Here is a 144,179-nt window from a genome sequence, read left to right on the forward strand (position 1 = left end):
AAAATTCCTCTCACTTCATGCTTGGTGTTTGCACTCTGACATGCACTGTCAACTGTGGGGCCTTAGGTCATATACCTTTCTATATATATTAAATTAAATTCAACCCAGGCAGATTACGCTTGCACATAAATAGAATGAGGCGCCTTCTCCCGTTACCAAAAAGCCTAATACATGTGTAAATGCTACCATCTAGTGCACTGACAAAGTAGAAGGGTGTGACAATGGGTGTGACTCGCTGAAGGAACACCAGTTCATCAAAGCAGTATTGCTCAACTTCTTGTAGGAGCAGCGGAAAAAAGGGCAGAAAATATGGCAATCCCAGGAGACAGAGATGGTTACCACCAGTCAGCCCACAGTGGAAGATGCTCCTGCCAGCGACAACACTCAAAACAATTCTTCAAACACAAGAGATCCATCAGACCGGCATATAAGCAGTAGTGCATCTGTGGCTAGCCCGGCTAGCCAACCTGCTTGTAGCATGGCCGTGAACATTGATGAGGGTTAAATTAAATTATATACAGTAGAGACCAAATGTTTGGACACACCTTCTCATTCAAAGAGTTGTCTTTATTTCCATGACTATGAATATTGTAGCTTCACACTGAAGGCATCAAAACTATGAATTAACACATGTGGAATTATATACTGAACAAAAAAGTATGAAACAAATGAAAATATGTCTTATTTGAATCAGGCCTTCATGGTAAAATGTATTCTAGGTTCTTCAAAATAGCCACTTTTTGCTTTGATTACTGCTCCGCACACTCTTGGCATTCTGTTGATGAGCTTCAAGAGGTAGTCACCTGAAATGGTTTTCACTTCACAGGTGTGCTCTGTCAGGTTCAATAAGTGGGATTTCAAGCCTTATAAATGGGGTTGGGACCATCAGTTGTGTTGTGCAGGAGGTGGATACAGTACACAGCTGACAGTCCTACTGAATAGACTGTTAGCTGCTTTTTTCTTGCCATAATACAAATTCTAAGTAAAGAAAAACGAGTGGCCATCATTACTTCAAGAAATGAAGGTCAGTCAGTCCGAACAATTGGGAAAACTTTTAAAGTGTCCCCAAGTGCAGTCGCAAAAACCATCAAGCGCTACAAAGAAACTGGCTCACATGAGGACCGCCCCGGGAAAGGAAGACCAAGAGTGCTGCGGACGATAAGTTCATTCGAGTCACCAGCCTCAGAAATCGCAGGTTAACAGCAGCTCAGATTAGAGAACAGGTCAATGCCACACAAAGTTCTAGCAGCAGACACATCTCTAGAACAACTGTTAAGAGGAGACTGTGTGAATCAGGCCTTCATGGTAAAATAGCTGCTAGGAAACCACTGCTGAGGACAGGCAACAAGCAGAAGAGACTTGTTTGGGCTAAAGAACACAAGGAATGGACATTAAACCAGTGGAAATCTGTGCTTTGGTCGGATGAGTCCAAGTTTGAGATCTTTGGTTCCAACCACCGTGTCTTTGTGCGGCGCAGAAGAGGTGAACGGATGGACTCTACATGCCTGGTTCCCACCGTGAAGCATGGAGGAGGAGGTGTGATGGTGTGGGGGTGCTTTCCTGTTGACACTGTTGGGGATTTATTCAAAATTGAAGGCATACTGAACCAGCATGGCTACCACAGCGTCTTGCAGCGGCATGCTATTCCATCCGGTTTGCGTTTAGGTTGGACCATCATTTAGTTTTCAGGAGGACAATGACCCCAAACACTCCTCCAGGCTGTGTAAGGGCTATTTGACCAAGGAGGAGAGTGATGGGGTGCTGCGCCAGATGACCTGGCCTTCACAGTCACTGGACCTGAACCCAATCGAGATAGTTTGGGGTGAGCTGGACCGCAGAGTGAAGGCAAAAGGGCCAACAAGTGCTAAGCATCTCTGGGAACTCCTTCAAGACTGTTGGAAAACAATTTCAGGTGACCACCTCTTGAAGCTCATCAACAGAATGCCAAGAGTGTGTGGAGCAGTAATCAAAGCAAAAGGTGGCTACTTTGAAGAACCTAGAATATAAGACATATTTTCAGTTGTTTAACACGTTTTTGTTCAGTATATAATTCCACATGTGTTAATTCATAGTTTTGATGACTTCAGTGTGAAGCTACAATATTCATAGTTATGAAAATAAAGAAAACTCTTTGAATGAGAAGGTGTGTACAAACTTTTGGTCTGTACTGTATATATATTCCAAATATTACACAAAATGTAACAATGCTGGAACTTGTTGACTAATCATTTTTAATTTCTTTTTTACCATTCCCTAAATAATATCTCCAGTTACTGATCTTTCATAATCTTTTATCACTGACCTCATATATTTACCAATTTTTACTCCACAAAGTACTCTGTTTGTAACTTTGCCTTTTTGAAGTGCTCATCCTCCTCTTTTCCAACTCAAGCAAAGCATTTAGAGGGAGAGGTGATTGCTGAACACACACAGCGCTGAAAATTAACACTCCAGAAAAAGCAGAGTTTACAAACTCTAAAGACATTTTCAGTATTTCTGCCACCTCCTTTTGCTTTTTGGCTGCTTTGGTTGAATGCAGTTCCCATGACATACTCAGCTGTGTAGCAGTAAAAACACATTCTGCTCCAGAATCACAGCACAATTTGTATTATGTAGAAAAATACACCATCTGGCTGTGTGAATACATCAAGGTGGTGATGACCACAGGAGACCACCAACTTACAATTTAAGAACATCATAAATGAGTAATAACCGCAGAGATGTACCAATAAGACTTTTACTGAATGATAGTGATTTCCTGATGTCTTTGAGGTCTGACCTGCTGATTTCAATTATCTTTTTAAGAACTACATAAAAAACACAAACAAATTGTTTTGTTTGAACTTAGTTTTATTTTAGTAATGAAATGTAAAAAACAATGACCAACAAAAAGTGCTAAAGGTTAGTTTAGAAAGCAAGAGAAAAAAAATGAAGGGATTACAAGATTTTCCACTTTTATGCATGAAAGCACATAAACAAAACGTAGTTCATCAATAAACATGCTGTTTTTATATGTTTACAGACCAAAATAGTGGATGTTTCATGTTTTAATGCATTTATCAAGTTTCAAGGACAGGATTTTTCTGCACTTGACCTGTTAAGTGACTGACATCAGATCTGCAGTTTTCCATGGATTTTGATTGATTGATAAATCTCTAAATAACATTTTACATTACACAATTTTTCTTAAATATCAGGTTGACTTTACACTTGAGATAAAAACTGATATCTATTTAGATTTTGTATAAAAGGCCTGTACAAAAATTGCTTTTTATATTCCAAAAAATTATGAAAAAAGCATTTTTTGAAGGTGATAAATGATCATGTAAAATAACTACCTATGATCTATGTAGTAAAAGTGATTTCTATATATGCAAATTTTTTTGATTTTATTGAACAAGGACATCACTGAGAAAAGGAGAACAATTATTTCATAGAGCTTTCCAACTATATCACTCTGTCTCGCCCCTGTCATTTCTGTTCAATGGGAACAATGATCATCACCCACGTGGCTTTGTTTACAAGTAATAGTTCACTTGCAAAAAGTACAATATGAAAACAAACCGCACCAAATGAAAAAAATAAAGTTCGCGTTTGGTCTGGACCAAACAAGCGGACCAAAGGACTTTCCTGGTGTGAATACACCCTTAAAGACTCCGGTCCAAAGACGACAACTTCTGTCTTGTCTGAATTTAGAAGCAGAAAATTTAAAGTCATCCAAGTTTTTATGTCTTCAAGACAGTCTATCTAACTGGCTCATCAGGATTCATGGATAAGTAAAGCTGAGTGTCGTCAGCGTAACAGTGAAAATTTATTCTATGCTGCCTCATAATTTGACCTATTGGAAGCAAATATATAAAAAGAGAATTGGCCCAAGTACTGAACCCTGTGGTACAATTAACCCTTTAGTTTAAAGATGATTTATCATTTACATGAACAAACTGGAATCTGTCAGACAAATAAGATTTAAACCAACCTAGCGCTGTTCCCCTGATCCCTACAGCATATTCCAACCTTTTTAAGAGAATATTATGGTCGTCTGTATCAAATGCAGCACTGAGATCTAAGAGGACAAGTACAGACACAAGTCCATTATCTGAGGCCATAAGAATATAATTAGTTACTTTCAGCACAGCTGTTTCAGTGCTATGAGGAGCTCTGAAGCATGAATGAAACTCTTCAAACACGTCCTGTGTAAATACTCACACATTTGATTAGCAACTGTTTTCTCAGGGATTTTAGATAAGAATGGAAGATTGGATATAGTTCTGTAATTTTTGCAAGTCATCTTGATCAAGCGAAGGTTTCTTAAGTAAAGGTTTAAAACAGCTACCTTAAAAGCCTGTGGTACATATCCATTTACTAAGGATAGGTTAATCATACCTAAAATGAGGCTGGTAATCAGAGGGAACACTTCCTTAAACAATTTGGTTGGGATTGGGTCTAACATACAAGTTGAAGGTTTAGATGAAGCTAATATTTCTGATAACTCAGGAAGCTTCACAGGATCAAAACAGTCCAAACACAGATCAGGTTCTACAGTTACTTCCAATGTTGTCTCACATGCTGACGATGAAGTAATCATCTTTGGGAGTATGTCAAAGATTTTCTTTTTAATAGAATCAATTTTATTTTGGAAGAGTCCCATAAAGTCATGATTTCTGAGAGCTAAGGGAATGGATGGCTCAACAGAGCTATGACTGTGTAAGTTTAGCAACTGTACTAAAGAGAAACCTAGGATTATTCTTGTTCTCTTCTATTAATGAGGAGAAGTAAGCTGTTCTAGTTTGGTGAAGTGTCTTTTTATACAACAGTAGGCTATTTTTCCAGATTAAGTAGGAATCCTCTAGGTGTGTAGAGCGCCATTTTCTCTCCAATTTTCTAACATTGTGCTTTAAAGTATGCAGCTCTGAATTAAACCAGGGAGCTGGCCTCCTATGAATAATTACCTTCTTTTTCAAGGGGGCTGCATTGTCTAATACACCATGCAATAAGTAACGCTATGAACAAGAGAATCAATTTGTGAAGAGGAAGAACAAAATTATTGCCCTCCACTGTGTTTTACTGTGATAATGAGGAAATCAAAAGTTGAACAGATTCTTTAAAGGTTGTTACAGCATTGTCTGATAATGATCTACTATAATGAAATTTTCTTTCAGGTGTGGAGTACTCGGTTAAATTAAACTCAAAGGTTATTAAAAAATTGTCAGAAAGGACAGGGTTATGAGAAAATATTGTTATGTCTTTACACTCAATGCCATATGTCAGCACAAGGTCCAGAGAATGAAGACAATGGTGGGTAGGTTTGTTAATGTTTTGAGTGAAGCCAATTGAGTCTAAGATAGCATATAAAGGCTATATTTAAGCTATCACTTTCAGTGTCAACATGAATGTTAAAATCCCCCACTATAATAACCTTATCTGTATTTTACAGGGGGTGGTACTCTCCAAACTGGTTCCGTCTCTGGTGCACCCAGATACGTCGACGCCGGTGGCGTTGTTCGGATTTCCATAAATTAAGCACTGTGACTTGCTCCTGCTCTGCTGTGTTGAAACTGGCAAGCAGCAGATAGAAGCTCCTCCTATTTGATGATGCCGTTGGCCACATAAATTGCTGGCAAAATGTCAGGCGGGTGACAGCACACGAATGAGGTGAAAAATTCACTGAAATCACGATCAGTCTGAATGCACCTTTAAACATGAAAGAAAAAAATATTGCTTTTCACCCTCAACATCTGATTGTGTTTTTTTACCCAAGATGCGAGCTTAATGGAAAAGTTAAATAAAGTTTTGTAAATCTGACCAATATTTGGATTTATATTCATGATCCTTAATATTTTTTAGAAATTTAAATACTTCTTCTTTTCCTTTCAAGATTTCCTTTTCAGGGGTTACCACAGCAAGCAAATTTGTCACCATCTAACCCTATCTTTTGCATCTTCTTCTCTCAGACCAACTACCTTCATGTCCTCTTTCACTCCATCCATAAAAACTTCCTCATTGATCTTCTGCTAGACCTCCTGCCTGGCAGTCCAAGGCTCAACATCCTTCTACCAATCACTATCACCACTCACTATCCCTCCTCTTTACATGTCCAAACCATCTCAGTCTGGTCTCTCTGGCTTTATCTCCAACACGTCTACCATGAGCTTTCCCTTTAGTGTACTCATTCCTGATTATATCCAACCTCGTCACTCCCAAAGAGAACCTCAACATCTTCATCTCTGCTGCCCCAGCCCTGCCTCCTGTCTCTTCCTCAGTGCCACTGTCTCTAAACCATACAACATAAAACTAAAACATGGTCTCACAACCATCTTATACATCTTCCCTTTAATTCTTCCTGATCCTCTTTTATAACACAACACACTTGACACTGTCCCCTGCTCATACCATCGCAATGTTATCTGCAAACATCATAGTCTATGGAGACTCCGGTCTGACCTCTTATGTCAACTTGTCCATCACCACAGCAAACAAGAAGGAATTCAGAGCAGATCATTGCTGCAGCCCCACTTCCACCTTGAATTCCTTGAAGTCACACCTATGGCACACCTCACCACAGTCTTACAACTATCATACATGTCCAACTCTAACGTCTTCGCTGATCCAGACTTCCTTATACAATGCCACACTTCCTCCTTGGCACACTGTCACGTGCTTTCTCTAGATATACAAAAACACAATGCAGCTCCCTCTGACCTTATCTGTTTGTCTCCATCAACATCCTAAAAGCAAATACTGAATCTGTTGTACCTTTTCTTGGCATGAAATAATACCTCTTTCATAAACGTTTCAAAGTACTCCTTCCATCCTCCCATCACAATTGTTGCACCTGTCAGTACATTTCCATCTCAATCCTCAATCACCCTAACCTGCTGAACATCATTCCCATCTCTATCTCTCTGCCTTGCCAACCTGAATAAATCCTTTGCTCCCTCTCTACTGTCCAATCTATCATAAAAGTCACTTTATGCCCTTTGTTTGGCCTCAGCTACCTCTACCTTCACTTTACGCTGACTCTCTTCAGTCCTCACAATGTCTCACTTCTTCTTAGCTTCTTCTTGCTTTCTTCATTTCCATTTTTGTACTTCCTTATTCCAGCACCAAGTCTCCTTATCAATGTTCTTTCCAGAAGACATACCAAGTACTCTCCTACATGTCTCCCTGATAGCATTAGCTGTAGTTGTCCAGTCTTCTGGAAGCACCTTCTGGACACCCAGAACCTGTCTCAAATCCCCCTTGAAAGCCACACAACCTGCATTCTTTTTCAGCTTCCACCACTTACCATTGGTGCCATTCTACACACCACCATCCCGTACTGTGTGGCAACACTCACCTACCACTACCTTGCAGTGACTGAGTTCCTTTAGGTTACATCATCGACACAAGATGTAATCCACCTGTTTGTTCCTACCTCTGCTCCTGTAAGTCACCCCGTGTTCCTGCTTCTTCTAGAAGAAAGTATACTCTACATCCATTTCCATCCTCTTTGCTATCACCATCTGTTCTTCTGCTTTCCTGTTCTGGTTACCAAACCTGCCCTTCACTTTCTCATCCCCTCTGTTCCCTGTTCCAAGTTTAAAAATCTGCATCACTTACCACTCTCTCACCTCTGGGGGGGGATATTCTGCATCACTTCATCTAACTCACTCAAGAATGTCTCTTTCATCTCTAACTCACAACCTGCCTATGAGATATAACTACTAACAACATTGAACCATACACCTTCAATTTCTAGCTTCAGACTCATCAACCTATCTTACATTCTTTTCAACTCCAGAATATTCCTGACAAACTCTTCCTTCAAGATAAACTCTATACCATTCCTTTTATTATCCAGACCATGGTAGAACAGCTTGAACCCTGCACCTAAATTTCTAGCCTTGCTATCTTTCTACCTGGTTTCCTTAACATACAGTATGTCCACCTTCCTCCTCTGCTACATGTCAGCCAACTCTCTAGCTTTTCCTGTCATAGTCCAAATGTTCAGAGCTCCTACTCTCAGTCCTAGAGATTTGCCTTTCCTCTTTGCTCTCTGACTACATACATGTCTTTCTCCTTCTCTATTCTTCTTCTTTGCTGATAAACAGTAGCACAATTTCCACTGATACCCTATCAGTCACTACCACCAATGGCGGTCATTGTTAACCTGGGCCTCGACCTTTAGAAGTTCAAATTAATGTCAATAAATATCTTGAAACCATTGAGATCAGGTCAAATTGCATAAAAGACAAAGTGTTACTACTTCAACGTTTGCTCCTGAATGGGCTTTTCCTGTCTACTGGGGCACATGTAGCATGCTCTTCTTCATGCTAATGATTCAGTCCATCACCCTGTCTTTAATAGATTTTAGGCCTTACGTGACAGGAATACATTCCTCCTCAAAGTCACGCTGTCAGTTACATAGACTGTCTCCTCCTCAATAGCTGCTCAGGCAAATACGTGAAAAGTCAAGCACACATAGCCTTTGTTCTCAGCATTAGTTTTATCTTCTGCAAATCTGTCTTGTTTGGGGGAGGCCATTTTAATATTCAAACCAAGCAGAGAGAACAAGTTCAGAGGGACAGCGGCCATTTGAATAATTGAAGAGGCTCCGTAGTGCTAGAGGAGCCTTTTTTTCTCTCTCTAACCATATCCCCCCCATCATTTTTTTGTTTTTGTTTTTTTTTTTGTCAGCGGATTGAAGTTTGTCCCAGTAAGCAGTCTGGGACACGTGTTTCAACACCAGCTGATCCAAGGATCCCAGCGGGTTGATGGGGAAAGATAGAAAAGAAGAAATAAGAAAATAGATGTCTTTTACAGAGACAGGAATATACAGGCCAAATACATTTTGACAGAAAAGTGGCTATGGACCAAAATGAGAGATAAAAAGTACCAACTAAAGCCGTCTTCGACCATGATTTGTTAAACTCTTTCACTTAACTTTTCCCAACTGTGCCCTTCAATTTGTTTGACAGACTTCATATCCATAATGCATAAATAAATTGGGAAGAAATAGCTTGTCCTCCCAAAAGACTGCAAAAAGCATACACCCATTTCAAATTTCCATTGCTCGATCTCACTTTAATCACATCTGTCATTATATTAGTAAGTCAAGTACAAAAATTGGACTACCTTCAGTTTCAGGGCATATTTTACTTTTTGCACTTGACAATTAAAACAAGTAATTCCTAGTAAATCTGATAGCAAACATAATTTGGAATGCAGCTTCACGGAAAAATGCATGGTTTGTACAAACTATCTAACCTTGCTCTACACATCATTGTCTTGAATAGCCACCGACAGTGCTTTTAGAATGTGGGCGGTATGATTTGATTCAAGTAAAAAAAAATAATTACCGCATGAAATATATGTTGTGAATGTCTTTGTGTTTTTTTTATTTAAAATGTGATGCATCAGACGCCAACACATTTTTGCTTTCATGTCTCAACATCACACTGCTCCATTAATCAGTATCAAGTCAAACATTTTTTTTTCAATATATAAGATCGCTCATTGTCACAAAACAATTGTTCCCTTTTTTTTCTCTGTCTTCACTGACAAACTGTTAGAAAATACAAAGCCAGGTCAGCCCTGCAACATTAACTTTAGAAAGTGTCAGAATGAGCTCATCTGTGAAAAGAGCTACAAATTCCCAGAAGAATTTACGGTGAGTGGTTTTGGGAGCTCATGAGGATTGTTGCATTAAACTCTTCACTTCCTGTCTGCCTGTTGGTTTCTGACTCTAATCTCAATATTGTGGGTTACATTTAATGTAGACGTACAGTTTCAAGAACAGCTTCGGCTTCATCCTACATTGCTGATGTGTTGTAAACAAAGCACTGTGATTTTTGAAACATACTTATTGCATCATGTCAGGTTTTTAGAATGCATCTCACATGGGACATTTTTCATGTGTATTAACAGGAACTGTAGACCATGTATACACTTACTTTATTGACATCTTTGATGTTCATGTGTGGAAGCAGCTTGAAATGAGAGCATAATTTAGTGGCCTCATTAACCCAATACAAACACAATGCTTATAAATATAGTTCCTACAGTACAATAAACACAACTGCAACAAATCAGAATGAATCCAGGTTTTATTGGGACTTTTTTTGGACACTGGACTATTTCTGAGATGCATAGATTTATTACAAAATATTTAGCTTTGATGTTTACTTATAAAATTATGTAGCAGGTATAAAGTAAAATTTATAAAACACTATTTCTAATACCCTCAACCTAAAATTCCTCATAGATAAATAGCACTTGCAAATGTTACCATCTATTTGCTTCAGCAGGCATACAGTGTTTCCTAGCTCTGTTTCTTTACTTCATCAGTGAATCATACTATTTCATGCGTGTTATCATATCTCATTTACTCTTTACATGCGAACAAGTAGCTCCATATTAATTCATGTTGATGCACCTGACATCTTTTAAAACTGCATATATGGGGAAGCCACAATAGGCTCAAACAACAACATTTTCACTTGAAATGCAAAGCAATTGCTTATGATTAGACATTTGACTTGGTTTAGGATTGACTTGAAGAAGAACTTTTTTTAATTTTTTCACATTAACCTCAGTATATTTTCAGGGATTTTGTGTGATAGATCAACACAAAGTAGTGCATACTTATGAACTGAATGAACTAGGGACAGTATCCAAGGTTAAGGCTTTGCAGTACCACCTTTCGCTGCAGTTACAGTTGCAAGGCTTTTGCGGGATCTATCGATTCCTGAAACTTAGATTGGATGGAGAGCATTTGTAAACCCTTATTCTTACGTTTTGCCACATATTCTCAATTTGATTTTGATTTCGACTGGGTAATTTTAACACCTAAATAAGTTTTGCTCTAAAGCATCCTATCATAGATCCGGCATTAAGTTAAGTGTGAAATGTTTTCTGTGAATGCCCAGTATTTAGCTCCACACATCTTCTCATGAACCCTGACCTGCCTAAAGTGTTCCTTGGTCCTCATGATGCTGTTTGTTCATTAATGTCCTCTTACGAACCTCTGAGGTCTGGACAGAACAGTTGTTTTTTATACTAAGTTGAACTGACTCTCAAAGTAGACTCGGTTTAATAATTATGTGGCTTGTGAGAGAAATGGATTGCATTGGATTTTTATTTATGGGTATGATAGTAAGGGGTGCTTAATGCAAATGGTTGTCAGATTTTTCAGATTGTATTTGTTGCTGTTTTGTGTTTATCTAACACATAAAATCCCATTAGATTATATTGAAGTTTGTGATTGTAATATGACACAATGTGAAAAAGTAAAAGAGGTATGAATACTTTGCAATGCACTGTAGGTAAAAATACCTTGCATGAAACAGCCAAGCAACACTGCCTTAGCTCTCTCATACAGGTGCAATTGACACTCACTGAATAAAAAAAACCTGTGTTCACAGTCCTTCATCCCTACAAACCAAATCATTTCTGCCCTTTAGTTGCACAGGATACAAATTTCTCCAAGACAAGTCAGCAAGCAAGAAATTTATTTATTTATTTTTTTTAGATATATTTATCCATCCATTGTCCACACCCACCAATCCTTGCAGGGTCACTGGATGGCTATCTCCAGCGGCCATTGGGTGACAGGTGGGGTACACACTGGTTGCAAGTCCATCACAAGGCAACACAGAAACACTCAGGACAAACAGCCATGCACACACACACTCATTCCTAGGAGCAATTTAGGGACACCGGTCAACCTAATGTGCATATTTTTGGACTGTATCAGAAAGCCAGACTACCAGCAGAGTAGACATGCAGGGGGAGAACATGCACACTTCTTGCAGAAATATCCCAAAACCTTCTTGCTGCATGCTAATAAATGTGCTGTCATGCAAACCATATTTCTTTGGTGCTTTTTTCCCCCTTTTTTTCTCTTTCCAGAAAAATTAATAAGTTAAGAATACAATGCATTTATAAAACCAAAGAACTTGAAGAATATACTACAGTGTAATATATCTTTCAATATATTTGCATCTGAAGTATCCATTTGTTCTAAGCACCCAACACAGCTGTCTTAGTTGACAGTTTGATATGTCATCCATGGATTATCATACATATTCAATGCAGGCATATTAATGGAATTCTTTTAAAGATTTTAAAGGAATGCACACCGAATCTAAACAATTCCCAGCACTACCTTTTATATATAAATTACCAGTAACAGAAGTTCTCCTTTAGATCCCAAATGCTGATTTCCATTTGAAAGACATGTATTTGCTTAAATTCACTGACACTGAATGTTGCTGTAGTATAGTTTTAAATTAGTCCAAATAAGATAAAGCATGTGTTAATATTACTCTGGAAGGAAAAACATTCCATTAAGACAGTACATACTTGAAGCAATAAGTGGTTTGGCATTGATTTGATTGAACAGATCTGCTGAGGTTTAAGTTCGTAGAAACACAGTGCAAGTAACCCTCTTGCTTGTCCCTTTCACTTTTATTTTTAAAATTTCCTTCTGGGGAGATTCGGGATATAAAATTCATATTTCATCAAAGCGTAAATAAAATGCTGAGAGTTGAAAATGTAGCGTATCATATATATATTTAGTGTTTGCAAAGAAGATGCTAAGTTTATTATGCTTATGCAACATTAGTGCATACTTTTACTGCTCTGAAGTAAAGATGGTGCTGATATGAGGCAGATTATGCATGGACAGAATACAAAAATCTGCAAGGTCCAGCTTTGTGCACCTACATCAAATGCAATGGAAATTATCTCAGGAGCATAGCTCTTTTTATACTCTATACAATATAAATGATATGTTTTGACAAGCTACTTTTTTAGTTATGCATAAGGAAGTAAGCTTTCACAAAAAGTAACTAACAGATTAAAGGAGAGGTTTTTATTTTTGAAGACCTTAAAAAAGAGGTTGAGTTTTTTTTTCTGGAGTGGTGCTTTGGAGTAGTCATTCATCAATCAGTATTTTCATGCTGTAGACAGTTCATCATAGAGGATCATAAAATACAAGAATATTTAACCACTGTATTGTGATTATGAATCTGAATATATTATTTCATATTTAATATTAATACTTTAACATTTTATCAAATAATATTTCAGTCTGTTAAGGGTTGTCCTGTGAATACCAGCCCAATAAGGCGGTGGTATCAGGACAAAATCGAAAAAAGTGAGACAAGCTCTGACATTATTGAACAGCAAAACTCTGCACACACATAGAATGAATTCACACAATTTCTTAGAATAACAATCACAATAACAATCTAACTAAACTACCAAGCAGAATTAAAGAATAACAAAGACTAATGGGCTATGTACAGTATAAACAAGTTGATTAAAGATGGTTGAAAACCTTGACCAAAAGAGTGATGCAACATTACCATGCAATGTTTATGTTTGAGAACCAAGGATTATCTTGAAGAATCTGGAAATTAAGTTAAGTTAGTCTTGGAACCAACTTAGGCAATAATCAGCAAACCTTTAGACAACCACTCACAATGCAAGATCAGATAAAATATTGTTATATTAAAAATGAATGATCTGCTGAATAAAACCAACCTTCTGGATGACTAATTCTCAACGGTGTCTCATTAGCTGCCTTTATTTATTAAAATAATATTTAGAGACATATTGAGGAAATAGTAAAATATTTAAAGAGATATTTTGGAAAAGAGACAAATCTTTCCGGAGAAATGGGGCTTAATGGTGTTTACTTAGTTATCAGGTTTAGTAAAATAATGTTTTTAGGGAAATATTATTTACTGGATTGAAAACTAACAACCTTTCTGGGTAAATACTCTTTAGCAGGCAAGCATGTGCTCTTAGCTGTTAGCAGTTAAAGCTAACAAAAGAAGTTGATAGCTTAGCACCAGAATCAAACACACTACTTTAAAATACCGTTAATAAAAGGGTTAAAATGCATAAACGCAGACGGCGCGTTATGATCAATCTTCTGTTTAAAATCACCCTTTAAATAAAGTTTGTCTTAATACACAAACACAGAACACTGAGCACATGTGCCGCAGATAGCCTGCTAGCACCACGATAGCTGAGTTCAACACAAACAAAACCAAACTTCATAAAATGAAAAACGTTTAGATCATTTTATCCTAAATATCTCTCTGCCCAAACCTTAACCTCGTATGTGAACCGTGCTGAGGAGAAGTGTCCGGGCGACGATGAAGTTTGAAGAAAGCTCTGTGAACAAAGGGTTAGCTATAGCTAACCTCTGGAGCTGTGGCTGGGCGGCTTGCTCTGTCCGCTGACCACACTGCACGTAAACTGCCATAACCACGGAGATGCGTTCTGTTGTCCTTGCTTTGGGAAACTGCTCCACTCTGCGTCGTGCTGGGAACTTTCTAGAAACAGTTAATCTCTGTAAATCTCGGAGAGAAAAGTCAAGCCGCGCTTGTACCTTAATTATCCCATTCATGAATGAATACGGGATTCACAAACAGTGATTCATTCGTACTTAACTTAATGCATATGATCGATGATCGTACGACACTCTTGGATCCAGTTGAAGAGTTATGTCTGTTTGCCAGCAAAGAGACATTAGTGCACTGTCTCTCCTGCCAGCCTCGCAGCAGAGTCCGAATGGAAGAGAGTGACATGTGGGAGAAGTGGGAGTTTTATATTGACAGTGGCATCATGGGAAGTTCGCTGTTACCCCCAATTCCCAAGTTGTGCCGGAAGTAGGATAGTGCAATTTATTTTGAAAGTTCCACAAAAGTTTGTACCGCATCTTTCATGTTGTATCCATAGCTGTGGGTCCCAACAACTGAATTATAAAAGGATATCAATAAGATGCTTTCATGATATAGTCTGCTTGAATCATCAGTTATACAGACTGAACAAGTCTCTATAATCACATTCAACTGAAAGATATGCTAAATCAATTAACAGAATAGCAGAGGAGTAAAAAAACAACACAAAATTAATTTGCAACTCTTTCTGAATAGCAATTAATCATTTAAAAAACAGCCTCACTGGTGCAGAAACAGTTAGCATGACATTGTTTGGCAATCCACTGCATCTAAATTATTGTTGGAAGAGACTGACAAATGCTTACTCATGAGAAGGGATAGCTAGAAAGTCAGTGACTTGCAGTCGGGTCAGACAGATTTGTTTACCAATTAGCATTGTACGGTCAGCTGATTCTGATTGTATTGTATTATACTTTGGATTAAACTGCACTATATCAATTGGATCTGAATTTTGCTGTTTGATGGGATTGAAATAAATACAATTGTTTTGACATAAATTGGAACTGAACTGAATTCTTAAGTGCTGTGAAATATTATTTGCCCGATTAAAGATGTAATGTGTTTTTGCTTTTTGTGTCAATTCCATATTTCAAACCAGAAAATTAGTTTTAACATCAGATCAATATAATCTAGGTACAAACAGCAAATTTAAAACTTAAATTAAATTAAAAACACTGCCCTAAAAAAAAGTTAAATTAAGCAGGCTAAAAATCTCAACAAGCGACACACCATGCCTTGATTTAAAGAAATTCAAGAACAGATGACAAAGTGATTAACATTCATCAATGTGTAAAGGGATACAGAGCCATTTGTAAGGGTTTGGGAGTCCAGTGAATCACAAGTGAGAGCCATTACTCACAAACAGAGAAACAGTGGTGAACTTTCCAAGGAGTGGCCAGCCAACAAAATTGCTCAGTGTATTAAAGACTCATCCAGAATGTCACAGCACTGCAGGCCTCACTTGTCATGCTCAGGGCTGGTGTCCACATTTTAACAATAAGAAAGAGGCTGGGCATAAATTGCACTCAAGGAAGAGGCCAAAATTAGTGCCATTGATTTAAAATATATAAATATATATTTTGTGGACTGACCAGACAAAGGAGGAAAGATATTTATACCAACCATCAAAGATGGTGGTGATAGTGCAATAGCACATAGCTACTTTCCTGTTTGAGGACCTGGACAACATGTCATAAGCAGTGGAACCATGAGTTCTGCTCTCTACTGGAAGATCCTGAAGGAGAATGTCTTGCCATTAGTTTATGACCCTTAAGCTCAAGCATACTTGTGGTATGCAGCAGGACAATGATCAAAAGCACTCCAGCATGTCCATCTCAGAAAAGATGAACACAAGAAGAATAATTAAACATTTTAAAGTGGTCTACTCAAAGTCAAGAATTAAATACAATAAAGACTCTGTAGCATAACCGTTCATGTTTGAAAACCCTCCAATGTGGCTGAAAAGGAGAAATTCTCCAGAGAAGAGTGGGACAAAATTCCATCACAGCAGGGTAAAACAGCCAGTTATTGCAAATGACTGAGAGCAGCTGTCTCTACCAAGGGTGGCACAAGTAGTTGTTCAGTATAGGTGACAGATACCCACTCATATAGGTCCTGTTGGCTATAGAAAGTTTATTTTCCTTAATAAATGAAATCATCATTTGAAAACCGCTTTTTGTGTTTACTCCCGTTATCTATGTCTGGTATAAAAATGGGGTTCACAATCTCAAAGATTCAAGTGTGGCAAAAAAAAACAAACATCTGAAACAGAAGAAATTTGTAGGTGGCAGACATTTCACAGCACTATACATATGTGTATGTAAAATCGACCTGTTTCCGAAACACTTTGAGATAATATTTGAAGAAATTCCATGCTGTATAAATAAACTGATCTCAATTCTTTCTAACTTTCTGCAACGTTTTCTTTGGTCACCTGAGGTTGATGTTCAAGGATATATACGGTCATTCTTTTTGATGCAGAATATAAAATGTGCATGATTTAAATGGGTTTACAAAGACTTTTTTTTATAAAGCTGTTATGATACCAATAAATTAACACCTCAGCTATAAACAGAAGCACAAAAGATAATCATCTGTTCACTTTATCATCTCAGTTTCATCAAGTCCATAAACTGTACTTTTGTTAAGAAGATCACCGATACTATTAAGCGTGGTATTTATGTGTATAATAACCCTTGTTTTTCATTTTGGCAATATCTGTTACTGGGCTTGTGTTTATACATTGTTTTATGTTTATAAGATTTTCTTTGCTCAATATGCTTTTATTAAAAACTTTTTTTATATAACAGAAACACTTTAAAACAGAATCTCACTTCACCCACTGCTGATGACCAATGTAAAAAGCAGAAAACACAACAGGGAAGGGGGCAGCACATATAAATGACAACATAACAGACCTATGGATATTTAATCTCCTATTATATTCAGGTATACAGTTGCACCTAAGAGAGGTTGAAGATATTTTCTTACTGGTGCCAGTTGTTGGCAAGCTGGATGTGTCACCATGACATTGCACTGAAGAATAGCAAATCACCAAGCCCATACCATACAGGTCAAATCAAATGCAGCAGGTGCTTTACTGAGTCCAACATTTACAGATCTTATCAGTTATAGGTTTAACTGTAAATAGAACTATTTTTAAGACAGATATGATAAGTAAAAGACACTAAGCATGAGTAGGCAGGGCAGCAGTCTTGCGTTTCGACACTATGACAGTATACCCGGAAGAGAGTGAAAGGACACTTGACCCTTACATAACTAATTTGGTTCTTTTTTCATGATAGGGCAACCCATTAGTTTGCTTTAACCTACAAAAACTCCCACTGTTCTGTCTTTTACATTTTTAGGTGATCAGAAAACATTATGACAGTTTAAAATTCAACTTTGCTCTCTTTCTCCTATGTATTAAGTGCATTTTTAACCTTAGAGTCCAGGAGGTGTTCTAACATATGACTGATTTTTGCTTCATTATGTCTGCTAATGTGACAGGCTGTTCTCAGTAAAAAAACAAAATAAACACTTATTTCTGTCTACTTAAGTTCTTCTTCAGGGCACCAACCTGTGTGCCTTGCTGCTCTTTGCAATGTGTAAGTTTGTTTCCTTTGTGTTGTGCTTTCCCCCCTCTATCTCAAAGCAGATTTCAGCCCAAATGAAACTAGTGTTCCATGAGATGTTTGTAATTAAAAGAAACCAAAATTAATGACAAATGATAGAGTCAGTTATGTAATGGTTTCATAGCCTGAAGCTAAACATATAAAACCATAGATTTTCCTGATTTTAGTTGACACATGCATCTGTCAGTGCTTAACGCGGAGGAGTGATAATACCCCTACATGTTGAGTGGGAATTTATTTGAGGACGCTGACTGTGGAGATAGGCTGTTTTAGAAGACTGAATAGAGAACAACGCCTGTAGGTGGCAACCATACCTCATCAACAACTGAATCACACACGGACGCGCATTACAGGTACACACAACCGCATATCCAAGCACATCAGATCTGCGCTTATTACATTAACGCTATTGATCCCTGATAATTAATGACCGCTGGGTGATTTAAATGGGCAGCTAGACGGGCGGGCAAAGTGTTCAAAGTTAAAGTGGTCCCTGGGCAATAAGGGGAACAGCACTCACGCCAACACATGCGCAACAGACATAAATGCTTGTGAGTTACAAGCGCGCATGGCAGATTTGCGCCCGGAGACGATTTGAGCGCGCTCGCTATTCAAGTCATGGACGGCAGCGAACTGGGGGACCGTTAGGAGCCGCTGGCAAAAAGCCGCTTGATTTGCAACACACAGACGCTGCACCCTAAGCCGCGACTGGACCCACGCTGCCTGACAAACGGAATTATCACAAATGTGATCAATAAACCTAAATGCTTTGACGGGGGAATGAAAAATCTCACCCGGTAGAATCTTCCCCGTTATACTTGACAGAAGACGCTGTGTGCCATATGCTCTGCGAATTTCAGAGCAGCCTATGGCAAGCCATTTGTCCTGATGCGGAGCTTTTGATGGTTGCAGTGGGACGGATATCCTCAATTTTATCCAATAGGCATTCTAAGGTTTTTCTGTGTTGGGCGCTTTTTCATCTCTCGTTGCGCTGACCTTATTCACAGAGCTTTAAATAGGTAAACGTTGACTGTCATGCTGTAAAGAACATCTGATTTGAGAAAACCATTGACTGGCAATTCATATTTTTACTTTATATTTGTGTTTCTGTTTTTTGTCCTTTTGGTTAAATAAATTTTTTGTGGATTCGCCTAGGAGACTGTTTCAGAGTGAGAAGCGGCCTGTATACGGACTTCATCCCCTGTTAAAAAAAAAAAACAAAAAAAAAAAACTGCAGGATTTTCCTCATCCTCAGTCCAGAGGAATACCTTCATGTCCGGGAGGCTACTGGTGCTCTGAGGGTTGAGAATGGTGACCGCACCGCAGATAATCGCAACTCTCACTGAGTGCTTGGCATTTTTTGCAGGCGAGCATCTTGACTTGTGATCGAGAGAGACGCGGACTGCAGCAGCCTCCAGCACCCCTTTTCACATGGAGATTTGTGTCTCGGTGGTACTGCAAATCTTCAAAACGTGGACGGGGGCCCTGATGATTTTTTCTGCATTGCTCTCGCCCTCGAGTTCTTTTATTCGAAAAAACGCGTAAGTATTACATTCAGATTTGTTCCATTAAGCCTTTTTTTCTGTTGTTCGGGACTATCTCCCACTGCTACTTAAGCTCCTGATTTTTGCTTAGCTTATTCATCTAGATGCAAAGAAATATACTTTTTTGCGTTATTGTATCTAAAATGTTCAAACATTTGTCGCATTCTCTCTCAACAGTGAGCTTTGGTTTGTGTCTCGATGGCTGAGAGTGATATATAAATATATAAAGATAAAGATAAGGGGGGTTGAGAGGTAACTGGTGCAACAAATTCTCTCTTTGAGCGCTCAATATAGATTGTGAGTCTGTATTAGTCCCTGCTGCCAGTAGGACATTACTGATTGCAAAAGGCCTACGTCATATGGTAATTCAAATTCAGTTCAGGTATTCTCAGCATACACGTTTGCAGCAAAAAGGGCGCCGGATTGGCCAGGTGAACTGGCTGGTCCATGTGAAGGGCGCGTTAAGTTTGAAGATCAGAACCATATTTTAAATAAACAATAAATCGGCTCCTGTCTAGCCTTCTAATTAATTTAATTTAATTTAATTTAATTTAATTTTATCTTATTTTATTTTGTCTTTCTGCGTATTGACCCAGTGTAGCTAAAACAAAAACCTTAGTCAAGCCAACCGAGGGTAATGCACCTTAAACAGAAGGAGCTACCCCCCAACCGACCAGCCCTCCCTACGACAGCTTGAGAAGGTTATCCAAAAGAACAGGTTGCTTTTTGAAATGTAAAATGTCAACCCCTGGAATTGTTGCTTTGGCAATGCGTCCTTAAAGAAAAATCTATGACGGAGCTGTCCATCAGTGTGTGGTGCTGAAAATGCTCTGCTTGAAGTGGCTTGAAGAGAGTCCTGCATTTAGACCACTGACATTGCAACTGAAATTGCTGCTGCAGCCAAAAGCTTTCCACTTAAACCGTAACCAACTCATCCTCAAGTGTGTCCTACCATATTCACATCTCGTGATTTTATGGCCAGCCTGTAAAATGAAGGACACGCTCTGAGTGAGGAGGACCGGTTACCAAGATATCTGCATGCATGTATGAGCACAGCTGACACATGCTGCAGTATCTCTATTTAAAGCAGGTTTAATTGCCTTAGCTCTTTGAGAACTGAATAGTGAGGTGAGTTTTTGTATATTTAGGCAAACCAGTCTGCCAGTGGTTTAGACTGTTACCCATGTGAGCATATATACTAACAGAATGACAGAAAACACAGAGTATTTGCCCTTTGAGAGTGAAAATGCTTTACATCACATGTGTAACAAGTCATTTTGTATCCTATTCCTAACAAATAGGCTATATGATTTGTTCACCGATGTTTTCTTTCTAAAATGTGACAATAGATTTTCACATAAATCCACTTATAGCCTCTCAGAAGACAATTGGCCACCTGAGGATCCACATGGAGCTCCTAAATGTTGTTGGAAAAAAATGAAGATCACTGAAGGAATGTGTGCCAATTGACTTTCTGGAGGGAGTGCTGTGTTCTGCTTGGTTGAGAATTTGTGGCTATTAAGTGTGGAAAACATGAGTTCCGAGCTTATGCAGCACCAACTGTGGTTCTTTTCACGCCCTTTGAGTTTGTGAGTTTATCACCTTGTTAAATCGTTCAGTCATCAGGAGAGAAACAGCTGAACACAAAGAATGCGATCACCCTGACAAATGCTGTGGAAGTTTGGCATTTACCTGCCTGCCAAGGAACTGAATGGAGACAAACCACACTTGGGCTGCTCACTACAGCAGCCCCAACAGAAGCCCTCACTGTGGGAAATGAGCACTTGGGTGAATTAATTTCTCTTCATGCGTGACACACATGTAGTCAACCACTGGTAGAGAACAGGGTGAACAGTGACTCATCTATCCAGGCTTTTTCCTTGCACTAAAACATAGCTTTTGCTCTTGCATTATCTATTTGGACAACAGGGGTAATTTATGATTTCTGCAATAATCTTCCTCCATAAGTCTTCTTTACCATTGACACATTTTGTGAGCTGAGACATTTTGTCTCATATACTTTTTTCAAGTTTTTTGAAAAATAACATAAACCCCCACCTATTTACTATGATATTTTGATGTCATCGTCCAAAACCACTGAGCCAAACATATGTATTATAGAGGCTCTAGCTAAGTTTACTTAAGGAATCAGCTCTCTTTTCAAATTCATTCCTTGTTTTAAATAGAGCCACAGGGGTCTAAATAATGAGCAACTGAGTCTGCCAAGGGTTTTCACACAAAACGCTAAGTCTGCTGGCATGAAAATTGTGAAGTAATATTTAGGACTGGTTGCTCACATGTGCAATTTCCTTTGTTTAGATTTTGAATATAGAGTCATAAGAATAAATATTCTTAGCCAATTTCCTTACAAAATCCTCAGGTTATAGGTTCAAGTAGATAAAGTTAAAGACAGTTTGCATGTGCTGCAGCCAGATCTTAGTCTAATTTCTTTTTGACATGTTTACAAAAAGAAGAAAGTCTGCTTATTGCACTTGCTCAGCACCTGGCAGGGATGGTTCTGATGTGTTAAAGCCTTGGACTAAAAACGGGCTATAAAAGGACAATGGCTGACTTATCAAGTAAAATTCTGTCTGAATCTGGCAAGGAGTCCAGAGATAAGGCCTGGTGCCTTACACTGACATTTTCTGTGTCTCCACGCCCCTGAGTGACAATAAGTCATGCACGTTGTTTTACCTATAGTCCAAGGCAAGTAGAATGTTAGGTCGGTTTGCCCCTTGTTTGACAAAAAGAACATTTATAGCCCTATTTATCTGTGTCTAAGACCTGGAATAAAGAGCTGTTTAGGGTGTAAATCCTCTCTTGTTTTCAGCTGGGATGGATTCTATCTATCTATCTATCTATCTATCTATCTATCTATCTATCTATCTATCTATCTATCTATCTATCTATCTATCTATCTATCTATCTATCTATCTATCTATCTATCTATCTATCTATCTATCTATCTATCTATCTATCTATCTATCTATCTATCTATCTATCTATCTATCTATCTATCTATCTATCTATCTATCTATCTATCTATCTATCTATCTATCTATCTATCTATCTATCTATCTATCTATCTATCTATCTATCTATCTATCTATCTATCTATCTATCTATCTATCTATCTATCTATCTATCTATCTATCTATCTATCTATCTATCTATCTATCTATCTATCTATCTATCTATTGTTGTGGAATTTTCTTATCAAAGTGGGTAGAAGTTGACTCACAAGAAGAGAAAATCCGGACTTTTTCTTTATAAGTTTTATTCAAAGGCATTAAGCATTTGAAGACCCTGACACTGAGGTTAGTCAGTGAAACAGAGCCCCGATCAACATTTACACACAGTATTTATACCAAACATAACAGTGTTATCTCAACTTCAAAGAGTGTGTGTTTTAAGACCCCAGACCCTTCTCAGGTTCAGAGGTGACAAAGTTATCTAGGAACAAACCCATCTGCACATCCCCCTAAAGCAAGAGTTTTAACCATTAAACTTCTGATAATGGCTTTACAGCTTCCTCCTCTAACACAGATGTTCTGAGGAGTGAGGTAACCTAAAGGTCATACACTATGGAACACTTACTGCAAGAATTTCTATCACACTCCCCCCTTGTGATTACAAGACAATCATACAAAAAAATTCTAGCAAACCACCAAAACTCTATGTATAACACTAAAATGCTGAACATCAGTAGTAACTCCCCGAATAATTTAGAGCCATCACATCATTATAGCATCTTAAGCAACATAAAATCCATCGCTATCCATACCATCTGTCATCTCAATGAAATAAGGTGTGCTTTCCTCCTGAGCAATACAAATATCTGGATCTTTAATCGGATTTCTATTACTCCGAATTCTACAGGTCCTTCTCAAAATATTAGCATATTGTGATAAAGTTAATTATTTTCCATAATGTCATGATGAAAATTTAACATTCATATATTTTAGATTCATTGCACACTAACTGAAATATTTCAGGTCTTTTATTGTCTTAATATGGATGATTTTGGCATACAGCTCATGAAAACCCAAAATTCCTATCTCACAAAATTAGCATATCATTAAAAGGGTCTCTAAACGAGCTATGAACCTAATCATCTGAATCAACGAGTTAACTCTAAACACCTGCAAAAGATTCCTGGGGCCTTTAAAACTCCCAGCCTGGTTCATCACTCAAAACCCCAATCATGGGTAAGACTGCCGACCTGACTGCTGTCCAGAAGGCCACTATAGACACCCTCAAGCAAGAGGGTAAGACACAGAAAGAAATTTCTGAACGAATAGGCTGTTCCCAGAGTGCTGTATCAAGGCACCTCAGTGGGAAGTCTGTGGGAAGGAAAAAGTGTGGCAGAAAACGCTGCACAACGAGAAGAGGTGACCGGACCCTGAGGAAGATTGTGGAGAAGGGCCGATTCCAGACCTTGGGGGACCTGCGGAAGCAGTGGACTGAGTCTGGAGTAGAAACATCCAGAGCCACCGTGCACAGGCGTGTGCAGGAAATGGGCTACAGGTGCCGCATTCCCCAGGTCAAGCCACTTTTGAACCAGAAACAGCGGCAGAAGCGCCTGACCTGGGCTACAGAGAAGCAGAACTGGACTGTTGCTCAGTGGTCCAAAGTACTTTTTTCGGATGAAAGCAAATTCTGCATGTCATTCGGAAATCAAGGTGCCAGAGTCTGGAGGAAGACTGGGAAGAAGGAAATGCCACAATGCCAGAAGTCCAGTGTCAAGTACCCACAGTCAGTGATGGTCTGGGGTGCCGTGTCAGCTGCTGGTGTTGGTCCACTGTGTTTTATCAAGGGCAGGGTCAATGCAGCTAGCTATCAGGAGATTTTGGAGCACTTCATGCTTCCATCTGCTGAAAAGCTTTATGGAGATGAAGATTTCATTTTTTAGCACGACCTGGCACCTGCTCACAGTGCCAAAACCACTGGTAAATGGTTTACTGACCATGGTATCACTGTGCTCAATTGGCCTGCCAACTCTCCTGACCTGAACCCCATAGAGAATCTGTGGAATATTGTGAAGAGAACGTTGAGAGACTCAAGACTCAACACTCTGGATGAGCTAAAGGCTGCTATCGAAGCATCCTGGGACTCCATAAGATCTCCGCAATGCCACAGGCTGATTGCCTCCATGCCACGCCGCATTGAAACATTCATTTCTGCCAAAGGATTCTCGACCAAGTATTGAGTGCATAACTGTACATGATTATTTGAAGGTTGATGTTTTTTGTATTAAAAACACTTTTCTTTTATTGGTCGGATGAAATATGCTAATTTTTTGAGATAGGAATTTTGGGTTTTCATGAGCTGTATGCCACAATCATCCGTATTAAGACAATAAAAGACCTGAAATATTTCAGTTAGTGTGCAATGAATCTAAAATATATGAATGTTAAATTTTCATCATGACATTATGGAAAATAATGAACTTTATCACAATATGCTAATATTTTGAGAAGGACCTGTATAAAGAGTTCCTGTAGAAGCACATGTTAAATTAGTCTCACTAGAAAATCTACTAACATTTCTGCTTTCCCTTACAGTATAATGCCTCACCCAAGGACAAACAACCTCCACCAGCTGGTTATGTTGCCTAACTGGAAAGAAAGTAGTATCAATAGGAACAGGTACTAAAAATGGTTGATCATTAATAGCACGTGGAATCAAACAACAAACATAGCAACCATCATTTCTTATCTTCCTCACAGTTGATGCATCAGTTGCCACCAAACATTATCAGCATGATCACGGTAGTCAGGAAAGTGATGAATCTCTCTTCGAATCCACTGATGAGTATTATTAGCATAATTCCTCAGATTAGCCTTACATTGTCTTTGCTGCACCTTTTCCCATATGAACACAAGAGTTATAAAAAGACTTGCAATACCTATCATTGGCTTCAGAACAGACCATCTTCCATTTAACTGCATCGTAACCTTGAAGTGGAATGTCCTTTCTTCTGGTACTGGAAGCAAACAGTTTTTTTTTCCAAAGAAAACAAATTATAAACAAAACTTAAAAATCCTGCTGCCTCTCCTGAGTGGCTTCTGCGCTCCAAGCTGCCCTGTTACCAGTCTGGTACAGGTGGGCGGTCGTAGGGAGCTCCTTCAGAAATATGTTTAGAAACAGGAACTCTAACCTGCTGGAAGTTAGGCATCCATAGTCCAACTAAACAACGGTGGAAATGAACACATTCAAATGTGTAATAATACCATAATGATAAATATCAAGCAATAAACATGAAAGTTAGATAAAAACATCCGAGATTTCCTCCTCAGAATCAGTTTCGCTGTCAAAGTGGGAGAAAAGAATTTGGCTGACCCTCTCTGTCCAGGCAAAGGAGCCTAGTAGCCACCAAATGTTAAGAAATTAAGGAGAATAAGCATCATGGCGCATGTTTGACTGCCTCTCTGTTGCAGACGTCGCCAGTCCATCATTCAGAGAAAGGTTATGTGTAAATGTGTAGAGGTCTTCGCTGTATGTTTCCTATGTGTCTCTCACTGTGATGTGTGTGCAGTGAGGCAAATGACCTTATGATTTCTAACTTTCAGGCAATGCGATGGCCTTAAGTAGATTCTGAAATAATGTTGCACTGCCCAAGGGATTATTGTGCCCTTGTAAGAACAGTGTTCTTCAACCACCTCTTCAATCACTCGCCAGTGATCAGCTTACAGTTCCTTGTCTTGTGGTGGTCCGCTGTCCTCACACCTTTCAGGCCGTGGATGATCCAGTTGGAAGATGACTTGTGTCCTGGAAGCCAGATGAAGCTGGAGGAGCTAGAGCTTTCCTGCATCTGATATGGGCCATTCCAACGCCTGGACTTCTAGTGTTTTCTCCTAGATTCTCTGAGCTGAATCCAGACACCAGGAATAAAGGACTGGATGGTGGAAGTGGCTGTTTCTGGTAATGCAGCCTTCACCGTCTGTGAAACTTGAGAAAACACAGTGGACAGGTTTTGACAGTAAAACAACATCCTATCTTCACACAAAGATGTGGAAGAAAATGATCTTGGCAATATCCCCATGTCCAAATTAGAAGAGCTGCCACACAGCACTTCAAAAGGACTGAGATTTGCCTGTGTCCTTTGTCTCAATCTCATATAAGTGAGAACAGAGCCTTCACAACACTTGGCTAATTTTCAATTCAAAGTCCCATTCTCAACCCTAAGTGCTTAACTACATGAACTTCATCAAAACATCCAACAAAATCAAAAGAATTGATCTTCTGACTTCACCTGATATACTAGCAGTGACCATCAGCTAAATATTCTGAATATCAAAAATGTGACATATGATGTTTGAGGAAGGCCTGATTACAGGTCAATATTTCCATAGTTTCAGAATACCCAAAAATAATTTAAAAAATGGTCTAATCAGTGGAGATGTAAAATTTCACAAAAGAATCAACACCATCATTTCAGAGAAGTTTTCAGAATGTGGTCTTAGGGAGCTATGCACCATTTATATAAACAAAGCACAACGTCTCTCTTGCATTGTCACTAAGTCCTCACTGGAGGTATGAGCTACCCTTTTTCCATGAGTGCTAAAACGTTTGCAATTTTATGTTACTTCAGTCTGACATTCCCCTCTCCTCTGGCGCAGAGTCCAACCCATGTGACAATCCAGCAAAAAGTTTGTACAAAAATGCTCTAGTAACCAAGATCACATTACATAGAACCAAAGAAATGAATTCTGACATAACTATGTGTTACTATGATTTTAATGAAAGCAACATAAAGAAAATCCAGATGTTTTGAACTGCAATTCAGTTCCATTAATGTCTCATTTAGAAATTAGTCACATATCATCCTGATTTGTCTTGTATGAAGATGAGTATTAGATTAATGGACATCTAATGTAATTCAGATGCATAAATCCTACAAATTCAAATATAATAACTAATTCCCACCAAGTATAAAGTCATGACTCAGATTCTTTATCAAAAATATATTCCTTACTTTTGGCATATCTTGAACTGTCAGTTAGCTTAATGGCACCAGGGAAAACTTTCAATCTAATAAATCACCAATGATTCTGCATGCAAAACTAATTCTTCAAACTAGTTTAAACTATTTCATTAACCTTTTAATAGTAAAACACATAAATCTAAAAGTCATGCTACATAAAAAAAAAAAAACATGTTATTAAGGCGACAATCACTACAAGCATTTTAATTCTATTGTCTCTTAAACAGTGTTAAAACTCAGGAAGGGAGGTACTGAGCGTTACCATGACAGCAAAGGCGTGAACCAACCTGGTAGGTGGGCGGAGTCAGGCAGAACTAACCTCTGATGGCCAGCCTATTGGCGGACCCACAGTTTAAACTGCAAAACTGTTAACATGCACCTACCTCAGAAACAAGCTGCTTCTTAACTCTCCTGAAAACTAAAAGTTTTAATAAATCTGGGATTTAGAAACATTATTCTAAACATGGATTATTGTTTCATGCAACATATAATCAAACATTCATTCCAACAAACACAAAGACAAAACATCAAAGACAGACAAATTACCAAATTTGAAGCTTCAAGAATTAAAATAGATTTTTAACAATCTCTTTTCAGAATATGTTTTCTCAGCCATATCTTTAATGCTATAATTGATCAATTTTGTTATGACAATCTTCAGGATCCTTTTTTTAAATGAGTGCACATAGTTCAAAGAGATCTCAAAGTATTTAGAAGCACAGAAACAGTTTTCTCTTAATTGAATCCAAATTCACTGATGCTGAAACCTTTTGCTAATTCTTTGTACTGTAACTCTGTAATAATAACTACAATCCTGAAAGTTATTGTTATAATTCTCTTTTTGTTTGGCTCAATTTGATCACAGCTGCATTCAAGAATTTTTCTGCTCAGGTTAAATGCAAAGAAGTACAGGTCCTTCTCAAAATATTAGCATATTGTGATAAAGTTCATTATTTTCCATAATGTAATGATGAAAATTTTACATTCATATATTTTAGATTCATGGCACACTAACTGAAATATTTCAGGTCTTTTATTGTCTTAATATGGATGATTTTGGCATACAGCTCATGAAAACCCAAAATTCCTATCTCACAAAATTAGCATATCATTAAAAGGGTCTCTAAACGAGCTATGAACCTAATCATCTGAATCAACGAGTTAACTCTAAACACCTGCAAAAGATTCCTGAGGCCTTTAAAACTCCCAGCCTGGTTCATCACTCAAAACCCCAATCATGGGTAAGACTGCCGACCTGACTGCTGTCCAGAAGGCCACTATTGACACCCTCAAGCAAGAGGGTAAGACACAGAAAGAAATTTCTGAACGAATAGGCTGTTCCCAGAGTGCTGTATCAAGGCACCTCAGTGGGAAGGAAAAAGTGTGGCAGAAAACGCTGCACAACGAGAAGAGGTGACCGGACCCTGAGGAAGATTGTGGAGAAGGGCCGATTCCAGACCTTGGGGGACCTGCGGAAGCAGTGGACTGAGTCCGGAGTAGAAACATCCAGAGCCACCGTGCACAGGCGTGTGCAGGAAATGGGCTACAGGTGCCGCATTCCCCAGGTCAAGCCACTTTTGAACCAGAAACAGCGGCAGAAGCGCCTGACCTGGGCTACAGAGAAGCAGAACTGGACTGTTGCTCAGTGGTCCAAAGTACTTTTTTCGGATGAAAGCAAATTCTGCATATCATTCGGAAATCAAGGTGCCAGAGTCTGGAGGAAGACTGGGAAGAAGGAAATGCCACAATGCCAGAAGTCCAGTGTCAAGTACCCACAGTCAGTGATGGTCTGGGGTGCCGTGTCAGCTGCTGGTGTTGGTCCACTGTGTTTTATCAAGGGCAGGGTCAATGCAGCTAGCTATCAGGAGATTTTGGAGCACTTCATGCTTCCATCTGCTGAAAAGCTTTATGGAGATGAAGATTTCATTTTTCAGCACGACCTGGCACCTGCTCACAGTGCCAAAACCACTGGTAAATGGTTTACTGACCATGGTATCACTGTGCTCAATTGGCCTGCCAACTCTCCTGACCTGAACCCCATAGAGAATCTCTGGGATATTGTGAAGAGAACGTTGAGAGACTCAAGACCCAACACTCTGGATGAGCTAAAGGCCGCTATTGAAGCATCCTGGGCCTCCATAAGACCTCAGCAGTGCCACAGGCTGATTGCCTCCATGCCACACCGCATTGAAGCAGTCATTTCTGCTAAAGGATTCCCGAGGTGCATAACTGTACATGATTATTTGAAAGTTGACGTTTTTTGTATTAAAAACACTTTTCTTTTATTGGTCGGATGAAATATGCTAATTTTGTGAGATAGGAATTTTGGTTTTTCATGAGCTGTATGCCACAATCATCCGTATTAAGACAATAAAAGACCTGAAATATTTCAGTTAGTGTGCAATGAATCTAAAATATATGAATGTAAAATTTTCATCACTACATTATGGAAAATAATGAACTTTATCACAATATGCTAATATTTTGAGAAGGACCTGTATTTTAAGTCGGCATTGACGTTTTTATGCAGTGTTAAACTTAACCAGAAATGAAGCTAAGAAGCTTGACTCCAAACTGGACTTTTTCCCACATAGTGTTTCAAAAGGAGAACAGACATCATTTTCTTTAATTTGGGCTATTTTAATTTTGAGAGTTGGGGAGAAAATTATTACTAGAACCCCCCTTTTACAATCCAAATGCTGATAAATGTCCCAGTATTTTATCTCTTATTAATCTGAAATCACCTTGTGTACCTTTGTACTCCTAGGTATTCTTTTCATCTTTAAACCCTAAGAAATCAAACAAGGAGACTGGAGTTTGAGCCACTGTTAAGAGGGCCTTTATTTCTTTTCTTTTCCTAAAATGAAGGATTTTACTTGTCTTGATTCTGTTATAAAAATCCTAACCTTGGTTCCAAAACAAAACTCTTCAACCCCAATCTGTGTTCCCCAGAGTAGAAATTTTGAGTATTATTGCATATCAAAGCCACCAAATATCTGGAACCCATCATTGGCTTAGATCTGTTTTAATAGGTGATCAGTCTACCTTTAATAAAATATTATAATTGTATGGACCCAAAATCTATGGCTTACGGGCTTCAGGAGTCCAGGAACCACAAGTTGAGTACTGCTGCATTGAATAATGATGCTAGCTTTCTGCAGAGATTGAAGGATTGGCTATATATTCCCAGACCTGTTAGTGTATTATTTCTGCTTGCACAATAATCAGATTTAAAATCACTAGTTCACAGCTCCTAATTTACCTCAGATCATATTTTCTCCTAACCCAGTTCATAAGAAGCTTCAGACAACATTATGCTAAAAAGCCAAAAACAAAACAAAACAAAAAACAGATCTGTTTTAAAATAAAGAAAAAGCATGCTTAAAAAACTTGGTACTGTGGTGGAAAATAACTCCACGGTTCTGAAGGCCTTTCTATGCAGAGTCTTTTAGGAAACATGAGATTAGTTTAAGTTTTGTGTGGTACCACTGTCCAATCAGAATCCTTCTTACCTTCAAAAATAACCCAATTTTTTCCATTCTCATTTTAAAGGTTTGTTTTACCAAGGAAAATGTGTTTAACAAAACCAATTACTTTCAAAAGTTTTAAAAGTTTTAGCTGGTGATATCTTAGAAAACAACAAGTGTTTTAAGATTCCTATGCAACACAGAACTGATCAGGTTTCTCTTTCCTTCCGCAAAGGGAGAAAAAAGAAACTGCAGAACCAAGCCTTTCATAGTTTTTGTCAGGACCTGATATAAGGTACAGTATAAATCAACACGCTGCATGAATCAGAAGAGGGAAGAAAGAACCTAATATAACCTCTTCCCAGCAGCTGCTGTAAAAAACAATGAATTTGTACCTTCCACAAGCGTAAGTTAACACTTGTGGACAAAAACTGCACCAAACTGTAAGTACTGTGTCAGAGACTGTATGAAGACCATCTGCAGTAGAACTAAGCCTGTTTTAATGAGGTCTCTATCCATTAGATTTATGGGATACAAACTCTGACAACAGAAAACAATGCCTGAAGGAGAAACCCATCAGGTGTTACGCATGCGATGGGTTTTAAAAATGTTCCTTCATGCGATCTGTCCTGAGAATAACAGAAACACATGGTTACTGCTGAGTTTTGGAGATGTTGTAACTTCCTCTGCTTTTTAATAACTTTTAATAACTAGAATAATTTACCCTGAATATTCCACGACGAAAGAGAACTTGTTTCTCTAAAAGAATTAACTGGAAAGTATCAAATGAGTTAAGTTATCACCCTTTTAAAGATACTTTTCTAACCCTAAAATAATATTTTAACTCGCTATCTCTGTCCACGTCAAGCAAGCGTCACATGAGCAGCGGTTAATAAGCGTTCTTCGTTGCAGAAAATAGGAAAAGATTTATGCAAATGTGTGTGTGTTTGTACGTCACCCCCATCAGTTTCTAAATCGCTCCAGAGTCAGACTGTCATGGCATACAGTCCTCTATCAGTCCAAAAAAGCCGCCAGAAGCCGCAGGCGGGCACCCGGACTCCCCTCCGTAATATAGAAGTGGACTGAGGACAACTCTCAAGCTGGCCAGGCGTCCGTGTCCCCCTCCTGCGGTTTCCTCTGGCACGTTAGATCCTGTTCGTGACGCTAAAATTGTTGTGGAATTTTCTTATCAAAGTGGGTAGAAGTTGACTCACAAGAAGAGAAAATCCGGACTTTGTCTTCATAAGTTTTATTCAAAGGCATTAAGCGTTTGAAGACCCTGACACTGAGGTTAGTCAGTGAAACAGAGCCCCGATCAACATTTACACACAGTATTTATACCAAACATAACAGTGTTATCTCAACTTCAAAGAGTGTGTGTTTTATGACCGCAGACCCTTCTCAGGTTCAGAGGTGACAAAGTTATCTAGGAACAAACCCATCTGCTCTTCCTGAGACATCACCCTAAATGATGGGTTTTAACCATTAAACTTCTGATAATGGCTTTACAGCTTCCTCCTCTAACACAGATGTTCTGAGGAGTGAAGTAACCTAAAGGTCATACACTTTGGAACACTTAATAAAATAATTTCCATTAGAGCACCAACACACTCTAGGCAGGAGGTCGATGATCGACTTTGTTGTCTTCAGATCTTCGGTCGCATGTTTTGTCTATCTATCTATCTATCTATCTATCTATCTATCTATCTATCTATCTATCTATCTATCTATCTATCTATCTATCTATCTATCTATCTATCTATCTATCTATCTATCTATCTATCTATCTATCTATCTATCTATCTATCTATCTATCTATCTATCTATCTATCTATCTATCTATCTATCTATCTATCTATCTATCTATCTATCTATCTATCTATCTATCTATCTATCTATCTATCTATCTATCTATCTATCTATCTATCTATCTATCTATCTATCTATCTATCTATCTATCTATCTATCTATCTATCTATCTATCTATCTATCTATCTATCTATCAATCTATCTATCTGTCTATCTGTCTATGTCTGTCTTTAAGTAAAAATAAAGTAATTCAACTTTCATTTGTAACACATTTTTGTTTTAACATTTTCTGAAATATTGTGGCACTGTGGCATTTTTAGTCAAGATTAGCATTCTCCAAGAAACTCATAACAGCTAATGTAAAACAAATGAGACAGATTTCTGTCATACTGTTTTTATGATTTAAAGTCCTTTTAATGGAATCTAAAGAAAGCAACAGTGAAAGTGAGTTTTTTCTCATTATGAGAAGCACAGAGTAACACGACACTGCCACTTCCTTACATGTTGCTGTGCTGTCAGCTGGCCACAAGAAAAAGGCTTAAAATTCTGCACAATAAGCACTCAAAAACTAAAAGTTATTACCAATATTAATACTTGCTTAGGTCTTTGTGTCATGTTTTAAAACAGTAATTAAATATTATAGAAGGATTAATCTATATGTTCTGTTTTTAAAAGTAAAGTAGATCACTTTATTATTTTCTGTGTAAATACTATTATACTGTAGTATTTTACACAAGTTTATCATACCATGAGATTCTCCATTGCTACATGCCTAATACCTTATATAAGGTTTACTTATCAAATGGTTAACTTCCATCAGTTCTTAGTACCGCTGATTGTAGTTTTGCACGTACTCAAACTGGTTGCTTTTTTTTAATCTATGTAGTATAATAATAATATAATAATGGATTAATGCATGATTTTGAAAGGTTTTGGTTTCAGCCTGTCAACACCAAAAAAATGCTGATTAATTTTCACTGTGCTCTGCATGACACTTTCACGGTCTGTGAATGATGGGGGTAGTCAGAGATTTTGAGTAATATGCTTTTTGATATGCAGAATCTGTTTTGTTGTTTCATCAATTCACACTGTTGCCCCATGATTCTGAATATTTCAGCAAGATTTGATGACCAGTGAAGGGAAGGGGGGGCTAATTTGTGTCTCATGCTCTGTCTGAATAACGTGAAAAACAACTCAGGTCAAAATGCATCTTTTTAGACATGTACTATGTAAAAATTACCTGCATTTACATATGTATTTGCTGTATGGATCCTCGTGACATAAAAAAAGGAGTGGGAAAAACCTTGAGATTAGACTGACTTCCAGCCAGCTCCATTTTGATAGATTGCTCCTGCTATCTTTCCAGTACTACCTCTTGAAAACATGTGTTTGTGTCGAGTCAAGAGACAGGGTGATCTCAGTTGGACCGCTCGGGTGTAAAAGAGTCCAAGGCATGCCAGGCTGGAGAGAGACTTAGTGTTCAGTGTAGCAGCTTAAGTTATGCCTTTGTGCACCAGAACGGGGATTATTCAGTGAATCCTGCTCTGTGTCATTCACAATTTTGCTTTTCCAAATCAACAAATATGAGTGTAGTGATGTATGAAGAAATGATATTCACTTACTGTAGGAGCTATTTCATTACAATTAAATGTGACTTGTGTAAAGCCGTTGCAGTGAAGCTTGCAAAAAAATATATAACTCATGGCACAAATGTCATAATTGTTTTGACTGCGACTGTTGGTGCCTTACTTCACCATCTGTGTTGTGTACCATGTGTCTGCAGTGGCCTGCAGCAGAAGCCAGCAATCAACTCTAGCGAGACGTGATAGAAAGAGTATTTTCAGTCGACAGGCACCATGTTTCTGCCTCTTCAGCAACCAGCCACTTTCTGCAAATGCCATAATGACCTTTTATAGATTTCTCTACAGATTCCCAGCTACCTACACACATATACAGTTTGCAATAATGCACAAGTCAACATTATTTTCTGTGATTATATACTAGATATGGCAGTGTTGTGATGTGTGGCACAGCTGAGTTCCGCCCCCTGCTCTGAAGAATGCATAATCACAGTAAACAATACCCCGAGGGCAATTATGTTTTTTTTTTTTTTGCTACAACTGTCTTATGGATTTATTTCTATTATTTTAAAACTTTTTTTAAGTGTAACAACTTCAATGAAATCAGAACATATCAAAGCAGCAATCAAGAGAGCACATAAAGCTGTTTATCACGATAGTCATTCTTGCGGACGTTGAGAGATCTGATCCGAAGTGATAGTGGGAGATGCTGATTAATTAAGTTCAGAGTCAAAGAAATGTTACACTTCATCGTTCAGCAGTCAGCTGGCTGTATTCTTTTTAAAAGTTAAAGATGGGTTCTTAGATGACTTTAGATGATAATTATGCAGAAATCTAAAATTAGTTTTTTCATGTAGTTGTTAAATTCAGTATATTTAAGGTTACTGTCTAAGAAAATTTAGCTGTAAATTAACCTGTTTTCTGTGACACGAAAATTGATTGATTTATCATTGTTTATTTGTTGTTATTACCTAAAAACATGTATGAGTGGTGCCACATGAACACAAACAATTACCCATTCAGAGCCATGGGTGGGACCATTATTTTTTGCTAAACTGTGTCACGCTGCTCCAATCATTTAATAGGGAAAAACTTGTTTTGCTTTTGCACACCTGGTGGTGTAACAATGAAGCAACAGATCAAAGAACATCCATCCATTCATCCATTTTCTATACCCACTCCTTCCATATAGGGTCGCTGGGGAGCTGGTGCCTATCTCCAGCAGTCTATAGGACAAGAGGCAGGGTACAATTTTCGTTGTCCGATTAGTTAACCCCTCCCTCCTACTTCCCTATTTCTAAAGGGATTGCTCAATCAAGCTCTCCGTCCAACAGGTCCGGACTTCCCTAAACCTGGAAGGTCTTACTAAGCAGGTTTACTGGAAAATCTGTTTAAGCTGGTGTCAGGAAATGACACGCCTAACCTCTAACAGCCTGCATCCAAAAGTCTCCCCTTCTTCAACTGGTGGTCTGGACGTCCGAGTAGCCCACAGGAGTCATCCACTCCCCGACATTCACTTCTGTTAACGGCTGCTCGTTCCCTAATTTACAACTTGCAATTGGTATATGGGTTAGGTTGATTTTAGTGGCTCAGCACGAGCCCCAAGGGCATTGTTTTAACAAGTTTGGCTTAATGCAACCTATAAAAACCTCCTAAAATCATTTGGAACCAGGCAACAAGACTTTTTATCACCAACGAAAAACCCCAAAATAAAGTAACTGAAATAATTGACTGTCCACAATAAATCTATAATTTTATATGCTTTCTTTAATTAGTAATGTTTTTGCAGGGGTCAGTAACAGCTTAAAAATCAGTAAAACTTAATAATTTGAATAATATAAATAAATCAATCAATACCACCTATCTTTCCCTAATGCTGAAACTGGTAAGGCTGAAGAGGCTTTGGAGACGAAGGCTCACCATGGATCCGAATGGAATGATTTCTTCAGTAGGCAACGAGTGATTGTCTTCTTGGGTGAAAGACAAATCTTCAGTTTTCTTCCTCTAAGTGGACCGGCACTGATGCTCGGGGTTTCGGTGGTCAAGATGGAAAAAACTGTTTTAAAATTTAAAAAATTTAAAAAACAGAAACTTTGTTAGCATATGTTTCAAAAGTTGGTAGCTTCCAGAGGCTGAATAGTTGAAGGAAACATTTGAGGTGTAATTGAAGTTAGTTCAGGACTTCCAGAAGCCTGAAACTTAGAGCAATCAGTTGTTTACTGACCAAGTTCATTTCAGTTGTCTTGGTAAAAATGCAACAGATTAAATTCAGATTCTCAATTTTGAGTTGCAGCTCATCTCAGGGCACACGGGTTGATCCTCTTTATAATGCAGAATTGTCAGCGGGGCTGGCTCCGGTCTTCTGATTCATCTGTAGCTTCTTTCTCCGTCCGATCTTGTTCGCTGGTCTTCTGCGAGGAAACAACCCCCTTTCTTTCTTTGGCACACTTTTTATAGTGCAGATATCATTGAGTTAGGCAGTTGCCGTGACTTTTCGGTGTTGTCTCCCAGTCTCCGTAGACAGAGTCGTAAACAGCCCATAGCTGGCTCCCTGTGTTAAGACTTCCGTCTGTTTTTCGGCCTTCACAACTCCCGCTCCCGTCCTGGTGCTATGACTTTTGCCTATTTTTCGAACATTGGACTGAAAACAGCATGCACCTGGCTTCTTATTTCTCGCTCCCATGCTTGTTATGACTTGAGCTTGCTTGTTGACCTTCCATCCATGCCCAGCTCCCGTGAAGCTGGCTCTCCTCTGCCCCACCTGTCCTGATGTTATGACTCTGCCACCTCTGGCTCCCAAGCCATGGTGCCCTCCTTGCTCAGCCTCAAGCTTTCTAACACAGTATTTATCTGCCTCTTGTTCTCACACCAGTTACAGCTAAAAAAAAAAACACCACTTCAGTCTTTTTATTCATACATCACAATTGATTGACATTACCCGTCTTCATTATATTTAATAATTGTAGGAAAATAGAAAATCATCATACATTTTTCTTTGATTGTACTTGTAGTTTTTTACTTCTGAAAATGATAAGACAGTCACATTAAATGTGTTACTCCATACAGGGCACTTCAGTCCTCAGTTCCAGAGTGCAAACATATACTCATTTTACTGTTTCATGACATCTTATCCATGTAATATGATCATTGTTTATTTGATACTCTAAAGATTAGGCTCTCATTTCATCATATGTGATTGTTGTTAAACTCAATCATAGTGATACACTTCTGCAAAAGAAAGAAGAATTAAAACATACACCAAATGGGCCCCCCAGACTTCATAGCTTTAAAATGAGAACATTTACTGCTGTATATTTCATTGATCTAATTATGAGGGTTTAATTAATGTCTGCATGGATACATAGGAGGATCTCACCTCATTTTGACACACTGTATCCCTGCTGTTTATTCTTTGAACAAGCCCCTTTTGCCAGTTGAACAATAGAAAAGCTCTTGTTTTCCTCCTGTTACATTTCCTGAGGTTGGAGTGATCAGAGAGAGCACTCTCTCTATATTGTCCAGAGTCCTTGGTCCTCTGGTATGCATTCTTATCAGCTCATTGCAAGGGTTATCTGTAGGACTTATGTCTGGATTATTGGAAGGTCATGGAATAAGTTTAATTTTGTGTGTGATTAACCATTTCTGATGTAGCCACATGGTTTGAATGCTTATCTTGTTGAAAGACTCAATAACAAAGTGTTTTAGTTTACTGGTGAGGTCCACAAGATGCCTGGAATGTTATCAAGTTAATGATATTATGCATTCAAACAAGATTCCCAGGATCTTTGGAAGAGCCATATGTCAACAGCATCACACATCCACCATACCTAACACAATGGATGCGGTGCTCTTCCACATGTTCATCCTTTGTTTTGTACCAAACTCACCTGAGTGTTTGTGGCTGAAAAGCTCAGTTTTATCTGATAAAATGACATGACTTCAGTTAATTATCCAATTAATATTTAGCAAAGCTCACATGTTTAGGATTGGGATATCAAGACACAAAAGGTTTCTTGCATGCCTTTTAAACAACTACTTGGCTGTATATACAGTGGCAAGATAACCTTTGGTCTTTTTTCAAACATATTTGTCACAGTTCCAGTTGTTTTAAACTTACAATAAAAATTTAGGATGTTCTCACTGTAATTTCTTAACTCATGAAAATCAACACACATCTTTTGTTAGTTAAATTGCATTATCTCTTGTTTTTCCCATTCTGAATAGTAGCTAAGAGGGTTAAATAAATGAGATGTTCACTTTTGACATTTTGTATCAAACGAAAGTGGATTTATTAGCAAATATAGTATTTTAAAGTATTAGATATTTTAAAGTATAAAGTACAACATGTAGTAATGACTAACAACATAAAAAACAAAAAAATATGTTATTATTAACTAGTCAATCAAATTGTATTTGTATAGCACTTTACAACAATCACTTCTGAGCCAGTGATTTTTATCTGTGCGAGAATGAAAACACAAACCAGAATAGAGACAAATAAAAACTATTTTACAACATTAATCAAAACATTCAAAAAAAAGAGAAGTTACATAGTGGTGTTATGTGATAAAAGCAGTTCTAAACAAATAGGTTTTTTGCTTAGCTTAAAAAAGATAAATCATTAATGGTCCCCAATACAACAAGTCATAAATTCCCCAGCTTTGGACCATGTACAGCAAATGTTCACCCACCTGTTTGGACTCTGACCTTGGGACTTCCAGAAGATGTTGGTCAGCAGACTGAAAAAACACTGATGGATTAATTACTTGTTTTTTTTTTTTTAACCATGTCCTGTCCAGCAGATAAGCACTCACAATTGTTGCCTGAGTACCAAGAAGAAGCCCAACAGATTTACTTTCACAAGCGGAGCATTACGGCTAACGCTTTAATGCTCTACTTGATATTTGTTAAAGAAACTTTATTAGACACTGCTTTGGGATTATTTCAATTGTTATGGACATGGAGATAGAAACGACAAGGAAAAAATAACAAGCAAGATAGAGAGGTGGGGCAAAAAGGAAAAAGGAAGAAGAGGAGAAAAGAATGGAGGATAGAAAGAATGATGAAGAGATTACAAAATAACACCCTGCTTGCTTCTACACCTGCAGAGACATATACACTCACTGACCACTTTATTAGGTACACCTGTCCAACTGCTCGTTAACGCACATTTCTAATCAGCAAATCAGATGGCAGCAACTGAAGGCATTTAGGCATGCAGATATGGTCAAGACTATCTGCTGCAGTTCAAACCGAGCATCAGAATGGGGAAGAAAGGTGATCTAAGTGACTTTAAACCTGGCATGGTTGTTGGTGCCAGATGGGCTGGTCTGAGTATTTCAGAAACTGCTGATTTACTGGAATTTTCACGCACTACCATCTCTAGGGTTTACAGAGAATGGTCCGAAAAAGAGAAAATATCCAGTGAGTGGCAGTTCTGTGGGCACAAATGCCTTATTGATACCAGAGGTCAGAGGAGAATGGCCAGACTGGTTCGAGCTGATAAAAAGGCAACAGTAACTCAAAAAACCACTCGTTTCAACCAAGGCATGCAGAAGAGCATCTCTGAACACACAACACGTCAAATCTTGAGGTGGATGGACTACAGCAGCAGAAGACCATACCGGGTGCCACTCCTGTCAGCTAAGAACAGGAAACTGAGGCTACAATTCGCACAGGCTCACCATAATTGGACAATAGAAGATTGAAAAAACGTTGCCTGGTTTGATGAGTCTCGATTTCTTCTGCGACATTCGGATGGTAGGGTCAGAATTTGGCGTCAACAACATGAAAGCATGGATCCATCCTGCCTTGTATCAACGGTTCAAGCTGTTGGTGGTGGTGTAATGGTGTGGGGGATATTTTCTTGGCACTCTTTGGGCCCCTTAGTACCAATTGAGCATCGTGTCAACGCCACAGCCTACCTGAGCATTGTTGCTGACCATGTCCATCCTTTTATGACCACAATGTACCCATCTTCTGATGGTTACTTTCAGCAGGATAACGGTTTCTTGAACATGACAATGAGTTCACTGTACTCAAATGGCCTCCACGGTCACCAGATCTCAATACAATAGTGCACCTTTAGGATGTGGTGGAATGGGAGATTCGCATCATGGATGTGCAGCCGACAAATCTGCAGCATCTGTGCGATGCTATCATTTCAATATGGACCAAACTCTCTGAGGAATGCTTCCAGTACCTTGTTGAATCTATGCCACAAAGGATTAAGGCAGTTCTGAAGGCAAAAGGGGGTCCAACCTGGTACTAGCAAGGTGTACCTAATAAAGTGGCCGATGAGTGTATAATAACAGCATTGTCACCAAAAAGTGCCCGGTACTAATGAATGCAAGATTTATTTAGTGGTAACTGCGACTCAATATAGAACATTTGACCTCCATCCCCATCCAGAGAGGGAGCCATGTACAAAAGAGGGGTCTAATTGGTCCAAACGAGCCCGTCAACCAGAGCCGCCACAGGATGAAACAGTACCAATCCCCCAATGAATTCTGATCTCATCCCCATGAGCCACCCACCCCCTATGAACCCCAACATGAATCTCCCCTCAGGGCCACCCCCAACCAGGACACAGATATCAAACACATGCCCCTGAACCCAAACACCATGAATCCCCTCCCCACAGAGGCACCTTTGGATTGGACTATGTACTTGTAAAGATCACATAGACAAGAAGGTGCAATGCACATGTGCTTTATTGTTTAAAATCAACTGTAAAACATACTGGAAGCCAGTGGAGGGAGTACAGTACAGTAGTGATGTGATTATGTCTTCTGGTGTTATTGAACAGGCAAGCAGTGATGTTCTATTTTATTTATGCTATTTTAGTTTTGGAAATGTTTATTTCTAAAGGAGGAATTTAAATGTGCTTGAATTTGGAATATCAGACCTCCAGATGGAAGCAAAAGTAAAGATATCCATAAATCTATTTCCCATCGCAGTTCTTCCTCGGTCCATCTGCATGGTCATTATGTTATCAGCATTTAAGTTTTTACCAAAATGTTGCAAATAATTCAGTTCAATTCAATTCAATTCAGTTTTATTTATATAGCGCCAATTCACAACACATGTTGTCTCAAGGCACTTCACAACAGTCAGGTACATACATTCCAATTAATCCTAACAATTGAAAAGTGCAGTCGGAGTTAGCTTTTTATTCAAATTGGATAAAAAGTTTTTCTATCTAAGGAAACCCAGCAGATTGCATCCAGTCAGTGACTTGCAGCATTCCCTCCTCCCGGATGAGCATGTAGAGACAGTGGACAGTCACTGGCGTTGACTTTGCAGCAATCCCTCATACTGAGCATGCATGTAGCAACAGCGGAGAGGAAAAACTCCCTTTTAACAGGAAGAAACCTCCAGCAGAACCAGGCTCAGTGTGAGCAACCATCTGCCACGACCGACTGGGGGTTTGAGAGAACAGAGCAGAGACACAAAAAGAACAAAGAAGCACTGATCCAGAAGTACTTTATATGTGAAGAAAAAGTAAATGTTAATGGATGTAGCTCCTGTAGTCGTTTCACCTAGAAAGAAAGAACAGATAAACTCTGAGCCAGTTTTCAAGGTTAGAGTCTGAAAGAGAGCACATAGAGTTAGTCACAGTAAAAGCTCAGTCAATTTCCATGTCTAGGAGAGAGAAAGGGTTAAACACCAAAAGACAGGGCTATGTGGATCATCGGTAGAGGGTGAGCATTAAGTTGTTGCCAGCAGAAGCTCGGACAATTCCCCTCTCCAGAAAGGTGTCACAGGTAGACAGAGCCAGGCCAGGTGTAGCTTCTAGGAAGAGAAAAGAGAGAACAAGGTTAAAAGCTGAAATAACAGCAAACAATGCAAAATTGGAGAGTAGTGTGAGAATGTAGCGAAGAGGGTGAAAGTGGTCGTTATGTCCTCATAACGACCATAAAAATAGGACAGTACTGACTGTCCGTGGAGACTTAAGTAATAGTCTAGATTACATTACAAGATAAACTATCTGTAGCCAGGGAAAAAGCTGTTTGAGTTATGATGAAACTGTCTAAAAAGTCTAAAAAGAAGAAAAAAAAGTCTTGCAACACGAATATATAAAATAGCTTTTATTGTAAACTGTGTTTTGATTTGCGGCCCTTCAGGAACCTCACGAGTTTAACTCTGAAATTTGTGGGTTTAACAACAACAATCCTCTTCTATACACTTACAGATACCTCTGGCGTTTTGACCTCCCCTATTTTGTTTCCTTCTTTCATGCGTTGTGAAAGTTGAAGTTGAGCCGTGTATCTGTAGTAGGTTACTTTAAATGACACTGCCACAGATAAAAGTAAAAATATTTTGGTGTTTTTGATTTACCATTATTTTGTTTAATCCCCAGTTTATTATAAAAAAAATATAGTTCTTTTCAGGCTTTTAAAAAATCTCAAACCTTTCTAAATTAGGAAAGCCTGTTTTTGGATCACTAAGGTTAGTCAGATTGACCCTCAGCAGATTGTGTTTGTACAAATTTCAGTGCCAGGCCAGCAAGCAGTTGAAGTGATATTTCATTCTTTGGCAGAATATTGAATCAAGAGACTGACTGGCAAACAGACATCAGTTTTGCTGAAGCAGTGTGCCTACAGCTGTAAAGCTTGCATCATTTGCTTCTTTGTGTGAAAATGTGAAAATCTGAGCTCTTCACTGCTTTGGCTTTACCCACAGCCCAGGGCTTTATACACCAGAAATTTTGTGGGTGGATGTCCTAATGTGTTCTGCCTATAACATTTTGTGGTTGGGTTTATAGTGCTAATTAGACTGAGACTCACAGAGGGCAAAGAGGAGAGAGTCAAATCCCACCAACACTTTGTGCAGCACCTGAAAATACTGCTTCAAAATGCATCAACAAAGCAGAATCCAGCCAACACTAATGAGAGCAATGCGAGTTTTCTGGTATTTGATGCATTAAGTTGAACCCCACTGTAGGTGAAAAAAACCATTGGGAGGGCTTTGCCTCATGGCACAGACTCATCTCATTGTCTGCTTATCAGCATTCAATTTACTCCGCCTTACTGAGATATTCCCTTCGAGAATTAGGGATAATAACTGAAGTGATGACTGGCATGATGAGTCTGTATCTCCCTCATGTTCAGTGCCCCCTTCCCCTCTTGCTTTCTCTCTTTCTAACTCCCTGCAAATCTATCAATTTCCCCACATTTTGATGAACATTTTATCTCCAGCCAGTTTATTTAGCTTAGATGTGTGTGAATATCTTACCACTTAGAGCCATGCACACATGGACCTTCATGTTACAACTTAAGAGGAACAGACAAGGATTCATGATTCATGGTGGGAGTTAACTGAGTCAGTGTAGGAATGAAATTAATATTTAGTTCATTACTGCTCTGGCAACCACCATAGACCGGAGTTTCTGGAGTCCACTATATTGGTTTAATTGGGAAAGATAAAGGCCTGGTAACTGGTGCCAAGACAAACAGGACTGAAGAGAGATGGTAAAATTGCAGGAATGACAAACTTCTCTTTAGTGTGTTTTTTGTTTTGTTTTGCCTTTACTGTTTTGTGGAATTAGAGGGGCTCATAAAACGCGGCAAGAACATCATCTTCCTCAATTGTCATGCATAGATTTCCCTGGTTGCCATAAAAACCTTTTGCTCCTTATTTTCAAAGGAAAAAATTGGAAAAAAAAAACAATTTCTCATGATGCATTCATTAGGTCTTCATTGCTCAGAATTACTAAAATACAATTTTTTTAAAATAAATTAAGTCAAGTGTCAATGAGATTATAAGAATAAAGTAGGTTACCACTCTTTGATGTTTTCCTTCTGTGTGGTTGATGCAACATCATTACATGTAGATGCCCTAAATCAGAAGTTTTTGCAGATTATTCTCCTTAAATGCTTCAGTTCATACTTTCTAACCAATATTTAGTTTTTACTCTTTGATTACAGAATTACGACAAACTTACAGTGTTGTTAAACCTCTAAAATTGGAATTAGTATGACAAATTTAGTAAATTTTTAGGGAACGATTAAACAGTCAGAGTTAGGTGCGTCTTACTTTATGAAATTAACGTAACTGTAGTTTGCCTGCAGATGTGCACACACAGTAGGTTGCTTGAAGTCCCTTGTCGTAATACTTAGATGAGTGCTTTTTAGCGGACTATACCATACGATGAAGGACACATTTTTTTTTTTTTTTTTTTTTATATTATTATTTGAATATTTAAACCTGTCATGTTGTCTGAATAAATTTAGAATTTACATGATAACCTTAAATCTAATGTTCACAGCTTCAACAGCTACAACCATCACTCATGGGCCACTATTGTACATTACTATGGTGTTAAGATAACTCATAAACCAGAAACAAAACAGGCTTTACCACTTTAGCCAGAAAATAAAGGTTTGTAGCTTGTCATGGAATCCTAAATGCTGCTTCAGTATTTTATTTGTTAAATGGCAAACCTCCAGTTCAGGACAGTTTAATATAGAGTTACCAGATTTTTAGTTAGTTATATGTTTTTAACCAAACATAAAGTTTAGGAAAGTATTTCCATCAAACAAGACAATAACTAAAATCGTTGCATTATGGTGAATTCTTACCTATCCAGCTAACAGTATTTTATATGCTAGTTCTAAAGGGACATTTTAGGTGCCAGGTGAACACATTTTGCTTGTCAATTCAACGCACTTTGTCCCCACTGCGAAGAAAACCATAAGTCACTTACACTGACAAAATGGGCTTTGTAGAGCATTTGACCCCTAATTGCAAGGGTAGTGGGTCATTCCCTGGTCTTTCCAGTTGGTGGTAAAGCCCTTCCACACTCACACATCAGCCACCTTTGATCAACATATGTTCCTAAAGGAAAGATGCATTTTAAGGGTTTAATTACTATTTTTTCATCAGGGAATTAGATTAAAAGCTAAGGATTATTGTCATAAGTAAACATTAAGGTTTAGGTTAAAAGAGCATACCTTGCTTGGTTAAATTCGTCTTACCAAAAATTGGTGTTTTTAACACTTATGACCATCTGCCTACTAGACAATTAATTAGCCAAAGACTCAACATGTTAATTTGTAATGAAAACAATCACTGTGTAAAGCACTAGGATTCAGTGAGTGTAAAACACTTCTGTGTAGTACACAGCCAAAGCAAAATCTTGCTGGCTCATCTAACTAGCACCTGCAGCGTGGACTTTAATTATCCAGGCAGGAAACACTGAGACAAACAAGGGAGTTGCCTTTATCACACATTTTGAGCCCATTAATAATGATCGAGAAAGCAGTGCTGCTTGACCACTGTACCCACTGCTTGTTGTGCCTCAGCTTTATTTAGCAGGTCCTGTCGTGTGATTGGATAAGCATGCATCACTATCTCCAATATTGAGTTTAACAGTGTTTGATAGAAAAACTTTACGTACATCAGTTTTAAAACAATATCTGAATAAGAGACACAGTGGGATTTTATATGATAGACCAAAACCAAGTTCTATATTTTGTGTGAAAAGTGTGTTTTGCTTTTGTGTATTGTTCCCCTGAGTAAACAATTTATAAAACAAGCTTTTTGCTTTTACATTGATATACTTTGATAAAATTCAGTGCAGCCAACTGTTTCTTAGAAACCCCCTAATTGGTACATTATGAATGTGTGTATTTTTTATCCCAGTATTAGTGCAGCTGTTCTGTGCATTACACTAACAACAAAACGAAAGTATACCAAACATTTTGCACAAAGTTATGAACCCTACTTTCAACTCAGCAAAGGTTTATTGGTGAGTCACCAAAATGGTTGAACTAACTATGTCCACTTTACATTGTGTTTTCTGTTACTGGAATTCTATCTAAATCTAATTACTAACTTATTAATCAGTAATTTCTCTGATAAACGCCTCAATTTATTAAAACTGAAGCCAAAAACATCAACTTCTCATTCAGGAATCGGAGACCATCATATTCATGATTGTGTAAAAAATTATTTAACATGATTGCCTAACTGCTGACAGCTGACAACAACAAATTATTACTGCTACAACATTATTAATCAATTATCCACAAATAATATTTTAAATTTTTTTTAAATGTAGGTCAGACTAAATGGAATTTTTTGGCTCTGGAAAACATGATGTATGAAAGCTTTACAAATGTTCTAGTTCAAAGAAAAATATTGATTACTTTATCACACTGTCAAGAGATTAGTAATGACAGAAATTCGTCACAGACAGAATAAAAAGTAGTGTTCATTTACCTGAAATATGTCAATGTGAGCCAGGTAAAAAAGCATCACATCTACTCACTAGATTACCTACCAGTATCATCCAGGAGTGGTTTGTCATTCTTGGACAGTGATGATATGTCGACTATGTATCATGAGTCATTTATTACAGCAGAGCTCTTCTAAGGGGCATATGGCCATGTTGGATCAGAGCCATGCTGCTTAAGGCGGGGTAAACGGATGGGTAGAGATTGGTGGTGCATTAGCTGTTTAGCTCTGTATCATGTTTCAGTGGTGTTCTACAGCAAGCTTTACTGTTTATCCATCAGCAGTAAATAAAACAATAATTACATTTTTTGCTCTGTGATAGTAAATAAGTCTTCTTAAGGGCTCGAGGTAGTCACACTGTAAATACAGATTGTCTGTGCATGAAGAACAGACAGAAAACTGAAACAGAGAGATAGAGAGGGCTTGCAAACCTTTCAAATATCCTTGGCAACAAAATGCTGCATTGACATGGTGTTCAAAGGCAGTTTGCCCCAACACACAGCTAATGCTATGATCAGCAGTGATTGGCTAAGTGCACCAGAGAAAAAGGTGCTGCAGAGCTATGGAGCTGTTGATGGACTGTGTGTGTGTCGACTGTTGATTATGAGGAGTCTGTGGTTCCGTCTATTTCATATTCATGAGCCAAATGGTGCACGTTGTAATATTCATGGACAAATTAGACGTTCAAAACACCAGTGTGAGGCTGAGGCTGTATACAGAATGCATCGGGCCTTATAAACTTCACTTTCACTTTAAACTCACACCTACTGGATGGTTTGGAATTTTGTTCCTCCCCATACTTGATCCCACTGCTGATGTCCTTGCTGAAATAAGCAACTGATGCTGAATATGTCTTAGAGAGTTTTTGTGGTACAGGAATTTCTCACTGTTAGTGTTACAGCATTTTCTTCATCATCTAGCCATTGTTTTATTATTTCTTTCTGTACAATAGCATCCTGTTTTCTGTTCAAGAGGTTGAGAGCAGACTGGCTTGTAAAAGAACAGCTTTGTTCTGCCTCTCTGATCAGCTGGCTTGCTAGTCGTCGGGTGTGAGCAACAGAAGTGTGTCCAATCAAGCTGAGCCCTGTTTTAAAAGACCCTGCAGTCTTTGGCCAGAGGCCTTGTTTATGACCCAAAATTGAGGAGATGAGTGTGGCCCTGTTCCAAGCCTGATAGCATAAAATATATTCAGTTTGAGAATATCCAGAGGACAGTGAAGCTCAGCAAGGAGGCCCCATGAGGCACCTTTACATGCGTGACTGTGTTTACGTGTGAGTGAGAGAAAGTATGTGCGGTGTATAGGATAAGAGAAAACTTTGTAAAACTCCTAACCTATTATATTTAGTTCAATGTACAATGAACAAAGTAAATGAAAATTCCAACTAAATGATCAACATCTGCTGAAAAAGGACAAGAAATAAAAATAAAATACCAAATTGGAAACAGGAACTTAGGATGAGCAGGCGGACGATTTCTTTAATAAAACAGAAAAACTTACAGGTCTTGGGCAGGATGAACAGGACATGGACCACAGACAGAGAAACAAATGGAGGGAGACTGGTTTACACAGGCGGAGCTGAACACAGGCGCAGCTGAACTAGGACACTAAGAAACTGCTAACCAAAGGGAAAAGACTAACACTGACATGAGAGGAAAAAAAAAATCCAAATGCATAAAGAACAGAACACAAGAATAAAATAAGAAACTAAACGCAAAGGGATGAACTAGTATGAAAAGACCTAAATTATGTAAAGAAAACAACAAAAAAACAAGGAAATGATAAACAGACAATCATGACAATTTTAGCTTTTTGGTCACAAATCATCAAACAAACTTTTTTTTTTTTATCAGACTAAGAAAACTTGATTTAATACAAAAATAGTTTTTTTAATTCTGATTTTATTTATTAAGAGAAAAAGGCTATTTTCACACAGAGCCCAGTTGGTTATGATAGATTCAAATAAATGAAATAATCATTTGAAAACCACTGTGTATAATCAGGTTGTCTCTGGCTTAAAATTTGATTGATTGATGATCATGTATGACAATGGAAGAAAAATTGAAGAAAATTAAAAAAAATCTGAAAGGGGGAAAATGGATTTTCAGGGCACTGTAATTAAAGCAAAATGCAATCACTTCACAATAAACATATGCAAATCTAGATTAATCACTGTGATTATTGCGGTCTATTATTGTAATAGTGAGGATTTATGGCACATTTTACCCATTAGGTGATCAGAGTGTTTTAGCCCACACTGACTCAAATTCACCCGAGAACACATCCACATTGGGAAGATCACAATTTTTATTAAATATCATTATATGTGTAAAAATCTCTTTTGGTGGGACACTTTTAGAAACATTTTTAAAAATTAAAGATGTTCTGAGTCCAGTATATTCGATGGATTCTTCCGAGGGCTGGTAAACAAATCATAAGAGTTCGTCTGTAACTTTTTCTATATTGTTGTTAACACACACACACACACAGAGAGAGAGAGAGACAAACAAACTTGAGTAAGTTGTTCCCTCCTTTGTAGAGGTAAGAAAAATATTATATGTGAGGAGTTTGGAGGATGAGTGACTACCTTAAATGTTTCTGGTGTGCGCGCTTCAAGCAATTTTTTGTTTGGCATGAACTATCTTGATCAGTGGAGTGCTGTTTATTTTAATAAATATGAAATAACTCATATTTTTTACTGATCTTATCTAATACTCAAACTTCATTTTTTGAATTGAAATCTTGAAATAAATTATGTTTGTATTGATATTCCAATTATTTAAGAGACATGCATATTTAAATGTGGCATTCTGCCTTGAGATAAAAGTGATATGTTGTTCTATTTCTGTAGAGTTCTCCTTTTCAAACATGATACATGCCTCGTAGAGGCAGTTACATCCATCAGTGCCACAACCCGACAAACTGGGTGCTGACCTCAAGTCAGCTTTTTTGACCAGTTTTTGGGTTGTTGGATTTTAGTGGTGTGTTGGCACTGGAGGGGATCTATGCCAGCACGATTCACAGTTTTGCCTGCCTTATGGTGATCAATAGCCATTAGCTTGAAACAAATAGTATGTTCTTTGAATGACTGCCAGTTCTCTTCTTCGTTTTGACACTGAGGCTTACAAATCCTACTTCTAAATATGTGTCGCTCAATTAAAGCAGCTGCTTCTACTCTCTTGTTAAGATTGAATTAAGTGGATTTTATCCAATGAGATTTCAACAGTTGTTTTTGAGAATTCAGTCATTATATGAAACTTTCATTGTTTTTGTCATGTTTAAACAACAGCTGTTGCCCTCAATTCCAGTAAAGCTGTGAGGCTTTGCAAAATAGAAGACAGGGGTTTGTAAATAACTGTGCTCTGTTTTGGTCTTCAGTTTTCTGCCAAGTTAGTGGCAAGAATTCATTTTTGGGGCTGTTTTTTGGATTCATGTTTAAATATTAATACGCTTAACATATGGACATTTGGAATGGAGTCTCTATAAAAGCTGCTTTGACTCAAGCAGGTAAATTCGTAGAGGAGAAATGATCCCTATGATGCATTTGTGGAAGACAAAGACAACTACTTGCAGAGATATTTCAGATAGATATAGATATTTCAGATTTATTTTCTGTCCTTAATTTTGACAGTCTTATCCATCAGCTTGACAGTCACTTAAAGGTTTACACATTAACATGTAAGAACTCATACTAAAGTTAATAATTTGCTTGGCTATGCACAGCTAAATCCAAACACTTCTGCTGTTGCTCTAAATTACAAAGCTGTAGATATTTTTCTCTCCAATTACTACATTGTACATGATGCAAATGCTGCTCTGGTTAAATTGATTTTCTTTCATGTCTCTATTGCAGTTTCCATTTGTCATTGCAACAACACATAATAGGTTGTAAACCAATTCACATACATCTGTGCCTTGGCTGTGAAGTTATACAGATACACAACCATACAAACATGGAACCGCCCGTGCAGTGTTCTTCACTGAATACCAGGAACAATGAAACAATAAAAAACATCTTAATTTGTCATATATATTATATTATAAAGTGGCTTCATATTCATAATGCTCCATCAGTGTAGATGTAATGCATTAATTATAAGATGGATTTTGCACCGCAAAGATTTGGTCAGTCAGCGGCCCACTGTGCTCAAGGTTAATCGTGTTAAATTTTGTTCTGTCTACTACCAAGGCATAAGAGAGAAGACGATTGGAGCAATACCACAGCACCATTCACTTTTATTGGAATTATTATGCATTTAAGCAATCTTTTTATTAAACATTGATTCTTCTTTGCAGAATTCCTTAACACTGCTTTAAGCAGTTTTTCCAGTTATCTACATAAGAACTGCCTTTTCTCCTTCTTCACTAATATTACAGCTAACAGGAAAAGCAAAGCAATAGATTTACTGAGGAACTAAGAGAAAAAAAAAGACTGGATTAAATGTTTTGATGAGCTCTACCCTTGGAAGAGGCTCTTGGCTGTATAAGATGAAAATAGGCATTTGACATTGTAAAAGGACTGCAGATAGAGGAAGGCCATTTCAGACATCATCATGTTGGCTTGTCTCAGTCGTTTAGAGGATTGCTTGTGTAATGCCATCTGTATTCACGGGATGAACACCCACTTTTACACCAAGGCAGAGAGAGAGAGAGAAAGAGATGAGAGGAGCAACAGTGGCTAAGGCCAACTTCTTTTGCTGTCTTCAGTTCACTCATGTATGTCTTGCTTTTGTCCTTTGGAATCAGGACATGATATATGGAAAAAAACTGCAGTTAACATATGAGGGGTAGTTGTTAACCTGATCCTGAGCTGCTTTGAACTACTTCCTGACACAAAAGACTCAAGAAATTATTTGCTCTTCCCTGGCTAAACTTTAAGTTGATCTGTAAAAGACTCTAAATTCAGATTCCAAATTACAAAAACTGAAACAGATAAAAAGAAAAGGCATTGTAGATGCTTCTAAAGTTCTCGTACTCGTCGTCTCGTTCATCCGAGACGAGGTCACTGGGGCAGCAGTCTCAGTAGAGACACCCAGACGTCCCTAGACACCTCCTCCAGCTCCTCCAGGGGGAGCCCGAGGCGTTCCCAGGCCAACCAAGAGACATAGTCCCTCCAGCATGTCCTGGGCCATACCCTGGGCCTCCTCCCAGTGGGACGTGGGACGAGGGTAGGGATTTTCGCTTTTTGGCTCAGCTCTCTCTTCACCACAATGGACCCGCACAGCATCCCCATTACTGCTTCAGCCGCACCAATCCATCTGTTGATCTCCCGCTCCATTCTCGCCTCACTCGTGAACAAGACCCCAAGATACTTTAACTCCTCCACTTGGGGCAGGAACTCCCCTCCAAGCTGAAGAGGACAAGCCTCCGTTTTTCAGTCGAGAACCATGGCCTCGGACTTGGAGGAGCTGATCCTCATCCCAGCAACTTCACACTCAGCTGCGAACCGTCCCAGTGCATCCTGTAGGTCTTGGCTAGAGGGGGCCAGCAGGACCATGTCTTCTGCAAAAAGAAGCGAAGAAATCCACTGATCCCGGAAACCAGACCCCCTCCAGCCCTTGGTTCCGCCTAGAAATCCTGTCCATAAAAGTTATGAACAGGACCAGTGACAAAGGGGTAGCCCTGCCTAAGTCCAACATGCACTGGGAACAGGTCCGACTTAGTGCCGGCAATGCAGACCAATCTCCTGCTTTACTTGTACAGAGACCGGATGGCCCCTAATAACGGGCCCTCGTCTCCGTACTCCTGGAGCAACTCCCACAGGGCACCACGAGGGACATAGTCGAATACCTTCTCCAGGTCCACAAAACACATGTGGAACGGTTGGGCAAACTCCCATGAGTCCTCAAGTACCCTGCATAGGGTGTAGAGCTAGTCCAGTGTTCCATGGCTGGGAACACTGGAGTGTGGACGAAAACCACACTGCTCATCCTCAAGCTAAGGTTCGAATATTGGCTGGACTCTCCTCTCCAAAACCCTGGCATAGGCCTTACCAGGGAGTCTGAGGAGTGTGATCCCCTTATAGTTGAAAAACATCCTCCGGTCAACCTTCTTATGAAGGGGGACCACCACCCCACTGTGCCAGTCCAGAGGCACTGTCCCCACCACCCCACTCTGTCAGTCCAGAGGCACTGTCCCCAACTGCCACGCAATGTTGAAGAGGCATGTCAACCATGACAGCCCCACAACAATCAGAGACTTGAGGTATGCAGGATGGATCTCATCCATACCCGAAGCCCTGCCACTGTGGAGCTTTTTAACCACCTCGGTGACTTCAGCCTGGGTGATGAAAGAGTCCAACCCCAAGTCCCCAGCCTCTGCTTCCACCAGGGATACCTGACAACAGGATTGAGGAGTTCTTCATCTTCGATGCACTCCGAGGTAAGCAGCTCACCACCCCCAATGTAAACAGTGTTGGTGAAGCACTGCTTCCCCCTTGTGAGGCACCGGACGGTTTGCCAGAATCACTTCGAGGCCAACTGGTAGTCCTTCTCCATGGCTTCACTGTACTCCTCCCAGGCCTAAGTTTTTTCCTCTGCCACAGCCCGGGCTGTGGCTTTTTGGCCTCACGGTACCCACGGTCAGCCTCCTCAGGAGTGCCACAAGCCAACCACGACCGATAGGACTCCTTCTTCAGCTTGACAGCATCCCTTACTGCCGGTGTCCACCACCGGGTTCGGGGATTGTCGCTGCGACTCGCACCGCAGACCTTACGACTACAGTTACGGGCGGCAGCATCAATAGACGATTTTAAAGTTGCTTACTCTAAAATAAAGAAAATGTAAAAAATACAACCTCTGATGTGGACTGTTTTTAGTCCACATCAGAGGTTGTGTTACAGAGGTATTGCAGATATTTAAAATGCACCAAAATTTGCTTTAACTCGTTCTCTCGCTCTACATGCAACTATCTATGTATACCACACCTCTTGCCCATTTATAATGAAGACTGTGGAAAAGTAGAAATCTTTCCTTTTTGTCACCTATTGTGTTGAAGTCAGAACACTGTAACTAAAATATAGTAATGATGTGTTCTTATCCATAATTTGTTCTATAATGTGTTTAAAATAATGTGTTTAATGTGGTTAAAACGACCAGGCTATCAGCCAAGAGAAATATGGCCCATTTTTGTTTTTGTCAGATAGTTATAATTTCTAAATGTTTCACTTCTAAATTATTCTTTGTTTAGTTCACTATTTCTGAAAAAGTATTGTAGATACAGCCACACCACCAAAACTAGCTTCTAAATAATTGTGTTATTTGAAAGATTTTCAGAATTTTGAGAAACATGTAACATGGTTTTCTGGTAATGCTTGCAAAGTATGGGTAATTCTAGAGCCTAAAGCCTAAAATGTTGACACAGTAGTTGGAGAGTCCTTGAATTATCATTGAATACTTCCCCCACCTCCTGGTGATCCCAAACACACTATCAACACTTAACATCGTTTTGACCCTTTTTGTCTGGTAAAAAAGTTTTGCTCTACCATTTATAAGTGCTTCACATACTGGAATTACAATCCTACTTACTCTGCCTTTGGCTTACAGGTTTATTTTAGTGGTCTGAAAAGTGTATGTTCACAGTTGTATCATAATTCTGAAATGTTATTTTTGAAGCTGCTGGCATTTCTGCAAAGTTCAAAGGGTGCCCCTGTGTTTATTCCACTGTGTTGATTCCACACAAGCTATTTCAATGCAGGTCTTAAAAGTGGAAAGACATTTTTTTAGAATTAAGCCCTTTCTAAGTTTTCAGTTTCTTTAAGATAGAAAACACACTGGGTGCTTTTAAAAACAAATGTATGTAATATTACAAACATTAATATGTAAAATATCATCCAAGAAAAGCAGTTTTTCAGTGTAAGAGACTGGCTTTTATTTTGGCATGATCTTTACAGAATTTACGACTCCTGAATAAAAAAAAGGACTCAAATGTACCCAAATAAAAAACATTTTATTACATGTGTTACCATTAGTATTAAAATTTATCTCACTAAGGGAACAGTGGACTTCAGCGTTATTTTAGTTCTCTGCCTTCTCTGAGGAGATGAGCACATTTCAGAACTGTAGGCAAAATTATATTCTTGGTGACTTTTCTAGCTATTGCGTCAGTTGTGCTAAGGAAGCAGAGACTACAATGACAACAACATACCTAATATCAAGAAACGCAAAGAAAAAAAGGATGACAAACACTTGTCACAGGCACTTGTGTTACAAGTGCCTGTTACATCGATTTTTTATGATAAATCCAATTACATTTATGGATAGGAAACATTGATAAAATATTTCAAAAAGTAAATTCATGCAACTGAAATGAACAGTTGTTGAAATATATGGTCATAAATCTGACTAAAAAGGCATTACCAGACTTCTTTGCGATTTTGTTGCGCTCTTTTATGACGTCAAAGGGGAACCCTCGCATGTAAACTGACTGCTACAATGGCAGCAACACATACAGCAGCGGAGACTGTGAAATTTCTTTAGATATATTTCAGTCACTAGCAGAGAGAGATGCAGCAGAGTCAGGAGAAGAAAGTCAGCTGTCATCGGATGGCAGAGCACATGCGCTGCGGCTAATTCGACCAGAGTCTATTTTCGCCGGATGCCGGAGCACAGCCGGGGTCAATATGCACACCGCACCACCATGAAAGAGAACGAGAACAACATCAGGATTTTCAAAATAATCCTAGACAGATTAGATCTCGATATATTAATAAATACACTATACTACATATTAAATACATGTGTATATATTAGCAGTTGTTTACATTAGATCAATTAGATCAGTTACTAGGTTAACCAAGGTATTATAAACTGAGCAATTAAACATTAAATGCACCAAATTTTGCAACAAATGTAGCTTCGCTGCACTCAGTGTACTCACCATTGTAGAACAAAACACATGAAAATATCTGGATGCATAAAACGAAAAATGAACATACAGTTCAACTGGTTTAACCTACACAGAATGAGTTGTTTTCGACTTGCTACCGCATTTATCACTAGCTTTTATTGTGCAATCTTTGTATGGTTCTTGGAGATTCTTCAGGCTTCACAGCAGACAGGACTGGACTGGAGCAGAAACAGTGTAAATCCCGGGTAACATGAAATACGGCACTGAGTGAAACAACCGGAGATGAAGTGAGCAGCATGGAGCAGCAGCTGCAGACACAAGGTATAATTCAAGATCTGAAGACACTTCCTGGTGTGTCGTTTTTTTGTGTCATTAGAATCTTTAGAGAAACATTTATATAAATATATTGTATGCACATGTACTTTATTTTATTTGAATAATAATAATAATTTCAGATTTTTTATTATTAACTTTAACTGCCAATATCTAAATGACCTTTTGCAACCAGGAAGTGTTCTTACCTGCTGAGCTTTGATCCGTTTAGCAACAGCAAGTAACAACGTTTTCTTTGGCGATCATTTCTCATCAGCCAACCGCGTGGCCATAGCATCTGCTTCAACATTCTTTTTTTTCTGTAAGATATCCCGACCTCTGACATAATTTCTCTTGCAAATTCAGAGGTTTCTTGTTCAAAGCAGTTTGCCGAGAAGCACTCTGATCACAACTGGCTGTGCTTGGTGGGACCAGCCCGTCTGTCCCTACATAGTTTTTCAGCTCTGATCCAGGCAGCTCTGATCCTCTTCATTTCAGGAAATCCGTGCAGACTAATGGCTGCTGTCGTAGTATTGCTGCCACCACCAGCAATGCACAGTTTCACCATATTAATGCATTTTTTTAACACAACTTGGCTTCTGCCTGAACCGTTTCTCATTGACACTCATACAGTGAATAACCAGAGACTTCCCCTTTGATGTCATTTCCGGGCAACTTTGGACTTTATTTAAAAATTTAACATTGAAATATGCTTATTTTGTGTCACAATTCTCTTTTATCTCTTCTTTTATCCTATCATGTCAATTACTGCCCAATTCCCTCAATATTAAGAGGTTTTCTTCCAATTTCCGCATTTGTGAGAAAAGCGTGTCACAGGCACTTTAACAACTCCAGTCAGGAAGAGGGTTAAAATTATCTGCCAATTCTACCTAAAGAGACAAATGTCTGCCCCATTGACTTAATGTTTTAAGAAGTCATGGTTGTGTCACTTACTGCCTTCTTGTGGAAAGAAAGTCATAATACAATTCTATTTCCAATTTGTCACAAGCCATGTAGGGCAAAATGCTGAAAGAAGATGCTCTGGCTAGATGAGATCAACATTACATTTAAAACACTATGTATGGTGAAAACCTAACGCTGCATATCACCCTGAACACACCTCATGTTTAAACACAGTGGTAACAGCCTCAAACTATCATTCTCTGCCTTTTTCTGCAGAGACATGGCATCTGGTGTGATTTAATAGGAAAGTGAATGGTAAATACAGGCAAAACAATGAGACAACATGTTAAAGGCTGCAAAAAAAACATTCACTCAGGTGCAGTGGTTTGGGGCAGCTTTGATTTCTGGCACAGATGGTGCAGACAGAGATGTAGTTCAGCACATCCTGTTCAAGGTATGTCCACCATAAATAACTGTGGATTAGGCATGCAGTGTGGCTGACTCCAGGGTGACAAGAGAAACGAGAGGTGTGAGCCCAATGGATTAACTGAGAATGGATGGAATATGGGATATATCAAGGTTCTCAAGATCCCAGGAGAGAGCCCCAGTGGTGCAGGACTGGAGAAGAATTAATTCTGGTTCGTCAGGGGTATCATCTGAGGAGAACTATCAATAGAGAGCATCAGGTTTCATATTTCTTGATCCAGGACGATAAGTGATGGTGAAATTGAAATGAGAGAAAATCAAAGACCAACGTGACTGTCAATGGTTCAGGGGCTTAGCAGACTACAAGTTGGAGAGGTTCCTATTATCATTCCACATAATGATTGGCTGCTCTATGCCAGTGTGTCCACTACTCAACGGCAGGTTTAATGGCTAGTGAAAAATGTTTGGAGAAGAATGCACATGGTGAAGCTTACCATCTGAGGGAGAGCCTTGGGACAGGATTGCAACCAACACCAACATCTGTTGCATCCACTTCCAGGATAAACTGGAATGCAGAATTTAGATGGATGAGAATGGAAGATATGGAGAATGTTTTCTTTAATTCAGACAACGCATTATCTGCCTTGGGAAAAAAAAATAGATAGAGTTAGAGGTGTGAAGTGAGCAGCAACCAGATTGAAATTCCTGATGAAGCATCTATAAAAAATTAACAAACCCTAGAAAGCACTGGAAAGTTTTCCGGACAATTTTGAACTGCTTTAATTTTCTCAGGATCTGTCTTCACCTATCTAACCTCAAAAACTTGGGGGAGTCAGGTTTAGCCTAAACTGGCTCAGTTATGGTTGAGGTGCAAACACACCCTCCATTTCTGTTACCTGTGCGACCCCTTCTTTTTTCCAATGGATATAATCAGTCTGACAGAGAGAGGTGCCCCTTATCCTTGTGGTTTTTAGTATAACAATGGCCACCAGTGGGCTTTATCAGTTGATTATTTTACTTAGTACCCCTACACATAGCCCATTCTAAAATGGCCTAACTCTAACAATCAGTAGTTCCATCTAACCTCCTCAACAACCCAGCACCATTCCAAGCCCTCTGTGAAGTGCCTTGAGACGATATGTGTTGTGAATAAATAAAACTGAATTGAATTGAATTTAAAAAAAAAACAGAGCTAAGAAAGGGAATCGATGGTTTGTGGAATCAATTAAAAGTTTAATTTCCAATAGAACCCGTCTTATATGGGATCTATGTTCCGCAAGCTTCTGGAAACGATGAGGATATCATAAAGATAGATAAAGATGAAAATGTTCAGAAAGTCCCGGAAGGCATTTTTTCCACAAAAAAACCCTGCCTGTACAGGAGAACAAGGGCGAATTAGGCCTGCATTCAGGGATTCACTGATGTACTATTCCATGGGTTCTCGTACTGGGAGTGAGAGATTGTACAATAAACCAGACAAAAGGAGAACACCAGGAAAGAGGTCAATGGAGCAATCATAGTGGCAATGAGGTGGGAGAGAAAGAACCATATTTTTGCTTAAAACCCCCTGGAGATCATGGTATTCAGTAGGAATGCTGGGATGATTAAGAAAAAAAGCTGTTTTGGTGGATCAAGGGGAATCCATCAAGTGTGAGTGTGAAACTAAATATCTAGCATAGCCACGGATCTCCTTGTTTTAATTTCAAAAGTCTTTTAGCAGATTATCCGTCACCAGTCTTTTGTGAAAAGATTATTTGAATAATTCAAGGAACTCATGATAGATTAACAGATGGATAGTGTTTTCACGTTATAGCTTCTGCTCACAAAAAAGCATTGTCCACAGCAGTCCAATGATGAAAGAAATCCTGCTAGTGTCATCAGGGAAAGAACAATGACAGTGGTCAAACACAAGCAACTGGAGCAAAAACCCAGACATTTATCGAGCTCCTCAGAGAACACCTCAAGGGTAGGGAAGATGGTGTCCCGGAATTCAGGAAGCATGAAGCCTTGATAGCCGAGGAGAATACCTGTTTGGAAAGGCTGGTGTGTAATTCTCATGCAGGCAACAGTTACGGACACTAAAGAGAAGTTTGAACAGTTTATTGCTACAACTGAGTAAATTAATGTTTCTTCCGGGTTCACAGGATACATTTGGGATGGCACTGAGGAGGAGACATACGCTGTAAGTATAAAAGTAGGATGTGGCTGAAATATGATGAAAAAGATAAAAAAACAGTTGTCGTGAGAGGCGGTGGAGCGCTGGAGGGTGGACAGACAGGTGAGTGATGGTGGATGGTTTCTAAATGGTCCTGACACCATGAACCATGGGAGCAGCAAGAGGAACATCAAGGAAATTCATATATGAGGACTTGAGATAAGTTCTACAATGAACTTTGAATCCAGGGACTGGGTACGAACTGGAAAACTGGTTTCCTGAAAGAAGGACAACAACGAGGTAGCACAGGAACGCCATGAAACAGAGGAACTGAGAAGATGTAAGCCTGGTTATGACTCTGTCATTTTCTACCACTTATTCCATAATGGGTTGCGGGGGAGCTGGTGCCCATCTCCAGCAGTCTATGGGCGAGAGGCCTGGTTATGACTCATGTAAGCAAAACAATCTGGCAAATGCCACAGGGAATCCACTCCTCTGTAAGCCCCTCCTGATTGGGCTTGACAAGGTCCAGCTTTGAGGAAACACCTGCCAGTCACACCCTGTAATCAGAGGAGGTAGAGACATACACAACAACCTGAACACAGCCTTGTCGATCTGACACAAGTTGCCCAAAACCCCAGATGGCAAACAATCTTCAATGACCATGTGAAGAAGTAACAGTAACTTTTATAGAAAGATAGAGCACAAAAAAGACTAAGGAAGGGTAATCATTGGACACAAATTGAGAGTTCATGTGATGAAAGAAATTATTTTCAAAAGGGAAAGTGGTTAAAACATGATTAGCTTTGTGTCAGCATTGTTTGCAAGCCTGATTCGGTACAACCTGCAGCATTTTACATGTATCTTCCACAAAGTCACTTTAGTATTTAGTAAAACAGTGTGTTTTACCAAGAGGACCATTACAGTTGTTATGGTTTTTGTTGGCAAGAGATGCAGTATAACAGTATAGGCTTTCATAGTGTGTTTCAAATCCATGGCTTTTTGTATTTCTAAGGGGATTGTTTGAAATTGTCTTCTTTCTCCTAATTTGACTGACCAAATATGTCTTCAGCAGTTGTGTGTCCACCATAGCCAGACTACTAATTGACTTTTAATGTTCCATGTTGCTTTGGTGCTGCTAATTTTAACAACCGGAAGCAGGAGGCCAAAGCAGCGCTAATGGGAATGTGTTTCTTTTATACAGTGTGCAAGATCAGGTTAGACCAATCTGTGTTCCATTAAATGAAATTTTAATGTTTAGACTTCACCCATGGCCGATGTCTTAACACCACAGGAAACAACCCACATACAATGCAGATGCTTTATGGTACCCCTGCATCTCCTTCTCAAAAGGTATTCTGTTCTAAACATGTAAACAAGCAAATCTCATGTATATCCAAAACTAGCGATTGCTGCTGGAAGGTGACATTTCTGCATCGGTATTCGTAGATAGGTGTACAAAAAAAGCAAGCTGGAAGTCGTCCCCATTGAGCTTACCTCTGCCAGAAGGACTATTAGTCTAATGGTTGCAATTAAAATGCACGTTTTAATTGCAACAACAGACATCCAATAGCATTATTTTAGCTCAAACCTTTCGCACAGCTATCAGAACTAGACCTAAACAGGCAAGCCTGCTGTTCAAATATAACTCGTAGTTTCACCTCTTCTCCCTACACAGACTGAACAGTGAGGTATTCATTAAACCAAACTTTAAAAAGCTTATAATTTAAAGTTATTATTATTATTTAGAGTTTGTGTAAATTGCATATTGGCTAAAACACTGATTAAATTCTACATTGTATGTACTTGTGTTGTGTGACACATATGCACATTTTTTAAAATGCATCATTCAAAATGTAAATTGATGCATCTAGCTAATTATTAAATGCATATTCCTACAACAACAATAATGCTAATTTATCTTCTAAATTAAAGATTCTGTGAGATTTTCAGTCTAAAATATCGGCGACAGTTTATTATTTACATGTTATTTATAGGTCACATTGCACATTTGCATATTTCTATTTTGGATTAATTCTCACTTGAGAAAACTGTTACCCCATGCACTTGCTGCACTAAAGCAGACCTCAAAGCAAGATGAGGCATTTAACATAAAAACATAATTTATAAAACCCTGAAGCAAGAACGCTGAAAAGAAATGTCTCCTTTAAATATTGTACATAGAAACCCAGTCTATCATAGCTCATTCCATTTTAGAGCAAGCTCTCATTTTAATTACTACACATGGTGAATTAGCTAATGAATAATGAATGGGTTCCTCATACTAAGTGCTCTGACTGCTAATGCACTAGCAAGTCCGTCACTCTACAACCCTTTCACACACTGCCAATGCTGCTTTCAGATTTTGTCCCTTTTACCATCCTCTACCAAGTCTGATTCACACACAATTTCTCCCCATCTCTCAGCATTTCTCCGTCTCACTGAGATTTGATTAGATTTTCTTCTGTAAGGAATTATTTAGAGATGGAAGTAAAGAATGGGAGGGAGACAGAGAAAGGCTTCAGGAAAGAAAGAGATGGATAGTGGTTCTCGAGGGAGTGAGAGAGAAGGAGAAAGGTGCTTCGAGGAAAGAGAGTGGAAAAGGCTTCCAGGATTAAGGTGAAGTGCAGCTGCACACATGTAGAGAGCCCATGAGAGACAATGTGCTACATGTGCTTAGAATGCTTAGCATCAAATTCTATGTCTACAAATGTGTGGAAAATGTAAGCTACCAGTCAAAATGTTGGACACACTTTTTCATTCAGTTGAATGAGAAAATATATCCAATCTTCTGACTGGTAGTGTATGTAACATGGAACTGCACATTCACTACAGCTCCCTGATCATACAAACATGTCAAGTACTGAATCAGAGATTATGTCTAAATTGTTTGATTTATTTCACGTACTTCCCTGTGTCTGGTTCTACTATGTGCTCCTGTACAACCAGTACAACTGCTCTTCAACATTCTTTATTTGGAAAGTCAAAATATAAAGTCACCCACATTTTCTTTGAAGTTTTAACAGTAGTAATATTTTTTACCCCTAAGAACTGTTTCCTGCTCTGCAGTATGCATACATAAATTATTTGTGTTTTTAAGGTGAAGAAAGAAAAAAATAAATAAACAACTGGCAAGACCTATGAATAAAACTTTAAATAGTGACTCCCAAATGTGTGCCAACCTGTTTAAAGAAAATGAAACTGAAAAAAATACATCTTTCAGATGGAAAAAATAAATAAATAGAAACTCCGCAATAACCTATAGATAATCGTTAAACCAGAACTTTGTTGAAGCACCTGTATATTCAGTTTCAGAATTTGCTTCCAGTGCGACCCCTTCTATTTTCCGATGGTTGTAATCAGTCTGACAGAGAGAGGTTCCCCTAATTGTTGTAGTTTTTTAGTATAACAATTGCCACCAGCGGGCTCTAGATGGACAAACTTTATCAGTTCATTATTTTACTCAGTACCCCTACACATAGCCCATTCTAAAATGGCCAAACTTTAACACTCAGTAGTTTATTCTAACCTCCCCAAAAACCGAGCACCATTCCAAACCCCTTGTGAAATGCCTTGAGATGACATGTGTTGTGAATTGGCACTATATAAATAAAACTAAATGGAATTTAATTAAATTGAATTTAGTCCTTTTTGGAACTAGCCTATTAGCATCCATTCTTCAGGGGAACCCATATGTTTTCTGTTAAATTCCAAAATTATGTCTTCTCATGAAGTCATTCTTATGTAAATCTGTGTGCTTGGACTCACAATGATGCTGAAAAACAACAGTATCTCTATATTTATGGGAAGAAACTTGTGCCATCAGAAACTGAATTTGAATTCCTCAGACTGAATTTGTATTTGTGTAATTTGAAATTAAATGCATTGGTTTGAAAATGAATATACTGAGTCGTAACTGAAACTGAATATAATGGTTTAAAACTGAATTTGTTTGGTTTGAAACTTGCTTTGCTTTGTATTGAAAATTCAGTTTGATTACTTTCACTTTCAGGTCTGAAATTCAATTTCAGTTCCAAGATTCAGTTTTTGTGTCACAGATCCGGGTTCTTAAAGCCACAGATTAATCAAACACAGATTTACTGATTCACGGAAGTCATTCACTATTGCTGTGTCCAAATTCAGGACTGCATCCTTTGACGGAGATATTTGTAGGCCGATAACGTCCTGGATGAGGCGACGAATCCTATCCAATCTCCAAGGTTCCAACAAATGTGTCCTTCTTATGCCCTGATTTGAAGGATAGTCTGGTGTATCCTCCATGTCTCACCTTATCCCATGATTCATTGCGGGTCGAAGTAGATGGTTCAAACGGAAGTAGCAAAGGCCGGAGGACCGAAAAGCTATGAATAAAATTGGATATATTGCACATTCTGAGAAACAACTGAACTTTTACAATGTTTTTAGACAAGAATGTAGTTGTGTAAACCTAAAATATCTGATCAGTTTATCAAGATATCGCTTAATTGCACAAATACGCCCATGTATTCGTCCACTGCGCAGCCGGCTTGCCTCGCCAGCTGTCAGCTGACCGGGTAGTTGAGGTGAGCTAAATCCTCAGAGAACAGCTGACTCCCAGCACATTGTTTTCAAAATCCCGCTGGGTTTCCCCAATGGGTGGAAGTTAAACAGATATAATTCAGTCAGATGAAATCTAATATTAATGTTTTTGGTTTATTTACTATAATAATAATAATAATTATAACTATTCTCTACAAATAAACTGATTTAAACGTTGCTCCTAAAGTTAATATGTTAGTGTTTAAGTTGTTGAAAGCTTTACAAATAAATTAAACATATGGTATTTGTCATCAATGTATTTTATCTAGTGTTAGATTTGTATATCTATGAACACAAAAAATATTTTCAACATTTTAAATGGCTGAATAATGAACAGATCATAAAACAATATCATTTTAAAACAAAAACGCATTATAAGCCATCAGCAATATGTAAAAGGGTAAATAAACAGTACAGAAGAGACAGCGGTATTAACCTTCAGGCTCCATTTGTTCGGCTACTGCTCTGTGCTTCACGCTAACACGGTTGCTAGGCAACAGCAGTTACGTTGAGGTAAGGGCAAGAGAAACGAAGACCGACGTAACACAAGCGGCACACTATACTAATCTGGCATGTTTAGCTAATAGCTACAGGTAGCATAAGTGTTACTGTTTGACCATCATTTGTTTACATGACGCTTCTTATAGATGCTCATTTGACTTTGTGATTGACATCCGCCAAGCTCATGAATGCTGCACTGCTCCAGCTCAACATGCCGTAAAGGAAGTTTAACCAAATGTGAAACGTAAATCGATGAATCTATGTTTGATTAATCTGTGGCTATCCTCAAGGACCCGGATGTGTGACACAAAAAAAACTGAATTTTGGAACTGAAATTGAATTACAGATCTGAAAGTGAAAGTAGTCAAACTGAATTTTTAATACAATTAAATACATTTTAAAAGCAAATGAATTCAGTTTCATACCATAAAATTCAGTTTCAGTTTAGTGAAATACATTTTCAAACCAATGCATTTAATTTCAAATTACACAAATACAGATTCAGTCTGAGCAATTTAAATTCAGTTTCTGATGGCAGAAGTTTCCTCCCATATATATTAAAAAATGTTTTGGATCAAAATTAATATTGTTCATAATTCACCTTGATAAAAATCCTAGTTCCATCTGAAGAAATAAATCCCAAGGCATAATACTGCCACCACCATGTTTGAGCGTAGACATGGCTGTTTTTTTGATACTCAATGTTATTTGTCAAAAGTAGTTTTTAGAATTATTTTTTTTTTAAAGTAAACTTTAGTTTGATCAGACCATAACACCTCAGGTTTTGGGAGGTTTAAGCCCAGCTTGGAAGTTTTCTTTAGAAGAAGAGCCTATGCTGCTTTTTAGCCTAGACAGATGAATACAGGACATTCCTGTCACATTTTGAACACAACCAATCCTTGTTTGAATTTCCTGCAGCTCCTTTAGAGATCCTGTCAGTCTCTTGTCGTAATGTCCAATTTGTAAATCGATACTGTTATTCAACATTTTCTCGAGTTATTAATGGCTGTCTTCATTGTGCCCTTGTATATTTATTATTTTGTGGAACTTTCTTTCCTCTTCTCCTGACTGATACCATTCTAAAATTACATCATTTTAATCCTTTATAAATTCTCCATAAATCAAAGACTCAGTTAAGGGATGCAAATGTGAAACACTCAAAAAAAAAAAAAAAACGCTGAACTTTATTTGAGGTTAATTATGTTTACCATAATTATTGTACATGTGAGCTCAAAAAGACTGAAGGATGAATATGAATAAGAAGGTGTTTCAGCAAAGTGTTGGTTTATGTTTGTACACTGTAATTTGATTATTACACCTTTCCTTTTTTTTACATTTCCTAACAGATTTTTTTGCTTTCCAGTTCAATATTACAAAAAAAGCACATTATTTATGGAAAAGGTTTTGAAATGACTTATTTTATCATATTTTTTTATACTCACAAAACCTACCTTTTTAACAAGGTTGTGTAAACCTTTTAGAGACACTGTAGGTTGATTCTAATAGCATAAATCATGCTTTAATTTCCAAACTATGACAAATGAAAGCAGAATCCAACTTTAACTGTCTGTCTTTACTATCCAATCCAAACAATGTACGGCTGAACTTTGATTTTTCATATTATCTAAATTAAACTTAGTAGTTTTGGTTTTTTTAACAAACCAACATGGCCAAACGTAAACCAACAGTCTGTTGCACTAAACTTTAAATGAAAAAATGATAAAAGCGTTGTCCCATGAGTCTGCTTTGGAAGTCAGTTTGTATGACTCTGGTACTTAAGTCCTGCCACTAAAATATCTACCACTTTCCTTGCTGCATATGCTTTATTCATAAGGAAACACTTCAGAATGAAGAGAGCACTTGCTGTTGGTGTCTGAAGTTGCCAAGGCTGGTGTGTCCCAGTACAAACTCAAAATGACACCTTACACATATGTATGTTAAAACAAAACAGCATTTGGCAATATTTGGTGGAGTGGAATGTGTGGCTGTCATTACTAATGGCTCACTAGAATGGTCTTGATGTGTATTTACCTTTGCTTTATTCAAGTCTTTTTTTTTATTTGTTTATATACTGCAGCCTCTGGACAGTATGAATACTGGCAAAAGCTGTTGATTAGTTATGTATGCTTTTTAACAAACATATTTATTTATTTTGTTATTTAGGTATTTTTATGAAAGTCACTGGCAACTACATTTGATAGACAAATATGTAAAAAACCAAAAAGGCAACATTTGATTTTGATTTCTTCTGAACAGAGAGAGAAATGGCATGCACTTAGATACATTAGCACCACTCAGTCTGATTTCAAGCGAGTTAAGTGACCTGGAGAGTCTAAAGTGCCCGTAGGTGTAAATGTGTTTTCCTGTCTATGTGTCATTGCTGTGATAGAATGAAAACATGTCCATGGTGGTTTTCACCCAATGGATCACTGGAAAGTCTCCAAATCCAAGGGGCAGTTAAAGTAACATCTATGGAAAAAAAATGCATATAAACAATTCTATTGACAGTTTCACTATACCTCATGCAGTATTTGCTGTTATTTAAAGCTTATCAAAAAGGCTTATAGAAAGGAGTCAGAAGACCAACTAATTTTGCATGAAAAACTTTTAAATACTAGTTGTAGTAAATACATCTAACTTCATTATAGAAAAAAAAAGATTAATAGTCATCTGCTTTTGAACATGTTTGGTCATTACAATTAACTTGCAGTTTGTCAACCCAAGTCAGAAAATGTCCTCCATTCTGGCTCAAACCCAGTTAATGTATTTCCACAAACCTAGCCCCAACTGTTTTTGACTGGTTTGAAACATTAAAAAAACCTATAATTGCTGTATGACACCCACGTGGGTAGTGTGTCGTCACTATGGCTACTTGCCATATGTGTAGTGTTTGTAGAATTTGTTTGTATAATGTGACAAGAGCTGCTGACAATGGGAGAATCTCATTGAACTGTAGCATCCCTCAGGTCATTGTTTTGGTTTTCTGAACAGGAAAATGGATCTGAATCACAGCTGGCAGCTCTTTTAGGAAAAACAACCACTGTGACCTACACACCCAGCTCCAAACTGTTAAAGGGGGAAACAGTGAGTATATTGCAAACACGAAGCAGTATTTGGCAGAAAAAGTCTCAAATATTTTTTTCATACTTAGGTTAAATTTAAAAACTAGGGTGAAAATTGGACTTTAATTGATCACAATGTGAACATATAAAAAGATACTGCCCTATGTTTTCTAAATGTACAAATAAACAAATTTATTCATCAGCATGGATATAGTAAACCATGCAATGTTTTAATATAGATGTCTCCCCAATGCATGTTTTATGGGTTGAGAAAATCTCTTCAGAAGGAATGTCTAAGACTATCCCTTAACAGTAACAAATGCTGTAAACAAAGAATGCTTTCAGAAAAAGAAATTATGAATGTTTATATTTATCAATTCAACCCAAACATTAGCCTAAGTCATTAATAACTATCTTCAGTGTATAGAAGAACAAGAATTACTGGAAGTGATGGTATGGGCCCCATAGAGCCCTTATCTCAACATCATCGTCTGTGATTACATGAAGAGACAGAAGGATGTGAGAAAGCCTACATTCACAGACGATCTGTGATTAGTTCTCCAAGATGGTTGAAACAACCTACCAGCCGAGATCCTTCAAAAAATGTGTGCAAGTGTAACAAGAAAAATCAATGCTGTTTTGAAGGTACACCAAATATTGATCACACAAAATATTGATTTAATTTAGATTTCTCTTTTGTTCATTCAATGCATGTTGTTGATTGATGAAAATAAATGATTAACACTTCCATTATGAAAGCATTCTTTGTTTACAGCATTTTTTCACACCTGCCTAAAACTGCAATGCAGTACTATAAACACACACATATATATATAAATATATATGACGAGTATGAGTACACATATAGATATATATATATATATATAGTCAGTCAGTCAGTCATTTTCTACCGCTTATTCCATAGTGGGTCGCGGGGAAGCTGGTGCCTATCTCCAGCAGTCTATGGGCGAGAGGCAGGGTTCACCCTGGACAGGTCGCCAGTCCATCACAGGGCAACACACAAACAACCATGCACACACTCATTCATACACCTAAGGGCAATTTAGAGTTACCAATTAACCTAACAGGCATGTCTTTAGACTGTGGGAGGAAGCCGGAGTAACCGGTGGGAACCCACGCATGCACAGGGAGAACATGCAAACTCCATGCAGAAAGACCCCAGGCTGGGAATTGAACCCAGGACCTTCTTGCTGCAAGGCAACAATGCTATCAACTGCACCACCGTGCAGCCCATATTTATATATATATATATAAATATATATATAAATATATATATGATGAGTACGAGTACACATATATATATATATATATAGATATATATATATATATATATATATATCTATATATATATATATATATATATATATATATATATATATATATATATATATATATATATATATATATATATATATATAAATATATATATAAATATATATATAAATATATATATGACGAGTACGAGTACACATATATATATATATATATATATATATATATATATATATATATATATGTGGCTGCACGGTGGCGCTCAGGCTCCTTCCCCCCTGGCGAGGTGACATTCCACATCCCTAGAGCCAGCCTAAGCATCCGGAGATCGGGCTGCTGAGGTCTCCACCTTCATCCGCTGCTCAGTCCTCTTTACACTGGTCCCTCATGGTTCCCACTGCAGGTGCACTGAGGGATGGCCTCGCGCCTCTCATTTGGGCTTGGCCCGGTCCCGCGAGGAGCAACCCATCCACCAGGCACTCACCGATGAGTCCCGAACCCAGGCCTGGCTCCAGGGTGGGACCTGGCTCTGCTGTACTTGGCGACGTCACGTGCCTCGATTTTGTGGATCCCATGAAGGTGTCTTGAACCACTTTTTTTTTTGACCCATCACATAGAGCCTGTTTGCCATTGGAGACCCTACCAGGGGCATTTAAGCCCCAGACAACATAGCCTTTTGCATTGTTCGAGCACTCAAAACCTTCCACCATGTTAAGGTGGCGTTTCAAGGAGGGGATATATATATATATATATATATATATATATATATAGGTTCTCTCCGGGTACTCCGGCTTCCTCCCACAGTCCAAAGACATGCCTGTTAGGTTAATTGGTCTCTCTAAATTGCCCTTAGGTGTATGAATGAGTGTGTGCATGGTTGTCTGTGTGTTGCCCTGCTATGGACTGGTGAACTGTCCAGGGTGTACCCCGCCTCTCGCCCATAGACTGTACACATATATATGAAGATAATATATATATAAATGACACATATGTGTGAAATCATACAAAGTAACAAAATGCACTTATTCTTAGTAGAGTCTTCCTTCAGATGTAGGAGATTAAACAGTACTTAAGAGTGGAGAAGGACCTGTCCCATTTCTAATCCAAGCAGTAGGAGAAGTTAGACAAGAAATCAGAGTAACTCGTTGCACAGCATCAATGGGATATGTGATATAATCTGTGTGTAGTTTTCATATTAACTAACTGTTGTACTAGCCCATGGATGTAATAGTCCCTACCTCAATTACTATGTCTGGTTTTGAATCAGCATATCTTGCGGTTAATCTGCAGAATTGTCATCTGGAAAGAAGGCTACTGCATCCAGCTGGACATATGTTCCTTAGGGGACCATCAAAACAAAGAACACAGTATACTCTTACTTGAAGGTATTAATTCTGTTTGTATACATGCAAATAATGAATCCACCCAGTTATCCACAGGATTACCATTACCAGCACAAAGCAGCTCTGCTGCCCAGCCTCTATCTGCAAGCACACCGTATTCCGTGAACTCACTTGTCCAACTCAGCTAGCCCAGCCTTCTCGGTCAACTGTCTAATCCTCCACAAGCTGTGCACGATCTTCCATATCATATCAAGTCATCCTTATCAGAAAACGTTCATCATTGTGCATGGAGCCTAAATAAACATAAAAAGTAAAAAGATATAAAGAGATTGTATATGTGCACACCATATTAAAGTGCATGCAAATATACTTCTAAAATAGAATTTGTTTTGAAAATCACTTAAGTCAAAGTTTAAACTTTAATGAAAATGTTTTATGAAAGTGTTGTATCTTTTGATCTATTTTAATGCTGTAGCTGTCACATGAAGCTTGTTGTACACATAACCAGTTGGTAGCATATTTAAAATAAATTTCCTTATGATGTTTGGCATTAAATAAAGATAAATTTAATTTAAGCTATATGAAACTCAAAGCAGAAAGACCTACAAATAAAAAAACAGCTTGCTGTCAAGTTGCCACCTAACTATATTCTAATACTGATTAAAGTTGTCAGCAAGCATTTTTGATCAATGATTTCGTTCACATGTTTTTTAATCAGGTGGGACAAAGTTGAAGGGAGAATAATTTTTCCACCAATATATCAAACAAATTGTCCTTATTTTGCATTTTTCTTTTGATTTTGTTTAAAAGCACCAACTACTTATCTAAAAGTACTTGAATCCTAATATCCTGTGAACCACATGTTGAGGAGCATCTTTTGATTTGTTTGGCTGAATCAAATGAAAGGGGAGAGCTGAATAAGATGGTGGAGGCAATTTATTTAATTTGGATCAAAAAGGTGCTCACTGAAAGTGCTTAAACAGGTTAAATTAATAGTGACAAAATGAAAAGGCAATTTATCTCAAATTAGCTTATATTTTGTTTGAGTAATAAGTAATTGACTAAAATTGCACTAGTGAAAGGCTTAATTGCTATGTGAGAAAGCGGTTTAAATTAGTCTACAGGTCCTTCTCAAAATATTAGCATATTGTGATAAAGTTCATTATTTTCTATAATGTCATGATGAAAATTTAACATTCATATATTTTAGATTCATTGCACATTAACTGAAATATTTCAGGTCTTTTATTGTCTTCATACGGATGATTTTGGCATACAGCTCATGAAAACCCAAAATTCCTATCTCACAAAATTAGCATATTTCATCCGACCAATAAAAGAAAAGGGTTTTTAATACAAAAAACATCAACCTTCAAATAATCATGTACAGTTATGCACTCAATACTTGGTCGGGAATCCTTTTGCAGAAATGACAGCTTCAATGCGGCATGGCATGGAGGCAATCAGCCTGTGGCACTGCTGAGGTCTTATGGAGGCCCAGGATGCTTCGATAGCGGCCTTTAGCTCATCCAGAGTGTTGGGTCTTGAGTCTCTCAACGTTCTCTTCACAATATCCCAGAGATTCTCTATGGGGTTCAGGTCAGGAGAGTTGGCAGGCCAATTGAACACAGTGATACCATGGTCAGTAAACCATTTACCAGTGGTTTTGGCATTGTGAGCAGGTGCCAGGTCGTGCTGAAAAATGAAATCTTCATCTCCATAAAGCTTTTCAGCAGATGGAAGCATGAAGTGCTCCAAAATCTCCTGATAGCTAGCTGCATTGACCCTGCCCTTGATAAAACACAGTGGACCAACACCAGCAGCTGACACGGCACCTCAGACCATCACTGACTGTGGGTACTTGACACTGGACTTCTGGCATTTTGGCATTTCCTTCTCCCCAGTCTTCCTCCAGACTCTGGCACCTTGATTTCCGAATGACATGCAGAATTTGCTTTCATCCGAAAAAAGTACTTTGGACCACTGAGCAACAGTCCAGTGCTGCTTCTCTGTAGCCCAGGTCAGGCGCTTCTGCCGCTGTTTCTGGTTCAAAAGTGGCTTGACCTGGGGAATGCGGCACCTGTAGCCCATTTTCTGCACACGCCTGTGCACGGTGGCTCTGGATGTTTCTACTCCAGACTCAGTCCACTGCTTCCGCAGGTCCCCCAAGGTCTAGAATCGGTCCTTCTCCACAATCTTCCTCAGGGTCTGGTCACCTCTTCTCGTTGTGCAGCGTTTTCTGCCACACTTTTTCCTTCCCACAGACTTCCCACTGAGGTGCCTTGATACAGCACTCTGGGAACAGCCTATTCGTTCAGAAATTTCTTTCTGTGTCTTACCCTCTTGCTTGAGGGTGTCAATAGTGGCCTTCTGGACAGCAGTCAGGTCGGCAGTCTTACCCATGATTGGGGTTTTGAGTGATGAACCAGGCTGGGAGTTTTAAAGGCCTCAGGAATCTTTTGCAGGTGTTTAGAGTTAACTCGTTGATTCAGATGATTAGGTTCATAGCTCGTTTAGAGACCCTTTTTATGATATGCTAATTTTGTGAGATAGGAATTTTGGGTTTTCATGAGCTGTATGCCAAAATCATCTGTATTAAGACAATAAAATACCTGAAACATTTCAGTTAGTGTGCAATGAATCTAAAATATATGAATGTTAAATTTTCATCATGACATTATGGAAAATAATGAACTTCATCACAATATGCTAATATTTTGAGAAGAACCTGTATATAAATCCCTCAGGTTAACAATAATTACCGCAGAGATTGGACATAAAATCATAAAATACAAATGTTTACCTACATGTGAAAGTAATTCATGGGCAATTTCAGTGGTAAAATAAAACTCAAGTTTAAATGCTTTAACTATAGTTGCATAGTCACACACAAAGAAATACAAAAATAAACTTTAGAGGTAGAAAGAAAACTAAATGTAAGAAACATTTTTAAAAATTTGACTTATATTTCTTAAGTTGACCAGCGCAACTACGAAAATAATTAATACATGATTTGTTTTTTTTTTTTTGCTTCACTGGGGTTAAATATGACATGACACAGAGACCCATTTCGTTTAACCACTAACCACAAAGTTTAACAAAAACCCAAATTTAAGTTGCCATCACTCAAAGTGAAGAGGATGGTATAGAAAGTAAAAAAAATAAAGTAAAAGAATTGCAACACAGAACCACGTCCTTTGGTGAAATGACACCAAGACAAGTCTTCTCGGGATCACCAAGACTCCATCCCAATCATGTCTACATGACAATGTATTTTTTGGAAGTTATGCTGAAAAGAAGCCTTTTCTATTCTACCCTCAATTGAATTCAGTTCAGTTTTTTTTTTTTTTTTTTATATAGCACCAAAACAAATGACATCAAGGAACTTTACAAGACTAGCGGTTCCAGTTTATTTAAAAAGAAAATATTCTAAGCCAATACAATTATATGGACAGGTTCAAATTCAGTTATATGTTTTCCAAACCAATCTTAGTTTTAATATTGTGCAGTTAAATTCAGTTCAGAACAGTCACAATCCTAAACATGTAGAGTTGCAAAGATGGGACCATGTTCTTTGGTCAAATGAGACCAAGACTGAGCTTTTTTGTAACAATCACTATAGGTGGGTTTGGCATGAAACAAGAATATGGGGAAAAGCCCCTACTGTGAAGCTATCATGAATAGCTTAAATAGTCGAAGTAGAACAAAACCAGAGGATGAAACAGACTCAGCACACAGGATAAGACGGTAAATGAGGTTTATTTCTACTGTAGACTTTGTTTAAGGAATCTTGAGTTGGAGTTGTCCAGAAGCCAGAGGAGGAGGAGGTAAACCCAGGAATCCAAGGAGAGAGAGAGAGTACTGGTGATGAGAATATTTACAGTGCAGTCCTTAGGAGTATTACCAGATGTTGGCAGGCAGGTAGGCCGATAGGCAGGTTGACAGGCCGACAGGCAGGCAGACGGATAGGCAGGCAGACAGGAGTCCACATAACTGAGGTTATGTTCCAGCAAAGGTCTGTATCAGCAGCTACCTTAAGAAGCCCATGAGCTCATTAGGAGAATGCGTTGCAGCTGCAGACAATGAGCTGCCAGAACCAACCAGAAGGGGAGGAGCAGAGATCGTACAGTACCCTCCCCTCAACGATTGCCTCCAGGCAATCCAGAACGTTTTTCAGGATGGCGTTTGTAAAAGGACGTGATGAGAGCAGGGTCCAGGATGTGAGAACGGGGAACCCAGGTTCTCTCTTCAGGTCCATATCCTGCCCAATCCACAAGATATTGAAAACCACGCCCCCTACACCGAACATCCAGGATACGATTGACCGTATATGCAGGGTGGTCATCAATGAGTCGAGCAGCGGGAGAGGGCTTGGTGGGAGGACTCAGGGGGCTCTCTGAGACTGGCTTGATCTGGGAAACATGGAAAGTAGGGTGAATGTGCATGGAAGATGGTAGTTTGAGTCTCACCGCAGATGGGTTGATGATCCTCTCGATGAGAAAAGGGCCAATGAAACGGGGGGCCAACTTTCTAGGAGTATCTTTTAATTTAATATTCCTGGTGGAAAGCCAGACTCTCTGATTGACGCGGTAGACAGGTGCAGCAGAACGGTGACGGTTAGCGAACCTCTTATTTTGTTCCAGAGTGCGTAGGAGGGTCCTCCTGGTCTGTTGCCAGATCCTACGACACCTGGAAGCATAATGCTGAACAGAGGGGACCAGGATGTCAGATTCAACACTGGGAAAAAGCAGAGGTAGATAGCCCAGTGAAGCCTCAAAGGGGGACAAACCAGTAGCAGAGGAAGTATGTGTGTTGTGAGCATATTCGATCCATGTGAGATGTTTGCACCAAGAAGAGGGGTTGTCATTTATTAGGCACCTCAAGCTGACTTCAAGTTCCTGGTTGCATCTTTCCGTCTGTCCATTAGACTGGGGGTGGTATCCAGACGAAAGACTTACGGAGGCACCAAGAGCTTTGCAAAACTCCTTCCAAACTTGCGAGATGAACTGCGGGCCTCGGTCAGAAACAATGTCCAAAGGTATGCCATGGATGCAGAAAACATGGAGAACCAAGAGTTGGGCAGTCTCCAATGCAGACGGAAGCTTGGGTAAAGGAACAAAATGGGCTGTTTTAGAGAATCTGTCAACAACATTAAGGATGACTGTGTTACCGTCAGATGGCGGGAGACCAGTGATGAAATCAACGGAAATGTGGGACCAGGGGCGGCTAGGGGTGGGCAGAGGTTGAAGAAGACCAGCAGGGAGTTGATTAGTGTTCTTGTTTCGAGCACATGTGGGACAAGCTGCAACAAAATCTTTAATGTTGAGGTTCATGGTCGGCCACCAGAAATACCTTTTGGTAAATGTGATCATACGAGTCACCCCAGGATGACAAGTCAGTTTATTGTTGTGCACCCAATCCAGAAATTTATTGACGACAGAGTTGGGAACGAACAGCTTGCCCACTGGGCCAGTACCTGGGTCAGGTTCGGACCTCTGTGCCTCCCTGATGTCCTTTTCAATGGCCCAGGTGAGGGCGCCCACAATACAATAATCCGGTAAGATGGAAGCTTCAGTCTTGAGTTGGTCAGAATGAGAGAACTGGCGAGAGAGAGCGTCAGGCTTAATGTTCTTGGAACCGGGTCTGTAGGAGATAGAAAAATGAAAACGAGCAAAAAAAAGTCTCTTGGCATTTTGAATGTAGGAGAGGTTCTCTTGATCAGTCCAAATGAGAAAAGGGACTTCAGTACCCTCTAACCAATGCCGCCATTCCTCAAGCGCCAACTTGATGGCTAAAAGTTCACGGTTGCCCACATCATAATTTTGCTCTGCTGGAGACAAGCGACGAGAAAAATAGGCACATGGATGTACTTTATCATCCAGAGAAGACCGTTGAGATAGAATAGCCCCTACTCCAATGTCAGAAGCATCAACCTCTGCAATAAATTGTGCACATGGATCAGGATGGGTCAATATGGGTGCTGAAGAAAATAGTCTTTAACTCACCAAATGCCCTTTCTGCCTCAGGAGTCCAATGGAACGTTTTCAGAGAGGAGGTGAGTTGAGTGAGAGGTGCAGTTACCTTACTGTAGTTCCTTATAAACCTCCTATAAAAATTTGCAAATCCCAAGAACCTTTGAAGTTGCCTGCGATCAGTTGGAGTAGACCACTCTGCCACTGCCTTGGTTTTCTCGGGATCAGTTCTGTACCTGCCTGCCTCAAAAATAAAACCCAAAAAAGACACAGATGTGACACTGAATTTGCACTTTTCGGCTTTAACAAAGAGTTGATTCTCAAAAAGCCTCTGGAGAACTGTTCTGACATGCTGGCGATGTTGTTCTATGTCCTGGGAAAAAATCAAAATGTCATCCAGATAAACGAAAACAAAGAGGTTGAGAAAGTCACGAAGAACATCATTAATAAGAGCCTGGAAAACAGCGGGTGCATTAGTCAACCCGAAAGGCATAACCAAATATTCAAAATGTCCCAGGGGGGTTTTGAAAGCCGTTTTCCACTCATCACCCTCTTGGATCCGGACCAAATGGTAAGCATTGCGCAGGTCGAGTTTAGTGAAGATCTTGGCAGAATGTAATTGTTCATGTATGGAATCAATAAGTGGTAGTGGGTATTTATTTTTAATACTGATTTGATTCAATCCTCTATAATCAATACAAGGTCTTAATGTGCCGTCCTTCTTACCCACGAAGAAGAATCCGGCACCAACAGGGGAGGTAGATGGACGAATGATCCTAGATGCTAAAGAATCCTCAATGTACTCTTTCATGACCTTTCTCTCGGGTCCGGCGAGATTAAAGAGTCTGCTGGATGGTAGCGGAGCGCCTGGGAGGAGATCAATAGGGCAGTCATAGGGGCGATGCAGAGGTAAAGAAAGAGCCCCTTGTTTGCTAAACACAGGTGCGAGATTGTGGTATTCAGGTGGAACTTTGGACAGATCAACAGGCTCAGAAGGTTTGAGGTTTTTGATAGAGTGAGAGACAGCAGTTCTTAAGCAGTTCTGGAGACAGAGATTACTCCATCTCTCTACTCTGCCCTCCACCCAATTAATAGCGGGATTATGTTTCTGCAACCAGGGAAACCCCAAAACTAATTGTGGAGAGATGGAAGAGACAACAAAGAACTCACCCCATTCATGATGGTTACCAGAGGTGATGATGTGAAGCTGAGGCACTTTAAATCTCACTTGAGACATGGTTTGACCAGTGATGCCAGTGACAGAAAGTGAATGGTTGAGAGGCTGAGAGGGTTTTTGAAGTTTATCAACCAGATCCGAGGAGATAAGATTCTGTTCAGCACCAGAATCAATAAAAGCGTCAACAGGAAACTTCTCTTGGCCAACAATAATAGTGACCGGAAAACACAGACGAGAGACAGGGGAAGAATGGGATATGCTCACCAAAGTCCCCTGACCTATTGATGAGCCCTCTCTTTTCCCTTCTTGGGGCATTTTGTGATAAAATGTCCTCCTCGTCCACAATATAGGCAAAGACCACCCTCAAAGCGACGTTGTCGTTCCTCTGGGGAGAGTCGAGTGTGACCAATCTGCATCGGCTCCGGTTCCGCAGATCCCTCTGAAGAGGAAGTGGGTGCGTCGAGGAAAGTGGTTCGAGGCGCCAGAGAGTGCTGCCACTGTGAATTGTAGTTCCTTTCTGTTTGTCTCTCTCTTAGACGGTTGTCAATGCGGATCGATAGGTTGATTAATTCATCCAGTCTTTCGGGTTCATCTCTCAAAACCAACTGGTCCTTTACTTGATCTGCAAGGGAATTAACAAAAATACCCTTGAGTGCCGCTTCATCCCAACCCACCTCCTGCGCTGCCACCCGGAAGTCGATGGCGAACTCCGCCAACACTCTCCTTCCCTGTTTGAGGGTGAGTATCTTCTTAGCCGCTGCCTCCTGCTGGAGTGGTTGATCGAAGACTCTCTTGAAGTGACTGAAAAAAATAGCATAACTAAGAGACTCAACAGGGTTAGATGCCAAATAGGCGTGCGCCCAGCGCAGAGCCGATCCCTTTAGCGAGGTAACAATATAAGTAATCTTGGAGGCAGCAGTAGGGAAAAGGGAGGGGGAACGACTAAATGCGAATTCACACTGGAGAGAAAAACCACAAAAGTTATTAGGATTACCATCAAACAGTTCAGACGGACGGAAGTCAGGCTCTCGGATCCCAGAAGATAGAATTGTGGGTGGCTGAGGATTCTCTAAACGAACTGGAAGATTGGAAGAGGCAGGTGAGAGTTTGGTTAGGATTTCGCTTAAAGCATGAACCATACCACCAAGTTCCGTGAGATGAGAATCCGTAGTCCTTTGTTGTTGCAGTAGCTGTTGAAGCATGGTTTCAGTAGATTGTAGGCGTTCCTTTAAGGAAGTCTGTTCATCATCTGAATTGTTCTTCAACATGTTGGAGTTGTCCAGAAGCCAGAGGAGGAGGAGGTAAACATAGGAATCCAAGGAGAGAGAGTACTGGTGATGAGAATATTTACAGTGCAGTCCTTAGGAGGGAGTATTACCAGATGTTGGCAGGCAGGTAGGCTGATAGGCTGATAGGCAGGTCAACAGGCAGGCAGGCAGGCAGGCAGGCAGGCAGGCAGGCAGGCAGGCAGGCAGGCAGGCAGGCAGGCAGGCAGGCAGACGGATAGGCAGGCAGACAGGAGTCCACATAACTGAGGTTATGTTCCAGCAAAGGCCTGTATCAGCAGCTACCTTAAGAAGCCCATGAGCTCATTAGGAGAATGCGTTGCAGCTGCAGACAATGAGCGGCCAGAACCAACCAGAAGGGGAGGAGCAGAGATCCTACAGAAGCATGGTCAAGGATCTGTGATGCTGTGAGCCTATTTCTGCTCCAATAATCAGAAATGTTGTAGGAGACTAAGTACAACACTTGGCAAATGAAAGTTCTTAAAAGATTTACTAGAAATGCTGATAATTGTACCACCACTGATTTTGTAAATGACATTACTTTTTCTCTGCCTCTTTACAAATGTGCTGAAATGAAACGTTAGACTCTTCTAAGATTTTATTTGTGAGACTATGCTGCTTGCAAGAAAAAATTGATTCAGTTAAAGGCTTTTTACAAATCTTTACCTGGGGCGCTGATAAATTTGGTCAGGACTGTATAACAAAAACAGACAAAAAACACATTTTAATGGGAAATATGAACACTACCACAATGTATTAGCCAGCCAGCTGAGACCTCTTGTCATGAACAAATAATGACAGAAAAAATTGACTACCTACTCTGTGCTGTCAACACTGGATACACATAAGCAATCAGCTATTAGAAAACTAACAAAATCCTTTGTGCAGCACAAGCACAGCTAGTCTGTTCACCAGCTGGCTCACTATATGATAAAATTCAATATGTCTTGTACTATCAAAATAAGTGTTAATTATCATTTAGGTTATGCTCATGCTGCAAAAATACAACAAAATATGTGCACTAGAAGAACAATACTACAGCAAATGCTGGTGATTTGTCATCCTCTTGATAAAATTGGACCTTTATGCAAAATGTGTGTACAGCTTTTGGGAAATTATGCTTCCACTTACATTTACTTCTGATTTTTGATTGATTTTATAACAATTTCCCACTAAGCACCATTCATTCATTGCTGATTAATCGAATCAGATAATCAGAGAGAGCAGATAGGGGTGGGGGGTAAAAGTAGAGAAAAAAATCAAAATCACTCCACTGAGAAAACGTCTGCTCTTCAGCTTACATTTATTAGGTCCAAATTTATTGGATGGTGGTTATTTTTAAACAGACCTTAAGCCTTTGCTCACCCTTCATTGTGAGGTGGATAATTATAGTAATCTGGTCAAAGGGAATTCAATTTCAAGCTGTAAATTGCTGCAATAGAAGAGAATAGTTGTTAAATGATTGGAGTATTGTGTTCAATAATTCTGCACATACCAATGACAACATATATCACATGAAAAACATTGTTCAGGGTAAACCTTTGCAGCTCAAAGATAGTAATAGGTACCTGTGGCTGGCGGTTAACCATCAGAGAATACGAGGCACATGACAGGTATATACTTAAATTGAAATAGTGAGACGTACCCATTATTCTCTTGTTCAATATAGAGGCCCGGGTGAATAAGCTATCTGTATAATAGGACATATTCAAAAGGTGCTCCTAATTTCATTTCAAATAAATGTCTAACGGCAGGTCTTGTGTTGAAAATTTCTTTAGAAAATATTCTGACTGGAAGATTTTAAAAGGCTTTGCAGTTGTAACCACGAAAGATGAGAACTTGTAACGAGCAAGCAGCTTTTGTCCTGCCCTTGAGCAAGTCAGCAATTCTCCACAGACTCACCACAAGCTCCAGGGGCACACTCTGTGAAGATGACCCACCACCCTTATCTCCCCAGAAAGAGCAAAGAGAAAATACAGTTTCTCTATGAGGATCGATTGGAGACTCATATTTTTATACTTTATTCAAGCAGCATACTTAACCAATGAAGGCAGGCATCTGTTCTATTTATTCGTCATTTTATGGTGTTTATTAATCCCCATTATTAGTCTTTGCCTCAGTGTTTGATAGAAATTGAGAAATATTGCTCTTTTACGGAGTACAAAGAAGCATTGAACCATATCGAATCGTTGATAAATGATTGTTGCTGGATGATGTATTCAATTACAAAGAGAAAATAATTTTTTGTGATCTGTTTCAGAAGTTGTTAAAAACAACAACAAAATGATTTCTCTGTTATGATATAAAAAACTAAGTAAAACACCAACTGAGTTGTATTTTGTATTTTAATTCTGAACCTAAATATATGACCTTTGATTATTAATGTCAAGTTAACGCTAAGAAATATAACAGATACAGTCAATGCAGCATGATTCAAAGTTGAGAGGAGCTAAAAATAAGAAGGTGGGATTTCTTTAACATGTGGCTAGTCTCAAAAATAGTTTGAAAGTACGGTGAAGAAAAAACCATATACATAAACTATGTAAAAAGACACATAATTGTTTTGATATTGTCTGACATTAAACCAGATGAAAAATGTTTATGTTGGTTAAATACCAGAAAAATGTGTGTAAACCAGAATATTTTGTAGCATTGCCTTTATACTGCATGACCAAACATTTTGGTTATTCTTACATAAACCTCCCACAACGAGTAGCTGATTCTTTGCATATTTCTCCTGACAGAACTGATGCAAGTCAGGTGTAGAGGCCATCTTGTTTGCACACACCTTTTTAGGTATACTGAAAAATGTTCTATGGGACACAGATCGTGGCTTTGTGATGACCACTCCAAAATGTTGACTTTCTTGTACTTAAGCCACTTTGTAACATGTTTGGCTGTATGTTTGGGATTATTATCCATTTGTCAGACCCACTGCTTCCCAAGCTTAAACCTCCTGGCTGATGTCTTAATATGTATTAAGATGCAGCTTCAATGTTTACACTTATCTATCTTGAGAAGTCCACCATTCCCTCTTGCAGCCAAAGACCCTAACAACTTGATGCTACCACCCACAAACTTCAGGTGTTGTTAGGCTTGCAAGCTTCCCCCTTTTCCGTCCAAATATAATAATGGCCAACATGACCAAACATTTCAATTTTAGTTATCAGAACATAACATTTCTCCATGTTGGTACAGAACTTTACTGTGGATAATGACAGTCTCTCATCAGTTTCAGCCAGCATCTTCACAAGGTATTTTGCCTCTGCTCTGGTTTTTTTTTTCTCACACATTTTGCACCAAACACAATCATCTCTGGAACACAGAAACCTACTCTTTCATGAACAATATGATGGCTGTACATCCCCATGCTGTTTTTTAACTTGCAGTTAACTGATGAGCGTGGCACTGTCAGACATCTGGAAATGTAACCCCAAGCATGATTCAGACTTGTTGAGGTCCAGTTTACTTCCTGAAATCTTAAATAAATTCTTTTGATTCTTCCATGATGGTACACATGGAAGACAAGTCAAAGCAAGAAGCAGTGTTTTTGTGGCTTTGCTGCAAGTAGATATGTGGTTTTAAAAAAAATATCCAAAGACGTTGAACTCAAATGTTGTGAATTAGCCAGTTAAAACCTTACAAAGCCATGATTATCATCTAATCTTTCCTAAATTATTTAAAGGCCTCAGTATATGTAAACTTCTGAATTTGAAGAATATAATAAAAATTCTCATTATTGCAGCATTTAACAAGTAGATTTTTTTTAATCCTAACTTACCTAAAGCTGAAAAAGGTAAGTCTGGTTTAATGTCAGACACTGAGAGAAAAGGTTATGTGTTTTAAATGTTATTTTATCTTTTTGTTGCTGCGGCTGGGGCTAAGAATTTGAGGTGTCTTCAGATTAGAGACCCATATTTTGTTTTCTCCCTGTGTAGTGTGGTTGCTGTTAATATGTTATCTAACTCCATAGTTTGCTTCCTGTTGTGATATCCAAAGAGATTCCATATAGCAGGTGATTTGAGTAATGTCAGAACATGTTTTCTCCATGCTCTCACAATTTGCATTTTCAGTGGTATTGTGGCGTTGCATAGTCCTTTGCATGGCTGGAGACCATCCTCATCAACATGTAACTTTGCACATGATCTACCTGTGTTTAGTCTTGAAAGTCATCTCAAAAACACTCTAAGCTATTTGAACCCATTAATGTGGCAGATTCAACAAATGTGGTTAAAAAAAATCAAACTAGCACAAGTCTTATAATGCAATTATCTTCATTTCGGTATAATCAAGACTTACAATACAACAAAAAATGTAAAGACCTACTTCTAGGTGTATTCTAAGCAGGCCAGAGAATGATTAAATTCTGCTTTTGGAGAGATAATATTAACATGGTTAGTATTAAGATATGGTTTTCCTGCATGGATAGTTTTCCATCAGTAAGAGAACATGATTGTTATGTAATGAAATTTAAGCAAGACGTTGGTGATTTAAATTTGAACAAAGAGTTGTAAAAAAGTAGCTTCACTTTAACAGAGGTGATAGAACAGTGTTATGGGACTTAAATAGTCATGTCTCCTTTAAATTTGTGCATCTACAGACCAAAAGAGTCCTTTGAGGTATTTTGTTGGAGGTCCTGCAGGAACATGTTCACAAGTTATGGCAAGATGAAATAAGAGGTGAATAATCATCTCAGGCGTGGTAGCAGTAAGAGCATTATCTAAGTGATTTTTCGCCATTAAAAGAAAGCAGAATCTCAATTTATTGGTTCATGTGCATTTTGGCACTCACCCATCAGCCACTAGATTTAAATCATGAGCAAAAAGATAAAATTATGCACATGAACAAGATGTAATGAGCTTCCTCCATAGGGTGGTCAGGCTCTGTCTTAAAGCGAAAGTAATGAACCCTATAATCTGAGTGGAGCTCTCTGTTCAGTTAAGGTGGTTCAGTCAACTGATCAGGACTCCTCCAGGGCAAATCTATTTGGAGATATTTTGAGAATATACCACTAGGAGAAGATCCCAGTAAGATTTAGAACTTACCGAAGGAACATTCTGTCTGGCTTGGGACGGTCTCAGAATCCCCAATGCAGGGCTGGGGAGTGGTCCAAGTAAGAGGTATCTGGGTTTCTTCCTCTGTTAAATCATTGAAAAAGATGACAGACAGACGAATGACTTTAAAGCTCTGACCTAAGAAAAGTTCTGAAAAACCTGCTGTGAACTTTTGGAAGTTATTTTATTGGTTGCCGATACAACAGAAAACTGCTTAACCATTTGTTTACTAATTTAATGCAATAAGAATGGCTTACAAACTCATGTCTACTTCTATGTGTTCTCACACTAAAGAATAGCATCGAAGAATCTATAACTATGTACTATTCTAGCATTTTGTGACTTCAGTTTATTTTTAAATGCATTATTTAATACATTATCTTATTCTTTAATTTGCCAAAATAGATGTCTTGTCACAAGTGCACACAGTATACTCTTTGTGGAATCTGTCTGATTACTTGCAACATGCTTTTTAGACTATGCTGTAGAGGCCAATTCATTTGAGAAAAAGCCATTATCTGTACGACAGCAGTGCTGCCTTATAGCTTTCATCTTGGGCATTTTGTAAAACTCTAAACATAATTAGTGCTGCAGCCTGGCCTCACAGTGAATACAGATTTAAGACCGACTAGAATTCTCAGCACTAACATTATTTACCCATGTTGAATCAGAGCATCATCATCATCTTTTTGGTTGGTGCCTGTCTCCAGCGGTCATTGGGTAAAAGGCAGGTACACCCTGGACAGGTCATCAGTCCATCACAGGGTATACATACACGAATACACACGGGACAAACAACGTATGGGTACACAAACTAAGGGCACTTTAGAGTGACCAGTTAACCTGACAGTCATATTTTTGTATTATGAAGTACCCAAGAGAACCCGAGTTGAACCGAGGACTTTCCTTTCTTGCTGCAAAGCAAAGTGGTGGTGCTAACCACCACACCACCCTGGAGTGTTTTCAAAGGTTATGTTAAACGATATGTATTGATGCTTCACAGTGATGATAAATGTCACAACTAAGGAAAGTGGGGAATGGATATCTATATTTTTCCCTCTGAACTTGTGTTTAGTTAGAAATTTAAGAAAACCTTTCAGGTTAGCAAACAAACAAAATAATTTAACTTTTGCCAGCACCAGTATGGTGTAAAGTAAGGCATATGAGGAGCTTAAACTTATAAGTTAATTAAGTTGATGTCCTTTCTCTCCTAAAGTTTGACTTAAATACAGGACATATAATAAATAAATTTTTTATTTAATGATTTCACATTTGTAAATACTTGTATAAATATTAAACAAAATATATATTTTTTTCTTTCACAAAATATAGGGATTTACCTACTTTTAGGGTATCTTAATGCCCAGCTGAGAAAATCTTTTTTACATGGCAACAAGATGAAAATTACTGAACATATATGGAATTATACAATGCTTTAACTATTGATTGTAAGACAAAGGTAAATATTTAGGGCTGCCTGTTTATGGAAACCAATAATAAGAAGTAATTTAGTCAAAAATAAAAGCAGAATTATTTAACATCAATGCTCAATGTGTTTGGAAACATTTTCCATTTTCTGTGTTAAAAGACCAAAGTAAAAACATACTAGCAAAGCAGAATATGTCAAAAACATTTGAATTATACTATTTCTTGTCAACAACAAAAAAAGTGATTTTTTGAGGTCAAAATTTAAACTGAAATATAACATCTGATTCATCACACATCACCATGTTATTGCATGTGCTGTTGACTGTTTCAGACATCCCATCCTGACTCAACCTGCTGTATCAAAAAAAGAAATTTTCCTCATACCATCTGGTCTCGGCATTGCACCACTTGAAGACATGTGAATGATTTATCACCTAACAATAAACAGGGAGAATCTAGGGAAAATATTTCATGAGAGGCAACAGTCTTTCCTGTAGGAAGCAATCTTAAACCAAAAAAACGAAACAAAAACAAATGACTGCACAATGTATGTTGTCATTTGTTGTCAGAATCCTGTCACCCCAAGTGTGAGCACAAAAGCTCCATAAAAAGCTGCTGCCTGCAACTTCTGCTTTCAGTCAATTTAAAAACTAGAATGGCTGGAATGGATTGGCAAATAGCTGTGACTGAACTGAGGACACTTCAGTAAACTAATCCCTTCAAGCACTCCGCATTTTGGATTGAGTAGCATCCTGCCAAGTCTGGCCATTGAAGCTACAGTGGTATTTTGTCATATTTAATGCAGCACAGTTTTGTCCCCCGGTACTAACACTGGAAACCAGCATCTTGGCTTTTGAACAGCATTGCTATGTTTTTTTACTGTAACGCCACAGAGTGGCAGAATTTTTGTTAATTTAGTTTTCATCCCCAGTTGTGAAATAATACATTTTTGCTGTGTTAAATTATTAAAACACGATCCCTACTTTCTACAACTTGTGAAAAGAAATCAATTTCATCATGGTATTTACATTTCAACAAAGAGTCAGGTTTTATTGGTTAATCATAAAATTAAATACAAAACATTGCTGAGATCTATCTAAGTAATCTAGGGAAACATTTGAAATCCATCTTTCAAGTAAAGCAAGTGTGAATTATTATCTTCAATTGAAGTTATGTGCTGTGTTCCTCAGTTTACTGTTCACTTTAAACAAATTGTTTTACAGTAAAAGTGTTAGTTTATACAGTATATATGCAACCATTTAACAAGATTTTTACTACTGGCTGAGTCATACTGACATACTGCACTGTGCCATGTTTTCATTTAGTTTAATCAGCCTCAACTCCACTGTGATGCCCTTCCACTTACAGTTTGCCAATCCTGCACATCTCGTTTTGAAGCTCAGTCATGGGAGCAGATTGGTGAGCTAGACAAGTGACAAGAATACTAAGAGTGCCCTCACATTCAGTCAGTCTGCCACCCAGGGCATCCTGTCTTAATCCCTTTGCAGAGCCTTTGCAAAGTGCATTTGAACATTGAGGTCCCTGCAGATTATTTAGCCTCTGCAATTATTATAATGGAGGTACCATAAGATGGTACATGAATAGGAATTAAATTAACTCTTGAAACGTGTCTCTTTACCCTCCTGCTCTATCTCGCTTCTGTACTTGTCTATGGAAACTAATGATGACAAAAAAAATAAAATAAAATTATAGCTGTCTTGTTTGATCTAATGGTACCTTCATTTCATAATGCATTTGCTTTTCTTATTTACCATGAAAAAAAAAACTTTTCATGAATGGAAATAAATGTCTGACTTTGTTGTTGTTTTTTGTTTTATTCTAAAGCTGTGTACAAACTGTTAACATGACTTATATGACAGGTTGTTATGGCTTTCTTTCAATAATGCCTTTCTTCTTTCCACTCTTCCATATAGGACAGATTTGTGGATTGCAATACAAATAGGTGTCTGTCAAAAGATTGTCTAACCTAAGCTGTGAATCTCCTTCAGAGTTACTAGGGCTCTTGGCTGCTTTCTGCTTTTCAGTGAACATCACCTTACCTAGTTAGGTAGATGGCCATGCCTTGCGGGTTTGCAGATGTGTCTATACTGTCCATTTTCAGACAATAGATTAAACAGAGCTCCATGAGATGCCCAAAGATTGTTTTATCAGCTCAGCATGTTTTAAACTTCCCCATGTCTTCATGCCAAATTTGTCTGGAATGTTCCTTAGTCTTCATGATGATGTTTGTTCACTAATGTTCTCTAACAAACTCAATTACGAGTTAAGTGACTTGTAAATGCACTTGGTTACAATGATTTTTATTTAGGTATATCAGAGTAAATGGAGTTGACTGCAAATTCACACCAGACTTTTTAGATTTTTATTTGTAAGACTGCTACAAACCATTTATTATGTATTTCCTTTTCTTCCATTGTGTTGGCCTAGGAAAAGAAACCTCAATAAACTATGTTGGAGTTTTCAGTTGTAATGTGACAGAATGTGAAAATGCAAAAAGTTCAGAGTATTTTCATAAAGCACTGTGAATATTTTCAAAACAACAAAATTAAGCAGACAGCTTGGATGAATTATTTTTGATGAGAAAAATAAGATTTTTAAAGCCCCTGCTTTTATCATTTTATTTTTTTTTATTTGAAAAATATATATATATAGAAATTCCATATTCATTTTACATATACTAGGAAAACTGAAGTGTAATAATAGCTTTCACCTTTGCATATGTCTATGGGATAGTTGCCAGCTGGCTGATAATTGTATCCCAGTTCTCATCAGACACAAGACAATGAATAAAAATAAAGTCTTTGATCCATTTTTAGACATGATAACTGATGCTAAAATGAAAATGTCTACACCATTGGTGTTGGAACAGACAGTTATTGTCTATCTGACTGTAATTCCAGATAGCAAATTGATTGCTCTCAAATCTGTCCATTTTTAGTTGAATGACTTCCATTAAAATCTGAGGAAAATGAACTTGGTCTTCTAAAAACAGTCATTTTGAATAAAATATGCTTTCAGTAAATGCAGCAATTGCTTAACCTTTGCTTCTTCTGGATGCACTGGGGGTTTAGATCAGGGCAATGGGTCAGCTGTACCACCCCTGTAGGATTTTTTCCCATTCTTGTTTTTTAAACTGATTAAACAATATATGATTGTTGTGTTTCACCTACAATCTGTAGAACAAAAGACTGTTATTAAATTAGCCACACTATATTTACAAAAAGCCTCATACACAATGATTTTATATGCAGTGTTTTTACTTATTGCATCTTGTTGGGGGCTCTGTAGATTTTAATTGCACAAAGTCAGTCAGTCAGTCATTTTCTAGCACTTCTTCCATAGTGGGTCATGGGGAACCTGGTGCCTATCTCCAGCAGTCTATGGGCAGGAGGCAAGGTACATCCTGGACAGGTCGCCAGTCCATTGCAAGCAAAATATATAAAGCATCCGGAAACTAAATTAAATGAAGTCAATGTGAAATGTGTACTGCACACTGAATTAGCAAAATATGCTGTTATGGTATTGTTCCACAAGTTTACATGCACTGTTTATATTACCTTCCCAGCATATTTACTGTCAACACAAGACAATCTATTTGTATATAGATATTTTTCTTTACAATTTTTGCCCCTTTAGAAAAACAATAAATTAAGACAGCTTTAAGAATAGATATAAACCATGGGCATGAATGTGAACGCATTCAGCTTTAACAAGTTAGGATTGCTCCTGTGCTCTTATTCATGCAATCGAAAGGTTTTTTCTTAACCTTTTTGTCAAAAGTACCCTTGGCATTCAGGCAAAATTTTATTTCTATCAAAAGCCAAGAGAATTATATAACATAGCTAAAATGTTTTTTTCTGTTGCTGTTCTTAAACAATCCACATCTAAAGCAGTGTGTAAATCGTCTTTCAATAAAAAATTACAAATTTTGACAAATGTATTATCTGTGGAGAAAGGATGATAAGAACCTACATCTATTATGTATTGACATCAGGCAGTGGCACTGTGCCGTTTAGTACAGATACCGTTTTACTGTCATCGTCTTGAAAAAAAATAGTGTTTAGCTGCTCTCACTTGCATGATTAATTTTAAGTTTATCTTTTATATTTTTTTCATGGCATTTCACCAAATAAACTAGCATTTCATTACATACATTGATTTTAGAGCATCAATTCAGCATCATGTTTTTATCAAGACTCGAATAAATTATAGCAGTGCTTTTTCACAGAGAAGAGAGAAAACCAGCAAACACTCTTTTTAGAAAATGCAAATCAAGTAAAATGGCATTTTGGATCTAGTTTTTTAAAGCAGCCAACCAAACTAATCCACACAATAAAGTTAAGTGGCTGATAAAACCGACGTCCGGATTAAACGGCTAGAGAAAAACAACAGATGTGATTAGGACAACCAATGTAAACATGACACAGAATTCTGCGTGTGACAGCTGGCAAGCAGTCTCAGCAACCTTACCCTGGTTATAGGGACGACATAGTTTAGAATTTGCTTCAATAAACAACCCTTTAACAACAAAAAGAGCTTGAAAAAAATTATTTTAGTTTGTTAAACTATTTTGTATTCAAATGACTTTAATAATGCCAGACCCTGTAAAAAGATTCAGGGTATAGCTGATAAGTCAGCAGCACCCAGCAGCTTCTTGATGTAGATTTATTTCCCACACACCCAAGGCCTTTACAGCACTGTGGCCAAGATAGAAAAGAACTGCATGGTGGAGAGTGAAGAACAGCCGGTCCCATTGTCTCTGATGGTGGCTTGTCATAATCTCGCCTCAGTAACAGATTTTAAAATGTACCATCCCCCCATACACCTGAGACAACATTATGTAAAAATGCACAAACACTTCTGAAATAATATTGTGTTAAATTTACGTTTCTAGAATTGATTGACAACATGGAGTGAAAGGAGCCATGTGGTCAAGTTTAAATTACCACAGAAGGTCAGGCAGGACTCAAGCAACGCTTTAAGTATGAAGAAACCAAGTTTATGAACAGATCAAGATGTCATGTCACAAAATGTGTTGGACTGTTCATAATGTTGGCTCCTCAAAGTGTTGCTGATGTCTTCACCTTATATTTTTCTCCCCTTTATGCGTCTGCTTTGTATTTGTATGTGGGCCACAAACTTCTGGAGTTTCGAGTGTAAATTATCTTTGTATCAAAAAAAAGGTTATTGTTGAGAACTTAAAAGAGCAGCTAATGTTCACATCATAAAAATGTAATTTCAAACTTGTTGCAATTTATAAGATTAGATTAGGTTTGTCCTTCTGTAACACTGAGCCTTTTTAGCCCCAGTCCAATAAAAATATTTACCTTTCAGTTTTACTTTTTCCCTGAACATAAAATGTCAACAGTACATAAGAAAATGGAAAAGGAAATGACAATTTTGGCACCAAACTTTTTGAAAAACTGACCATTTATTTTATAATTTTTTTTTTTTTTATATTTCTGAATAAATTCTATATAACTAAATAAAGGAAGTAAAATTTTATTTGAGCACTAATTTCATTTCAGATATTAGTTGACTCATATTAACTTAAGCAACTTTTGAAATCTGTCTTACTCAGGTTTTCAATTTTACATGTTTTTTAAATCAATTCAAGATTTATTTTTTAATATTTGTTGAAATGCATCATTAATATAATTATTTAATCCATTCGAGGAACAATAGAGTATATCCTTGTCAGCTGATAACTTAATTTAAGATTATTTTAATAAAACCGACATGGTAACAGAGTTGAAATTATAGCTGCAGGGTTGCACAAAATAGCAGGGTTGAAAGGACACATTACGTTTGATTGTATATCATAACCTCACCTAATAAATGCTCAGAATCACAGTATCACATCATATATAGTAACAATCGTGAATTTATAAGATGAGAAACTATGTGGCCCTATGTGTGGTCATCAGTGGGATTAAAAGCTGGTTTTCTGGCAGTCATAATGCAGATTTCCTGATGCAGAACACATGCAGCTAATGTCACAGTAGGGCATTTCCCCATCTGCATCATGTCTTCGACATTAAAGCCTGTTCTTTTTAACAGCTCTTAATTCTGTAGAAATCAATTAAAATTTAGATAAAATGTTTATAAAAATACTGAAAATTTTCGAAACATGATTTTATCAATTTGAGTCAATTATGCAATCATTGCAACATTTTAAACATATATTTTAGTCTGTTATAGATTATAGTTTTTGAAGGAGATGCAACCCTGTTACTCTGATTAAAGTAACCGGGTTGCAAGTAACAGGGTAGCAAATCAGTGCTATTTTTTAGAGTTTTTGCTCAAGAGTACACGCTAGCTGTGGTAGCTGCTATGCTAGCTGCTCAAGAACAATCTAGGCTATATAATAAAAAAATTAATTATTTGATTGTAATACATCTTTTTCTGATAATATGAGTAAATAAGAGTTTTGTTGCTTAGAGTTACACACTCCATTACGGCTGAAAACATTGAAAAAATATTAAAAATAGAAGAGAGGATATACCTTAAATCTACCCATGTCAGCTACATAGGAGCAATTAGTTTGATGATGCTTTTTTCTGCTGAGTCATGTAGCTGACTTTTTTTTCTCTTTCTTTAAATGGCTAAAAAGGTTTTAGTAACAGGGTGGGTTGCATGTATGCTGAGAGACACAACTTCAGAACATTATTACTACTAGTTAAAATATGTCTGCAATGAAACTAAATGACTTGACAATTACAAGAAAGCTATATCAACAAAATCATACAAAACAATCTGATTTAAAATATATTTTATCTGTTATATTTGATATGTAACCTGGTCATCATGAGAGAGAGACAAGACAGAAAAAAAAAATTTTAGGGGTGTTCAAGAGCTATTTGGTATTTTAAATAATATTTTGGAATCACTTTTACTACAGCTACCGTTATTTTGTGTCTCATGAAAATTATAATTTACATAACAAGTGCAAGTTTTTGTATTTTGTATATATATATATATATACATGTCTATCTATCTATCTATCTATCTATCTATATATATATATATGCATTTGGCTTTACTCAATGTATTGATCTCTGTTTAGTTAAAGGGATTGCTTTAGTCTTTAGCCGAACAAGAGACATAGCAGAAGAAATAAATGTTTTTTGTAATTTGTAAGTAATTGTAAGTAATTTAATAACTCCTGAATGCACAATATTTACAAAGAAAGACTGACAAAAAGAAAAAAAAAAGAAAGACAATAAAAACAGTGTGCTTTAGACTTAGTAACAAGATAAAATAGAATAAATTGTTGGCCTGCTGCATTCTATCCCTGTCCTGTGTAGGTCTATGCCCAGTATGTGCAAACATTTTCACAGCAGTCAAGATTTATGATCATTTCAAACACTGATACACCAGACTTGTCATCTAGCCATATATCTGTGGAGTGCATTGTCTGCAGCCAGTTCTCCAAAGACCCAGATGGCCTGTGCGGTTACAACATCAGCACAAACGAGGTTGAAAAGCAGACATGCAACAAACGTATGCAAATGTAATGAATCAGTAATGTGCTGAACGAATTAGCAAGATGATACTCAACTCATCAGACAGCCCTCTCAGTAGCCACCGATTTTTTTCTCTTTCATTGTAGGTCTTGCCAGATTCCATACGGCTTAATTTTTAACACACTCTTTTATTTTTATATTCATATGATTAAGTGGAAATTATCTTCAATTGTCTAATCAACCCAACCATATTTATTTTCCTTGCATTAGAATCTTTTCTAATGCCCTAATTACAGAGGGACTAATTATAAAACAAAAATATATCTTAGGAGTAAGAATATGCACTATATATAAAGTAGTAGAAAGGACTCATTGAGCTCAGTGACAATGATATCCTCAGTTTTTGAGAATTTCTGTCCTCTAAACAGGAAACAATTTTGTCAGATTTTACAAATGCAAATTCAAATCCTCATGTTGGTTACAAGGTTGGTCTAATCCTGTTGCACTTACAAGATTCCAAAAACCCCTTAGTACCCTGAGGGAAACAACAAGTTTGCACAAATATCAAAATCAAAATGTGACTGCAAAGCAAGTAATACATAATGCAACATTTTGTGCTCTTTGTTTTATCCTAAAGGATTTATTATTTTCACAAGTTGGAATTTTGCAGAACAGATTTAAAATACCTTATCCCATATTTATACAATAAGAACATGAAACAGATTATTTCTTTTGATGTGTTAGACTGCTCAGTTTCTCAAAGGAGGACATTTACATGTTTGTGTGCCAAGCTGGCTTCAGTGCTGTCTGAATGTCCAAGTTAGCACATCTTGCTGGTTGAAAACGAAACAGTGCTCTTCAGAGTTTAACAGTGGCATGATTCTGATTGTGATTTAAAAGGCCTGAATTATTTGATCCAACAGCCTCATTGTTCACCTTGATTGAAGCATGTGTTTCTTTGTACTTTTTTGAAATACCTATTATAACCAACGAATTTGGCAAATCCCAGCACTGACAGACACAAAGCCTGTGCTGCGGGAACAGCAGCTGAAAAGTGAGGGTGGGTGTGTTTTTATTTTACTGGCAGGATTTTAGATGTAAACAGCTACTACTTGCAGTGGCTTTGAACACATGTTGAGCACAGCTAGATGGAAATTAATCCATGCAGTGTTGCAACAACAAAGGAGGGATTTTTTTTCTTTCTTCTATGATATATATCCCATTTCTGTATGTAATGAGGCATTAAATGCATTATGAATACGGCATGTGGCCAACGCTAAAATTACTCTTGGAGTGGTTGCAAGGCACATCGTTTTCGCATTCCGGTGGATTTGCAAACTGATATGTTGTATTGGCAGCCGATAATCACTGTCAGTGTGTTTGCCATGTCTGACATTTTCTTCTCTTTGGTGGCAGTGCAGGGGTTTGTTGTAATTCCAGCCCGACAAAATGAGTTCCAGCCAGTGGGAGGTCTTATTCGATCTGACTCCCCTGCAGTGGCTTGTCTATCTGCAGCCTTGTTCCATCGCAAGTATTGTGGCAGCCTTGTAGGTGCAAAATCAAGGCATCTAGTTTCATTTATTCTGATTAAGTCTGCCTCTCATCCTCTGAGGTGAGCATTTTCACCTCAGTTGACAGTTTTTACAGTTTAGAAAAACACCTGTTATGATACAGTTTTTGTCTCTGCTTGTGGGCTGACAGAAATAGACGATTAACAGATAACAGAAAAAACCAGTAGGACCCGGTACATGTTTATTTTTAAAATATTGCTTTGACTTTGTGATATATAGTGTGTCCTGCTCTTGGGCAAGAAAGATACTGCACTGCAGAGTGTTAATTACTTAGCAGCGCATCTTGACAGAGCCTTGTCACATTTTGCACTTTTGGCACTTATATATGTTTGTTATGGGGAATGTGTAGATTTATTTGTAAGTTGTCATCTTTAAATGCAGAAAAAATAAGCAGTTGCAGCAACACATCAGCACTGTAGAGTGTAAGTGGGAAGCACAGGCTGTTGTCTACGTGTATGATTCCCTGGGTTTATTTTTATCATAAGCATTTTCACACATACTCCTGGACCTATTGATTGAATCGACTCATCAATCTTAATTCAGTTTGATTCAAAAACAGCAGAATATGGATTTTTTATTAATACTGTGCCTTGATATATGAATTGAAATTGTTAGATAAAAAAATCAAATATCTTAAAATAAAGAACAAAATCTAGTCATTTGAGGATTTGGAGCAAAAATAAACAATATTTACTTTTTCATGTATAATGATTTAATATTTTTTATTTAAATTAATACTGAATATGCTATATTATAAACATTGTTTTGATAAAGTACTAGTTCAATTTTAACAACAAAAGTGAAAATTTTATTGATTTTCAAATGTACATTTTAGGATAACTTTTAAATCCTTAAGCAAATAAAACACATGAAGAAGTAATTTGATCGAGCTCAAACAGCCAAATAATTTGTCCTAATTAAATCAATAACAAAATTTGAATGTATTTTCTATTTGAATACACCAGTACCATTCTTTTGGCAACCTTAACTGATTACTGAGTATTTTCTCTCTTTCTTTTCTATGTTTTTTTACAGGGAAGGCTAACACTAGATGAACTATGAATGCGGAACACAATGATCTACTCCCTCCAACGCCAGACAATGAGAGGTCGTAGGCTGAAGGGGGCACTTTCCAACCCCCTTTTTGTGTTGCTTTTGGCTCTTCAGATACTGGTGGTGGCTGGACTAGTTCGTGCTCAGACCTGTCCTTCTGTCTGCTCATGCAGCAACCAGTTCAGCAAAGTCATATGCACCCGCCGTGGTCTACGGGATGTCCCAGATGGCATTTCTACCAACACTCGCTACTTGAACCTCCAGGATAACCTAATTCAGGTCATCAAGGTGGACAGTTTCAAGCATCTACGCCATCTGGAAATTCTGCAGCTGAGCAAGAATCACATCCGCAGCATTGAAATTGGTGCTTTTAATGGGCTGGCGAGTCTTAACACATTAGAGCTCTTTGATAATCGACTAACGACAATTCCCAATGGAGCATTTGAGTACTTGTCCAAACTTAAAGAACTGTGGCTACGGAACAACCCCATTGAAAGTATACCATCTTATGCCTTCAATCGGGTTCCTTCACTTCGAAGGCTAGATCTAGGGGAGCTCAAGCGTCTCTCTTACATTTCTGATGGGGCTTTCAAGGACTTGACCAACCTGCGCTATCTGAACTTGGGAATGTGCAACCTGAAAGAGATCCCTAACATCATACCTTTGGTTAGGCTCGAAGAGCTAGAAATGTCAGGAAACCAGTTGGCTGTCATTAAGCCCATCTCATTTACAGGCTTAGTGAACCTTCAAAAGCTGTGGATGATGCATGCCCAAATCCAGACTATAGAGAGAAATTCATTTGATGATCTTCAGTCACTTGTGGAACTCAACCTGGCTCACAACAATCTGACCTTTCTGCCACATGACCTCTTTACACCATTGCATCATCTGGAAAGAGTGCACCTCCACCACAACCCTTGGAAATGCAACTGTGATATTTTGTGGCTCAGCTGGTGGCTTAAGGAAACAGTGCCTGCCAATACCAGTTGTTGTGCTCGTTGTCATTCTCCTTCAGCCTTTAAAGGTCGTTACATTGGAGAACTGGACCACAGCTACTTCCAGTGTGATGTTCCTGTTATTGTAGAGCCACCCAGCGACTTGAATGTGACAGAGGGCATGGGTGCTGAACTTAAATGTCGTACAAGTTCATTGACATCTATCAGCTGGCTCACACCAAATGGCTCTTTGATAACACATGGGGCTTATAAGGTACGGTTGTCTGTACTCAATGATGGGACACTAAATTTTACCAGTGTAACAATGCAGGACACCGGGACTTACACCTGTATGGTTAGCAACACAGCTGGAAATATTACTGCTTCTGCAGTCCTTAATGTCACGTCTGTAGAAAACAGTGGAGTTACCTATTTTACAACAGTCACCGTGGAGACCATTGAGACCCCCGTGGATGACAGCCAAACACCACTCCCTCCATTTGGCTGGGTACCATCTTCAACTACAAAGGGTATACCTGTTTCAACAAGGACCACAGAGCGGACATACACCATACCAGTTCTTGATGTCGATGGAGAAGGAGCCCTCAATGGTCTTGATGAGGTGATGAAAACCACCAAGATTATCATTGGCTGTTTCGTAGCCATTACACTCATGGCTGCTGTTCTACTGGTAATTTTCTACAAGATGAGGAAGCAGCATAACCAACAGGACCCTGATGGCCCTGCTTCCTCCATGGAGGTCATTACTGTAGAAGAAGAGCTTGCAGGTGTTGCTGCTATGGAGAGGCACATACCGCTGCCCCCCCTGGAGCACTACAACCACTACAACACCTATAAGAGCACTTACCACCACCCTCCTATGCTCAGTACCATACACAGCTCTGCCACACAGGAACCTTTACTGATTCAAGCTTGTTCAAAAGACAATGTTCAAGAAACCCAAATCTGACCATAAGATTGACTACATATCCAATATTACCAGTCTACAACTGGAATACCATGGACCAAAACATAAAAATAAATAAATGCCGTTGACTTGACAGTTGATCTTGACAGCACTTAGTCAGTGTTTGGCAAAGGGATGGCTTGAAACTTTGAAAAGGGTCTTTACAAAAACAAAAGTTATTTATTAAAAATGTCTAGTGGCTAAATAAAAAAAAAACTATTTGTGATAGCTTTTTAGCTCATTTTTTCTCTCTTTCTCTATGTGTAATATTGGTCAAGGGAAAGAATGGTTTATTACAGATGAATCTGAACTGTATCAAATGCAGCTTGTAAAAACAACTGCAGGTTTTGTCCTCAAGCTCAAATGTTTCTGATTCCATTAACCTGTTAATTTGTTGAAGGACATTGCTGTGTCCAAAATTGAAGAAGCTTACCAGACATCAAACAAAACAACTTATGGCTATTTTCCTAACCATCATATTCCAGCTGTCACTCAGGATGAGATTAGATCTTTTAATGACACCGCTCTGGTTTATATCACTGTGGAACCAGCATGCCTGCAGAGCAAAGCTGCCAAATGAGTAAATGTGCATTTCCCCTGTGGCTCCTAAACATCAGCCATACATCCTTCACTTTAATTAAGATTAAGGTCTTGCTCCCACTCTCCCTCCACACATTTCTCTAGACTTCTTACCCTTAATCATTCTCCTTCTGTTCCTCCTCTCTTCTTTATCTCAAAATTATCCATTTCCTCGGTCAACGTTTGCCCTGTTTTCACTCTTCTTGTTTGTTTGATTGCCTCTGTGTCATCAAGCTTAAGCATGTTCTTCACCCATTCTCATTTCTCATTTGTCTTGCTTTGTCTGTGTCGCACACCGGCAAAATATTTCTTAGGAAAATTAAGGGTAGCATAAGGTTGTGCTCTGCAGCCTCCCTGTTAACCTGGTAATGATCTACGTCTACTTGGTGTCACGCCACCTTGCCATCACCCCAGGGTCACACAAGCTCAGGCGCTGATAGTCCATCTGTTAGTTTGGATAAAAAGGCAATGAGCCTGCTTTGTAATGTAGTGTGACCCTGTCACACGAACAGGGCTAGCATAGTCAGTGAAGCAGTTAGGAACCTGCAACAAACTAAGAGAAGTTGTGTTATAGCTCATCAATCTGTATCAGTAGTTCATTTCCATACTAATAGAGGAAAGCTGATAAGAAAACAGCATGAGACTTTGTGCCTGACATCTTACAGAGGGTAGAGGGCTTTGATATTGACACGACCCCTGCTCAGTCTCATTTTGGCAGAGGAAAGACTCAGACACTTTGATGTCGCATCATTTATAGACCATCAAAACATTGTTTCTCCTCCTGTCTATTTACATGCTGCGGTTTTCATTTAGTCTTAGAAAAAAAGGAGGCTTAAGAAGGAGGATAATAGGAGTGAAAAGGGAAGAGCAGTGTTTGGGGTAGAGGCTAGACGGGAGCAGTCGTGAGGGGGTTCATATCAACAGGGGTCATGAAAGGTCTTCAAACACAGAAATTGCACACATGATGGGGGAGAAAAATAGATAAGAAATAAGGAGGCAAACTAGCCATCAGCCAGTCGCCATGGAAACAGTGACCTTATGTGGAACGAAGAGATAGACATGCCTTTTGCTTTGGTCCTTGTGCATAGGCATATTTTAATTTTCCACTCGCAGAATTGCAATGTTGGCCAATTATTAACCTAATGGGATTAATTAAATGTCTGTTTTCAGGCGGATTTGGTGGAATTTGACACATAGTTGATTGCACTGACAAACAAAAATTAAGTAAATTTTATTAATATTTTCAAACAAATCACTGCAGAATAGATAGAAACCATTTATGTGAAGCACCATTGATTAAATTTTTTTTATTTTCTGGCAAGTTTCCAAAAATGTACAGTTAGGCTCAAAAGTATTTATACCCTTGGCAGAGTTAGAATTTGTTAAAATAATCTTGACTAACATGTTTCTTCTCACTGGAAGTGATAAACATTTTGAGCTGATCCAATAGAAGCTAAAAGACTTTAAGCTTATTGCAAACATAAAGAGTCAAAAACATCAGTGGAGACATGTAAAAAGCTAGTCAACAGTTATAAAAGGTTTCATTTCTGCAATGACAATAAAAGCTTTTGCAGTTATTAGCGAGAAGGATGGCAATTTTTCTTTTAATTAAAGAACAAAATTATTTTTCAAAAATATATGCCCTTTTGAACATTGTCTTACTATCCTTTGGGCAGATATGTGTATAATTTATATCAGAAACAGACTCATTGGTTGAATTAAAGTAATTTTAAATCTGCCAACGGTATAAATAATTTTGAGCCGCATGACTGTATGTTTGTGGATTTTACAATAAATATTTAACTATACAAACAGATGCAAAATTTTCAGTTTTTGACTGGCAGGCACTCCAGACAGATAAAACTGTAATAGCGGCTGAACCGGGAAATACTCACCACAGCTCTTCACTGTGGATGACAAGAGTAGTGTTCCTAATAATAAGGACAATGAGTAAACCATTCTTTCCCTTTTCACTCTTTTCCTTTTTTCAAAGGCTCAGTTCCTTTTCAATGCTTTTGGTGGATTAATGATTCAATGTTGATGCTGGCTACAGTAAAAAAAAGGTTCAGATTTTTTATATATATTTGGCGCTTGTGAGTCTTTCAGAATGAATGGGATATCTGTGTATTGATAGTTGGTTTTGGCAGGATGACTTACCTAGAAAGATATTTTATTGCTGGGATGGAATAGAATGAAGATTTTCGAGCAAAATGTTGGACTCGACATACCAGCAGACTGAGTTTGTTTTTTGTGCAAACCCCCAGCCAAGGTGATAAAATTCTTGTGTGTTATTCTGCCAGCTGTCCATATATGGGGAGGGTTATCGTATGTGGTGACATTTTCTCTCATTTTCTGGAGAGGAAAATCATCATACGGCTAAATTTCTACACTAAAAATATTTTCAAAACATAATGCAAAAAAAAAAAAACTTCAGATCATAATTTTACATGTGCACCAAGTTGTTAAAAAAAAACAAAACAAAATGCAAAACAAAAACAATCAAAAAAAAGAGTGCTTGTACGGAGTCCAAATAATTTCACTGAGGATGATGTTCAATATTGATAACTGAGATTGTAGTTCATACTGTACATGAATACAAATAAAAAATGGCAATTCTCTTTTTCCTATAGAGTTGGAATGTATTATTAACAGTGAAGGCAATGGGAGATTTTGCTGTATGCGTTTCATTCTTAAATGGATATCTGTATAAGAAGCGCTAAGAAACCTAAACAGGAAAAAGGGAGATCAAGAATGCAAGCAAATCATTCCAGGAGAAAAGGGAATCAGTCTCCACTGGAAGCAAAAATGCATTGCTTCAAAACAAAATAGCAAAGAGCATGCATCTCGTTTTGACAGGCACAAAATGGCACAAAAATGGTCATGGTCAAATGCATCTGTCCCACTGCTGTCACACAGTACTTAGAAAATTATTTTTATTTATTTATTTTTTCTGTAACAAACTTTTTTATTGAAACATTTGAACATGAAATTACAAACATAGCGCCACTGCCTTGCCAATAAAGAATTTTAAGGACATTCACACACCTACATATACAAAACATATACACATATACATAATACACAAAAATAGATAGAAAAAAGGAAAAGTAGAAGGCGGGGGGGGGGGGACTCGTCTTACATACGATCAAAGAATGTTATGTCAGAGAGATAAGTAATAAGAGCGTTCCAGGCCTGCATAGTAGATACTCGCGCTTTATGTATGACAGCCAATGACCTTTCTAAAACAGCAATGTCTCTAAAGTGGTGTAACATTCTTTTGCCGATAGAATATCCGGGGAAAACCATGAATGTATTATGGTCTTTTTAGCAGCAGTTAATCCTGCAAATAAGATCTTCTTCTGCATCAATCTGGTATTGGCACTAAGACCGGAGTCATCATTGAACAGAAGTGGTGGGGTGCATAGGAATGGGGAATCCTTTTTTTTTTTTTTTTTAAACCTGTTATACCTATGACTGTTTTTTTTTTTTTACCGCGTCCCGTCCGGCAGAGTAGCGCTCAGAATTGTTGTCTGAGTGCCAAGAAATTGCCCAACAGATTTACTTTCACAAGTGGAGCATCACAGCTAATGCTTTAAAGCTCTGCTTGATATTTAGAAAATAAACTTTATTATAAACTTCTTTGGGAATATTTCAATTATTACGGACACAGAGACTGAAATGAAAAGGAAAAAAGAAGCTCAAAAAAGAGAGAGATGGGGCAAAAGGGAAAGAGTGGAGGAGAGAAAGAAGGATGAAGAGAATACAAGATTAACCTTGCTTGCTTATACACCTGCAGCTGTTTTTTTCTTTTTTTTTTTTTTACAAAATAGTACACTGTACTTATGAATGTAAAATGTACTTAGTGAGAGGTGCAGCCCAATATAGAACATATGTGTATCTGTCAACACCTGAAGCTTAACACCTGTGAGTCTGAGTGTGGACAGGCTTTTGTATACAAGGTTTCTCCACAAAAATATGCAATAGCGAGTGTGAGGATCCACAGACCTGCCCCATGGTCCCTGGACGGACACTGTGGATATCCGAGCCACAGACACCCAAAGGCCCCCCAAAGCACAGGAACCCCGGGGGAACCACCGCCGGGACTACCGCAACCCCCCAGGGAAGAGCAGTGGAGAGTCCCAGGGGAACCACCCAGCAGTGACAGTGCAGAAGCCCCAGGGAGCCGCAGCGACTAGCCCACAGGCCACGCCGGCAGCCATCCGTGCCCGAGCAGATCCAGCCATGGACCCAGAGGCCCAAGACCCCGGGACACACCACCCCCCAAGCAGAGGCCCGACAGAGCCCAGGGGCCAGGCCCTAGCAAGCAGCCACCGGGAGTGAGCCAGCACACACCAAAGCACCCAGCCCCGGACACCAAGAACCACAAGTACACCAGTGGGCAGAGACTCCAACCAACAGCAGGTAGTGTGGCGGGTAGGAAATAGGCCCCCCATAATATGGGGGGGCCTAAACTGATCCAGGAGGGGGTGTAATCCAAGACCCAACCTGTCACAAAAAAAAAACAAAAAAACAGGCACACAGTCACAATCACCCACTCCCACCCTCATGCATACACATAAAATCACTCGCACCCAACATAAAGACAAACAACAATGGACGTCATACACTCACTCACTCCCCATGCATACTCTATACTCCCAGGTCCAGGCGCCGGTACCCCCTTGGAGCAACCAGCCCCCGGACCCAGGAGGTGGTCCTCTTCCCTCCTGGGGCAGAGACAGGCAGACAGCGCCGGCACTGCCCAGACCCGGGTGACCCCGGTCCGGCTCCCGCCCCCCTGCCCCGAACCCATTCCTCTCCCACCTCCGGAGAGGGGGCTATGTACAAAAGAGGGGCCCACATGGCTCGAACCAGCCCGCCAACCGGAGCCACACCAGGACGGAGCAGTCCTGACCCCCCAATGAGCTCCGATCCCAACCCCATGAGTCTCCCACCCCCAGTGAACCCCAACAAGAACCTCCCCACAGGGCCACCCCCAACAAGGACACTGATATTGAACACATGCCCCCGAACCCAAACGCCACAAATCCCCTCCCCCACAGGGGCACACCCCCACAGGTGAACTCCATGGCCGAGAAGCCGATGAAGCCACACCCACACAGCGCAAGCTCCACACACAGCACACAGGAATGGGGAATCCTAAAATACTTTCCAGGCAACTATTCACCCTGGACCAGAGGCCAGACACAGAGGGACACTCCCAAAAAATATGAAAATATGTGCCAACAATGTTCTGATCACATTTTGTGCAGTTGGGATTGTCCGTCAGTTGCATTATAAAGCGCCTATATGGTGTGGCATAAAATTTGTGAAAAAACATAATGAATAAGTTATGTGCTGGATTCCTTGATGAGATGGGTATATTGGTCCAGATATTGTCCCAGTCCAAATCATGACCCTGTCCCTCAAGTTCAGGGTTCCATGAACTGATCACTCCCAAGGGCTTAACACCTTTTAGTAATAGTTCATTGTAGAATACTGACACCAATCTAGTAGAGTGTGTTCGAGTTGAAAACCAAGTGTCCAACGGATGAGAGGGTAGATTCCAGATCTTAACTAGAGATACAAGAACCAGGGAGAGAATAACGGTCTTTAAGGTCTCGGAGTGAAATCAAACCATTTCTGTCGTACAGATCTTGGAGAGTGTGAATGCCTCCAGTAGCCCAACTGACATTAAAATAGGGACCAGAGTACTGTAATAAATTATAGTTATACCAAACTGGAGAGCAGTCACAGAGTTTTACATTACATCCCATATGTTTCTGGAGAGCAAACCAAATTTTCAAGGAGTTACCTATGATTGGTCCAAACTTTCCACACACAGATCTAGATTTCAGCCCACAGAACAGTATGTTTTCCAACCTATGCGGTCTTACCATCTCTTTCTCTATCTGACGCCAGGGTGTGACAACATTTTCTTTGCACCAAACTGTTCATTGCCTTATTTGAAATGACCAGTAGTATAATTTAAAGTCAGGTACTGCCAAACCTCCAGAGTGCTTTGGTCGCTGCAACGTGCATAGGCGAATACGAGCTCTTTTATCATTCCATATGAATTTAGTGGTCAAGGACCGTAGCTCCTCAAAGTAATTAGGTGGTGGAGGCATAGGGATCATAGAAAACAGAAAATTCAGTCGACCAAGTATATTCATTTTCAGAACTGCAATTCTGCCACGTAGTGACATCTTGAGATCCGACCACCTCTGAATGTCCAATGTAATCTCTTTTTTAAGCTTGTCATAATTTGCCCATAATATATCTGAGAATTCAGTTATAATTTTGCCTAGATATCTAAATGCAGAATAATGCCAGTGAATATGTTGATTAACTGGTAAGGTCACTTGTTTTGCAGGGGCAATTAAAGGAATGAGGAGGGATTTATCCCAATTAATTTTATAACCAGAAAATAGGTTAAACTGTGTGAAGAGTTTGAGTATTTGGGGTAGAGACTCCGAAAGTTTTGTTAAAAAAAAGCAGTACATCATCCGCATAAGCAAACTTTGTGTTGTGTACTTTGTATACTAATGGGTGAGATGTGCGGGTCCAATCTAATCGCCTGGGTTAGCGGTTCAAGAGATAAAGCAAAGAGGAGTGGGGACAGTGGACAGCCTTGCCGAGTTCCGTGCTGCAGAGGGAATGTTTTTGACATGTTATTTGTTTGCACAACTACACAAGGAATAGTGTATAGTATTCTGATTTCCCAAATCCGAAATTTCCCTAAATCTGCCACAAATACGTCCATTCGATTGAAGGCTTTTAACGCACACAAGCTCAATAAAGCTGCAGGGTGCACATCCGATTCTGACAGATGTAATATATGGAGTAGTCATCGAATATTATCTGATGCAAGTCTCCCTTTTAAAAAGCCTGTTTAATCAGAGTGAATTAGTTTACCTACACATGGCTCCAATCTTCTGACTAACACTTTGGCAAAAAGCTTAAATTCCATTGTGATATGTAATATCGGCCTGTAACTACCGCATTCCAACGGTGATTTATCTTTCTTAAGCAGCACTGATATGAGAGATGATTTTTGGTCACGATGGAAGGAGCCAGTGTCTAAAGCGTGGTTAAAGGAGTTTAAAAGCAATGGTCCTATGATATCCCACAGTTCTAAAAACAACTCTGGAGGAAGCTCATCAAGGCTTGGCGATTTCCCTTTTTGCATCGAGCTCAATGCCTCAAAGAGTTCTAAAAGAGTGAGTGGTGTTTCGAGGACTTCTGCCTCATTGTCAGTCAATGATGGTAATTTAAGTTCTGACAGATACGATTTAAGGACAGGTAAGTCGGGAGCCGGATCTGCTGAGAATAAAATTTTGCAAAAGTACTATTTATCTCATTTGGGTCACAGGTGACCAGTCCAGATGTTGTCCGGACTGCAATGACAGTTGAAAAGGATTCTCGTACTCGTACTTGTCGTCTTCCGCTTATCCGGGACCGGGTCGCGGGGGCAGCAGACTCAGCAGAGACGCCCAGACGTCCCTCTCTCCAGACACCTCCTCCAGTTCCTCCAGGGGGAGCCCAAGGCGTTCCCAGGCCAGCCGAGAAACATAGTCCCTCCAGCGTGTCCTGGGCCGTCCCGTGGGCCTCCTCCCGGTGGGACGTGCCTGGAACACCTCCCGAGGAAGGCGTCCAGGAGGCATCCGGTATAGATGCCTGAGCCACCTCAATTAGCTCCTCTCAATGTGGAGGAGCAGCGGCTCTACTCCGAGCCCCTCCCGGATGGCCGAGCTCCTCACCCTATCTCTAAGGGAGTGCCCGGCCACCCTACGGAGGAAGCTCATTTCAGCCGCTTGTATCCGGGATCTCGTTCTTTCGGTCATGACCCAAAGTTCATGGCCATAAGTGAGGGTAGGAACGTAGACCGACCGGTAAATTGAGAGCTTTGCTTTTCGGCTCAGCTCTCTCTTCACCACAATGGACCGGCACAGCGCCCCCATTACTGTGGCAGCCGCACCGATCCGTCTGTCGATCTCCCGCTCCATTCTTCCCTCACTCATGAACAAGACCCCAAGATACTTAAACTCCTCCACTTGAGGCAGGAACTCCCCTCCAACCTGAAGAGGACACGCCACCCTTTTCCGGTCGAGTACCATGGCCTCGGACTTGGAGGAGCTGATCCTCATCCCAGCCGCTTCAAACTCAGCTGCGAACCGCCACAGCGCATGCTGTAGGTCTTGGCTAGAGGGGGCCAGCAGGACCACGTCATCCGCAAAAAGAAGAGACAAAATCCACTGGTCCCCAAACCATACCCCCTCCGGCCCTTGGCTGCGTCTAGAAGTCCTGTCCATAAAAGTTATGAACAGGACCGGTGACAAAGGGCAGCCCTGCCGGAGTCCAACATGCACTGGGAACAGGTCCGACTTAGTGCCGGCAATGCGGACCAAACTCCTGCTCCGCCCTAAATAAAGGGCCCCCGATTCCATACTCCTGGAGCACCCCCCACAGGGCATCACGAGGACACAGTCGAATGCCTTCTCCAGGTCCACGAAACACATGTGAACCGGTTGGGCAAACTCCCATGAACCCACAAGCACCCTGTAGAGGGTATAGAGCTGGTCCAGTGTTCCACGGCCGAGATGAAAACCACACTGCTCCTCCTGAAGCCGAGGTTCGACTATCGGTCGGACTCTCCTCTCCAATACCTTGGCGTAGGCCTTACCAGGGAGGCTGAGGAGTGTGATCCCCCTGTAGTTGGAACACACCCTCCGGTCCCCCTTCTTATGAAGGGGGACCACCACCCCAGTCTGCCAGTCCAGAGGCACTGTCCCCGACCGCCACGCAATGTTGAAGAGGCGTGTCAACCATGACAGCCCTACAACATCCAGAGACTTGAGGTACTCAGGGCGGATCTCGTTCACCCCTGAAGCCTTGCCACCGCGGAGCTTTTTAACCACCTCGGTGACTTCAGCCTGGGTGATGAAAGAGATCAACCCCGAGTCACCAGCCTCTGTTTCCGTGATGGCAGGATTGAGAAGATCCTCGAAGTACTCCTTCCACCGCCCGATAATGTCCTCAGTCGAGGTCAGCAGTCTCCCGCCCCCACTATAAACAGTGTTGGCGAAGCACTGCTTCCCCCTCCCGAGGCGCCGGACGGTTTGCCAGAATCGCTTCGAGGCCAACCGGTAGTCCTTCTCCATGGCCTCACTGAACTCCTCCCAGGCCCGAGTTTTTGCCTCTGCCACAGCCCGGGCCGCAGCACGCTTGACCTCACGGTACCCGTCAGCCGCCTCAGGAGTCCCACAAGCCAACCACAGCCAATAGGACTCCTTCTTCAGCTTGACAGCATCCCTTACTGCCGGTGTCCACCACCGGGTTCTGGGATTGCCACCGCGACAGGCACCGCAGACCTTACGGCCGCAGCTACGGGCAGCAGCATCGACAATAGATGCGGAGAACATGGTCCACTCGGACTCTATGTATCCAATATCCCCCGGGATCTGGTCGAAGCTCTCCCGGAGGTGGGAGTTGAATACATCCCTGGCCGAGGGCTCCGCCAGTCGTTCCCGGCAGACCCTCACAATGCGCTTGGGCCTGCCAATTCTGTCTGGCTTTCTCCTCCTCCAGCGGATCAAACTCACCACCAGGTGGTGATCAGTGGACAGCTCAGCCCCTCTCTTCACCCGCGTGTCCAAAACATGCGGCCGGAGGTCTGATGATACGACAACAAAGTCGATCATTGACCTCCTGCCTAGGGTGTCCTGGTGCCAAGTGCACTGATGGACACCCTTATGTTTGAACATGGTGTTCGTTATGGACAATCCGTGACTAGCACAGAAGTCCAATAACAAAACACCACTCGGATTCAGATCGGGGAGGCCATTCCTCCCGATCACGCCTCTCCAGGTGTCACTGTCGTTCCCCACGTGGGCGTTGAAGTCCCCCAGCAGAATAATGGAGTCCCCGGGAGGGGCACTATCCAGCACCCCCGACAGGGACGCCAAGAAGGCCGGGTACTCTGCACTACAACTCAGCCCGTAGGCTGAAATGATAGTCAGAGACCTCTCCCCAACCCGAAGGCGCATGGATACGACCCTCTCATCAACTGGGGTAAACCCCAACACGAGACGGCTGAGCTGGGGGGCAACAAGAAAACCCACACCAGCCTGCTGCCTCTCCCCGTGGGCCACTCCAGAGTAGAAGAGAGTCCAACCCCTCTCAAGGAGATGGGTTCCAGAGCCCATGCTGTGCTTTGAGGCAAGCCCGACTATTTCTAGTCGATATCTCTCGACCTCCCGCACAAGCTCAGGCTCCTTCCCCCCCAGCGAGGTGACATTCCCTAGAGCCAGCCTAAGCATCCGGGGATCGGGCCGCTGAGGTCTCTACCTTCGTCCGCCACCCAATCCTCTTTGCACCGGTCCCTCGCGGTTCCCCCTGCATGTGGTGGGCCCAGTGGTGCAGGTTGTGGGCCCACTTGTGCAAGCGCCGGAATCTGGAAACAGCCTCTGCCGTCCTTCCTTTCATTCTTGTAATCCGTCTGTGTAGGGTGTGCTCCGGAGCTAGCCTCGGCACACATTTTATTATTATGAAACAAACCAGAAGCTAGTGAGTACCCGCAGACACATTTTTATAAGAAAAGCTAAAATCGGTGAAGCAGGATTTGATTTGCCAACCAAGCAACGCGAAGAAGACGCTGCCTTCGAAAAAGGATGAAAGACAGAACGACTAAAACGGTGTTAGCAAGCTACGTTACTAACGTCATTGTTGAGAGCGCGGCTAATTAATGATAGCCTGTTAGTTTTTTCCATTTTCTTCCTGGCAGATTAATTTATACTGTTTGTGTCTCATTGTATCAATAGCTTAGCGCCCTCTTTGATTTTGAAGGAGCTAAAATTCTCAAATTGTGACATCTAAGCCATATCGGGTAGGCCGCGCTCCGACATTTTGCTAATCGAGCTACATATCCCACGTTGTTAGAAGTTGACATATTTGTGTCACTTCTCTTTTGATTTTTGCAAAAAAAGAATAGGGAAACGCCTATTTAGATTGACCACCATCAAGCTCATTGATTGACCACAAACGTCACCCGACATGAATCCCAGCGCGCCTAGCTACCCCATGGCCTCCCTCTATGTAGGGGACCTGCACCCAGACGTTACCGAGGCCATGCTCTACGAGAAGTTCAGCCCGGCCGGACCCATCCTCTCCATCAGAGTGTGTAGAGATATGATCACCCGCCGTTCGCTGGGATATGCATATGTTAACTTCCAGCAACCAGCTGATGCTGAACGAGCTGACTTGATCTTTTGCTCTGATCATAATATGTAAGTCTCATACAATTAATTATAAACTCAGCTTTAGCCTTCAACAAATTGTTCAGTTCAAATGTCAGAGCCGAGAGGGCTGAGTGGTTTTGATCAGAGAACTTGTGTTTCAGGCGAGATTCCAAATTGTGTATCTCATCTTCTAATTACATGAGATTCCAACATTTGTATCTCATCTTCTAATTACATGAGATTCCAAAGTTTTTATCTCATCTTCTAATTACATAACCCTGCGCCTCCTAGTTGCTGTCAGATGAGAGGCAAATGACAAGGCCTCTCCCCTTATAAAGCATGTGGTTGTTTCCCAAAGTATTTGGGGCAAGGCCGCTGTCTCTGAGTTAATTTTTAAAAATTTCTCAGTTTTTCCAAAAAAACTGCATTCTGGAGTAGTGTTGTATTGAAACGCCATCTGTGTATATTTTTAATACGAATCGATAGGAACTTATGATACAGGGCATGATCTGATATTACAATTCAACCTGGAAAGAGTCACATAACAGAGAAACAACAAGAAGACGGTTAAAGAATTTATTTATGAAAGATTATTTCTTTGGCGCTCAGACCCCTGAGGAAGACGTAAACGCTGAGGATGACGTGGGATGGGATAAACATGTTAGGATTATGATTAGGTACATCTTCCCCCCTGGGATCCGATCCCGGTGGTGGCGTAGGCCTTGGTATGTGGAAGGAGTTGAGAGCCTATGGTGGAGAAGGGGTGGAGGAGGGTCGAAGCTTAGCAGAAGAGCGGTATTTTCCATGCAGAGGGTCTTTAAAAGTGATGCCCTGGGAGATGATTGGCTGAGGGGGAGTGCAGACCTGCCGTTGATTGGAGCAGCCAGTGAGGAGTGATTGGACGTGGCGGGGTGGTGAGTCTTCCATGTTGAATTTTTGTTTAAACTCCATTTCAACCTGGAAAGACTCACATAATGGAGAAACAACAAGAAGACGGTTAAAGAATTTATTAATGAAAGATTATTTCTTTGGCGCTCGGACCCCTGAGGAAGACGTAAACGCTGAGGATGAAGTGGGTTTGAATAAACATCTTAGGATAATGACCAGTCGGTCTTGGCAAATGGTCGCTCACACTGAGCCTGGTTCTGCTGGAGGTTTCTTCCCGTTAAAAGGGAGTTTTTCCTCTCCACTGTCACTACATGCATGCTCAGTATGAGGGATTGCTGCAAAGTCAACGCCAGTGACTGTCCACTGTCTCTACATGCTCATCCAGGAGGATGAGCATGTAGAGACATGGCGGCAAGTAACTGACTGGATGCAATTTGCTGGGTTTCCTTAGACAGAAAAACTTTTTATCCAATTTGAATAAATAACTGAATGTGACTGAACTGTTCAATGATTAGGATTAATTGGAATGTATGTACCTGACTTTTGTGAAGTGCCTTGAGACAACATGTGTTGTGAATTGGCGCTATATAAATAAACTGAATTAAACTGAATTGAATTAGGTATGTCTTCCCCCAAAAGGGCCGAGGCCAGGCTGAGGCTGAACTGAAGGAAAAGGAAATTAGTTGTGAATGATCTGAGATGAGCGGGGAATGAAAACTCAGACCAAATTTTTAATGGATTAGTCTCAAACGGGCTTACCTGAGTTATGACTGAAGAGGCGTGGATGGCTGATGACAGGTCAGACGAAGATGGGGGAACACCTGACCGGACGTCAAGGCAGCTAGATGAATGCCTGACGAGGTGTAGGATTGAGATGCCTGTCAAGGCATGTTTGAAAACGCCTGCCAATGGTGTGAGTGAGCCTGACAAGGCTAAATGAAACGCCTGCCAATGGCATGTGTGAGCCCACGGCTGAATGAAACGCCTGCCAATGGTGTGTGTGAGCCCACGACTGAAGGAAACACCTGCCAATGGCGTGTGTGAGCCCACGGCTGAATGAAACGCCTGCCAATGGCGTGTGTGAGCCCGACGGCTGAATGAAATGCCTGCCAATGGCGTGAGTGAGCCCAACGGCTGAATGAATTGCCTACCAATGGCATGGATAGTGATGAGCCTAAAGAGGCTGGATTGCGATGCCTGCCAAGGCATATTTTAATACGCTTGCCAATAGCATAGATGGAGAAGAGCCTGAAAAGGCTGAATGAGGAGCATGACAAGGCTTGGTTGGATATGCCTGCCAGTGGCGAAGATCCAGGAGCGTCTGAAAACTAAAAAATAAAACTGTCTAGAAATGTGGTAATTGAATTGGAAGGGGAGAATAAAACATGTGGATTTAAGAGGTTAGATGTGAGAACCAGGAATAGAAAAGGAAGATTAATAATTGATCTAGCTAGAGGAAAGGATTGGATAAGGCCGACCACCACCAGTAAGTGTGAGCGTTCGTACCTAAGAACCGATAAATCGTTGTGCCAATAAGACAGATAGGAGGTCAGGATGGACATACAAAGAGAACGCTGAGAAGAACCAGCGGCCAAGTTGTTGGAGCGAAGCTGTCGAAACTCCTAGTGGGTGAACTAAAATTAGTCTCAGATGGTTGAAGAACCAAGAAGCAGTCATGGGAACTCCTTCCAGAGTAAGGATGAGTGGCAAGGAGGTTGGAAAGAGTTTGTGGCGTTTGATGGCGAATTTAAACATGGCATGAAAAGGTCAGAATGGACCGTTTAAATGAGCAATGAAGATGAAGCAAGGACCTTTTCCTTGTAAGGTTTAAGATACATTTTAAAATGATTGGGATAGAACTTTAGATCAGAAATAGTTAGGTCTCTGGCAGGATCGAATGAGCTTGATGGGGTAGTAAATTCCCCTATTCTGAGGAAGCTATAAAAAGCTAAAAGCCAGGCGCTGGAGAGAAGAAATTTTAGGTAGGATGAAGAAGGGCCTGAACGGAGCACTAGGAGGAGATCTTTTCAGAATCAGAATCAGAATCAGAAAAGCTTTATTGCCAAGTACGTTTTTGGACATACAAGGAATTTGTTTTGGCGTAGTCGGTGCAATACAGTACAAATTAAACAGTATAAACATATCTAGAATATAATATAAATATATGTGCACAGTTTTAAGTGAGTGAGAGTAAATGTAGAGCAGTATAAGATGCAAGAGCAATACAACAGTGCAGGTGATCATTGTGCAAGTATGGCAGTGCAAGTAAAGCAGGAGTCCAAGCTGAGCGTTAATGTAACGCATAGTTACAGGTTACAAGTGTCCTGTCAGCAAAAAAGGGGGGGTGTGGGGGAAAGGGAGAATGTCAAGGTGGTTTCCGGGCTTTGTTAACCAGGCTGGTGGCAGATGGGAAAAAACTGTTCTTGTGGCGTGAGGTTTTGGTCCGGATGGACCGCAGCCTCCTGCCAGAGGGAAAGAGTGATAGGTCTCCTGGAATCTGGCTCAGGAATGCTATGATATATATATTTTTTTAGACCTTTGAGTAAAGGTTTGATGGATGATTTGAGAAAAGGCTTGGAGTGGGTTCAAAAAGTGGCCTTTAGAAAATTATTTTATGCCGGCTAAGAAACTCTTAATATAAGGGATTTTGAAATGCCGGACATCAAAGTAATAAGTAATAAAATCTAAGATGGTAGGAATGCAAACGGGGTAAAGAGGAGTATTATGATCGACGCAAATTTTGAAAAGTTGGGCAAGAAAAGAAATAAGACCTGAGAGTGTAGGGAGTCAAGCCTGAATTACAATAATAATTGGCTGATTGGAGTAAAGGAATGAGGGATGAGTTTAGTCTAGTATCAGGTCTTGAGGTGGTAACTGTGTTGGATGAACATTGGCTGAAGGGCAGAGACAGAAGACCTGGAATTTTGAACGAGAAAGAGCATCGTAAGTGAGTTATGATGACCAGGAATATTGAGGGCAGTAATGATAAAATTGTAATTTACAGCTTGCCAGGTGATGCGGCGCATGAAGGGCATGATTGACTTAGAAGAGGAGCGGCCTTTATTTATTACTTGGACTACGGCTGCATTGTCGCATAAAGCGGCTATGCATTTTCTTTTCCATTGATTGCCCCAGGCGCAGCATGTAATAGTGATGGGATTATTTCATAAGAAGCTGATGATTTGGATTGGGGAAAGAAAGGAGGCCAGATGCCACCAAACCATGCACCCTGAAGAAATCCCCCAAAACCCAAGGACGGAGCTGCGTCCGTGAAAACTGAATGGAATCTGCTGACGTGACGACGTCATCATAGAAGAAAGATATACCGTTCCAGTTCAGCAGGAGAGAGAGAAAGAAACCGAATCTAGCAGAGAGGGGCAGAATTAGCCACATCCAAAAGGCCAGAAATAAAGGAGCGACCTTGGGGAATTATGCGCATTGCGGAATGCAATGTTTTGAGATGCCTTTGAGGAGAAGATAATGCGTAAATAGTGAAAAGGCTCGGAGAGGGCTCAGAAAGATGATCTTTCGATGAAAATTGATGCCTGCTAAAAGGCTGCGGCTGTAGGGGAGCTTAAAACGATGGTGTTCAAACAATGAGTAATGAAAGTTAGGACTGAATATAAACCAGGTACGATGACGTGTTATTAGCAAGGTAAAATTTTCAAAGTTTTGCCAGGCCCTAACCCTAACCCTAAGGTTTGAAAGTAGAAAGAGCTAGACCTGAGATACAGCAGTGTTTGGCAGATTGTGAAAGAGGAAGGACAGAGGAATAATCGGAGTAGGGTAAAAGTAGGCTGATGGACAGAGACGGCGGAAGACCTGAAAATGTGACGAGATGGGGTATGAGCGACTGAATTAGAAACCTGGAACATGACGGGCAGAAATGAAAGAAGTTATGATAAGTTATGGCCAGCCAGGATTCGCCGGAGGTAAGGGCTACGTCCGTGAAATTAACTTACTAATATTGACTGTACATAGATTTTTTAGTAAGAGTTTGTTATTTTGCTGCGGCAGTAATGCATTTAATGCTTAAATTTGAAAACACTTAGTCCGAGAAGGTGCTGTAAATCGATTGTCTCAAACTGAACAATGCAGCGCCAACCCAATATGCAGAAAGAAAGTGTGCTCCACGATTAGACAGGATAAGATGTAGATAAGATGTATATTAAAACAGTAAAAGGTTCCTTAGCGCCTGGTTAATAAAGGAAGAAGGTTGGTATAAATGTTCGAATGCATAAATTAATATTTAGATATTCTATGGAGCAAACAGGTTGCTTTTAAAAGTACATCCCCCCCAGTAGAGGGAGCTAATACAAAGGTTTACTAGTTTTAATATAATAAGCTAAGTAAAGTCACAGACAATTAAAATAATTTGCATTGCATTTAATTTATTGTATGGAGAAAATATAGAAGGCGATGGTTACAAATTTAATAAATAGACGTGGTAAAAGCACTCAAGGGAAAGACTGACAAGGATAAACTGGGGTTGTAAATATTTAAGGTAAATAATTAATTTATGGTAAATAATAAGGCTAAAGATTTAAAGCAGCATATTGTTAGAGTTACTGAAGGTATTTATGTTCTGTATATTTTTTAGCTATAATGATGTGTACACATGCAAGGCTCTGACAACGAAAAGATTGAGAACTATCCTTTTGAGAGACCCTCTTTTTAACCGAGATGGTACAGACCGTGAAGAACTGAAACGAGGCCAACTGAGCCACAGGAATCAGAGGTAGCTTGCGTCATGACAAATTCCAGTGGCGAGAATAGACCTGTCTAGGCAAACTCCTGATTGAGCGAGTGTGGATGCAGCTTTGGCAGAGAAGGATTTGTGATATGATAGAAAAATCTGGAAGCCATGTTTGAAGTGTAGGTCGACGATGAGAGAGGAATAGGTATCGCGCTTATTCTATGCTCAGATAACAGAGCAGAAGACGTCTTTGACATGCTTAAAGGTGGCCGAAAGCTTGCCAAAGGGGATTCTGAAAAAACACAGGTTGTTCCTCAACTGTAAACATGCCACCACAAATAACAACTTAGCTTATAAGCTTGTTAACAATAGTCCAATTACGGTTAATTAATTACCAACACTTTACATGGTATTGGACATACTTAGTCTGACATCATCCCCAAACTACCCTCCACAGTTTTACTGATCTCTCCTCTCTAAATTATCTTTTATTAGGTGTGTTAGGTAATATTAAGTCAACTCAGAGGTAAGAACGATACAGTCAGTTTTACATGCAAGGGTAGCTCACTTTGCAGTGCAGACTACAAAGTTTTGACACCCTATCTCTTTATTTATATGAATCGTTCAAGAGACAGTTCAGACAGGGTGTATGTGTGTGTGTGTGAGGCTGAAAGGAGGCTGGTTCTCATGGGATGCGATTGTGTGAAATAGATAACGGTGATCCCACACACAGGAGGTCTGCATACCAGAGCATGATACAAAGCGGAGTGCAGGTGCCTTGCAGCACAAAGTTTTTACATGAGTGATATCAAGTCCTCGCACCATCCAACAAGGTGGATTTAATAGAGTACTGTTGAGAATTCAGGGTCTTAGCACCAGCAAGACAACAATCAATGTAATTGAGGAATAAGGGGAAATGTTCATCAGGAAGCTAGACAAATAGTTGCTCAGCGCAGGAGCAAAAGGAGAGCAAATTGTATTTGTTCAAATTTGTTTACACCAGTTAGAGCTCACTTTATGTTACTTAATTATTGACCCGATGTTAAAAATATTTTTATTTAATCTTAAAGCGACAACTATGTTATTAATATTTCTTTAAGGAGATTAATTATATAAAAAAAGCATTTTTTTCTAGAGACATTTGAACAGATTGAACTGTTGATTAGCAAGATGGAATAACTCCTAAATCTTCTGATCAGCAGCAGGACACACAAACATCTCGACATGGTTGTACGTGTCTGTGAAGGCACACGGCTTAGACCTTGACAAGCACACGTCCTTGAGAACTACAGTTTTCAGTGCAGCCACAGAGGGGTAATAGTAAAACAAACATTTAAAAAGAAAACAGAAAGGCGTTTCTCCCTTGGAAAGTAGTCACTTTTTGTGACCTTGGGATGCCTGAAAGATACATTATCCAAGTGGAGAAAACAGTACATTTCACCACTCTCTATTTCTTAAAATCAATCGTTGTTTTTCTTCTTCTGCCTATTGTGTGACTCAGGATTTCTTTTAACTCTAGAGTGTTTGGCGCCACCCTTTGAATGACAATATTATTGTCACTGTTAGGATGAACGGTAAGCAGTGACGGAGATCCGGATTCACGCAGACATTCACAGAGAAAGTAATTTCTTGATTCCACAGGTCTGGGAGAAATACATTTTTCACATATGTCCAGGTTGGTAGGGATATCTTTTTACCCAGATAAAGGACATATTAATTTTTAAACTACCTTTTGTATTTACTCAAGTTATTTTTGGTTGATATTAAAATTTGTTTTGTGATCCCAAGCTTTTATGTTTGACAAAAAAGCTAAGTAAATCTGTTGGACATACTTAGCCATAACTCATAAACAGGCCTTGTTCTGCTGAAAACAATCTTATTTCTCTCATCTTGCTAGAACTTAAACTCACCAAGTTATGATGCCTCTAGCCTTAGTACAATAAACATATTTTTCTTCCAAAACTCTGTCGCGTGATCTGCTGTTGGACATTTCCGGTCATAAATCAACAACAGAGAAGTCCAGACTGCTTAGACTTGTGTCATTGGAAAGGACAAGTTCTGCTAAAAAACAACCATACGTGTCCCATTTTTGCTAGGATTTAAGTTCACCAAGGTTTGAAACCTAAAACATTAGTACTTTACAGGGGAGATACTTTTTCACAACACTGTAGCTGGTTTGCTTTATAAATATCCTCACCTTAGGTCCTGGCCACCTTCCTATGGCTTTTCTGCTTGACTGGTTTGTTATTTCTACTTTCATTCGTGTATGTAAATACTAAGGTCATGTTGACAACATGGGTAAAACATGAAACACCATAAACAATAATGATATTAAGTTAAAGAGTGTGTAAAGGCACACATGGAGGAACAGAGTACAAATAAGATAAGATTTATCACAACAGCTGATTTCTGTAACAGAGCCTGAAGGTGCTGTTTTACTTTGATTCTCAATTCTCCTTTGTTGTCTAAAGGAATCTATTCTCACATTTTCTTAAGCAAAGTTACTGTTAAAGATGCGCTATGATGTGCACTATAATACAATTTTTTGTGGTAAATTTGTTTAAATTTACCACTGTCTAATTTCATGCTATTAATCTGTAATATCATAGTGCCTTTTGTTTATGGTTTGCTAGTGTGTTTTTTTTTGTAAAAATTAAAACATGCATTCTTATCAAACAAGTAATTCTAATTTTCAGGCATGTTTAGTGAGATGATTAAGAAAATCTGGAAAGAAGAGCTTCGTGTGAAGGAGTTGAAAGACAAGCAGGTTAAGGAGACCACCAACAACCTGTGAAACAGATGGTTTGAGACTTGACTGCTGTTGTCTTGCATCTAGTAACACCTGTTACACATGTGAAAGTTGGATAGATAGAGAAAGGTTGAGGCTGTCCGCCAGTGGCTTGCACAATCTGAGGTGTACCGTACAACTCTGGCTAGTATTTTTTAATGCTTTTAGAGAAGCAGCTGTAGCTTAGTTCCTCATCACATACAAACACAAGGAGACATTAGGTCACATTATTAAGCTATGGATCTGGAATGGTTTACACTGGGGATGTAGAAATTCAGAGGCTGAATAGGAGCAAGAGGAATAAGACATGGTTTACCAGGTTTATTGACCTGAGAACAGGTTAAACCTGTTCCGTCTTTTACATAACTCAAATAAATCAAGTATAGCTAAACAGTTATAAAGTCTAAATGCAAACGTTTGGTACTTGTATAAAAGTAAGACATAAATTAAGATTTTTCCGGAGGAGCCATTATTGCATCTGCATTTGTGATTAAACAAAGACAAAATAAAATGTTTTGAGCATTGCTAATTTTTTTATTGTTTTTTTAAATGAACATTGCAAAACATCATGAAAATCCTTTTGAAATGAGAAGCCTCAGAATGTATTCATCAACATCTTATAAAAGATATAATAGATCATATAACTGCAGCAAATGTGGACAAAATCAGTTGAAGCATATTTGTTCCACAAATGTTTTAGTGGGCAATGTGCCAGGCAGAGTTGGCATTTTGGCACAATTTAACCAAATGTGCCAAAACGTTTTTTCCCCTTTAATTAAATGGAATCTGGTCAAATAAATATGCTTATTTCCGTAGAAGGACTCCTGCAGATGACTTTGGTCATGACATTTACCCCATGTGTCATCAAATGTGCCATTTTGCACAGCATATATTCATTATAATAAAAAGAAAAACTAAATTGTGTCCTTTTGTCTCCAGCTGGAGAAACTTTACTAAAAAAAAGAAGATAATAGCATGACAAACTATGTAAAACAATGTGCAGAAAGACTATTATATGCAAACTATGTATACAAATGTTTAAAAAAGAATTATCAATGAAAAACTGTTCTCTGATGAATACAAGGAACACCTCACAGCAAGGCTAGTCGGCTACTCTGCTGGATACAAAAAAGAAAACTGCACTATCAAAACCTGCCATCCCTCTTCTTATATATCAATAAATATACTTTTAGCTTTGAATACAGCATGCATTTGCTGTGGCATTGTTTTGATAAGCCTCTGAAATGTGACAAGTTTTATTTCCACCAAGTGTTGCATACATTTTTCACCAAGATCTTGCATTGATAAAAGTAGTGTCTAACTGCTGCGCAAAGCCTTCTCCAGCACATCCCAAAGATTCTCAACGGGATTAAGTTCGGGATGCTGTGGTGGCCAATCCATGTGTGAGAATGATGTATCATCCTCCCTGAACCACTCTTTCACAATTCGACCTCATTCTTTGTGTCAGGTTTAAACAACCTAAAATACTTATAACATCACAAAAAGAAGAGAAAGACAAATAATTAGTTATTTCACTCGCAGCGAGGAGAACGGACAGAGATGTGCTTCCAATTACAAATCTCCTACCGCTCTGAAAACCATCTGTCCGCACCTCTCTTTTTATTATCTTTCGGGGGTCCCTAGTTACAAAGAACGTTGCTCTCTAAGGATGGGAAAAACAGCTGCATCGTAAACAGGTCATATACACCATTATCTTTTAACAACACACTTCCACAGTCTTCCCATCTTAGGATCAGTGCGTCTTCTGTTCAGTGCAATCAGCCTTCATCTTTATGACCTCCTCAACTGTGACTGCTTCCTTCTCAGCTCCACTTTTGATCTTTGCCTGCAGACAAACTCATCACATTCTTACTCACACATACATCATGAAAGGTTATAAAATCAAATAATCCAGTTACAAAATAGGAGAATATATAAGATAAATCTATATTCAATTATTCCAACATTTCCCCCGTGTTTATCGAATATTTGCTCATATTCTCATATCACTTAACAGCCACATCTTTCGGATTTTTTTAACTGTAAGATTATTTTCATGAGTACAAAGACAATTATACCCAGAGGTACTTACTGACATTTAAATCACAGATTCATATAGAGATGGATCTGGGTACAGGTCAGAAAAGTGGTCAGTCGCATCCTCATCATCATCCTGCTGTTTAAGTAACGGATAGAGTTGGGTAACTCTGTCTTCCATAAGAGAAATAGCTGTGGTGATGAGACGGTTAAGAAGAGAACGAAGGCAAGGAATACAACAACATCCACACAATGTCAAAAATTGCAGCAAACACTGCAAAGGAAATTCTTACTGATGATACTAAAATTTTAGACTTCCCAAACACATCCAGCCAGGAGTCCCACATTGAGGTGTCTACTCCAGAATGCTCCTTCAATTTGCCATTTAAGATCTCAAACCTTCTATGGCTTTAGTGAGGCTGCCATCAGCAGCAGTGTTGTTAGGTATAAATGTGCAACATTTTTCTCCAAAAATGGCACAAACTCCTCCTTTTTCAGCTAACAACATGTCCAAAGCAATTCTATTCTGGAATGTCATCAGGGAAGTTGAAGCCAATTGGTCATGGACATTTTCAAACCCACTGTGTGTCCAATTTCCTAGTTTTTGCACATTGTAGTGAATATAGTTGATCCTGTCTACATTTTTGTTCATCGTACACCACCAACAGATACTTGATTCAAATCTTGCAGCTACTTGATCAGTTAATTTATCTTCATCTATAGCATCTATGTATGTAGAGACTCCCTCATGAAGACTGCCAAGCTACTGCTCTGCACTTTCTATTATGCCAGTCATGTGGGGTTACACTAGATAATCCATCTGTTACTTCATCTACATAGAATATACTGAAACTGGTAACAATAAAGTAATTAGAGCACACAGTCCTGTTACATTTTGAAGGTAATCGATCAAACAACCTGTCGTCATCACACCACCACCAAATGTCTCCTCTAGAGACTGGTTTAAAATACTTATTTACTTTTACAATTGCAGTACACCATACTGCAGTGAGATTTCCCAATTTATTGCCTCTCTCTGTCATATTTATACATGTGTAGTTTCCAGTGGTGATCCGCTTATATTATACTGGTTTGTTCTTATCTGCTGTAATTACAGAAAAAACAGAATCCCAGTGCTGGCACATTTCATTAAAATTAGTTTGATTCATTACTTCCATCAGACAGGGTTGTGGTATCACAGCTGTAATTATTTGTAATAAAGGCCTTGGACCCATACACACAACACAATCTCTTTTAGTCATGTTAGCCGCTTGCTCTACCATCAATAACCAGTTATTATTTGTTCCTGATACTCCAGTAATAACCTGGAACTAGTCATCTGTGGTTAACATAATTTTTACTCTCTTCGCCGTAGTCTTAGGGGAGAGAGCCGTTTCAGTTTTTACTTATCAAACAAAAAGGTCAAAATTTGGGTCTGACCCTGAAACCCAAACCCACAGGAGAAATCCCCAACATTTTCCTCCTGATGTAACGTAGTCGGAAGGAAATAGAGAGTTATGCGTGAGGTTAATTGTTACCTGGATTGCATTATCAGCTTTATGGAGCTAAACAACTTATTTTGATGACTAGCATAAGCAGTGGTGCCCCACTCTGGTGTCCAACTGTTTCCTTCATCAGCTACCATCGTGGACCATGAGGTGTCTCTTCTGTCATTAGTTAACTTCTATAATCCTGCCTTTTCCTTCCTCGTTTGGTCAAGCTAATGAGTGGGATCAGCACCACAGCTGTGGTATTAGATTTCACGCACACTTGAATACCATAAGTATAAGAAGTTTGTTTAGTACACATAGTTAGGTTATCTTGCCTTCCAAATTTCAATTCAATTCAGTTTCAATTCAGTTTTATTTATATAGCACCAATTCACAACACATGTTGTCTCAAGGCACTTCACAACAGTCAGGTACATACATTCCAATTAATCCTAACAATTAAACAGTGCAGTTGGAGTTAGCTTTTTATTCAAATTGGATAAAAAGTTTTTCTATCTAAGGAAACCCAGCAGATTGCATCCAGTCAGTGACTTGCAGCATTCCCTCCTCCTGGATGAGCATGTAGAGACAGTGGACAGTCACTGGCGTTGACTTTGCAGCAATCCCTCATACTGAGCATGCATGTAGCGACAGCGGAGAGGAAAAACTCCCTTTTAACAGGAAGAAACCTCCAGCAGAACCAGAACCAGGCTCAGTATGAGCGGCCATCTGCCATGACCGACTGGGGGTTTGAGAGAACAGAGCAGAGACACACAAAGAATACAGAAGCACTGATCCAGAAGTACTTTCTATGGGAAGGAAAAATAAATGTTAATGGATGTAGCTCCTTTAGTCATTTCACCTAGAAAGAAAGAACAGATAAACTCTGAGCCAGTTTTCAAGTTTAGAGTCTGAAAAAGAGCACATATAATTAGTTACAGTAAAAGCTCAGTCAATTTCCATGTCTAGCAGAGATAAAGGGTTAAACACTAAAAGACAGGGCTATGTGGATCATCGGTAGAGGGTGAGCATTAAGTTGTTGCCAGCAGAAGCTCGGACAATTCCCCTCTCCAGAAAGGTGTCACAGGTAGACACAGAGCCAGGCCAGGTGTAGCTTCTAGGAAGAGAATAGAGAGAACAAGGTTAAAAGCTGAAATAACAGCAAACAATGCAAAATTGGAGAGTAGTGTGAGAATATAGCGAAGAGGGTGAAAGTGGTCATTTTGTCCTCCAGCAGCCTAAGCCTATAGCAGCATAACTACACAGATAGTTTCAGTTCAGATTATTTAGTTAAGCGGCGCTTATTTACAAAAATGTCATCTCAAGGCACCCCACAAAGGGTCCCACTGATGGTCATTGTTATACTAAAAACCACAAGGATTGGAATACCTCCCTCTGTCAGACTGATTATAACCATTGGAAAAGAGAAGGGGTCACACAGGTAGCAGAAATGGAGGGTGTGTTAGCGCTACTTGTTTCATATGACTCATAGCAGGTGTTATTACATTCTTATTTATCTTGACTGGTTCCCAGAAATACCAGAAAAATAAGAAAAGCAATATGAGGAAAAATATAAATGCCCAGCAATGGAAAGCATTGCTCATCCTTCTAAAAGTCATTTTGGCTGAAATTTTGACTCCTCTAAGTGGTTCCAGTGTCTTAATTTTCTTCACTGACTTTTGGGTCTCTCCAGCCTCTAAATGTCTGGGTCCAACCTATTATCAGTCTGTAAATCACTTCCCCTGACGGAGCTTTCAACCGAAATGACCTTTTTACAATGTGTAAGGTGTATCCAGGTTGATCTCTCAGCTATTTTTACTGCTGTAAGAGTGGTTAGTAATACCTGATATGGGTCATCCCACTTAGGTGAATACCAATGTTTCTTTTCTACACTCCTTATTAACACCCACTCTCCTGGTTCCACTAGTTGATTTTCCTGCTGGAAAATAGAACATTCCTCATTAGTTTGATTTTGTTTCTGTTGCTTTTCTAACATACTCCTCATATAATCAGCTAGGTTAGCTTCTTCATCTAACTCCCACTTATTTCTTAACTGTGGTAATCTGTATAGTCTTCCAAATAACGTTTCATAGGGTGTTAGCCCTGAGGTGCTTGTAATGTTTAGTTGGAAATAGTTCTATCAATTTAGAAAATGCATCTATAATGACTAAACAGAACTTTTTTTCCCTTCACTGTGATTTAACTCAATAAAATTCATATGAATTGTTTGAAAAGGGTATCTTGGTTTTGAAAATTGTTCCCTTCGTGGTCTTAAATTCCCTTGTGGATTATGTTTTGCACATGTTAAACATGTTTTTATTTATTTTTAATAAGAATTAAGAATTAAATCCATATGTTATATAATATTAATATATCTGTCCTACCATTCCTCCCTGTTGAGACATTGTGAAACACGATGTCTCAATATTGCCGCCCATTTATATAAGTTCTTTGGTAGGACAGGTTTATTATCTGGTCACATATAGATTTCATCTTTTAATGCAGCTTCATGTTTTTTCCACATTTCTATCTCCTGTAGTGGGCTTTGTTGTTGCATTTCTTTTAACACTGTATCTTTTGTCACCAATGCATATCCTGTTTGTGTCTTCCCTCTCTCATTTTTTCTAGAGGAACCATCTACATAAACCATTTTGCTGTGCAAAAGAGGTAGATCCTGCAAATCACTTCTTGTTTTTGCTTCTTTTACTGCTAATTCTTGACAATCATGTTGAATTCCATCTTCAAGTGTGGGTAACAATGTTGCTGGGTTTAAAGTGGTACACCTTTCTATAGTTAAATGTTGTTGTGACAGTAAAGTTGACATGCAGGACAAATGTCTGGCAGGTGATAGAAAGGTCATATTTGTTTGCAGTAATAATGCTGAAACTGCATGGGGAACTCTTAAAGTTAAAAGGTGAAACAACACTATTGTAGCACTGACTTCAACTGCCATTGATGCTGCAATTACAGCTCTCACACAATATGGTTGCGCACACGCAACACTATCTAGCTTTGAAGAGAAATAGGTTCATTTTATCTCCATGTTGTTGAAACAGAACTGAAGTCATAAAATGTCCCTTGCAATCTACCATCTGAACAAACGGTTTACTATAATCTGGTAATGCTAAAACAGTACTGGCTACACTCCATTTCAGTTTAGACATCATTTTCAGCTCTTCCTCATACATTAATTTGTTTAATGGAGCTACTATTTCTGCACAATTTGGCACCCAGTTTCTACAATAATTAGTTAGTCCAAGGAAGGACATCATTTGCTTTTTTGTTACTGGTTTTGGAGCTTGTAATATTGCAGTCTTTCTTTCTTCTACAATTGTGCGTCCCCCTGCGCTAAGATTGTGGCCTAGGTATTTAACCTAATTTTTGCACAACTGTAGTTTCTTTTTACTGACTTTGTGTCCCTCTTCTGCTAAATGTGTTAATACTGTTATTGTGTCATTTTTACAGGTCTCCTCATCAGGAGAGGCTAATAGCACATCATCAACATATACAGGTCCTTCTCAAAAAATTAGCATATTGTGATAAAGTTCATTATTTTCCATAATGTCATGATGAAAATTTAACATTCATATATTTTAGATTCATTGCACACTAACTGAAATATTTCAGGTCTTTCATTGTCTTAATACGGATGATTTTGGCATACAGCTCATGAAAACCCAAAATTCCTATCTCACAAAATTAGCATATCATTAAAAGGGTCTCTAAACGAGCTATGAACCTAATCATCTGAATGAACGAGTTAACTCTAAACACCTGCAAAAGATTCCTGAGGCCTTTAAAACTCCCAGCCTGGTTCATCACTCAAAACCCCAATCATGGGTAAGACTGCCGACCTGACTGCTGTCCAGAAGGCCACTATTGACACCCTCAAGCAAGAGGGTAAGACACAGAAATAAATTTCTGAACGAATAGGCTGTTCCCAGACTGCTGTATCAAGGCACCTCAGTGGGAAGTCTGTGGGAAGAAAACGTGTGGCAGAAAACGCTGCACAACGAGAAGAGGTGACCGGACCCTGAGGAAGATTGTGGAGAAGGGCCGATTCCAGACCTTGGGGGACCTGCGGAAGCAGTGGACTGAGTCTGGAGTAGAAACATCCAGAGCCACCGTGCACAGGCGTGTGCAGGAAATGGTCTACAGGTGCCGCATTCCCCAGACCTGGGCTACAGAGAAGCAGCACTGGACTGTTGCTCAGTGGTCCAAAGTACTTTTTTCGGATGAAAGCAAATTCTGCATGTCATTCGGAAATCAAGGTGCCAGAGTCTGGAGGAAGACTGGGGAGAAGGAAATGCCAAAATGCCAGAAGTCCAGTGTCAAGTACCCACAGTCAGTGATGGTCTGGGGTGCCGTGTCAGCTGCTGGTGTTGGTCCACTGTGTTTTATCAAGGGCAGGGTCAATGCAGCTAGCTATCAGGAGATTTTGGAGCACTTCATGCTTCCATCTGCTGAAAAGCTTTATGGAGATGAAGATTTAATTTTTCAGCACGACCTGGCACCTGCTCACAGTGCCAAAACCACTGGTAAATGGTTTACTGACCATGGTATCACTGTGCTCAATTGGCCTGCCAACTCTCCTGACCTGAACCCCATAGAGAATCTGTGGGATATTGTGAAGAGAACGTTGAGAGACTCAAGACCCAACACTCTGGATGAGCTAAAGGCCGCTATCGAAGCATCCTGGGCCTCCATAAGACCTCAGCAGTGTCACAGGCTGATTGCCTCCATGCCACGCCGCATTGAAGCAGTCATTTCTGCAAAAGGATTCCCGACCAAGTATTGAGTGCATAACTGTACATGATTATTTGAAGGTTGACGTTGTTTGTATTAAAAACACTTTTCTTTTATTGGTCGGATGAAATATGCTAATTTTGTGAGATAGAAATTTTGGGTTTTCATGAGCTGTATGCCAAAATCATCTGTATTAAGACAATGAAAGACCTGAAATATTTCAGTTAGTGTGCAATGAATCTAAAATATATGAATGTTAAATTTTCATCATTACATTATAGAAAATAATGAACTTTATCACAATATGCTAATTTTTTGAGAAGGACCTGTAGTAAAACCTGACTACCTCCTGGAGGGTCAAACTTGGCCATACTTGCACTCATTTCCTGAGAGTATATAGTTGGACTTTCACAGTAGCCTTGAGGTAGTCTGGTATAAGTATATCTTTGTCCCTCAAAGGTGAATGCAAACCAGAACTGACTATCTTTATCTATAGGTACAGAAAAAAATGCATTGCTTTTATCAACTACAGTAAATATTCTAGCATCTGGTCTTAGGGAATTTAATAATGTATAAGGATCAGGAACACACGGTGCTCTCTGAACAACAGCATTATTAACCGCCTGTAAGTCTTGTACCATGAGCCATCCTGTTGATGGAGCTTGTTTTTTAACTGGAAAAATGGGGGTGTTACATGGTGAATCCTCGCATTTTATTATCACCCCTGCAGTTATTAAATCCTTTATTACTGGTTTTATTCTTTCATGTGCATCATGTTTCAAAGGGTATTGTTTTACACTGGGCCTGTATTCTGTTTTTGCTCTAATTTGGACAGGTACCGCTCCTTTTACTAAACCCACATCAGAAGAGTCTTTTGACCATAGCTTATCAGGGACTTCACTCAAGAACTGTTCCTCCTGTTCAGTAAGAAATATTTCTCATTGTTGCTTTGTATGCAAATGTATCCCTTCCTGCACCGTCACTGTCCAGAATAATGGCTTCCTAGTTAATCCTGTGGATGCACTAGTTTCTGTATTCATTGTTGTTCCAAACCAGTCTGTGGCATCTTTTCCCCTCTGCACGATTCTTCTCATGTCCTGCCACTTGAGTTCTTTATCCTTGAATTAAGATATGTGTGGAGGTGTCCACATTTTGCAGAGCTCCTAGTGTCTTCCGCTAACACTACTTCAGCAACTGACGTACTCTTCCCATCTGCATAAACATAAGTTACCATGACTTTGGTAGGGGTTATTTTAGTTAATGCTTCTTCATAAGTTTTATCTGGTCCAGGAGTATTTTTATACCACATGGTATTATGTAGATCATCTGGTGTCATCTGATCTTGTAGTCGAGTAATGACATTTCTTCCTTCTGTTAATAAAGCTGTCCCTATGTCTAGGGGTGGCTTATTTGGAACATCCAGTGAATAGTGGTAATAAGGTGGTCCCACTGTGCCCCTGTGTTTCTGGTTTTTAGTTTTCATCAGTGTCTGAGGTACTAGGAACAATTTCACTTGTTTTCTGTCCTAGTCATGCTGAATCATTATTTCTCCTCTCAGGACAGTCTCTGGCCAGATGTCCTTCTTTCCCACAACACAAGCACCCTGAGGTGTATTGTCTGTAGTTACCTCTGCCTACTCCTCCTCTCTGACCCCTGCGATTTTGTCCTCTGCCTCTAAATCCTCCCCTTACTCTGTTGTTTTGATAATACATCTGTTCTTCTTCTTCTTGCTGAAAAAAGGTGTTGACTTTTTTTTTTTTATCCTTCATTACTCTTTCTGCATGGAGGGCATGATTTACATAGTCTTCTAGATTTGCTGTGGGGAACCCTATAAAATGTCTCCTTACCCAGGTATTAATTGCATCCCTGGAACCAGCATGTAGTGCATTTTTTAACTGCTGTCGATAAGCTCCTTGCTCGTTTTCATCTTCTTGTAGACCGCTATGTATTTTAAACACTTTTGTCAGTCTAATCCTATATTCTTCAAAAGGTTCTTCCTCTTTTTGTTTCACTCTGGCTATTTCTAGTCAGCTCTGCGTCTGTACCTAACTGTAAGCCTATCAATTAATCCCCTCACTCTGTTTGTTCTGCTGTTAAAAAGAGTAAACCGTGTCATGCCATGAACCTCCGTGACAAGTTGTATCAACAGTCTTCAGCGTCTCAAAACAATAATAAAACAATAAACACAAATAAAACATACATGAGGTACAGCCATGGTGGGGATGGATTTATTCACCAAAGGGACTCATTTTAGCCCATCCAATCTTGTCAAACCTCATCAGATCTTTGGTACGAAACAAAAACTTTCCACCTACTCTTTTTACTCCCTTTCTTTTGTCCTGCTGTTCTACTTTGCAAGTCCATAAAAAATTACTTCTTAGCCCTCTGACCTTTTCTGCTTTCCACAAAAACGTCCATTCTTATCTCCTGCATCACATCTTTCTCTTTTTAGTTACTTTTAACCAATAATCTACATCATCATAACCTTCTTTGTCCATTTTTCTTAAATCACATGTACTTTTAATGTACTTTTAATTATTGCATCCTATAGATTAACTATTTTTTTTAGAGTTTAAACGACCATCATACTGATATGTGGTTATCCATATATCTAAATATTTTAATTTTAATATTTTAAATTTGATCCTGTGCTTCTATAAATTTCCAATCTTTGCATTGTAATTTATTTTTAGTTTATTTTTACTCGCCCCTTTTCCCATTTTTTTTATTTTTTATTTAAAAATTTGGTCCAGTATATAAATACCTAGGGTATTCTGAATGCTGGATTATTCTGCTCAGTAGGGTGACAGAAAAATCTCCTTTTTGTGGTAATTCTCACTTCAACTCTTTCGAGTGGAGAAGTCTTTCCTTTGCATCCACAAAAGTTAGTCACTTACAATCCTACTGCTTTGGTATGAGGCAAAACCTAGTGGTTTAAATCCTCCATTCATCTCTCACATGCACACATTTTTAAATGCGGAATTTTCTTAGTATTTTTGTTTAAAATACTTAAACGCGGACTCCGCCGTCCTGAAAGCACGGAATTTCAGTATTACTTTTTAATACTTAAACAGGACTCCGCCGTCCTTGAAACACAGAATTTTTAGTATTACTTCTTAATACTTTTCTAGGACTCCGCCATCCTACTTTTACCTGTTAGGGCCTAGGGTTCACAGGGTTTTATTTCACGCAATGACCCCCAGTCATTCGTCACACTTTTTAAATCCAAACTCAACTCACCACTTTGTCTTCTACTCTGTCTCAGAGTTCCGTCAGCCGTCAGACCCCAGCGGGCGGGCCGAGATCCAGTCCCGGAAAGGGTCTGTAAGTCTGATGAAGACTGCCGTGCGCACGGTCTTTACTGGAATCTACCAACCCGCTGGAATCCTCAGGCGTAATTGGAATGCGGCTCCGAAGGACCAAATTAATGTCTGGTTTAAACAACCTAAAATACTTATAACATCACAAAAAGAAGAGAAAAACAAATAATTAGTTATTTCACTCGCGGCGAGGAGAACAGACAGAGATGTGCTTCCAGTTACAAATCTCTCTACTGGTCTGAAAACCATCTGTCCGACCCTCTATTTTTATTATCTTTCGGGGGTCCCTAGTTACAAAGAATGTTGCTCTCTAAGGATGGGAAAAACAGCTGCAATGTAAACAGGTTATAAACACCATTATCTTTTAACAACACACTTCCACAGTCTCTCCATCTTAGGATCAGTGCGTCTTCTGTTCAGTGCAATCAGCCTTCATCTTTATGACCTCCTCAACTGTGACTGCTTCCTTCTCAGCTCCACTTTTGATGTTTGCCTGCAGACAAACACATCACATCCTTACTCACACATACATCATGAAAGGTTATAAAATCAAATAATCAAGTTAAAGAATAGGAGAATATATAAGATAAATCTATATTCAATTATTCCAACACTTTGAACACATACTGTTGCTGAACCCAGACCTGACCAACTGCAGCAACCCCAGATCATAGCACTGCCCCCACAGACATGTACAGTAGGCATTAGGCATGATGGGTGCATCACTTCACCTGCCTCTCTTCTTACCCTGATGTGCCCATCACTCTGGAACAGGGTAAATCTGGACTCATCAGACCACATGACCTTCTTCCATTGCTCCAGATTCCGATCTTTATGCTACCTGGCAAATTGAAGCCTTTTTTTTCCAGTTAGCCTCACTGAGTAGTCGTTTTCTTAAGGCTACACGGTTGTTCGGTCCAAATCCCTTGAGTTCCCTTCGCATTGTGCGTGTGGAAATGCTCTTACTTTCACAATTAAACATAGCCCGGAGTTCTGCTGTTGTTTTTCTTCGATTTGATTTCAGCAAATGTTTAAGTGATCGCTGATCACGATCATTTAGGATTGTTTTCCCACCACATTTCCTCCTCGAAGACGATGGGTCCCAACTATCCTTCCAGTTTTTAATAATGTATTGTATAGTTCATAACCCAATTTTTGTAGTTTCTGCAATCTCCTTAGATGTGTTCTCTTCTTGATGCATGCCAATGATTTGACGCTTCTGAAACATACTGCCATCTATTCCACGACTATAGGATGTGTCTTTCGACATGGTTGTTTAAGAAATAAGAAGCAACTCATTGCACCAGTTGGGGTTAAATAACTTGTTGCCAGCTAAACATAACCGCCCATGCAGTAATTATCCAATGGGAGGCTCGTACCTATTTGCTTAGTTAAATTCAGGTGGCGACTTTTTTTTCTGGCCTGGCAGTGCATATACTGCGGCTATACTGCTGCTTGTCCTTATTTTAATCCCTCTAAAATGTTTTTACATATCGTATTTGGAAACCAAAGTAAAATTTTTTGTTTGTGTATACAAACTTAGCCAGTAAAGAGTGTAATTACACGAGAGTAATTACAATTGTAAAATAAGTAAAACATTGTTGAAATAGCAGATATGTAGTTTAAATCTGCTGGAAAAACGATGTACCATCATAACTTACAGTGCGGAGGACCGGGCGTGGAAGCAGCAGCAGTGTCAGAGTGAGCGAAAGGCTGGGGACTCAGAGTCAGCTTGATCTTGTGGAGAAAGATTGCTCCTTGGATGATGGCAACTTGACTATAGGGATCAAGTGAGTCATATTTGCAAAACACTCAACAATGGTAAGAAACACTGAGTAATTACTGAAGGTGGGCAGACCTGTGTTAAATTCCATGGATAGGTGAGACCATGGAGAATGGGGAATAGGAAGTGGCCGCAGGAACCTGGCTGGCTCAGAGGCTAGATGATCCGGGATGAACAGACAATCCTTGGGGGAGTTATCAGGAACCGGGTGTTGTCATTTTTAGATTGAGCCGGGTGGTCACCTCAGACAGGGTGAAATTGAATTGGATAAAGAATAAACCCCACCTTCCCTGCCTAAGGTTGAGGCTTTTCACCCATTTATTGTACTGAAGAATTCTGTGGTCTTTCTACACAATGAATGGCTCCTTCGCTCTCTCCAACCAATGCCTCCATTCCTCGAGAGCCAAGTTAACTGCCAACAGCTTACAATCCCCAAACACTGTAGTTCTTCTCGACATGTGACAGTAACTGTAACTCCCAGAGAAGAAAGCACAAGGGTGAGGTTTGCCATTAGAGTATTTCTGGTTGAGAACCAACTTCAGAGTCATAGGGATCTACTTCAACAATGACCATGCGAGAGGGATTTGGTGACTGAAGAGCACTCTCCACAAAAGACTTATAGAAGATATGCAGCATCTTGCTACAAACACCGAAAGGTCCTAAGCTTCCTCAAGAATTACATTCTGCTCTGTCCCTTCTAGTAGACAGCTTCACAATTGCATTTCCACTCCAGTCTGTTGTCTAGGTGAACACTAAGGTATTTATACTCCTCCACCACCTCCACTTCTTTTCCCAGGGTGGAAATAATATTTTACCAATTGTTTCTCTTATAATCTACAATCATCTCCTTTGTTTTATTCATGTTCAAGATGAGATGACTGCTTCCACACCATGCCACAAAGAGGCCCACCAGCTCCATGTACTCAGCTTCATGTCCATCTCTGATACACCTCACGACTGCAGAATCATCTGAGTATTTCTGCAGATGGTCTGCAAGGACTATGGATTACCAGTGACTTGGATTACCAGGTCACTGGTAATCCAGGGTTTATTATTGGGGAAGCATCTCAGCGTTCTTCTCACCGGGACGATGTTATCCACACAGAAGTTTGTATAGTCGGTCACACACACAGTCATGTCATTGATGTCCTCTTCATGTTATTCCTTTAAAAACGATCAAAATATTTTCAAACTATAAACCCTGATTACAAAATCTATAAGGAATACAATTAACCTGCACAATATCAGCTTTCATGAGGGTGACATGGAAAGATAATATACATTAAGGAAGCAGGTAAAGAAAGAGCTAAGACTTCAGTCTTTAAGAAGACTAAAGTATAAGGATAAGGTGAAGAATTTGTTTCTGACCAACAATTCTCCACCGGCGTGGGCGGCAGTCAAGACCATGATGGGGATGCCAACTAAAAAGATTGATTTCCTTCAATGGTATGTCTGATTTTAGTCTGAGCAAACATGTTAAGCGTTTTTATAATCGATTTGATATTTTGGATTTTAGTAATGAGCTTTCTCCTTGTATTGTTGCCCCCTCATATGCTTTTGAGCACATTGATAGTAGCACTGTATCAAAACACTTTTATCCAAGGCTAAAGGTAACTTAGACCCACTTCAGTTTGCATACAGGGGTTGCAGGGGTGTGGAGGATGCCATTTCCACACTTTTAAAATCATCTTAAGACATTTAGGGGGTTTACAAACCTTGGCCACACTTATTTTGTATTGATTTCTTTTTCTTTTTTTTTTTTTGACTTCTTAACAGTTAGATCTCAATGGGTGAAGTTAAATGGGGTCCTATCTGATACTCATTTTTCTTCCACTGGGTCTCCCCTGGGCTGTGTCTTGTCACATCTCCTTTCACCTTGTACACTGATGACTGTTGCAGTCAAAATCCACAGCGACATATCTCTAAAATTCCCTGACAACACAGTTATTGTATCCCTTGTCAACAGTGATGGCCCTGAACACGGGACAGTGGTCAGGGAGTTCTGTATTGTACTACAACCAGTCATAGTTTCTCATATAAAAGTCGAAGTACTTGGGAACAGCAATTGATGATAGGTTGACTTTTTAACCCCAAGTGGACCTAGTATACAAAAAGTCTAAGCAGAGAATGTTTTTTATCAAAAGCTTCATTGTTTTAATTTGAATTCTACTTTTATGTGTATGTTTTATTCTTGTTTTATTGAGTCTGTTCTCAATTTTAATATTGTCTGTTGGTTTGGACTTAACTGCCAAAGATAGAATAGACTTCAGAATATCACTAAATTATGTACAGAAATTGGTCGAATAAACTTTAGGGACCTCACTCGCCTCTACAAGACTAGGTCAACTCTAAAAGTAAAGAAGATACTGGTGCAACAGGATCACACCCTTAATAATGAGTTCCAGTTGCATCCTTCGGGACACAGGTATCTCCGCAGCATTATCATTGACTTGACAAATAGATTTATAAAATACTTTGCTCCTCCAGTTAAAAAAAAAATCTTAATGATCTTCTTAAATGATCTGATATGAATATAGGTTTTCTGCCTTGTATATGTATGGTACGGTGTTATATCTTAATGACAGTGTTTTTTATATCTACTGTGCTGCACAACAATTGCCTTAAATGCATAACCCTTTGTCGAACCTCCGTTCTCTTTCTTGAGGTGTCAAATGGGTCCAATCAATATGCATGGGTTCCACAGAATCTGATGGAAGGGATAGTGTCATCAACTGGAACACGATCTGGTGCCAGGTTTGAAGCTGTTGATTCAACCCCTCTTTGGCCTTCGTTACTGGAGCCTTAGATTGATACTAGTAGTGAATGTCTCCATCTTGGCCCAGTTCTTGGGAGTGTCACGGCTGGTGAGCTCGTTCTTGATCTCCTCATTGAGTCCCAGGTGAAAAACATAACATAATGTTTATCATTCCAATTACTTTCAGCACATAGACTTCATCCAAAATTCAAATACATGGTCAATAAACAGGTCATGGGCATTGACAAGGATGCAGATGTAGGTATACTTAGCAGATGGATCGTGCAAGAATCTGTGGTTGGAAATCAGAGTCAGGGTCAGTGTCCAGATATCAAATAGGTAGTAGAGGTCTGTCACAGTCAAGGCAAGAAGGGAAAAATCCAAGGGCATGAATAGGTCAAACAAAAGGAGACAAAAGAGAGCAGGGAAAAAAATGCTGGACTCCTACTGGCACAAGGTGGTTGATAATCTGATAGAGGGAGAGGCTGGAGAGAAATTATGACCTGCTGAAACAGAGAAGCAATTAGGCATGGCACAGGTAGGCTGAATGAGGCTGACAGAACAGAGACACGGCAGGAAGAATGGATCATGCCACACCATCCCAGGCATGGCAGGACAAAAATGCAAATCATTACAATCACCCAGTGCTTAACATACTATCATCTAAGGTTGTCTGCATACAATGAATCATAATTGACTGTAAGTTAGAGATGAGATAGCAGCGAGTACCACTACAATATGGAACTCCAAAATGAGAAATCCTAAAGTTTAGTAAGTATCAGCTACCCAAAATTATAGCTAAATTAAACAACCTTGAGCTCTCTGGAAACAAATAATATTGGCAAATCTGCAATAAAATCTGAAAGAAGAGCTGCTCCATCCAAAGTGGGATGGATGCCATCTCTCCGGATTAGACCAGGTTTTACCCAAAATGTTCGCCAATTATCAATGTAGCCCACATTGTTTTCTGGACACCACCTAGACAGCCAGCGGTTGAATGACAGCATTCGGCTAAACATGTCGTCAATGGTCAGATCGGGGAGGGGACCAGATAAAATTACGGAGTCCGACATTGATTTGGCAAACTTAAAAACTGAAGCAACACTAACTTTGGTGACCTCCAATTTACGTAACCGGGTGTCATTACCGCCAGCGTGAATAACAATCTTACTGTATTTACGCTTATCCTTAGCCAGTAGTTTCAGATAGGATTTGATGTCGCCCTTTCTGACCACTGGCAGACATTTGACTATGGTCGCTGGTGTCTCTAGTGCCACGTTTCTGATTATGGAGCTGCCAATTACCAGAGTTGGCTTCTCAGTGGGTGTGTCGCTGAGCGGGGAAAATCTGTTAGAAACGCAGACGGGTCGGTGGTGACCTGTGGGCTGGGATCTAGGACTATGCTTTCTACGTACCGTCACCCAGCCGGCCTGAGGCCCCGGCTGCGCAGGCTCTGCAGGAGGACTGCTACGGGGCGCTACCCTCGGTGGCTCCGCGCTGGCTAAGGGACCTCGGCTATCTGCTGGTTTTTCAACAGCGCGGAGCCGGGCCTCCAATTCCAACACCCTCGCCTCCATAGCTACAAAAATGCTACATTTATTACACGTACCATTATCACTAAAGGAGGCAGAGAAGTAACTGAACATCTGACACAGAGAGCAGGAGAGAGGAGGAGACTCAGAGAGAGAAACAGCAGAACGGGTAGCCATAGTGGAGCTAAAGCTAACGCTAAGCTAGCGACCCCTTACCACTACTAGAAAAGCCGTGTAAGACACGGAGAGTCCCCAAACGTTAAATACAGCAAGTAAAGTAAGTACAGAAAGTATGTGTTTTAACGTGCTTATGTAATATAACAAGTAAGAGATATCACAGTAGAGAGAAATCATATCAAACGAGAGAGCCTTCACACACCAAACAATTCACCAAGTGCAACAGCAAAAACAGAAAGTGACGTTACCCAGAGCTCCAGAGAGCTGCAGGTTTCTTTTTCTTTTTTTGTAATCAAAAGTCTAAAGAAGGGAGTAAACAACAAACTCTTCTTGGTGATTCAACAATACCAATATATTTTGAGTCCAAATATTCTCAAAAAGAACAATATTATATTTAGATTCTATTTTAGGAATAACTGACTCAGTACAGGAATAGCGATAATGAGAGGATTATTTACAGACAAAATTAAGCAAAATTAGGTCAATTAGTAAAATTAGGATTTGGGGGGATCTTTTCAAGTCATCCGTGTTTGCTGATGCAAACTGACACAACAGCATAATAGTATATGCATGAAAAAACTCAATGCATAAATTACATAGATCATCTGCCAAATGCTAATTTATCTACTGATAACTGTTAGCAGAAGAACATGCACCCTTCTGGTAACTTGGCAGATATTAAAGGTGTGCTAGTAGCAAAATCCTCGATCAGTCTTTGAACATATAGTATTGTGACTTTGTAACTTAGGACCAGCGAGAAATCTATATGATTTGGCAATCATAGCCATATTTAACGTTCAAAATGTTTCCTTTTACAGCTTTGTATCAGTTTTCCTTGCTGAACACAGTGGTTTGCAGACATACAGTGACATCATAACACTTAAGCAGGTGTGGTGTAACCTTATTTAAGCAAACTACATTAATTAGTTCAATCCATTTCAATGTGGTTATCATTTATAGTGCCTTGCAAAAGTACTCACACCTTTTGAATGTGTTCACATTTTATCACATTACAAACACAAGCTTCAGTATATTCCATTGGGATTTTATGTGATATACAAACACAACATGGTGCATAATTGTAAAAAGGAAGGAAAATGATACACAACTTTAATAAAAAAAATATATATTCAGCCAACCTTAGCTCATACTTTGTAGAACCACCAAACACTGCAATTACATTTGCCTCTATAGGTACAGTATGTCCCTATCAGCTTTACACATCTATGTCTATCGCTTTTGCCCATCCTTCCTTTTAAGTTAGCTCATGCTCAAGCAATCTGTTGACCTCTGTAGCTCTGGCTGTATGTTTAGTGCTTTTGTCCTGGAGGGTAAATGTCTGCTCTAGTCTCAAGTCTTTTGGAGCCTCTAACAGGTTTTCTTCCAAGAATGCACAATATTTAGCTTTGTCCATCTTCCCATCAACTATAAGCAACTACCTTGTCCTGCTGAAGAAAAGCTTTCCAATCACATGATGCTGTTGCCCCATGTTTCATATTAGCATTAATACTGAGAATAAATTTACATATACCAGTTGAGTGCCTTATAGTGGCAATTGGTTCCACTGGATTTTATTTAGGAGATCAGAGTAAAAAATGGTGTGTACAAATGAATGCCACATATATCTCTTTTCTCTCAATTATACAGGTCCTTCTCAAAATATTAGCATATTGTGATAAAGTTCATTATTTTCCATAATGTCATGATGAAAATTTAACATTCATATATTTTAGATTCATTGCACACTAACTGAAATATTTCAGGTCTTTTATTGTCTTAATACGAATGATTTTGGCATACAGCTCATGAAAACCCAAAATTCCTATCTCACAAAATTAGCATATCATTAAAAGGGTCTCTAAACGAGCTATGAACCTAATCATCTGAATCAACGAGTTAACTCTAAACACCTGCAAAAGATTCCTGAGGCCTTTAAAACTCCCAGCCTGGTTCATCACTCAAAACCCCAATCATGGGTAAGACTGCCGACCTTACTGCTGTCCAGAAGGCCACTATTGACACCCTCAAGCAAGAGTGTAAGACACAGAAAGAAATTTCTGAATGAATAGGCAGTTCCCGGAGTGCTGTATCAAGGCACCTCAGTGGGAAGTCTGTGGGAAGGAAAAAGTGTGGCAGAAAACGCTGCACAACGAGAAGAGGTGACCAGACCCTGAGGAAGATTGTGGAGAAGGGCCGATTCCAGACCTTGGGGGACCTGCGGAAGCAGTGGACTGAGTCTGGAGTAGAAACATCCAGAGCCACCGTGCACAGGCGTGTGCAGGAAATGGGCTACAGGTGCCACATTCCCCAGGTCAAGCCACTTTTGAACCAGAAACAGCGGCAGAAGCGCCTGACCTGGGCTACAGAAAAGCAGCACTGGACTGTTGCTCAGTGGTCCAAAGTACTTTTTTCGGATGAAAGCAAATTCTGCATGTCATTCGGAAATCAAGGTGCCAGAGTCTGGAGGAAGACTGGGGAGAAGGAAATGCCAAAATGCCAGAAATCCAGTGTCAAGTACCCACAGTCAGTGATGGTCTGGGGTGCCGTGTCAGCTGCTGGTGTTGGTCCACTGTGTTTTATCAAGGGCAGGGTCAATGCAGCTAGCTATCAGGAGATTTTGGAGCACTTCATGCTTCCATCTGCTGAAAAGCTTTATGGAGATGAAGATTTCATTTTTCAGCACGACCTGGCACCTGCTCACAGTGCCAAAACCACTGGTAAATGGTTTACTGACCATGGTATCACTGTGCTCAATTGGCCTGCCAACTCTCCTGACCTGAACCCCATAGAGAATGTGGGATATTGTGAAGAGAACGTTGAGAGACTCAAGACCCAACACTCTGGATGAGCTAAAGGCCGCTATCGAAGCATCCTGGGCCTCCATAAGACCTCAGCAATGCCACAGGCTGATTGCCTCCATGCCACGCCCCATTGAAGCAGTCATTTCTGCAAAAGGATTCCCGACCAAGTATTGAGTGCATAACTGTACATGATTATTTGAAGGTTGACGTTTTTTGTATTAAAAACACTTTTCTTTTATTGGTCGGATGAAATATGCTAATTCCGTGAGATAGGAATTTTGGGTTTTCATGAGCTGTATGCGAAAATCATCCGTATTAAGACAATAAAAGACCTGAAATATTTCAGTTAGTGTGCAATGAATCTAAAATATATGAATGTTAAATTTTCATCATGACATTATGGAAAATAATGAACTTTATCACAATATGCTAATATTTTGAGAAGGACCTGTATATTATTTGTTGGTCTATAAGAAATTTCTCACTGAATAACTTCACCATTGTAACTTGATAAAGTGCAAAAAAGTTTAAGTGGTATTAATACTTTTGCCTGCCATGCAACAGCTACTTAGTATGACTGGAATGGGTGGATTCATAATCCTTTTAAGATAATTATTCACACCCACACTGAACGACATTGTTAAGACAATGCTGGTTTCTAGGTGAAATATAGGGAAACACATAATGTGGAAAAAAAAAAAAACAAACAATACCAAATTGTTTTTTAATTTGCATTTTTTGTAGATAATTTATCCCCCCAAAAAATTTGAATATTACAATAAATGCAGCTAAAAGTAGGATCATGAAGCAAAGTTGCTACGATTAACATTATAGGGAGCCAGTCTAAAACAGCTGTAGGTCAAGGCTTTAAATTGAGCTTCCAGGCTCTGATGGCTTCCTCTTTTTGCGTGTTGGCATCTCTCACAGTTTGGCAGCTTTTTTGCTTAAAGTAGCTTCAAACATTTGCCTGCAATGACTGGATAAGAGAAGGAGCAAAATGTCTTGTATTTTATGAGTAAAAAGAGACTGGGAAAATATGTATGTGGTCTCGATGCTTACAATGTGCACTTTCCATTCAAGAAAGTTCAGAAACAGAGCAAAATGGTAACTGCAAAATTTCAAGTTTCAGTATGTCACAATCAACATATAGCTGCCAATGTTAAATGTATTATTTGTCTAATAGAGACTTGAATCTTAAATACAGAGGATGAAAAGACCTTAGTACTGGCAAATAATGAAGCTTTTCTATAATGGCAAGCAAATATGAGCACTGTCACATGGCTGTAGCATATGTGAAGGAAGAAAAATGGTTCCAAGTTGTCTTGGCAACAGCTATTCATGTGGTAAATTTCACTTTAACTTCTGCTGGAGAACTGGTGCATAAAAGTATAAAAAATGGCATAAAATGCAAAGACAGGGACACACTTACATTGCTCATGTGAGCTGTAAATCCAATTTTGTGTTACATCCAGTGTTGCCCATATGGCTTAGAAAAAGATTATAGTTGTGTGTAGTATAGTAGTGTGGGTAATACTGTGTAAAACAATACCAGAGAAAATCTGGCAAGATAAGCACCATTGCCTAATAAATTATGTAGAACCTTTCAGCAATTTAAAATAAAATGAAATCCAAAGAGAAAGAGAAGAGAATTATTAAATTTTCCATCCAAACTATATGCTATCCTTTTGTTTTCCCATGCAGACAAAACCATAAATATCTAAAAGTAAATATAAAAATATTTACATTTCTTTGGGCTCATTGTTTAAGCTTGCATTTAGACAAGCCTGAACAAAACAACTGTTGTTTACTTAATAAATTTTGCAAGGAAGCAAAAAATATGGTTTAAGTTAAGTGGTGCAGACAAAATAAAAGTGTGTTTAACATAACAAGTTTGATCCATTTGGTGGAGGGCAAACTGTTGCAGGGCCTGACATGTACTGGTGACAAATAAGGCCAACATGCAGCATATCAAATGTGTATAGACAAGCTAAAATTTAGGACAGAAGTGTGCTGTGTAAGTGTATAGTGCAATGTTCGTTAAGATAGCAGAAAAATATCTAGAACCTAAATTACTCTTGATACATTAAGAAAATTAATTAAATAAATAACTAATTCATACAGCATTTTGAGATTTTATTGTTTCTGTCTCAGTGCCAACTAGACACTATAGCTATATATACACTATATGAATTTTGTGGGACACTGAAGACTATGCCTGATATGTTGATGATTCATTAACAGCTGTAACTTGCAGGTTTGGTTTAATGATAGTGATTATATGATTGTGGGATTGGAAGTCCTGCACAGGAGGTAGAGCAGGTAGTCTATTGCTTCATTGACAACTGTTTTGGGCTTGGATGCACCAGACGTTTTGTATGCTGAACAGGTGATTACCTGTGTTGGCAGAGATGGCTGGCAGTACCACTAAAATTAGCTGCACTTGTTCAATCTTCGATAGACTGGCAACAAGTAACCTTGATGTTCAGTGTGACTAGTTGCTCAAGTGACCAGTTGCTTCCTCAATCTGGCACTTGTTATATGACCAAGCTAATCTAGCAGTACCACCCTCCACATTGTTCCTATTGTTTACGATGTTGTAATGGCAAATGTGAAATTAGTACAATGGTTATCATGTTTTACAGTATACACTATTGGTCAGAATGTTTAGAAACACTTTCTCATTTATTGGCTTTCCTGGTTTTCATGACTATTGTACATAGATTCTCATTGAAGGCATCAAAACAGTGAGTGAACACATTTAAAGTTCTTTAACAATTTTTTTTGCGACATAATTTCATGTTTTATGTTTTAGATTCCTTAAAATAGCCACCTTTTCAATTCAAATTCAATTCATAAATACTTTATTAATCCCAAAGGGAAATTAAATGTTGTTGTAGCTCATTATGAGGTTTTCCTCAAAGAGCCATTGTAGATGCTGATGACAGTGGGCAGGAAGGATCTCCTGTAGCGCTCCGTCTTACAGCAGATCTGAAGAAGCCTCTGACTGAAGACACTCTGTTGTTGTAGGACAGTCTCATGAAGAGGATGCTCAGGGTTCTCCATAATGTTCTTCATTTTATGAAGAATCGGTCTTTCCACAATGATCTCCAGAGGTTCCAGAGGAGTCCCCAGAACAGAGCAGGCCTTTTTTATCATCACACTTGTTGAGCTTTTTTAAGTCCCTGGCTATGATGCTGCTACCCCAGCAGATGATGGCAGAAGAGATCACACTTTCCACAACAGACTTATAAAAGATATGCAGCATCTTGCTGCAAACACCAAAGGACCTAAGCTTCCTCAAGAAGTACAATCTGCTCTGTCTCTTCTTGTAGATGGCTTCACAGTTGCATATCCACTCTAGTCTGTTGTCCAGGTGAACACCGAGATATTTATACTCACCACCTCCACTTCTTCTCCCATGATAGAAATAGTTTTTGACTTATTCCTGTTTCTCTTAAAATCTACAATCATCTTCTTTGTTTTAGTCACGTTCAAAATGAGATGATTGTTTCCACACCATGCCACAAAGCGGTCCACCACCTTCCTGTACTCAGCTTCTTGTCCATCTCTGATCCACCCCACGACTGCAGAATCATCCGAGTATTTCTGCAGATGACAGGAGTCTGTCTTGTACTGGAAGTCTGAGGTGTACAGAGTGAAAAGGAATGGTGAGAGTACAGTCGCCTGTGGTGCTCCTGTGCTGCTGACTACCTGGTTAGACTCATAACCCTTCAGTCTCACAAACTGTGGTCTGTTTGTCAGGAAGTCTTTGATCCAGGAGATTGTTGAGGCCTCCACCTGAGTCTTCTGGAGTTTTTGACGAAGCAAATCAGGTTGGATTGTGTTAAAGGCACTGGAGAAATCAAAGAACATGATCATCACAGTGCTACTGGCTTTGTCCAGATGACAGTGGGTTTGTTGAAGCAGGTGTATGATGGCATTTTCATCTCCAACTCCACAGCGATAAGCAAACTGAAGGGGGTCCTGATGGTTTACTGTTTGCTTACTCAGGTGGGCCAACAGGAGTCTCACTAGGACCTTCATGATGTGGGATGTCAGGGCAACAGGTCTATAGTCATTGAGAACTGATGGGTAAGTTTTATTTGGTACCAGAACAAGACAGGAGGTCTTCCACAACACCGGAACCTTCTTCTGGGCCAGGCTAAGATTGAAGATGTGCTGCAGAATCCCAAAGACCTGCTCTGCACAGCCCTTCAGGACTCTAGGGCTGACATGATCTGGACCTGCAGCCTTATTCCAATTCAGTCACTCCAGTTGCATCTTCACTTGACTTCTTGAGACACACAGGTGGAAGGTGGAAGCAAATGAAGCATCAGCATCTTCTGATATGGTTGAAGGCAAAGCTGCAGAAGCAGAAGGGTCTAGGGCTGAAGTGGAAGATAAAAGATGTGAGGTGTTACTGGACAGCTGCGGGTCCTATGGGTCAAAGGAAGGTGGAATGTCTGTTTGGCTGTGAGCAGGAGAGGCGGATGTGAAGCTTGTTCCTGAACTGAACCTATTGAAGAATGTGTTTAGTTCATTGGCTCTGTCCAGACCTCCATCAGTCTGATCATTCTTCTGCTTGAAGTCTGTGATCTTCTTCGTCCCTGTCCACACATCTCTGATATTGTTTTGCTGGAGCTTGCTCTCCAGCATCTTCTTGTACACCTTCTTGCTGTCTCTTATCTTGACTTTAAGTTGCTTCTGTATACTCCTCAATAATTATCTGTCTCCCTCTCTGAAGGCTCTTTTTTTCTTGTTAAGCAGGTCCTTCAGGTCACTGGTGATCCAAGGTTTGTTATTGGGGAAGCATCTCACGGTTCTGGTGGTGATGATGTTATCCACACAGAAGTTTATATAGTTGGATACACACTCAGTCATGGCACTGATGTCCTCTCCATGTGGCTGGCACAGTGCGTCCCAGTCTGTAGCCTCAAAGCAACCTTGCAGAGCTTCTTCAGCTTCCTGTGACCATTTTCTCACAGTCCTCTTTATTACAGGTTGCCTCTGAACAAGGGGCTTATATTTCGAGCAGAGAAAAACAAAATTGTGATCTGATTTGCCTAGAGGAGGTCTTGTTGTAGAGATGTATGAGTCTTTGACATTTGCATAAAACAAATCCAATGTTTTGTTTTCTCTGGTAGAGCAGCTGACAAACTGTTGAAACGTTGGAAGTGTAGCAGAGAGTGAAGCATGGTTAAAATCACCAGAAATTGCCACAAAAGCATTGGGGTTTTGTGTCTGTAGCTTAGCAACAACTGAGCTGATGGCATTACATGCAGTGTCAGCAACAGCGGAAGGGGGAACCTAAACTGTTGCCAAAATAATACTCGTGAACTCTCTGGGTAAATAATATGGACGAAAACTTACTGCCAACAGTTCAATATCTGGACTACAGAGATGACACTTCACAGTTACAGGTCCTGGATTACACCATCTGTTGTTCACAAGTACTGCCAGTCCACCTCCTTTACATTTGCCGCCCCTCTTTAAATCTCTGTCTGCTCGTATGGTTAAAAAGCCCGGCAGAGAGACGCTGGAGTCGGGGATATGATCCTGCAGCCATGTCTTAGTAAAACACATAATACTGCATTCCCGGTACTCTGGCTGGGTCCTTTTTAGGGCTTGGAGTTCATCCAACTTGTTTCCCAACAATCTCACATTGCCCATCATAATCGACTGAAGAGATGGTTTGAACTTCCTCCTTCTCTCTCTTCTCTTAGCTCCTGCTCTGTGTCATGATATGACATCCTTGGACTTGGTTTGTGTTTTGTGTTAACTTTTGTTTAGTTCTGTTTCCCTGTGTTGTTAATCAGTTCCACCTGTCCCCTCTGCCTTCCTGCCAGCTTGTCACACCTGTTCTTAGTTCCTGTGATTACTTGCCTTTGTTTTCTCCCTGTATATTAGTTGGTCTGTGTTCTTTGTTCCCTGCTGGTTCCTCTGTTTATTTACTCACTGTTCTGCCATGTTTCATTTCCCTGATCAGTTCTTTGTGTTGTGCTACTTCCTCGAGATTGCTAATTAAAGATGGAGATTCCTTTAATTATGCGGCTGCCAAGCTCTTGTCTGCACTTTGGTCCGATCCCAACTCAGAAGCTGACACTCTGCATCCACGGCGTCTCCTTTTCAACTCATCAGGGATTTGGGGTTGTAGTTGAAGTATTATTTGAGCTTTTAAGATATTAATCAGCTGCTGTAAGAAACAACCCAGTTGTAAGAAACAACCCTGTTGCCATGGCAATGCATCATAACAAACGTCCAAAAATAGAAAGTATTAAGAAAAATCCTCCAAGCTGCACAGCATCCGACACCGGAGTGGACAGTTGTCCAAAAAAAATCAACTGTATCCACCACAAGAGGAATAGTTCCCAACAAAGAATAAATCAGAATCAAAAGTAACAGAGCTACTCCAACCTGCTGCCACCTTGAGCGGCGCAATTCTAGAATGTTGCTGTGATGACAGAAATATTAACCTTTGGGCCTCTCTCAATGAACCTCTGGGAAGT

At 39.4% G+C, this 144,179-nt stretch overlaps 1 protein-coding gene across 3 annotated transcripts; it reads left to right on the forward strand.

Moving 5' to 3' along the window:
• The first annotated feature begins 18,329 nt into the window (after positions 1-18,329).
• On the forward strand, positions 18,330-100,050 carry lrrc4cb (leucine rich repeat containing 4C, genome duplicate b). Of its 3 annotated transcripts, none has more exons than XM_047363688.1 (3): positions 18,330-19,410; positions 67,208-67,300; positions 94,925-100,050. In XM_047363688.1, the coding sequence occupies exon 3, from the start codon at positions 94,952-94,954 to the stop codon at positions 96,845-96,847; it is 1,896 nt and encodes a 631-aa protein (XP_047219644.1). In that variant the 5' UTR covers positions 18,330-19,410; positions 67,208-67,300; positions 94,925-94,951; the 3' UTR covers positions 96,848-100,050. The 3 variants fall into 3 exon arrangements, with proteins under 3 accessions (XP_047219644.1, XP_047219643.1, XP_047219645.1); XM_047363689.1 differs by lacking the exon at positions 18,330-19,410 and adding an exon at positions 61,723-61,756; XM_047363687.1 differs by lacking the exon at positions 67,208-67,300 and having other exon boundaries at positions 18,331-19,410.
• The last annotated feature ends 44,129 nt before the right edge of the window (positions 100,051-144,179 follow it).

Source organism: Girardinichthys multiradiatus, chromosome 4, assembly GCF_021462225.1.
Source record: "Girardinichthys multiradiatus isolate DD_20200921_A chromosome 4, DD_fGirMul_XY1, whole genome shotgun sequence".
NCBI classification, from domain to species: Eukaryota; Metazoa; Chordata; class Actinopteri; order Cyprinodontiformes; family Goodeidae; genus Girardinichthys; species Girardinichthys multiradiatus.

Excerpts from the sequence above, each read along its gene's own strand:
- lrrc4cb (XM_047363688.1), top strand. The coding sequence starts at position 94,952 with ATGCGGAACACAATGATCTACTCCCTCCAACGCCAGACAATGAGAGGT.